The 117,621-nt window shown below is 45.7% G+C and overlaps 7 protein-coding genes and 2 pseudogenes across 25 annotated transcripts; 1 reads left to right on the forward strand and 8 right to left on the reverse strand.

Moving 5' to 3' along the window:
• Positions 1-1,073: 1,073 nt before the first annotated feature.
• Positions 1,074-46,667, reverse strand: MGAT1 (alpha-1,3-mannosyl-glycoprotein 2-beta-N-acetylglucosaminyltransferase). Of its 16 annotated transcripts, none has more exons than XM_080992881.1 (5): positions 46,579-46,667; positions 45,162-45,245; positions 44,670-44,775; positions 35,294-35,428; positions 1,074-5,971 (listed from the first exon to the last, which is right to left on the reverse strand). In XM_080992881.1, the coding sequence occupies exon 5, from the start codon at positions 5,890-5,892 to the stop codon at positions 4,543-4,545; it is 1,350 nt and encodes a 449-aa protein (XP_080849007.1). In that variant the 5' UTR covers positions 5,893-5,971; positions 35,294-35,428; positions 44,670-44,775; positions 45,162-45,245; positions 46,579-46,667; the 3' UTR covers positions 1,074-4,542. The 16 variants fall into 16 exon arrangements, 11 of the variants coding, with proteins under 11 accessions (XP_080849007.1, XP_080849006.1, XP_080849002.1 ...); XM_080992880.1 differs by adding an exon at positions 28,577-29,511 and having other exon boundaries at positions 44,670-45,245; XR_013982145.1 differs by lacking the exon at positions 1,074-5,971 and adding exons at positions 32,493-32,732; positions 33,763-33,970 and having other exon boundaries at positions 44,670-45,245.
• A 6,608-nt stretch (positions 46,668-53,275) lies between these two features.
• Positions 53,276-56,944, reverse strand: LOC308469931 (carbohydrate sulfotransferase 6 pseudogene; annotated as a pseudogene). The gene has a single exon. The product of its transcript is annotated as a carbohydrate sulfotransferase 6 pseudogene (transcript).
• A 6,721-nt stretch (positions 56,945-63,665) lies between these two features.
• On the reverse strand, positions 63,666-64,905 carry LOC308469972 (olfactory receptor 2G3-like; the record flags this gene model as incomplete). Its single annotated transcript, XM_080993135.1, has 1 exon — positions 63,666-64,905. The coding sequence occupies exon 1, from the start codon at positions 64,689-64,691 to the stop codon at positions 63,666-63,668; it is 1,026 nt and encodes a 341-aa protein (XP_080849261.1). The 5' UTR covers positions 64,692-64,905.
• An 8,632-nt stretch (positions 64,906-73,537) lies between these two features.
• Positions 73,538-74,504, reverse strand: LOC308470000 (olfactory receptor 2G3-like; the record flags this gene model as incomplete). The annotated part of the gene is made up of 1 exon (XM_080993193.1): positions 73,538-74,504. One exon carries the CDS (start codon positions 74,502-74,504, stop codon positions 73,560-73,562), a length of 945 nt encoding a protein of 314 aa, XP_080849319.1. The 3' UTR covers positions 73,538-73,559.
• Positions 74,505-74,996: 492 nt separating this feature from the next.
• On the reverse strand, positions 74,997-82,045 carry LOC308470001 (olfactory receptor 2G3-like; annotated as a pseudogene). The gene is made up of 2 exons (XR_013991594.1): positions 81,984-82,045; positions 74,997-75,965 (listed from the first exon to the last, which is right to left on the reverse strand). The product of XR_013991594.1 is annotated as an olfactory receptor 2G3-like (transcript).
• Positions 82,046-85,129: 3,084 nt separating this feature from the next.
• Positions 85,130-87,292, reverse strand: LOC308469973 (olfactory receptor 2G3-like). Its single transcript, XM_080993136.1, has 2 exons — positions 87,084-87,292; positions 85,130-86,142 (listed from the first exon to the last, which is right to left on the reverse strand). The coding sequence occupies exons 1-2, from the start codon at positions 87,156-87,158 to the stop codon at positions 85,195-85,197; spliced, it is 1,023 nt and encodes a 340-aa protein (XP_080849262.1). The 5' UTR covers positions 87,159-87,292; the 3' UTR covers positions 85,130-85,194.
• A 6,764-nt stretch (positions 87,293-94,056) lies between these two features.
• On the reverse strand, positions 94,057-95,246 carry LOC308465659 (olfactory receptor 2G3-like). The gene has a single exon (XM_080985727.1). The coding sequence runs from the start codon at positions 95,071-95,073 to the stop codon at positions 94,129-94,131; it is 945 nt and encodes a 314-aa protein (XP_080841853.1). The 5' UTR covers positions 95,074-95,246; the 3' UTR covers positions 94,057-94,128.
• Positions 95,247-101,913: 6,667 nt separating this feature from the next.
• On the reverse strand, positions 101,914-103,428 carry LOC308472076 (olfactory receptor 2G3-like). The gene is made up of 2 exons (XM_080996563.1): positions 103,172-103,428; positions 101,914-102,934 (listed from the first exon to the last, which is right to left on the reverse strand). Exon 2 carries the CDS (start codon positions 102,932-102,934, stop codon positions 101,990-101,992), a length of 945 nt encoding a protein of 314 aa, XP_080852689.1. The 5' UTR covers positions 103,172-103,428; the 3' UTR covers positions 101,914-101,989.
• On the forward strand, positions 103,319-117,291 carry LOC308472077 (olfactory receptor 2G3-like). Of its 2 annotated transcripts, none has more exons than XM_080996565.1 (2): positions 103,319-103,325; positions 116,271-117,291. In XM_080996565.1, the coding sequence occupies exon 2, from the start codon at positions 116,271-116,273 to the stop codon at positions 117,213-117,215; it is 945 nt and encodes a 314-aa protein (XP_080852691.1). In that variant the 5' UTR covers positions 103,319-103,325; the 3' UTR covers positions 117,216-117,291. The 2 variants fall into 2 exon arrangements, with proteins under 2 accessions (XP_080852691.1, XP_080852690.1); XM_080996564.1 differs by lacking the exon at positions 103,319-103,325 and adding an exon at positions 115,289-116,233.
• Positions 117,292-117,621: the final 330 nt, after the last annotated feature.

A 117,621-nucleotide genomic window follows, 5' to 3' on the forward strand; every position in this document is an offset into this window, starting at 1 on the left:
AGGTATATATAAAATATACCCATGAAGTTATTCAAGCACTTATTCCCATTCCTGTGATGCCTCAACTGGTCTGCTCTGCCAAGGCCTCTTGAGTGTTCATCAGGAACTGCCTAGATATCTGGGCTTGTCCAGCAATATTTCCATTTTGGTCTGAAGTTGCTGTCCATACTACCTCTTATTATCAGTGAAAGCCTTGATTTTTGCAAATGTTCATATACTTTTACATTATATTCTTGTAATACGGGAGCAATCAGCACGACACAAAATGGAAATTACAAGCCTTTGCAGGTGCTAAGAGATTTAGAAGGGTAAATATTCACCTTAATGCCCTTGTTACATTCAAACTTATTTTCTATAAACACCAACTTTGTTTGAATACCTATTCAGACATTCCAACTCTACAGTTCTATGATTTGGAGAGCATATGTCAATACATTAAGTGTAAATACGAATAGATCTATATTTATTGTGACTGTAGATGGCAATTCTTCTTTTGTTTCATTGTCCCCTTGTGCATGTTTGTCTTTTCTTAAATAGATTTCCAGTGAAAAAAGTATATGAGAAAGGAGCTACCCACATAGCTAACCTCAGCATGTAGCCACATGAGTGAGAAAGCTGCAGGTTTTATTCATGTTACATCACATTTCAAATGTCAGTGCCAATTATACAGATGCCTCTTCCACCTGAGGCGTATTTACTCAATAGGAGGATGGAGAATAGGTTAGCCAATGGCTCTTGTTAGCAATGTTAACTAGGTATGTAAGCTCCATATTCAAAGTATAATGGAGCTGTCAGGTTAAGATGTATGCTGCCTCTGGACCCATTATGCTGCCAATGAACAAGAGGGCAGGTGTAATAAATCACTATTGCATCCCGCTTCTGAACTGTCCAGGAGCAACTAGCCAGCCACTTTGGGACAGAACAATGAACTAGATGAATCTTTGGTCTGAACCAATAAGGCAACGCTCATTCCCTGCCTGCTCCCCGCCAGACCTTTGTTATAGACTCTCGTGAAACGCTGAAGAATTGACACCGAGCGATTCTGCAAGATCAAAGACACAAAAGACAGGAGCTGTTTGAAAAGGACCGGCTTTTATTTTGCTGTGGAAAATAAGTTTTTGCATCTTCAAACATTTCACCAATTGAAATTCGGACATTAAAAACAGCGTCTCTCTAGCAAACACCTTAAAGAGTTCAACCACCCCAAAATTTCACAAGCTTTTACTTTCAGCTGGAATTTCAAAACGGACCGTTCCAGGAGCGGAAAGGGAGCTTGGGAGAGAAGGAGGGAACTGAAGAAGCTGGCGGATTCTCCCCGACTGACCCAAAACGTTCTTCCGGGGCCAATGCCATCTCAGCTGATCTCCAGTCCCTTCACCTGAAGCACTCTCTGGGAATGGAAAGGGAGGTAGTAGCACTGTGAGCTAGGACGTTCACACAAAACACAGACCACATGCCACAAGAAAGAGTTCAGGCCATAGATGGCTTGGATGGACAGAACTCTGCCATCCAAAACAATGGGTTGGGTGGGAAGGACAGAGAAAGTCCTCAATGTCAGGCCCTTGCGTTGGTGTTAAAGGTAGAGTCAGTTCCCTAAAAACAGTGTCCCATCCACTGGCTGAATCTTCAGAATTCTACAGGTGGGTGATAATAACAACTGCTGCCTGGACAGGAGGAAGAAGGGTAGATACACAGGCAAGGTGAGCAACTGCGGTAAAAGGGGGAGGATGGAGACAGCTTCACCAGTTCTCTCCTTCCCATTCTAATTCAGGGGCCTTTGCTTGTGCCCCTAGAGACAGAAAGGGGAAGCATAGGGACAGAATGTGCTCCTCCTTCCCCCAACCCCAACTTTACTAACTGCCTTTCACTGGTCAAAGAGGTCATCTTTCAAGGTGCTTCCTTCCCTGCACTGGAGATCAGTTTGAGTCTAGAAATGTGAACCCCAGACTAAAGAGTCCTGGAGCTACTCCTCATTTTCATCTTGATGTCTCCCTGCCACCCCCAATTCAAGCAAATTTCAAAGAAGGGTGTAGGACCTACTGAGAGTGCAACTCACCATCACCGCATGCTCTCTTTCACCCTCCTATGGTCTGTCAGTGAGTTTCCACAGGTACCCATTCAAGGGGAGAAGAGAAGGCCTTTGCCTTCAATGGAGAATCTCCCATTCATAAGTGAACACCCTTTTGAACGGAATATTTCCCCCCCAAACCTCACCAATATATATCCCCTCACAGAGGTTCCTCCTCTGAGAGAAACCCAAGATGGATCACCCTTTGAAAAAGAAAATAATAATCTCATGATCAGGGTTTTCAACAGAAGAGACGTCTTTCTCTCACGATCCCAGTAGCAATACTGCTTTTTCAAGGAAGTACCAACGAAACATAATTAAATAGATGCAACAAGATCATTCAAATGCGGTTCCCCCGAGGCATCATCTCCTGTTCTTCCATCTGCACCAGCTAGGAAAACAAGAGATGCGGAAGGAAGACCTCCCACACCCGTTTTGCTGAACTTGGCCGCAGGAGAGAAATTCCTTACTGAAGTGGAATTCTAAAACAGAGACAAGGGGCCGTATTCAACTAAATTGTGGAACCAGTGAAAGCCAGCAGAAGGATCCCAGCTAGCGCAATAGGACTTTCTCCCCTCTCCTCCCCATGCCCTTTCCATATCTGCTTCAGAGGGTTAGGAGAACCCACAACAGCACACAGGGATGGAGGAGGACAGGGGAGATCATTCTGTTGGACCAGAAGAAATAGTTGCACTGGCAGAACAATGTCCTTAGTGCTATATTGAATACAACCCCGTATTTCTTTCTTCATTCACCATGGAGAGTTTGAATAGGTTTTTTTTTATAAAAAAAAGACAAAAAGTAATACAGCATCATCCAAAGAAACAAACAAAATACTACCCTTTGGTGTGGTCTGAATTTTGGCCATATGAGGTCCGAAGCTCCTTCTCCATGCTTACTTTATCTAGTGGCTCTGGAGCAGCTCAGCAGCGCCTTCTAGAGGCAAGAATGGGGAAAGAAGCTTCTGCACCGCTGAATAAGGCTGGGCTCCTCCCATGGTGTGTTCTGCTGACTCGGGGATTCTACCTCTGCCCCGTTGCTCCCACAGACCTGGTGGTGGATCAGTGCTAATGTGACAACCAGTTGCAAGAAATGCTACTGAGGGATAAGCCACCTCTGTGGTGGGGCTGAATTTAGGGACCGCCCCTCCCCCCAAAACCCAAGGCGAATTAAGGCAGCCATTGGGGACAAGTTTCCTCACTCAACCTGGGAAGAGAACATGGCATCACGCCAGAATTAAACCAACCTCCTTTTAAATGTCATGTAGCTAGTTTATAATGGTGGCTACAAAACATAACTGAGAGCAAATAGATGCTCAAGATGGTACCATTTCTGACTAAGTGGGGGTTATGAATGCTCCTTCACACACGTCACGGAAAAAGCTAGCCCAAGACCTTCTCCTGGACATGCTAGCCTGGCACATATAAGGGGAATTTCATGTGGGTGAGTTTTCAAATTTAATCTCCCACCTGCCATCTGAAATGGTCCAGCCCGTCCGGATTTCAGTCGCCGTAGCTTACAGTAAGGACCAGCTGACAAGAACCTCCTTTGGCAACCAACCACATCTCCCCCCCCCCCCCCGTGCCACCGTTTCCTTATTACCCAGGTAAAAACAACTGGAAATTTAGACACTCGCCTCACCTGAGCAATGCTCACATCGCCTTTATCAGTGCACGCGCCTTACCTCCCATCGAACACAGTTCAAGAATGAGTTATTCAGAAGACCCAAGTAAAAATGGCCAATATGGTCAATAAAAGTGGTCCTTCTAAGGGACTCACTGAACGTCCAAAGGAGTTTCCTGTTTGCAATGCTAGCATTCAACTATGTCCAAATGAGAAAGGAACAGGCCGTCAAGAGGGGAGAAAAGGCCCTCATTCCCTCCCTATTGCTCAGGCCTGCACAAACTGCGACCCATCAGGCGGAATGCAGCGCACCAGCTAGGCAAAGCGACCTACCAGGAGGTCAGCAATTTTTTTGCTTGCCTGCATACGTGGAACAGGGAAGTTATCAAGCCATGTTGGGTGCCTGCAGAACTGCACCTGGCTTGCTGGGCCGCAAGCTGCGCAGGCCTCCGTGAGCTCAACGAAGCTGGGAAAACCTCGATGGGTTGCTGCTTTGGTTTAGCATGGGCTTTGACCTCAAAAACACACCGACTTGGAGAAGCCACCAAGGATCTAATGAGTGAACAGACCACCACATTAAAAAAAAAAAAGGAGAATAGGCACTGGAGGGTAGAACGGAGAGAGCACTGGGAACGCTCCACCTCCCCCCCTCTTTGGGGCATCGGAATAACCCCCGCAACCCCGCCCCTCCTACCCCATAATTTTAAGTGCACAAAACCACCCTCATCCCTGGAATGCACTCGAATGCCACACAGGAAAAGAAAAATACAGAGTTTTGTCCCCGCCCCCCACTCCCAACTCCAAGCACCCCTTTGACAACAGGGTCCAACATGCTTAAGGGTCGTCAGCTGCTAACTCCAGCTAGGATCGTAGCCTGTCCAGTCCGAAGGAGGTGCTAAGTAAACGCGGCGGCCTCTGAAGAGGAAACTGACAATGCCCTGGTAGCCGGCACGGGGCACTCCGGACTTGAGGTCGTCCATGACCCCTAAGGCCTTGGCAAAGGCCTTGAAGGAGTCGCGAGTGGTGTATTGCACTCGGACAGTGCCCAGCTCCCGGCGCTGGTTACCCTGCAGCTCCTCGACCCGTAGCTCAGGGGCCCCGTAGACCTGGGCTAGGAATGAGCGCTCGTACTCATCCTTCTTGAGGTAAGAGAGGTCCATCTGGGTGAAAGGCACGAAGCGGTCGTTGAGCTTAATGAACTTCAGGTACTGGTCAAAGAACTGACCGTGGCTCACGCCCTTGCGGCCAAACGTCATGGTGCGCGACACTTCGGGCCTGATGCACGAACGGCCCTGCCGTTGCTCAGGGTGTCGCATCCAATCATCCCAGAAGGCCTTGGGCCACTTGGGCTCCAGCTCGTCCCACAGGTCGGACAGCAGAAGCCAGCCCAGCCCGGGGAAAAAATCCGTACGGTAGAGGAGCTCTGGGTGGTTGGCGTCCACCATCTGCTCCTTGCCGTTGTCGTTCCAGGCGGAGAGACACCAAAGGGTGGGGTCGGCTAGCAAGAGCGGAAAAGCGGCCTGGAAGTATTCAAAGAAGTCTGGAGCGACTTCCAGGTCGTCTTCCACCACAATGGCCGCCTGGTACTTGAAGTTCCGGAAAACCTGGCTCAGGGCCCAGCGATAGTGCCGGGCGATCTTGTAGTAGCCTTGGAACTTGCGGTGGTCGGTGGGCACAGGGATGTCGCTCAGGTTGGGCTGCTTGATGTGCATGATGGCGTCTCCATAGGAGGCGATGACCCTGGCGGTCTCCTCGTGTCCGCAGTCCTGGCTCACGATGATGGGGAAGCGCTCCTTGGAGGGGCGGTAGTGCAGCAGCTTGTCGAGGCAGCGGCGGACCGTGCTGCGGTCGCAGGCAATCACCAGCACTGGCAAGACGGCGTCTGGAGAGATTTGGCTGCGACGGGGCAAGGGGGCAGCTGTCGAAGGCGGGGCGGAGGACGCAACCGAGAGGTGGAGCCTTTTGGCTTCAGTAGCCTTCCTCCTGTTCCAGAGAGCACTGTAGCGGTAGATTTGATGCAGGAGGTCCTTCTGGCGCTCCAGCTCCACCTCTGCGTCCTGGGCCAGTCGGATGACCTCTTCGGTGAGGCGGCTGTGGTCAGAGGAGGACTGAGGCCGAGTCCACAGGAAGAAGAGGATCAGGGCGTTCCAGGCCACAAAAAGCAGCACGCCCCAGAGAACCAGGTTGCTTTTCTTCAGCATCCTTCACAGGCGCAGGCCCCCACCCTGTCTTCTCGTGCTCGCTTTCCCCTCCAATGGGCGTCACAATACCACCATGGACCTGCACAACAAGTAGGGGGGAAATAAAAGGGTGTTAGGGGAGGTCACAACATGTTCCATCTGTTTCTCTCTTCCTTCCTTGCCCTCAGTGATGTGGGTTTTCCAAACACTAAAATCCTATGCAAATTAGTTCTGATACCTTAGAGAATGTACTAATTTATCACGTTTATTTTGCTTGCATTTAGTAAACAAAAGTTGTTGGTTTTTTTTAAAAAACAACAACATCCCATGTTAATTTTTCCCAACACACTACAAAAGTTTGACCTGATATATTTGAGGAGATGAAAATCAAAGCCTTCCTTTATCATCATCATCATCATCATTTATTAAATTAATGTGGTTTAAATGTTGCATTATGGGGGTGGGGGAAGAATTACTGGGAGAGACTTACAGTTAATAGCATGCAATTTCCTTATACTGTTCAAATTTAAGCAAAAAAACAGAGGTGCTGAAAACTGTTGACACACTAATCCATTTTAGCAATCCAAAGGCTTGTGCATGATATGCTGACTATCTCATTGCCAGAGATAATTACTTGAAAAACAACAATTACAACTATGAAAACTGCCAAGCTTGCATAATATTGTATTTGCAGTTGGCATCTATTCATTATTTTTTACCCCACATCACTGCTTGCCCCCTACCAACCCAGACTATTAAAAAGATGATACATGCAATGTTTAACACAGATCTCTGAAGGGAAGGTGCAATTCTGCAGTAGGTAGGAGAGATTTAATGGGCCTGCGCTCTCAGTGCTTTCCAGATATTTCAACAAGAGAAACATCAGAGGTATATTCAGTCTCGATTCATCATCTACCTTCCGCATCACTTTTACTCTGAAGTCCACTCCACCTTGCTCCCTTGCTCCATGTAGGTACCACCATTCATTTTAGCAGTACTAGAGAAGGGCAATGGAAGCAAAACAGTTATGCTAAACGAAAGCAACAGGCATGCATGCCTGAAAGTTTGGGCTACTTGAAATACAGAACTGTTGCAAGGAAATAAACACAATGTCAGAGTCATTCTGGCAAGAAAACATGGTCACGTCAAATCAAAGGCCTACACAATCTAGCTTGCTTGGACTGGCGCTAATTGCCCCATAAATATCTATTTGATAAAGTCCAACAGGGCTCCTATGACCAATCACTGAGAACCATCGTTTTGCAGAGAATAGGAGTCAGCTGAGGGCATGGTCCTGCCCAGCACAGAGATTCTACTGCTTACTGTAGACAAAGCAGCTGTACCAGCAAGTCCAGAAAACGTTACAAGCCCACATACTTTTTTTTTAAAACTATGTCAGTCATTTTGTAGATTAAGAAAGACTTTTGTTAAGTTCCCTGTCTGGGCATTTGGAGATGATTCTTCTGCCACAGGCAATCAGCTAAATGAGTATTTGCATGCCTGCAATTACAGTAGCTGGTCTACATTGCAGCATTCTTGAAAATAAGAAAACTTTAAAACAGGGCAAAGTCATACCCTCTAACATTTCTCCACTGAAAATAGGGACATCCTAAGGAAAAGCGGGACATTCCAGGGACATCCTTGGAAAATAGAGACACTTGGAGGATCTGAGCAAAGTATCTGAATTTATAGCGGGAAAACCACAAAGAATACAAATGCTCCATGTAGCAGCTTTGGGACAATCATTGCTTCTTGCTACAGTCTTGTCCCCAGTTGGGTAGAAGAATCTCTGCAGGAGACTGGAAGCGATCCCAACATCTGCCCTATAAACACCCTCCAGTTCCATTCTTTTCTGAATTAAAGTGTGTTTAACAGACCAGGGTGGGGTGGAAAAATCTCTGCCTATTTTCAATGGCAGCAGCTGCCACCCAGGGTTTCTTGGTTTTGTGCCCTACACAAACTCTTTTCCCGTTCTGTGCACCACCCAGAAGAGACCTGGAAACTTAAGGCACATTTCTAGTCATGCTTACTCAAAAGTTAAGTCCTGCTGATTGGAGTTAGGACAGCCTTAGCATCTAATGCAGGGGTGGGGAACTGAATCTGGCCAGCTTATCTCCCCCACCTGTGGTGGGCCAAATTTGAAAGGTGGGTAGTGCTGGCATCACAATGACACCAGATGACCACTTTTTTGCCTGCAAAACACTAATCAGCTAATTCTTCATAGGAAATGTGCCCCACACTCTGCCCCACAGGCTGAATTAGGCCCAACAGGCCAGTTTGGTCAAGTCACACCCTCCTGCCCTAAGGCAAAGCTGACCAACAGGCTTAAACAACGAATTAAGGCCTTCCCATCTCCCCTCATTCCTTGCTGAAGGCCGCCATTTATTTTTAAAGTCCTTGCATGCTGTGTTTCAGGGCAAGGCTATCCACAGGCTGCGTTCAAAAGATGAGCCAAGCTATACGTTTTTCCAGCGTCCGCATAAAACAATTCAATGACAAAATCAAAAATGCATATTGCCATTCACTGCTTGGGTTGGGCAGAAGAGAAACACACTTCTTTATACCCCCAGCAAGCCTTTCATCTCCACCAACCAGTAGAAGCGAACATAAACACTTCTTTTGACAATAGACTTTTGGCAGAGGGAGATTAAAAGCTTGGGGGGGGGGGAAATCTCCTTTCCCACCACTAGGCAACATCCCAAATGCTGGGGAAGAGCACATCAGTTATACCCCTGCTTAGACTGAACGATTCACTTTGCTGAGCAATTGTGCTGCACAACACGTGCCGACTGGCCTGCTGTGTGTGTTTGGGGCCGTGGCCTTGAAATCTCGTGCCCCTTCTCCATTCAGTCTCCATGTTCCTTTGCTCAGCACAGTCCATTTTCACCACGCTTCTTCCTCCAGAAAACCTCAAGGACTTGAGTTCAGAACAAAGAAAGTAACATGAGCTTGTTGCGCACAAGACAATTTTGTAGCACTTCCATTTGCATAATTTATTTGGAAAGCAGAATCCGATCTTTTGGGAGAACAAAGCGCGGACAGCTCTCCTTTCAGGGCAAAGAAAGAGCACAATTAACTTCTTGAGGAAACCACAAAACTGAATGGAGACTACCCAAGCACGGCACGGACTGGCACAAAGCCCAACCCAGCGCTGCGGAGCCATGACTCGAGTATCCAGCAGCAGTTTGCTACAGACCAGGGTGAATCAAAGCCAGGTCTGTCTTTCTTTGGCTGCAGGTATTGCCACCGCAGTAAGGAGGGAAAGAGGAAATATTTGAGACAGCTTTCTAACAGTGAGTGGCAGCCTTTATTAAAAATGTAAGCTCTTGAGAGAAATCTAGAACATGCAAATTTATTTTATTAACCAACCAGCTGATCAGTTAAGAAGTGGCTGATTATCAATCAGGATTCATTTTGTGGTAGGTGGCCCTATTACAATGCACACATTTGCTTCTTTGGGTCTCGGATAGTGAGACAAAGAAACAGGGAGCCCTGAAATCACACCCCTGTCCATTGAAATTCTGCTTAAACTCCTTGCTAGGGTGCAATTGCAAAAGCCTTAAGGAGGCTGCAATCTGAACTCTGATCCAAGTGAAACACTTTCCACTGGACCCAAGTCCTAAGCAGATGACCAACTTAGGCACACCTAAGGGTGCACAGTTCTATATGGAGGGGCTTGAGTGCTGCTAGACTCCGGATAGCCAAAATGGTGACCTCCAGATGTTGTTGAACTACAACTCCCATTGCCCTTGAGCACTGGCTATGCCAACTGGGGCTGGTGGGGATTAAAATCCAAGAACATTTGAAGGGACCCTTGTTGGCTACCTTGGTACTTGACTATTCTACAATGAACCAGTGCTGCCATACTCAGCAATGAACCTAGTCATTGAAACCAGCAAACTCAGAATGAGAAAGAGAGCAAGGCCCTGCCTAACCAAGATCCCTCCTGTAGTAAAGTTATATCCACAAGTTCCTCTGTGAGCAACCAAGGTTCAGATCAGCCTCTCTCAATGACAGTAGGAATTTTGGATACAGCCAGTAGTCATCTTAAGCACTACCTTGGTAAGTAGAAATATGGGGATATAAATTCTAATAATACAACGCATTTCATGAGTGGGTGTGTGCAGAGGTAACGTGAAAAGCGAACTGCAAGCTTATGAAAGAAGTGTTTTGAGATCAGCTGCAGCAGTAAGAGTTTCAGAGTAGTAAGTAAAGCTAGTTTGTTCTACGTGTCAAGTCTCCAGTGGCATCAACTTCAAGAGTTCGTAGCGGTAAATTATCGAGGGCTTAAAAGCATCCCTGCTCATAATTTGCTTGTCATGTGGTAGGGGAACAGCAGCCATAAACCTAGTTATGGGAAAACAGAAAATACTGGCAAAAACCACACAGCATAACAAAGTTGATAGCATATATTACCTATGGAGCTGAAGGTTTCATGAATGTGAGGTTGCAGATAGTGACTTTGTGAGAGGCATACCAGTATGGTTCAATAGGCTTTCATCTAAACCTTCACACTTCATGCTATGGGTCTGTGGTGTGAGTGACCTGCAAATCCCCCCGATTTAACCCCCCACAACTCTGCAGCTGACCCCCATAACCACTTGTCCCCTTCAACACTAATCCTCAATCCTCTAATCTTCTTGACTCCCTTTGGCCCCTGCTGCTTAGCAGCTGCATGGGCAACCTTCTTAATCCCCACTCAGTAAGAGAACCAGACATATACATTTAACATTGCAGGGTTGGATATGGACTTTGCAGCCAGGCTTGTGCAAAACCTGGCTATTCTGAGGCCCTGGAATCCCACTTAATAGCCAGACTACTCTGAGGGAACCTCAGCTTCTTACAGGAGACGACAATCGATATTGACTGGCTTGCCCATATACAATTTGACTCCTGAAACAAATAAAAATGCCCTGTGGTGGCCTTTAGCTTGTGTGGTATGCAGAAAAAATGGAGAGGCAATTGTTTAGCGTCCCTGAGATCAAGGAAGGCATGCAGAAATTACATTTAGGTGCTTGTCTGGTGTCCCTCTGTGCTGCTCAGCAGAGCTCTCAAGATGTTTCCTTCAACATCTGTTTAAGTCAGACAGATTCCTAAAATGACCACCTCTTGTCCAGGCAGGGGTTAGAAAGACCACAGTCAGGATAGCAAGCACCCAGGCGGTACAATAAAGAATTGAATCTGCCAGAGGATATGAGATGATGATCTTAAGGAAAGGTTCCACAGTTTTCATGGGTAAGATTTTTTTAAAAAAGCAGACCCAGTACTTGAAAGAGACAAGCAAGGCAGAAGCACCAGTGGATCTACACCCAGCAACACAGATCTCTCACTCCCTCTCCTCCCCTTCAGTAGTCACTGCTTTCTTCCAAACATTTGGCAGCAGAAGCTGTGGCCCTTGGGACCCAGACACAACATGTTAACTATCCAAGAAGACTGCAGAGGAATACAGAGGGTTTTACTGGATCAGATCCAAGATACATGAAGCAGGCTAGTCCACCCACAGAGTGAAGCAGCTTAGCATCAGTTTCTTGTCTGTGTTCTGGAGAAAACTGGATGGTCTGAACAAGTAAACAGTGGTTTGCCTATTGATGACACCACATCCCCAGATGGCTTCAGTCAGTGGCACTAAATACAACAGAAGATGATACTGATCCCTGTGGAATCTCACAGGAGTAACAATCCCCTAGCACTGCCTTCTGAATTCTACCCTCCATGTAAGAGCAAAACTGCCACAATATGGTATCTCCAATCACTAATCCACAAAGGGAATCTGGAAAGATAGCTTCTCTATGAAACATGGTCACACTCCCCCATACAGCCAAAGCAACCATGGTAGTTTACTTTATTGCAACAGTGGGTGCTAAAATCAGACTGCTAAGGATGTAGAGGGAGGGGAATAGCTTCACCTAAGAGAACCTGGAATGACAGATGCTGAAAACAACCAGTAAGTACTTAAGGTCATCAGGGTCCTTCAAAGGTTTAAGGAGGGGCAATGATTGTGCAACCACTGGTGCCCCATACTCTCCTATAACGTTGCCCCTTTCCTCATTTGAAATAAATTGAAATTCATCCAAATAGCAGCAACTCACTAAAGCTAAGGCGATTTCATGAACAGACTCCAAAGTAAGTGGCAGCGGAATGGAGGCAAGTGATTCAAGTGCAAACATGCTTGGCAAAACTGGTGATAGTGGGCTGCAGATGTCTCCATGCAAAGATTGCAACAGCAATCTAACCACTTGGTGTAGCTCCTTAGGACAACATGACAAATAGGCTTCTTTGTTACCAACTCTGCCTACGCTTTCTAAACCACATTCAGGCTTATCCACACTTACCTTTCTTCTGCTCTTTCCAGGCAAAGTCACACTTTAAAGCTCTGTCCAAGCCGCCCTCCCCCGCTTTTTTTGCTTCAGCACTTTCACAATGAAAATCCACACTTTAAAGCTTTATTGAAGTAAACAGCAATCTACAGAAAACCCGAACTGATACTAGCTTCGATTGAGTGCTAAAGTATGGCTTTTTATGGGGGAAGCTCCGGGGCAAAAAATAAAAAAAATGCTTGTACAGTGGTACCTTCGGGTTGCATACGTTTCAGGTTACATACGCTTCAGGTTACAGACCCCGCTAACCCAGAAAGAGTGCTTCAGGTTAAGAACTTTGCTTCGGGATGAGAACAGAAATCGTGCTCCAGCGGCGCGGCGACAGCAGGAGGCCGCATTAGCTAAAGTGGTGCTTCAGGTTAAGAACAGTTTCAGGTTAAGTACGGACCTCCGGAACAAATTAAGTACTTAACCTGAGGTACCACTGTACATGGAGCTTTTAAGTGCGGACTTGTGCCTGGAAAGAACGGGGCAAAAGATAAGTGTGAATAAGCCTTCAGTCAGATTTTCCTTGAATAGTCTACCACTTGCACTCTTGCTGCCATCCCAACTGCTTAATCTTCTACAGCTCCTCAAAAAACGAAGGAGCAGCCTTTGTTTTAGTCACTGGACTAAAGGAGCAATAGTCAGCCACCCATGTTGATACCTTACGCTAGGAACAGACCAGCAATTTGACAGAAGAGCTTGCAAGGTCTGCAGGAAAAACCCAGAGAGTAGCATGGAAAGCCAACAGATTCAACTGCTCCTGGGGCAGACCATTTCAACAGGTCCCCTGCGGAAAACAACTACCGTATTTTTTGCTCTGTAAGACGCAACAGACCACAAGACGCACCTAGTTTTTGGAGGAGGAAAACAGGAAAAAAATATTCTGAATCTCAGAAGCCAGAACAGCAAGAAGGATCGCTGCGCAGTGAAAGCAGCAATCCCTCTTGCTGTTCTGGCTTCTGTGATAGCTGTGCAGCCTGCATTCGCTCCGTAAGACGCACAGACATTTCCCCTTACTTTTTAGGAGGGAAAAAGTGAGTCTTATAGAGCAAAAAATACGGTAAATCTTGTGATACTGACCTTCACGGTTTATGGCTAAGACACCAGAAACAGCTCTCATAGCCTATGCAAAACCCAAAATGAATCTATGACTGGTAGAATGTGTAGAGCTCAAAATACACTGGCCTCCTGGTTATTTTGGACTGCACTAGAAAAGAAGAATGAATCGCTTTGAGGTGGTTAAACACCAAATTTGAGATTACATCTGCACAGTCAATCAGGGAGTCAGGCACTATGAGGGGTGGAATGACGACCAAGCCCCCAGGCTGTCCCCTGCCATACAAGATAAATGTACTAAATAAAATCCTCTGCAGGACAAGGTGTCTGGTGAGAGTGATAGAATCTTTATAGGTTCCTCCTCTGCTTCCACCACCACTACACTGATGCTAGACCAAATACCTGGCTGGAGAATGTAGGACAGTCGCAGGGTCAGCTGCCTCATCCCACCAGCTCTGTGATCCAAGCCAGAGTGGCTTCATTATCCAGGATCAAATGCTGAATTACCGCTGTTCCTTTTAAGACTGATCTGGCATTTAACAGGAACAGGCAAAGAGAAGCTGACTTGGCAATTAGAGTCCCCAGTAAAGGAAGTAGAGAGTAAAAAGAGAAGTTTGCTATTTGCTCAACATCTCCTTATCTCACCTGGCAAGCCCAGCCAGCACTGCCAAATCTCTGTCACAACACGCACATGATAAATGGTGACGCCCTATGCTATGCCTGACTATTCAACTGAAGTTGCACCAAACATGCCTATAATTTGAATGGGGATCTTAAAAATGAAGCAGAAAAACAAAACTAAAGTGGGACAGTCATGGAAGGAAATCTACCGTATTTTTCGCTCCATAAGACGCACCTAGTTTTTGGAGGAGGAAAACAAGAAAAAAAATATTCTGAATCCCAGAAGCCAGAACAGCAAGAGGGATCGCTGCACAGCGAAAGCAGCGATCCCTCTTGCTGTTCTGGCTTCTGGAATAGCTGCGCAGCCTGCATTCGCTCCGTAAGACACACACACATTTCCCCTTACTTTTTAGGAGGGAAAAAGTGAGTCTTCTAGAGCAAAAAATACGGTAGTTACTTCCCACCACTGGCCACCCAGTTGCAACGATTGATCCCACAGGAACACATTGCTAAAAAGGAACAAGCAGAACACAGAAGACACCCCTGCCCCCCCCAGCAACAATACCCTCACTAGGGCACTCAAAAGGTACTGTACTCACTCCCAGCCTTGCACCAGTCACATACATGATACTTGCATTTCTTCAAGACAGCCATGAGGATTATAATCTCCAGTGCCTGGATTCTATTCCAGAGTGCATGTTCTGAAAGTCTGCTCAGGTATTAACTGCATAGTATAAACAGCTCTGGATACAACTTTAGAGGGCCTCATGAATCTGGCCGAAAACAGTTGTGTGCTTGGATGCCAGACTAGGCAAGTGTCATGCAGAAGAACAGGTTTGCTTTTCACTGTTTCAGAGGAACTGTGTTCGCCTTGCTAAAAAACTGAGGGCAGTTTAGAACAGGAAGTTGTGTTTTTTCCATATGCCTTGCAAAAATAAAAGATTAGTCAGGAATTTAGAAGCGGGTTGGGGAAGGATATGGCAATACAAAAGAGAACTTTCAGCAGTAGCATTGTTCTTCAAACATTACAACACCAGTGTCAACAGAGTCTGAAGAGAAATTCCCCTAAATGTTTTTAGTGACGTGGGCACTGGCAGAATTAACTTGTTGGCCTGAGAATGAAGAGGGCCTGACGCTCTCACAAGAGCAGCCACCTTAAGAATGAGCCAGAAGTAGAAGCAGCCACACATTTCTGATTCAGCAAAGCAAAGAGAACAATTCCATCTTTGCACTCCGCAAAACTGAAGACTGCATATATTCTGCATTCCACCCATGGATGCCAGAAACAACAAGAGAAAGAAGAGGGTTGCCTAAATCAGCAGAGAGCAAGTCAGGAAAGAGCCTTGAGTAAGGCAGAGTTGTCAAGATGGCATTCCCAAGCACCACCACACACGCTCATCTTCTTCCTACATCCCTCTGTGACAGAACACAGAAAGCTGCCTTATACCAGGTCAGACCATTGGTCTGGTCTGCCTAGCTTAATACTAATTACTCTACACCAACTGGCAGCAGCTCTCCAGGGTTGTAGAGAGGGGTCTTTCTGAGCCAAACCTGGAGATGGCCAGGGACTGAACATGCCATCTTCTGCTTGCGGAGAATGTGTTCTTGCCACAGCACCACACTCCTTCCTTATCTGCAAGGCATATGAGATCCAAGTCAGCTTTAAAGCAGATTATCCCAGCAGCACACTGATCTCAAAAGCCAAGTTCACTAAGCCACTGATATAAATGAGGAGAAAGTCCAACTGTATCTGTCAATGTCTTAACAGAGAAGAAGCACTCATATTCCTGCAAAGCCAGACAACCGTGTACACCCAACAAAGAAGCGCAAGGCCTGTAAGACATACCTTGCATCCAGAATAGGAATTATGCAAATTGTCGAGTTGAGTTGCATGATTTATTCCAATCCCGTTACTTCTTCCTCTTCTTCTTCTTCTTTTTTTAGAATGTTGATTGTACTAGCACGGGCAGCATGGTGGAAAGCAAAGAAAGGGAGCTGTGGACTGAGAACTATGGACATTTCTGGTACGGGCTTTTATCTGCCTAGGGTCTCATTTTTATTTCCCAATGGTCACTGAGGCACATCATGTGCAAACAAACCAGAGGGTGATGATGGGAAGAGAAGGCTTCACCATCCATGGGATGCAGTTGTGGGTTTAACCTTTAATAACTAGCAATACTTAGAACTTATCTCAAGACTTACTAGTCAGTGTTCCAGCTCTTATTCTACAACTTACAGCAAGCTGTGCTGTTCATAACCCAATCTGCTAGATCAGTGTTTTTCAACCTTTTTTGGGCAAAGGCTCACTTGTTTCATGAAAAAAATCACGAGGCACACCACCATTAGAAAATGTTAAAAAATTTAACTCTGTGCCTATACTGACTATATATAAAGTAATTCTCTTGAATAGGAATCAAATAAACACAAAGAAAGTATTTTATAATTACTTTATTATGAAATAGTAAGTAAACAGAAATATGAAAAATTATAAAATACTTTATTCAGTGCGCAACCTGGGCCTGTTTGGCTGAACACAAAGCTGATATTCTGGCTGGAATCAAAGAACGTAGCTCTTCGTCAACAGCTCTCAGTCTCTCTCTGTATTTAGTTTTTATAGCAATCATGCTTGAAAAGCTCATCTCACACAGATATGTAGTGGAAAATGGGAGCAATGTCAAAATAGCTTTGTTTGCCAGAAGGGGGAACTCCTTGGCAGTATCCAACCAAAAACTGTCCAAAGGTAGATCAGCAAATCTTAGCTTGAAACCACGATTTTGTCTCAGTTCAGTTAGTTCCTCCTGCTCCTGTAAAGTCATGTCCTTTCCACCAACTGATGCTGAGCTATAAGGGTCCCTAACCCAGTCAAGGCATTCAGTGGAGACTGAAGAGAAATAAAATGACAACTTCTCCGGTCCTCCTGGTGACTCGAGTCGCGACGTCTTCTTCTCTCCGCTGCTGCGCACACTGTGCTCGGGCGGGAAGGAAGTCGGAAGATGATGTCCTACTGTGATAGGTCCAGGCTGGAGTCTGGACCAATCACAGCCCGGACATCAGAAAAGTGGAGGGTGTCCCCCTGAGGAGCGCCAATCGGCGCCCCTGCTGGCCGAGGGTGGGGTCAACCCCCCCCATACCCAGGACACAGTCCGGCGCCCGCCTAGTGGGCGAAAATTAGAATTTTTTTTTAAAAAAAAAATCTTTCAAATTTTTCAATTTTTCCCACGGCACACCAGGCAACATCTCGTGGCACACTAGTGTGCCGCGGAACAGTGGTTGAAAAACACTGTGCTAGATGAGTGAAATTTGAAAGAGTGTCTGCATTGTTACCTGTCGTCTCCCGCATGTACTGGCACGAACTGGTGTTAACTTTCGGTATCTTTCCTGGCACCAAATTTCTCCTTGTCAATCTTCTCCAAATTCTGAACACTGTATTTGAGTTTTTGCATAACAAATAAATGGGTCGAAATAAATATTCTACAGGTTTGCATTTTTCCTGGGGTAAAACAGAAAGAGCTTTGCTATGAACACCAAGGCAGTAGCCATAGGAACAACAGCTCAGCAGATGCTTTGCATAGAAGAAGCTCCAGGTGCCATCCTCAGTAGCTCCAACTGAAAGGCAGCACTAGGAAAGATCCGAGACACTGGAGAGCTGATGCTAGTTTGAGTAGACAGCCCTGGCCAAATAGACCTTTGGATGGACTCAATGTAAGTCAGTTTCATATGTTCAAGAGAAAGGGAAACTAGGACACATGAAAAGGAATGGAACCAAAGATGGAGGACAAGGGGCAGCTCCTAAGTAGTAGACGTCCTACTCAAGGGGGCCACTTCAACTCAAAGTCATTTTATATTTCTTTAGAACAGTGGCTTTTGTACTGCAGGAAAGATTGGGTGGGAAGTAGGTGGAAAACCTGGAAGAGGACAAAAATGTCCAGGGAAGAATATGACTGAGAAAACTGTACCCTTCCTCTGCCTACCAGCCAAGAGGATCCTCTCTGAGTAATCCTGGACTGAGGGATGCCTTCTCTTAAATTTACACCACCATCCCAATCAGATTTGGGAAAAGTAGCTTTAAGAGGGGATCACATAGGTATCTTATTCTACTCCTTTTCTAATCATAGAATCTTACGAGTTAGAAGGGACCCAAGGGTCATCTAGTCCAACCCCCTGCAATGTATGTCACGTTGAGTGTCATGTGTCCTTCACAGATCTTTGTACTGTGCTGAAGGGCTGCTGTGCACTCTACTGTAGAGCAGAGGGTTAGCATTGGGTAAGCCGAGGCAAGGGGCAGAATGTAGGGTAAGCTGAGCAGGCAGGTTCAAAAAGTTTGCAAAGCCACCTCAAATGCAAGAATATAAAGCAAGTTCTTAAACTGTTGTCCTGCACTACAACACTGGAAACCACAGAAGCATTAAAGCATCCCCTTGTGCCAGATTCAGAACAAGCACTGAGAAAGGGCCAAATTACAGAAGGCAGGAATTAGAAGGCAGAGAAGGGACAGGGAAAGAGCAACAAAGGGAAAGGGGGTAATGTCTAAGCAGGGGAATTCTACCCAGGTGAAAAAACATCCTCTAAAATGGATGGAGAACCTCAGATGTGTAGGACAGATCCCACCTCTTTCCATTTCAATTCTAGGCTCTAATCAAAGTTGTCCATTAAGATAATTTAGGGAACATATGTGGAGAATAAATTTAGAATTCCTCTAAGGAGGCAAAAAAAGGGGAGGAGGGATAATCCTCCCCCCCCCCCACAACCAATAAAAATGTTAAGAGCCCTAACTGTATCGCTAAAAGTCCATCCACTCCAGCAACCTACTCTCACTGTAGTCAACCAAATGTTTATGGGATGCCTCCAACAGTGCCCTCCCCACTTGCAGCTTCCAGCAACTAGCATTCGGGGGACTACTGCTCCCAAAGCGGTGGAATAACATAGCCATTGAGCATAGTAGCCACCAAATTTGTCTATACTTTGAGCAGGAGTTTTGATTTTTTCCCTATAGGTTTGTTTAATAAGTAAGGGGTGAGAAAGCAACAGTTATTCTATGCAAACATATGCAAGCTTGCAGGTAAAGCCCTCTTGCTATTTGACTTCAGATTCACATCCTATATACCTTAGGATCAGGGCAGCTTACACCATACTAAGTATCAGTACAGTCAAATACCATCAGCCCCATAACTTGAGCAGAATTGGCCTGTTCCCTTCCCCTTCAGAATCCTCAAACAGGATGCATTTTAAAGAGGTGCAGCAGCAGCAGCACAATCCCAATTACCGTTAGTCTCCTTCTGCCAACTTCTACTACTTTCGTGTGTGTGTGTGTGTGTGTGTGTGAGAGAGAGAGAGAGAGTGATGGTGGTGAATGACCCCTTGCCTAATGCAAAATTGTTGCTCCAATTCAACTTCCCCCTTTCTTGTCTTATCTTCCAAACACTCCTTCCTTTCCCAATTACTTGACGAACTCCACTGACCTCAGATTCTGCTTTCCAAACAAGACATCCTCTATAAAATTAGCATGAGGACTCCTCATGCCCTAAAAAACCCACCGCAGAGCAACTCATTCTTTCCCCACTACTAAAATGAAGTGGGATGAAGTTTGGATTGTGAAAGATGTGCTTTTTCAAAATGTAATGTGTGCCAGGTCTATAAAACCTTTTAAAGGACCTTCAGCATGAACACAAATATATACACAGAATATACATACCTACAGAAGCTGCAAAAGTGATCCAATGTCCCCAAGGGATCTGGATTTTATTTGTCACTAGGGGTCCAGGGGCCCTCAGTGGCTAGGTGTGCCCATCAACCTCTGTTCGTGCATCTACAGTGGTACCTCAGGTTAAGTACTTAATTTGTTCCGGAGGTCCGTTCTTAACCTGAAACTGTTCTTAACCTGAAGCACCACTTTAGCTAATGGAGCCTCCTGCTGCTGCCGCGCCGCCAGAGCACGATTTCTGTTCTCATCCTGAAGCAAAGTTCTTTACCCGAGGTACTATTTCTGGGTTAGCGGAGCCTGTAACCTGAAGTGTATGTAACCTGAAGCGTATGTAACCCGAGGTACCACTGTACTACAACCATACCTAGACAGTGATAGCTTTGGCTACAGTGGTCCATACACTGGTAACCTCACAATTAGAGTACCGCAATGCATTGTATGTGGGGCTACACTTGCACCTGGTTTGAAAGCTCCTGCTAGTACAAAATACAGCTCTTCTATTTCTTTGTTTGCTTTTTCTATGGCACCTCATAAAATAAATTATCTGGGCATCTTTATACATATTGCACTTGCACTGAAAGATCTGCACTGGCTGCTAATAAGCTACCCAGTAAGTCCGTATTTTGTTATAAACACTTAAAACACTAAACAACTTGGGACCAAGACATCTTGCGGACTGCTTCCCTTGGTTCAGACCAGACCAAGCCAGGAGTGTTAACCCCTAAGTTAAGTCTTTGAAGTGAAACAGGTGACTGACAACATTTATTAACACTGTAGGCTATGATTGCTGTGCTTGCAAACATGGCAGGAAACCCATCCCCCAAGAGAATGATGGAATGAGATGCCTCCATGTAATAACTGCAAAGAACCTGGTCTGTATTAACCATAGTTTGGCCAGCTTGATGTTTACTGATCTCAATTTTAAAATGGATGAAACTCAATTTCTCCCAGGTAAGTGTGTTCAGGAATTCAGCCCTAGTTTGTAAAATGCTTCAACCAACTCGTTCATCTCACAAAGCACACCATCATCTTCCAGTTCCCTGGAAAGAGATGCAAATATTTTTAGAATAAAAAAATTCTTCCAGTAGCACCTTTAAGACCAACTAAGTTAGTTCTTGGTATGAGCTTTCGTGTGCAAGCACACTTCTTCAGATACTCCAGTGTATCTGAAGAAGTGTGCTTGCACACGAAAGCTCATACCAAGAACTAACTTAGTTGGTCTTAAAGGTGCTACTGGAAGAATTTTTTTATTTTGATTATGGCAGACCAACACGGCTACCTATCTGTAAATATTTTTAGGTACACCTCTGAGGCAACTACAAAGCCTCTAGCTGGGCTGGGGTGATAACTCTGGGATCTCATGACCAAATCCAAACACAATACAGTCATACCTCGGGTTACAGAAGCTTCAGGTTGCGCGTTTTCGGGTTGTGCACCGCGCCAAATCCGGAAGTACCGGAACAGGTTACTTCCAGGTTTCGGTGCTCACACATGCACAGAAGTGCCGAATCGCAAGCCATGTGTGTGTAGATGCGGCGCTGCGGGTTGCGAATGTGCCTCCTGCACGGATCACGTTCGCAACCCGAGCATCCACTGCATTAGCTTCAACAGGCCTCTTCTTTCTTTGGGCTGAATAAGACTTCCTCAGGGCTGCCTCATGTATTCCCTTCAGCCCCTAGCAAAATAAAACATCCCAAGTGCATGAACACATGTCACATGGATTAGTAATGCCCACGACTGGACTCAGTGAGACTTGCAGGATTCAACACCCTCCCGTTTTGAGTTCCATGTTTCAAGAACATTGGAGCACCGGGTCTGTTTTATACCCAACACTCCTCCTTTCTCTCAATTCCAACCCCCAACACAGGCACAGCAGAATCCAAACAGATATTTCCTTTGGGAGCTGCAGGCCACAGTAACTTCTAAGCCCCCCACTTCCCAGTCATGGCCAGAAAGGGGGAACCCACAACCAAGTGCCCCAGCTTGGTCTACTGTCTTGCATGAATGAAGTAAAGCTGAGTCAATGAATGAGAGTTATTTATGTGTCGACAGTGGCTTCTTCAGCATGGGGACTTCAAATAAGAGGGACCGCTTCCTGACCTACCACTTTCCAAATCAAAACACCTTGAGCATTTTTTCCCACCAGGAGCTGAGGTCCAGACAAGTCCATCCAGCCAAAGCCAGGAACTCCCTCACCCACCCCCGCCAGCAGACTAATAGCTATGCCAAAACTTCCAAAGCATCTGTCAAGCTGTCAGTGGAAAACTCCCAGCCAAACTTGTTTGACTGTCCAACGCTGAGCCCTGGTCTGGATTAGAAACTCAAAGGTGGAAGGTCAACAAATCCCTGTTTTGTCTGGCTCCAGCTCTATCCACATGAGGAAAACCCTGGTCCCAAAAGGGAACCTAGGAACAGATACTGTTGAGTTTCAGTTAAATTCCTCACAGCCCCACATGCACAACTAAATACTGTCAAAGCACCAGATATGAGTCACAATATTTGCATCAGTGGAGAAATTGGTTCCTTCAAAAAATGCAGGGAGCACTGAAACATTTTTTCTGTATTAGATGCATACATGCCTCACATTAGAATAACAGGATTTTAGCTCTGGATTGGATCACTGAAATACTGGGTAACAATTGTGGGTACTGCTCAGGGTTTTATAGTGTCTGTGGTCTTACACATTTGTTCCCCTTATGGCAAAACAGCACTCCCTCAAATTCATATGTTGACATTTCAGCCCTCTAGATATGAAGGACACAAAGTAATAGGGATCTCGCCATAAATAGCCATAACTATGTGCCATTTCTGTATCAGAGTTGGGGATTGATTTTGCAAGCTAATTGGGACCTGCTCCTGTTTTTCTGCTGAAATCTGGGAGGGCAAAGTCATTGCAGAATAACAATGATTTTTCAAACATTTGCTAGGTTAACACAGGAAGGGGGAAGAAAAGGGTTCTTGGCAGCGTGAATAGAAATTCTTGTTCCATTGGAGAGCTATGACTAGCTCTATTTCCTCACGCTGCTGGGAAGGAACATGCAACTGGCTGATCCTAGCAATAGATTCATGAAACATGCCTTTGGCTTGACGTAGCACCTCTAAGCAATGGGCTTTGAGGCCTTAAATCTTAGAAGCCTACACAATGCTCTTCCAAGAAATCAATCAGTTCTAACAATTCAATTCTCTCTCTCATTAAAAAAATAAGCACCTTAAATATGAAGCGGAGGCGTTTCACATTCCAAACTACAGACTAAGGTTTACATACTTTCTATCACTATTGCACTTATGGAGGAGACCCTGAGAAGGTCGGGTCTGGGCATGGTGGTGTTCAGCTACAACATGAAGTCACGCTTACTAAGGGAAGGGTGGAGATTTTGAAGCAGAAGACTCATGCAAATCACACTCTCTGGGCTTGTGTCTTTTACCTATGCTTATTGCTTACTGGAGTATACAATCAATGGGTAAACTGGAGATAAAAAGCAAATCAGAAAGTAGTATGCAAGGAGCTTTGGATGATCAGGGCCTCCATTTTTACCTTTGCAATTGGCACAAGGTTACTGATACTGGAGCTGTAATGCATACACTGGGAAGGTGCCTGGTCAAATGCCTCGACTGTCACAATGACCCACAGCCATGCATCAGACAATGCAATGGGACTGTGTGCAAAGACAGGGAACTTTGGGGATTCACAATTTCACAAAGGTCATCTCAGGATTTGAGGAGAAACTACATTACATGCAACAAGCCTGAGGCTACATTGGGAAAACAACCCAAACCTCAACACATTCAGCCTGTGCAACTTATTCAGATGAGCAAGAGACTAACCCCAAATATACTGAATCATACTCCTTCATGGCTCAAGTTTTCCAGCCCTGCCAGAATTGAGCATATTCTTTCCCTCATCCTGCCCCCACTCCAAAAGAGAGAGTTAAAGTACTCTTTCTAGTTGTGTGCATCCACAAGCAAAAGGATAACATATTTACTAAAACAGGATAGATGTAGGGTTTTGATCTTGCCTGAAAGGTAGCCTCTAGGCAAATTCTAGTTCAGTTCATCATTGTTAGGTGACAGCTTAGATAACACTTTGCCCTGCCCAGAGGAAGTAAATTCTGTTTTTGTACTTTCGTGAAGCTAAATGCAGCACTGAGCCTTTCAGGAAGTCAGCCCAGCTGCCAGCCTCATGGTTACTGGTGCTAATGCTCAGAAGGCAAAGTGATAGAAACACTCTTCCCTCATCCCTCATCTGGGTTTAATGCTCACAGGAACTAGGTCCCACTTTCTACTCTGCCAGGCCCATAAAAACAGTTGAAGCCACAATAGTTGGTTGTGAAAGCTTCACAAACAGGCATAGGGAAGCTTTGGCCCTCCAGACTGCAATTCCCATCATCCTTGGCCATCAGCCACACTTGCTGGGACTGATGGGAGTTGTAGTTCACTAACATTCAGAGGGCCAAAGATTATCTACACCTGCTCTAAATGGAGCATGAGAAGAAAAGCATTTGAAGTTACAAAGTGTGGGGACAGAAGGTTAATGGGAAGCAGAACTACCTAAAGACTGAAAAGAAAAAAGAAAAAACACACAACAGTCTCAGCTGTTCAGCAAACAGAAACGCCCAGCGACTAATCACGAGGCAGCCTAGCAAGACAGGCTATCAGTATGACCGGCTCCATGCTTTAACCTTGGACTTAGAACTAGTTACAGTTAAACACACAGAGTCCCAGAGGCTCAAGCAAGTCTGTTCAGATAGTGGCTCAGCCGCCAAAGGCATCTCAGTGTATTAAATAGCCAGCTCTTAAGACAGCCTGTGCAGTTATTTGATATATTTTGTCTATAAACCACCATAAGGATCTAGCTGGGTGGTAAGATGAGGGATGCAAACATGATGGGAGAATACAAGGCGACAACAGGAGAGAGGCCATGACCATGCAAAATTGTTCCTTCCAAGTGATTCTAACGGGTGCAGACCATTCTATCACCTAATTCCTTGCTGTAAGTGCTATTAGAGCAGGTAAATACACAGAAGGCAGGACGAAGAGGCCCACTATCCAAACAGCACTGCTGGAAATGTACATGTACTCATGAGCCACAACAGACACAAATACTCCCAGATCTAAAACCGGTCAGATAAGGTCTCTCAAAAGTTTTGCTCCCATGTGTAATACCCACCACAGAACTGTACAGAGACTACTACATAGGAAACACATTCAACCCATGCAGGACTGTTTATACAGTTCTTTTGCACCAAGTTCATCAGATATAAACAACTAAACGTAGAATTACCAGAACAACCTAGAATTCGATCCTTTTTAAAAGGCCGCGTCACTGTAAAGCGTTCCTAAATCCCCTCTCCATAGTGGCTTAGAAGTTCAGCTTGTACCCACCGTCACCATTAAGTTGCTGTTGCCACATGGTGCCAGCACTTTCCCCTCTATCTGAAGCTCTGTGGAGTTAACACACAGCGTTTGTCCCGAGCAGATTAGCAAGTCCAGCTCAGGAGACATTCCTTGTGCGCCTTGACAAATAAGTCCACTTCAAGAGCACCCTGCCGCTGCTGCTATGTTCAGCTTCTACCTCCCCTCTCTGTCCCGCTCTCCGATCAACAGCCCAAGTCCAGTGTTATAAACTTGCCTTCTGTTTCTCTGGCAGTTTTTATCGCTTGAAAAAGATCTTTCTGCCGGTATCCAATTTCCAGTGGCAGGAGAGCGGCAGGGCAGAATCTGACAGATTCGCTGGATGCCTGAATTGAGGGAGGGAAAAAAGACGGCACGGCACGCTGCCCTGCTGCAAAGTTTTGAACCCAGAGAGCTAGTTTCACTTCCCCGGGGAAATCAGGAAACGTGGCCCCTCCTTTGTAGGAGGGAAGGGGGCAGGGTTAAGAGGTTGCCACAGGGCAGCCCTCTCTATCAGGAAGTCAGGGCCCCTCTCCTCCTTCAACCTGAAGAGGGAAGGCTTAACCCTCACACACCCAGAACATCCATAGGGAGGCTGAAGATAAAAAAGGGTTGGATTCTCAAGTCTGCATCTTACAGCGACTGCAGTGAAGCTAATGCAATCCTGAAACTGTTGCACTGGCCAATATGGGAAAGGTGAGGGCTGGATTCTGACCTCAGTTACTAGCATTAGCCCAGTCCGGATGATTCTACCGAGTCAAAGCTGGGATCAGATTCTGACCTAAGTGACAGAAGTGGATGCCAAGCTCCCCCTCATACTGCATTTATGCCAAGGAAACAGATCAACATGACCCTCTCTTGCTAAAAGTGGGCTTTGGTGGAGTTGAAGTAGAGTATCAGCAAAGAAGCACAGGCGAAAGGTACAATATTCTTGGTAAAATACTAGGAATAGGTCTGGAAGAGAAAACAGTTCTCCTGGAGATGATTAGCTAAGCAAAGCAAGCAATGACCGCAATGAGCTAATTTCTGCTGCCACGTTTCCCCACAGAGGAGCGTTAACCATTAACTGCTCTCTTCTCAGCCAGCTGGTCGCCTGTTTCTGGTGGTGGTGGTGGAAGTGTGTGTGTGTGTGTGTGTGTGTGTGTGTGTGTGAGAGAGAGAGAGAGAGAGAGAGAGAGAGAGAGAGAGAATGTGCTGGTTTCGAGGTAAACAGGATACAGAAGAGGGAGGGGATAATCGTGGGGAAATTAGGAAGACCACTTTAGGCAAGCTGTGCATTAAGGGTGCAATGTACACCACCACTCAGAGTCCCATCATGGGAAGGGGATTAAGGGAGAAGAAGCATGAGCATGATCTCAGACCACTCAGAGGTCTCAATGGGACAGCAAGGGAAAAAGTGAAGTGTTACCTGTGGCTGGGTGTGTACTTTTGTCTTCCACACCAGCACAATGGAACTGTGAGAGAAGGGAAGAGCCTGCTGGGGAGGAAGGAAAAGAGATACAATGGTAATGTGCCTTGGAGCACTGCGGCAGATAGGTTTATTTTAAAATCCTCCTTAACCAAAGAGGCTGCTGGGGGATTGCGGGAGAGAAAGAAGAAAATCTTTACTGCATTGGGAACCAGTTTAATTACGAGGACAGGATTCAGCTTGACACAGAGGCAAAGAGGGTTAAAATGCCTAATCGGACACATTGAGTCCACCAAACTCTCTTGCTCTCACTGATTTTATGACGTGACAAATCAGACTTTGTGTTATATCTGTAACACCAAACAACAAAAACATTTATTGGATGATTTGGATCAAGTTTGCATCAGAAGATCAAGGCTGCAATTGAACACGGGGAGAGCCAGACGCAAAATTAGGACCAGATCACTCCAACTCCATCCCCACCACAGCTGCCTACTCACTAATAGGAAACAGAACTCTGTCCCAGCCTGCCTGGTCTTCTGCGTAATTATGTTGGGGGGGGGGAGGGGAAATGAACAGAATGGACAAAAAAACAGGAAGCCATCAACAAAACCAAGGCAGACAATTAAGAGCAGCCTTGGTAGATCAGGCCAAAGCCCTACTAGTCCAGCATTGTGCTCGTAAAGTAGCCAACCAAATGCCTAAGTGAAGCCCACAATGAGCACAAGAGCATTCCTGCTGATGATCCTCAGTAACTGATACTCAGAAGCATGCCACTTTGGATAGCAGAGGTAACGTATAGTCATCTTGTCACTGATAATCCTCCATATGCAACCTTATAGTAAATTTCTACTTAATAGCTCAGAACCATTGAAGGAACTCTGCATTCCTTAACCCGGTATTCTCCAGATGACTTCTGAATGGCACCAGGTTGAGGAAGGTTCAAAACATGGATTTTTAAAATTTATTTCTCACCTTGCTTCCACAATGTAATTCCAAGCAGCATACACAGGGTATCCAAGGCAGTCTCCCAGCCAGGCGCTGACCAGACACAAACCTGCTTAGCTTTAGCAAAGCTGCTAGATGCCGTGCCTTCTGACTATGGAAACAGCATGCATTTCTACAGCAGAGGGAAGACAGGTCTGGGCAACTATATTCCTATGATCTATTCCCTCCCAAGCTAACGTGCATATAGCCAAGTCAATTACAGAAGGAAGGCTGAAGGATGGCTGGAAAGGTCATACTGTCGAGCTGTGGTTCGAGCCTAGAGATGAGAAATAGTCTCATTTCTGTGCAAGGACACAGTTCCTAGTTTCTCAGTAGTCCTGAAACAGGCTAGCAGCAAACCCAAGTTTGGCCCACGGGGCTTCCCATTTGGCCTCCAAGATAGAACCCTCCTTGTTACTTAGACAGCTCTTCGTTAGGCAACTCGGTCACTTTGTCCTATGAGAGCTCACATATTGCAAAAAAATCTTCCTGTGCCAACAGCAACAGAAACATTGGCAGCATTCATACACACCTCAGCTGCTCACTCCCATTTGCCTGTGTTTTGACTCACACAGGGGACTGTGCAGCTGTGATACATCTTCAGGAGAGAGCTCTGTCCAAGTCTATGTTGTGCACTAAGGAAGAGTAGGGGATTAAAGAACCATTGGCCTATAGATTGTACTAGACTAAGTCAGCAGGCAGGTCTAAAATTAGCCCCCAGTATGAAGCTAATTGTCAACCAGGCCACTAGTTCAAGCATTTTGCTCAGGCTTAATCAAGACTCCTTTGTTCTAGCCACCGCTCTAGAGCAGGCATGGTCAAACTTGACCCTCCAGATGTTTTGGGACTACAATTCCCATCATCCCTGACCACTGATCCTGTCAGCTAGGGGTGATGGGAGTTGTAGTCCCAAAAACACCTGGAGGGCTCTAGAGGATAAATGTCTCAAACTGAAAGTCCTCAAAGCAAGAAAAGAGGAGCACTTCAAGTTCATGCCTATGAGCAGAGCAGGCAGATGAAAATCAGAGAAAGCTCCCCACTGAGACCAACCCCGAATCTTGAAGTCTCCAAATCCCAGTGACTGGAGAAATGGCAGCTATAGGAGCCCAAAGGGAAAAAACTCCAGTGCCACATTCTCCACCCTGATGGTGATGAAGAAGCAGACCAAGATGACCTCACCTTTTGCCTCTCAGTTTCACTTGCCGGAATACGAGTCAACAATTTTCATGATAGTTTTCTGGACCAAATGAACACTTAACAGGAGAAAGACACGTGAACTCGCAGAGAGTTAAGAAGGCAGCCAGGAAGCCTTGTTTCACAGGTGTACAAAAAAACATGCCTTCCCTTGAGACTCCAGGATGGAGATATTCTAGTCCAGCTGGTTCCCTCATGATACCTAACTCCCTCCTCTGTGAGCATCAGCTACCAGATCAGGGAGGATTAACCTTTCCCATCTAAAGAGGGGTGTGTGAGGAAGTAGTGAGAGAAAGAGAGAGAACTCAGTGAGTAAATTGATAATGTTTTGCTCGGTGGCTTTGCTTGCTTGATGAGTGGAATTGAGCAATACAGCACTCTCCCACCAAGAAGGGGCAGCACTAAGCTGGAAAAATGGAAACAGACTCTTGAGGCTTGGCTGCTGACCAAGCCTGTCAGAATTGGGGCCACCAGAGCTAAGGAATGCAAGCCACTGAAAGGGAAATAAAAAGCTCCGGAGCCAAGGAAACCTTGCCACTTGAAGACCTCATAGAAAGTCCCTTTTGCTTTGTAAGCCTTTCATTCGACCCATGTGCGCAGCTTTAAAACTTCAAAGCTGTGGAGACCAAAAGCCTGTGTCACTTGGAAAGCATGCAATGCTCAAAGAGCCAAATCCCATGACAGGTTCTGTGCTCTGTGACACAGCACAAAATACGCGTGTCCTCGGGCACAATTTGTCCCTTTTCAGGAAGTGCCAGCGTCAGGTGGAAAAGGGGTGGGATGAGGAGGAGAAGGCTGAAGGCTTAGAAACAAAGTCTCATGCTTGCTCTGGCCTGTCTTATCTCAAACAGCTAGTCAGCAACAGGAAGGATTCCTTAGAAGGAGCCTGTCTCAGCATCGACTGTAGGAGGGATTCAAGGCTGGAGACAGGGAGAAAGGCAAAGACAACAGCATCAGGACCTCCTCTGGCTGGACTCCACAGGACTCCCACCACCAACACAGAAAGGATCCCAGTTACGTTTTATATGTTGCTGCAATTTATTGTGGGTTTCTTAAATGTAGTTTAATCTTATTAGTAAGCTGCCTTGGATGGATTTGTATTCTGTAAGGTGGGACAAACAACTGTAATGAATAATAATGGACCACCCAAGACAGATAGAAACCCAGCAACTAGATCACGCAACATATCCAGATGCTAACTTTGCCTGCCCGTCTACCCACTCAGACAACACTACTGTAGGGCTTAATAATATTCACCACACCATCAGGGGCTCATTCAACTGCTTATACTTCTACCTCCACTGTGGGACATCAGTTGCTGGGAATAACAAATGGAAAGGATAGGGAATGGAAAGGATAGGGACCTTGCACTCAGGTCTTGCTTGCAAATGTCTCAGCAGCATCTGGTTGGCCACTGTAAGAAAAGGAGGCTGGACTAGATGGGACTTTGGTCTGATCCAGCACAACACTCCCTTATCTTCAACATGTGATGGAAGCCATCACCTGCCAACAAAGCCCTTCTATATGGCGCAAATAGATCAGTCACTATGCAGGAGTGTAAATGGATACAAGCCAGACATATAAATCCCATGTACATTTAGAAACCAGCAGGAGAACATTTCAGCCTTTCAGGATACTCTACCATTGACGTAAACATAAATATTTTTCATGCCAAAAAAAAACTTCCTAGAGAATATCCAGCATGAAATTGTTGAATAGCATTTACCAGCAGGTTTGACTGTATTCATGGGCTTAAATCAGAACCAAGGGTGTGGGGAAGTAGGGGAGCAGGGAAAGTCCCATTATCCGAGTAGAAAAGCTTGTGCTGATGGGATAGAAATGCTTTTAAGCATGTGAAATTTGGATTTCAAACTGAAAACAGTATCATGACTACATGAATAAATGCAGTTTGCTTTTGCTAAAGGAATGGAAAACACATTTACTTGGAAATAAGCACCATTTTGTTGTAGATATGGTCCTAGTGTATGATCTGAAGGCACACACACGAGGCCTTGCTGAAGCTAAGCAGCTCTGGGTCTATTCAGTGCCTGAATGTTTACTCCCTTGGAAAGAGGTGGAATATAATGGAGGAGAAGTGAGATATAAAGTAATATTTAAATCAATAAAGATAAACAACAAATAAACTATTCTGATTGTTACTTCAGGCATTTTGTTAACTACCTTGTCTCTTCTTTTGGAAAGAAAAGGCAAAACAAAAATTGTAAAAATATAGGAATAATGCACACCATGGGCAGAAATCCCTGGAAATTATTCTGAGAGAATCCGATCTGTAGACTTGTTTTTAACACCTATTGTCTTGGTTTGTAGCTTCTCCTTTATCCTTCAGAAGAACTGGTGACAGATACCTTCCCTGGGCATAATGGGCACTGTAAGCAATCTGCCTTGCTTGGGACACAGTGACCCAGCTAACAGCATGATAAATGGCCACAGGCAGGGCACAAGAGACTGAACACTTGAAACAGATTCCCATCTCTGCATAAAGGGGGAATTCAAAAGGTTTAAGGAAGGAAGTAATCAGATCATAGGTGAATGAGGGGTGGTGTTGCTTTCAGCTCTTCTGCTTTCCACATCACCCCAGGATTTAAAAATATTCGAAGGAAGGCTAGCTGTAAGTACCTCCACCACGAAGCATAGTCCATGCACCTAAGATGTATGGTTTCCTCCACAGTGGTGCCCCAATGATAGGAACTCTTTATCCAGAAAAGCTCACCTGACCAATTCTATAAACAGTTTAGAAGACTGGTAAAGCTTTTGTCCTCTTGGAACAATGTCAGAATCTGCCTACAGATTTTTTTTTGAAAAAATTATTACTCATTTGTTTTCCTTCTTGGCTGTTAATTTGGAATACATTTTTTTCCTGATGGGGTTCCATTGTCCTTTATGCTGCATTCCAATGTGAGCAATCTTTGAGATCTTGGCTAAGACACAAGCTTATACACCTGATTTTTTTTAAAAAACAAAAACGCGAGAACTGTGGTACAGTCATAATGGGTTATTAGGCTAAGTAATACTAATACGGAGTAGCAGAAGTGGACAATCGGTGAGCCAAGATTGGATCACAGTTAATATAACACACAATGTGACATGCTAATAATGTATGTAACTGCCTGCTGTCTTTCTCCTCATACTGTGTAATGAGCTGAGCTTGACTGAAAAAGTTGAGCTTGACTCTTGGCAAGAAAAAGGCACTGTGGGTCAGTGGTTCCGGTGTCTGGGAAACTGGTCAGCTGTCTGTCCTGGATGGGGCAGATATGCAGTCAGGGGTGCTTCTGGGTCCAGCTTTGTCACTGGAGCCACAGGTAGATTCAGTGGCTGGAAGCGCCTTTTACCAGCTGCGCTTGGTACAACAGCTTTCATTCTTCCTGGACTGGGAAAACTTGACCACAATAGTTCAGACACTGGTGACTTCAAGTCTGGATTGCTGCAATGTACTCTAAGTGGCGCTCCATTGTGCTTGACCTAGACACTGCCGTTGGCGTAGAATGCTGCAGCTAACAGGAGTGAGTCCCTGCTCAGATATCTGCACTGGTTGCTGATTTCTTACCGGGCAGAGTTCAAGGTGTTACTATTAGTATACAAAGCCCTTAATGGCTTGGGACTTGTTTACTTGTGGGATCACCTTACCCAATATGTGCCCTCTAAACCACTTTGATCTACAGAACTGGCACTGTTACAGGTGCCATATAATACCTGCTCCACAGTTTTGAGGAATCATGTCTTTGAGTATAGCAGCACCCATACTTTGAATTTCCCTGCCTCTTGACATCGGGCAGGTGCCCTGACTACATTCTTTTTGGCACTTACTTGTAACAGGTTTTGGCAATCCTACGGACACGACTAAATGACTAAACAACAACAACCACTCAGACCCATAAATGTTGGTGTGTTTTAATATTTTCTACAGTTTATTTTATTGATTTTTAAAATTGTTTTTCTGAGAATTTTGGTATTTTTTGGAAACCACTTAGAGGTTTTATTACAATCAAGTGGTACAGAAAATGTTAACAGGACGTGGGTGGCAGTGTGGTCTAAACCTCTTGGGCTTGCTGATCGGAAGGTCAGCAGTTCGAATCCTCGCAATGGGGTGAGCTCCCGTTACTCTGTCTCAGCTTCTGCCAACCTAGCAGTTCGAAAGCACACCAGTACAAGTAAATAAATAGGCACCACTGCGGCGGGAAGGTAAACGGCGTTTCTATGCGCTCTGGCTTCCATCATGGTGTCCCATTGCACTAGAAGTGATTTAGTCATGTTGACCACGTGACTCAAAGTTGTCTGTGGACAAACGCTGGTTCCCTCAGCCTGCAGCGAGATAAGTGCTGCATCCCATAGTCACCTCTGACTGGACTTAACCATCCAGGGGTCCTTTACCTTTATTTTTACCTATATAAAATGTTAAATAAATATGTCTAGTGTGGCTCTATATATGCCGAGCTGGCATTCTGCTACATTTTAAGGTTATACACCCTTAATAAAGGAATCTGACCCCAGTATTAGTCTAGGACATGGATGGACAACTTTGATCACACTGGCAAAACAACTTCCTGTGCCAGATGTGTGCACCCTATTTGAATGTTTCAGTTTCAAGCAAATTACTGCAATTTGAACACTGTTTTCTCAAACCTGAAACCTGCCACATTACAGTGGGCAGACACCTCTTCATCAAACCATGTGCTGGTTTTGGAGTGGCTATCCTCATGTACAAAAGCAGAAGTTACTTGAACAATCCTCCCATGGCTTGCCTTCTCATTTCCCAACCTGCTCTTACTATTTGGCTAGCCTTGTAAATAGTTGGCATCGGCTGTCTGGGTTGAGGAAGATTTGCCACCCAATGGGGAAACAGGGAATGAACCCTTTCAGACTGCCAGTATGCCAGTAAAGGACTAATAGTCACCAGGCTGGCAAGTAATTTTTGTGAACCACTTTAAGGTGATGTGCAACACTTGCTAATAACTAAGGTTATTGGTCAGAAATACTATTGTCTGCTGGAAGCCTCAGGAAGGTTTAAAAATAGTGTTTGTTTTTTAAAACAACACAGAATGAAATAGGACCCATTATAGGCCCCCAATCTTTTGTCATCTTATTATGGGGTGCTATTCCATTTCGTTTTACACTTGCAAGCTACATTTCTCCCTGTGCTTTATTCTATCTACCTTCAGCAGCTGCCTCTCTTTCTAGGGCACGTTTTAAGATGAATAGAGACATCCACAAAGGTTGAGCATCAAAAGAAGGGAAGAAATGTCATGCCTGACTCCAGGAGAGAGATGGTATGCTTTGCAGCAGACTGCCACTGAGCCAGAAGAAAAATAAAATGGACATGGAAGATCAAACAGCAAATATAGGGCAGGATTGTTAGCATACCTGCATTTAACAGAAAGAATAAAAATGAGAGAGGCGTAGATAAAACGGTTCCAATACCTTCCTTGAGCAATTTTAAAAACCGGACCCTAAAGAGATACTCTTGGCACTGTATTGATTTGGGACATCTAGCCTTTAAGCCTCTCCTACCCCTCTGCCAAATCACAAATGAGAATTGCTGCCTTTTTCCTCAGCACCCAGCTGTCATCACATCCTGATCCAAGCCTCCCAGGACAAAACAAGTAGCAGCCCCCCTCAGGCTCCCTCCCCTTCCTCCCTCTTTTGCATCCCCCCTCTACTCTCAATTTCCATCCAACGTTGCCTCTCGGCCCCCCCCCCCACAACATCCTTCTCTCCCCTTTTGCGGGGCTCCCTCCAGAAAATGAGGATATATTTGGCCCAGGGAGACTCTCCTTGCCTCCAACTGGGACTTACTGATTTAATCCCCCCCTCCCTCCTTTACCCGCCTCCTGTCTGGACACCCCTCTTCCTTTCCTTTCCTTTCCTTTCCTCTCCTCTCCTCTCCTCTCCTCTCCTCTCCTCTCCTCTCCTCTCCTCTCCTCGCCTCTCTCCTCCTGCCAGGATCCCTCTTCCATTCTCTCCCTTTCTCTGCTTCCTAGAGCAGACTCCCTCCCACCAAGGGCTTCTGTAGCGCTTTCAGGCAGCTTAGTTTGCAGTGATGGAAGGGAGATGCAGTCAGGTCTCACTTTGGAAAAGCAGTGCCAGGGCTGTGGGAGCATCCAAGAGCCCTTACACTGCCTTCTCAAAATCAGGCAGGCTTTGGGGAGGTGGCAGGGTCCACTCAAAACAACAACAACAACAACTCTGTCCGGATTTTCAATTTTGAAAATATGGCAACCCTAGTTAACTGCTATGTGGGAACTCATTCCCAGCCATTCCGTGAGAAAATGAAAGCCTTTCGGGGCAAAAGGTCATCACAACAACAGGGTTATAAAGTCATATGCTCAAAGTCATAAGCCACGACAAAGTGCATGAAATTTCTCTGGTAATAAACTTGGTTATCTCAAATGCAAAGCTAACTTGTCAACAAGCCACCTTCGCACTGATTTCAATATTTATTTATTAAATTTGTATACTGCTTTTCATCTGTAGATCTTAGGGAGCTTCATGACATAAAAATGCAAGATGCACATCCAAATAAGTGACCTTGATAAAATTTTAATACTTCTTTTAAAACGGCCAATTTTAAAGATAAGTGATAGTTGATGCATGGCACTCCCACATCTAAAAAATGTAAGCTGGGAAAAGTTTGATTCACCTCCCCCACTTGCACAACAGACCCATGCTCACTGAGTCCCCACCTACCTTTTTCTCAGAAGCAGGCACAAAAAGCTCCTTATATTTTTAAACGCAAGTATAGCGTGTAAGACAACTCCCATGATGACATGTGTGCAGATGTTGTATCCACTTTGTGAAAGACTCAAGACTCCAAGAAGTCACCTAATGAAAAAGAAAAAGTAAGTCTGATATTTGCTGCCAAAGAAAAATTCAAATATAACTCGTATAGGTTGATGTTCTGTTAGGATCTCTGTACTGCACCATGGATAGATGAGGCACGGCACGAAGGTTTTAGGTTTAATAAAAAATAAAATAAAAACACAAAGTGACTTAAGTCAGATTCTTTTTCAGATGTGCCAACATTTCTACACAACAGCAGCCACTGAGGGTTCCTAAATACCTGACAATATGCCAGAGACTAAACAAAAAAGAACCCCTGTGTTGCGAACAGAACAATCTGACAACCCAAAAGCAACACGGTAGGCTAATAATATAATTACAATTCTTTTGTATCACTATTGAATTATGTCTTAATTGACAATCAGATAACGTACAATATATACATGGTGACACCAACATATGTATCCTGTGTACCCTTTTGGACGTTTTACTTGGTAATGTATCTCTTATTGTGTAATAACCATTTACAGAATGTTCAGGTATATCATCTCATTTATTGTATTTGAATGTAACTGATTCTATTTGGTATTATTATCAGTTGAGGAAGAACATTGATTGAAACAGTCGGTCATCCTGGAAGGACTGTCCTGTTGCTGTGTTTGGAGCACCAACGTTCTTCAGCTTACTCTCTACAAATACTGCATATTTGCCTCAAGCTTTAGTGATTCTTCGTGATGTTACACAGCCTAAAAATCCCTTATTTTGGGGCATTTTCTTAACTCACATTAGCTGGTGTCACCATGTATATATTGTACGTTATCTGATTGCCAATTAAGACATAATTCAGTAGTGATACAAAAGTATTGTAATTATATTATTAGCCTACTGTGTTGCTTTTGGATTGTCAGTCAATATGTCAGAGACTTACATTCACACATGATGCCTCCCCCATGATTCTTAAAAGCCCCATCTTTGACTGACATCCTCTTGGTTTCCAGGCTTATCCACTGAAGCCTCGAAACCTAGAGAAAGTTTTTTCAGAATGATAGACTAATCCAACAGATTCCAGCCTTGCCTGGTTAGAACTGTAACGCTTACCAAGTGACAGACCAAAGGCCAACCAACAGCCTATTTGATAATAGTATCCAATTGTGGCTAAGCATTCCATATGAAAAATAATGCCAATGTGAAACTGGCATTCTTGCAACAGCACCATCCATTTGCAATGGCAGGAGTAAGGTCTCCATGCTGCCCAGCCGTGCATCCCGCCCTTCCTATACAATCTGCCACCATATGCCCTGTAACCCTCCCTCCAGTTCTACTGCCACAATTAAAATGACACAACCCAGCTTCTCCTACTGACATATCTGAACAGAAATAAGGAGAGAGAGGTTAGGAGCAAAACAAAAAGAAACACACAAGCAGTTGCAGAGGGGACAAGTCTAGTGCTGCCAACTAGAGAGAATTTTACGGGCTTGGCCAATTGCTATCACGAGAGAACGCAAAGCCAAAAAGTTCCAGCTGAGCAGTTTGTGCTATTATTGTGCCCATGTGCGCCGTTATAGCAAGCGCTGAGGCATCACATGGGGGCAGTAACTGCATTTGTAGTGGGGTACACATGTGAAAGCACTGAAAGCTTTGTGCTGCTACTGCAGTGAACATTGTATTGCTCCGTTCAGCTCTGCCTCTCAATACGAGGCTATCAGGGAAGTGGCAGGCACCATTTTGTAGAGTGCACCCGGAGAGACCACATGAGTATGTATATAGTGGTTGTCTAGATGGGTAAAGGGACGCGGGTGGCGCTGTAGGTAAAACCTCAGTGCCTAGGACTTGCTGATCGTAAGGTCAGCGGTTCGAATCCCCACGGCGGGGTGAGCACCCGTCGTTCGGTCCCAGCTCCTGCCCACCTAGCAGTTCGAAAGCACCCCTAAGTGCAAGTAGATAAATAGGTACCGCTTTATAGCGGGAAGGTAAACGGCGTTTCCGTGTGCGGCGCTGGTGCTGGCTCGCCAGAGCAGCTTCGTCACGCTGGCCACGTGACCCGGAAATGTCTTTGGACGGCGCCGGCTCCTGGCCTCTTGAGCAAGATGAGCGCGCAACCCTAGAGTCGGACATGACTGGCCCGTACGGGCAGGGGTACCTTTACCTTTAGATGGGTAAAAGTAAGTCAGCAAGTGCAGCAGAGGGGCCAATCCCCTCCTTCTCAGCTGAACCACCATCTCACACTGGGTCACTTCTCAGACAGTGCTGCAGTTGTGAGGCTGCAGTCCCTGGAGGCAGGAGAGAGGAAGTCACCAAATTACACAATCCCCCCCAGACAGGGAAACATTATCCTCACAAAGGAAAGGCCATCTGAACATGCTTGGGAGCACACTTGCCCTTGAGCCCTTATCTGAAAGAATTTCAGGTGGGGATGAACATTGAGACGGGGAAGTTGGCCATTCTCCAAGGCGCTCACTTAAGCGAAACACAGGCCACAAGTGTCCTGAAGTCAAGATTATTACCAAGGTAACTGCATTTGGGGTGGTGAGGAAGGTGCTCAAATTCCATTCCATATTTTCTCCAGGAGTTCAGAACTACAGCATTCACCACACCTTTTATTTGCTTGCCACCCTTTGAGGGAGGTTGGATTGAGAGATAGTACTGGGAAACCTTGGGCTAGTCACGTTTTGGCGGAGCTGCTTTTTGAAGCTGGGCCTCCCTGTTCTACGAACGAAACTCTAGCTGTTACATCACACTAATCCGGCTTGCTGACTTGTAAAGTTTGTAAGCCAAGCGTGCCCAAACGTTTTTCAAGGGGGGCCAGATTTGATGAAGTGAACATGTATGAGGACCCCCAAGTTGTTGAGCTTTTTTTAGGATTTTACCCCAGGACATATACTGCCACAAAGGCCAGATTAACTTGGCCGGTGTGGTCCAGATTAGGCTCCCAAAGCGGACTTTAGACATGTCTGTTGTAAGTAGAATAGAAATCTTCTGGCTTCTAGAAGGCAGACATTTCTGCAATTAGCAGTTCTGCTACTCTTCCTAAAAACAAGCTCTTAAAATATGTTATCAGTATTACACAGACTCTTTTCTACTACCAGTCAAATGGTAACCAGAATTCTCAACAGAGCCAGCCAAGGTTTCTAGATCTGCAGATCAGAGCAATCTGTCAGAAAACACGTGTCTGCCCTTTGCAATGTTTCTTGGGTTCTGCCAAGCAACAGAGACTTAATTGAATGGCTTTCAATATTTAACACTAATGAAAAGAGTTCTTCCCCAGAACACAGAAGCCATCGCTGAGTTCTGAACACTCATTCATGTCAGTCTCAGCTGAACTCTGAATCAGATCACCTCACAGAATGTAAGATGGCCAGCAGCTTAAATGGCTTTTTAAAATGCCCAAACCAATTTACAGAGGATAGGCCTATCAATCACTGTTAGCCATGAAAGCTGAAATGAAAGTACCACAGATGGAGGCCCTACAGATCTGAATACCAGTTGCTGGAGGGTAAATCATAGAGAGAGCCATCACATTCATGACTTGTTAGTGGCTGATTCCTGTTAGAAACATCTGGCTGATTCCTGTTAGAAAGTGAATGCCAAGGAATTCTTGTAGGTCTAATGAGAGATTGAGATGTTTCTACCTGCAATCTTGTTAGATTCTACAGGCCAGGCCCCATTGTGACTTCTTCCTGAGGTGAGGACACTACAGAATAGGGATGGAGAATCCCAGTGTTATTGGGCTACAACTCCTGGCCTGGGGCTGATGGGAGTTGGAGCCCAAAAACATATGGAAAGCTACAGGCTTCCCATTCTAGCGCAGAACATATTGAAGAAGAAGAAGAGTTTGGATTTGATATCCCGCCTTTCACTCCCTTTAAGGAGTCTCAAAGCGGCTAACATTCTCCTTTCCCTTCCTCCCCCACAACAAACACTCTGTGAGGTGAGTGAGGCTGAGAGACTTCAGAGAACTGTGACTGGCCCAAGGTCACCCAGCAGCTGCATGTGGAGGAGCGGAGACGCGAACCCGGTTCCCCAGATTACGAGACCACCGCTCTTAACCACTACACCACACTGGCTCTCTTTGCAGGTACCTGTGTCTACTTACTACAAATGTGTTATACTGGGCATAGCTGTAAACAGAAATAATGTAATTTACGCAATAATCTTGCAGGAAAACAATTCATTGGTTTAAGAATGGAGACGAGCAGCTCACAGGTGAAGTGAAATGTTAAGAGTTCTCCAGCTGTGAGAGAGGCCACCCTCATGAAGCCCAAATGGTTTCTACAGGGGAGGCAAGCTTCACATCCACCCCAGTTTGTCTCACATTTCATCCAGGATGTCCCTTCCCACTGACCTGGCTAGCTAAGACTATTTCTCCACTGGCTTTTATGTTCCCAGGAACCAAAATTACACAGTAAACACACACAACTACTTCTAAGCGAGGGAGTAAGAGATGCAGCCAAAGCATTGCTTGTTGAAGTGTCCTGGCTATACTTGAGTAGAGTTTATCTTGATCTAGAGTGGCACGCTAATTAAATTTGGGATCGCCCACAATCAAGGTAATAACAACACAACTCTCAGGTGCTGCAGAAGAGAAGATAGAAACCACACGACACATTTCAGTTGAAACAGCGCTCTGGTCGGACAGGATAAACTATTATGCTGTGCATGTTGAGTAGCCAAACAGACAGCTACCTCGTTTGTGTGTTACACTAAACCATTGTTCAGTGATACGTGCACAGGTCAGAATGAATGAAATCTCACATGTTCCCTCTTTCCCCCTATAACAGTTGTGAAAAGAAATTCATTAGTGTTTACTTTGACAGAGGTCTGTTGTTTTATACCAATCAAAGATTGGAATTTAAAACAAACTCTGGTCAAATAAACAAGCCAACTTCAAACCATAGATTATTACATTGCATGCAACAAGGCAGCAGGATTCTGTGAAATCAAAAGTAAATGCAAGCAAAGTCTTCCTCTTCACCACATGGAAGTGAAGAACAGGTGTAAGTTCAAGGCTTTGCTTGGGTTCATTCCAAGTAAGGGGATAACATGGATCCCCCAGAAAAGACCCTGGAGCTGCTACCCAAAGCCATCCACCATCACAGTAACATCTTCAATTTAGCTTCCGTGGTCACCTGGATCTCAGTCTCTCTCTTCCCCCATTAATTTGCACAAAGTCATAAGAGGCTGAACATATTTCGAAGAGACTGAGTTAATTAGGGCCTCAAAGTACTTGTACAGTCATGATCTCAGAAAACCAGAGATGGGTGGAATTCAGTATTCACAGGGAATACTGTACGTGATGTTGGAACTAAACAGGGAGTAGCTGAAACATCTTGCCCATAATACAAGCCTAGCCAACCATTATTAAATTACTTTAGTATCACTGACCTTACGAGCCAACATTTAACTTTAAATTAGGACATGCTGCATAGAATACTGAATATACAGTGTAAAACACTGTGGTGGATTCAACTTGACCCCATTTAAGGCCAATCTTGCAGTGTTAAAAGCATGGGGGCTGCTTATTGGAGACTTACGGTGGGATTCAACTAATGAGTCATCAGAGGAAGCCCTGTCAGAAGTCTTGTCAGAGGAGGGGAGACATCAGTTTTCTCCTCCCCGGGGGGGGGGGGAGGGGCTCGGGGGGGGGGGAGATACAAACTCTGGAACAGTGCACAGAGGGGGGAGAGGGGGGAATCATATCATCTGGCAAGTCCATGAAAGAACAATCACTTTAGAGCAAGGTTGAATTTCTCCCATAAGCCCTAATGACTCTGCCTGTTGTGCAGGTACGAGGTAGCAGGCAGTACAACCATTTTGCTCCATATCCTTGCTGCTCTATGGGATTAGTGAAACAGAAGCATTTCCATGTGCACCCTCCCCTTCTGCACTTTCTGCATATTTGTTTCATCTTTCATCTGGGACATCCTAATATCTCCTCCCCTCCAATTTAGCATGGTATCAGAGCTAAGCACCATCTGTATTGTGGAAGCCCATATACAACTCTTGGGAGTAAATTACAATCATGTGTGGACTTGCTGTATTCAGATATATGGAAATGTGCATATTGATTTAATAAGCCCACTAGGTGATCAGGGCTTTCACAAGTTTGAATTTTTAAAGCAAGGATCAAAGTAATCAAACAGGTTTTTTAAAAAAGGAGAGCAGAGGCTTGTGGGACTCGTCAAAGCAAGAGGGTCAAGTGCCAAAAATAGTGCTCAGAAAGCAATATTTAGTATACTGAGTAGTGAGCAAATAGACACTATAAACAGAACTTTACAAAAAATACCCCATGCCAGCCCCTGCTTTGCCCATGTCAGATTAATAGCCTGGCATGTGATTTGCTATGTAAGGAAGCAATTTGGGCTTTTGCTCCAGTGTGATATCATGCGTTGTGATTATGCACCACCACAGCAGCCCATGATATCACAACTTGATCAGGGTGCAACTGATCAAGTCAGACTTGGCAAGAGACAGTGGCATCACATAGGCAGGGCAGTGGCCACACTCAGCACTATCCTATCCACGCCAGTTGAACCACCCTCCCCTCAGTGCAAAATTATGCTAGTATGAACTCAATAACATGTGTGGCAGGACTCAGAGACTAAACATACAGGACAGACAACCCTGGGCCCTAGAATTACGTGTCAGTTTCAGCAAGTACCCTACACAGAAACCATTAAATTGAACTTCCAGTTTCCTATCTACTGCTTCAACAGGGTAAAGAACAGCTTCTATCTGTGGGCTGTTAGGCTGCTGAATGAAAAGATAGCAACAGGGCAAATGACTTTCGGGTTTGGTGGGTGTGCGTCAGTAAACGAGGGGAATTAAGAGAGCTGAGTGGGGGGTGCTCGTGTAATCTCACTGTATACAAGTTGTACAAGTGACAATAAAGTATTTCAATTCCACTATCGCCAAAGCTGCAATACTGCAAACGCTTACTGGGAGTACAAGTGAGTGCATTAGGACTGAGTTCTAGATAAACATACACAGGTTTGCAGTTCATGGGACTGATCTGTGAACTAGAAGCCTCTGGCCTAGATTTTATTTCTGACATTAGGTTGCCTTCACCAAGCTACTATCTCTCACAGATTCACATACCACATAGCTACAGCTGTGTTACTGAGTTCCCAAATGGAAACTCTGTAACGTACCCAGTGAGCTTAAGGTACAACCTCAACACACTTCCAAGGCTCCTGATAGTTCCTTGGCAGCCACGTCTTTACCTGCTCCACAGCTGGCATTACATATAGTATCAGGTGGATGTGGTTTGCGGGGGGGGGGGGGGAGGTCTCAGTCAAAATTGGAACCAGTGCCAGGCCAATTTATTATTATGTATTAAATTTTATCTCTTCCTATCCCATCCCATGATTCCAGAGCAGCAAACACCCAAGTAGCAAAATTTTATAATAAAAACACATTCACAACATCTAAAAGTACAGTGGTACCTCGGGATGCGAACGGGATCCGTTCCGGAGCCCCGTTCGCATCCCGAACAGAACGTAAGACACGACAGCGTGTCTGCACGTGCCGCGTTTTGCCGCTTCCGTGCATGCACGTGATGTCATTTTGACAGTCTGCGCATGCACAAGCGGCGAAACCCGGAAGTAACGCGCTCCGTTACTTCCGGGTCGCCGCGGAGCGCAACCCGAAAGCGCTCAACCTAAAGCGTATTTATCCTGAGGTATGACTGTACTACGAATAACCCTGAAACTTGCAGAACAATCACATACCCTCACGTTTAACAATTTCAAGGTTTTAAGGAACAGTATGTTTGAGCCATCCAATGGCAGGGTGAACAGAAATGCTTTTAAGGTCTTCCTGAAAGTTAATAATGAGGGAGACAGGTTGCACGTCAGCAGGAAGGTTATTCCACAAACGGGGAAACACCCAAGCTCTGTCACAGGTCAACACCAACCAGGAAGTCAACACTGCGGTATTGCTAACAGGGCCCTTTCATAGGGCCCAAGATGGTTGGTGTTGAGGGAGGCACATATTTAGGTACTGTACCTCAGTCCCAAGCTTTAAGGCTCTGTATACTCTTACTAACACCTTGATTGGGACCGGTATCTCACGCTACTTCCTCCAGGTATACCTGTAGCTAGCTGGTCACCTCCCTCTCAATCACCTTGCCCAGGAAGGAATTATTAGAGACTGGGTAGCAATTTTCTATAACCTCTGAACCCATGAAGGCCTCTTCAAAAGGGGCCACACTACCACCTCTTTCAAGGCAGTGGGCATAACTACCTCCAATAGCAAGGCATTAACCACAATGGACCATCCAGTCATTACTTCCCACCAGACTTTACCAGCCAAGATTGACAGGGATCAAGAGGGTGCATAGCCAGCCCCGTTTCAGGGGTTCCCTACCCCTGAACAATGCTCAATAAGACTGAAATATTAACTTACAAAGGCCTTGTAATCTGAAGCATTCTGACAAGCATTCTATCCATATACTGTGATTATTACAACCATTATAATACTGTGATTACAAAAATAATGATAGGATATATTGAAACTGAAATACAGATCTGGCTAAAGAAATAAGTACAATCACTTCATTAAGTCAATCTAGAAATATCTCATATGCAAACTAAATGAAGCCTCTAGATCAAATAAATGCAAATTACACCCAACACAACCATATATTATGATAAAGAGAAACAAAGAAACGTATGATCAATGTGCCCAGCATATTTTAGCATATGTGTTCTCCACCAAAGAGATTTCTTCAGAAATACATACCACATTTCTGGACATCTGTTCCTGCAATGATTATTTTTGTCCTTTCACAGGTCTCAGGCACTAACATGCACAACTGGTCCCTGTCTCTGAATGACTGCAGTTAACCGACACAGGAAAGCACCCAGATCTACCACAGGGTGTATTCAAAAGGCCCTCACATCCTTCCTGTTGCAACAAGATTCAGTTACTGTGAAGGGTTATGTGTGCCTAGCTAATTGGCAGTTCTGCACCAAGTATAAATTGTGAAAGCCAAACAGATGCACACAAGTCTACTTAACTTACCTACTTTATTAGGAAAGAAATGGGTCACTACAGACATTAGGGACAAGAGGTACATGAAATCCTACCTACTCACATAACCTATCAAGCTCAGATTTCAACAGATTAAAGGTAAAAAACATGGGGTTTGATTCATTCACTTCATACTTGCCCTTTCATAACTGAACACATAGTGCATGACATCCAAACACTTGCAAGCTAAACAGAATATGGTTACAGTGCAAAACAAGTGTAAGCTTTGAGTGAATTGCACCTAACTACTCACCTGGAAGGTGTCATATTGCCATAGATATAGGGTGGCCAGCCTAATGTTCTTCTCTCCTGGGGGAGGGGGGTCTCTTGGCACCCCCCTCCCCCTTCCAAGACTCCACCTTGAAGAAACAGTAGAGTGAGATAAGCCAGAAAAAGTCTTCTTTCTTCAATTTCTTACACAGACCCCACTATGCTTAAAGGTAGGGGTGAAATGTTCCTGCAGCCTTAGCCACCACTAAAACAAATGGCAGCATGGTCTTCTGGTGCCAGGATAATCCCCTTCAAGTCTTTTTTAAGGCTCGTGTGGAATCTTCCATTTCACAGAGGGGAAGTTCAGTCTTCACAAATGATCATAAACTCCGCTACAGAAAACCCATGGAGCAAAGCACTCTCATTGTCCTCAGTGTCTAGCTGTTCTCCTCAGTTGTCCTTAAGCCTGGTTCCACATCTCTTAGTACTGTAGATTTTTTTTAGACACAATCTCAAAAAAGACACAAGTTCTTACTGGATTTAAACAATGTCAGTAGGATTCCCTGGTCGGAGGCACAACACTGCGTCGCCAATTGTTCTGGCCTCAGTCACCATGCCCCTGTGTAGCATATAAAACTGGATTAAAAACCTTCTGCCTTTCAAGCAACTCATTCCTACATAAGCCTTGATCACTACCACTAACAATTATTTATTTGTACCCTGTCCATCTGACTGGGTTGTCCCAGCCACTCTGGGTGGCTTCCAACACTTATAAAAACATAATAGACACAGACTGAGACCAGAACTTTCCGGTGAATAACTCTGTTGCTTCATGCAAACACCACCCGGGAGGGCAGTCATCTAATCATTTCTCTAAAATGCAACCTCTTGCCTGACGCTGAAGGACAGATGGGACCGCTTGTCACACACCTTCCCTCACATAAATTGCAGGGGTCACATAAATAATTAGTGTTTTGATTTGTTGGAAGCTGCCCAGAGTGGCTGGGGGAGCCCAGTCAGATGGGTGGCTTATAAATAAACTCTTATTAATAATATATTATTATAAACAGGGCCATAATGTTTTTCTTTATTAGGCACATTTCTAGCCCACCCTTCATCACAACAGATCCCAGGTCAAAATAAACACACACACACACACATATATCTTGTGTGTGTATATATATATACACACACACACACACACACACACACAGTGGTATCTCGGGTTAAGTACTTAATTCATTCCGGAGGTCCGTTCTTAACCTGAAACTGTTCTTAACCTGAAGCACCACTTTAGCTAATAGGGCCTCCCGCTGCCACTGCGCAATTTCTGTTCTCATCCTGAAGCAAAGTTCTTAACCCGAGGTATTATTTCTGGGTTAGCGGAGTCTGTAACCTGAAGCGTATGTAACCTGAAGCGTATGTAACCCGAGGTACCACTGTGTCTGTATATATATATATATATATATATATGCACACACAAACACCAGTGCAGCTTTTAAGATTTGGGGCAGCTACTACCTGTGAGAGAAAACGATCCTGGGCTACTATATATTGTAAGGACATTGCTGCTTATCTGCGCTCTTACTGACCAGGGGAAGGGAGGTCCTATAGGGAAGAGGTCTCCCCTTTAAAAAGTCAAGCGACAGGGCCTTTCGCGGCTCCTTCTCTGCGCCCACCTCCCGGCCGACTGCGAGCAGCCCCTTCGCTTGCCTTAGGCTCGCTCCCTAAGCACAGGCGCCACTAAATACGCGGCTAAATAGGGCGCGGGGCGGAGAAGGGCTGCCCTGCTCCCTCCCTCGTGTCCTTCGGTTCCCCCTCCCCTCCGTCCCTTCCCCCTCCATACCCCTCTCAGCCCACCTCTCTCCCCCGCCCGCCTCACTCTGGGGGGGGCCCGCTGCCCCCCAACTCCTCCGGCGAGAGGGGCGCCCCCCGCCTCCCCGCGCACTGACCGAGGGCAACGGCAGCAAACGGCAGCCAGCAGCAGAATTCCAGCCACTTCCGCCAGACAGCGCCGGAAGCGAACCCATGGCAACCAGCCGTCCCGCCCCCCCTCACCCCACCCGCTTTCGGATTGAGGCCACGCCTCCCTTCCCTCATGCGAGGGCGGAGACTGGAGGGCGGTTTCTTAAGGCTAGCCCTTCCTCGCCGGAGGCCACACCCTCCAACCAACACACGACTCGCAAGGCCGTTCGATCCGGCGCCGGCCACGCCCCTCTCGCCCTTGACCCCCTCGCGTCAAAAGCGTCACCTCTTCCGTAAGGAGGACGGGGGAAGCGCGGCGGGTGACGTCGCTCTCGCCTCAGAAATATGTATATTCATGCGCGCGCGCGCTTGAAGGGACGTAAAACGACGTAGGTAAGACTCGTCGCCCCTCCCCTTTTGCTTTCCTCCAATCCGCCGCCCAGCAGCCCGCACCAGACACGCCCACATTTGGGAACCGCCCCCTCCAGCTTCCTACTTGGTTTCAAGGCTGGTTTTTCGCTCCAGTAGCGTCTCCGTCCGTGTGCCTCTTGCGCCCCCTGGCGGTTCAGAATAATCATTTGAAAACCAGAGCTTCCTTACATAGAACACCAATTGTCCCTAGAAGAACTCTGTGTTTTTATATCCAGTTGTGGCCGCATGGTGTATATGCCTATGCATACTAAACATTTACTTGCACGCATCACGAACCTCCAAATTGTACCGATGGCACTGGCTCCCACTGTCCCTGGCATCTGTGTCCCTTCTCTCTCCTCCCTGCCTATCCATAAGGAACTCGAGAGACAGCCTGTCTCAGAGAGGACCACAATTTCTCTCAAACTGCAGACCCTCCAAGTATCCCTATTTTCCAGGTTCAGGTAGGTAGATGTGTTGGTCTGACGTGGTCGAAATAAATAACAAAATTAATTTTTTATTTATTTTCCAGGCAGGGACAGTCCTGGATTTATAGAAGCCACCCCAAGTTTCTGATTTGATCCCAGAATGTCCCACTTTTCCTTAGGACATCCCTATTTTCATTGGAGAAATATTGGAGGGTATGGTAGGATGTCCCTGTTTTCATCAGAGAAACATTGGAGGGTATGGATTTCTCTGACCCAGAGTCATCTGAAGGCAGCCCTTTATAGGAAAGTTGTTTGTTTTTTTAAAATTAACGTTTTATCATGTTTTTTATATATGTTGGAAGCTGCCCAGATTGGCTGTGGTGTTTGACCTGCATCTGCAAAGGTAGCAAGGCTCTGTACAGTGTGTTGCACATTGACACCTTCTTTAATAAAGTTCCAAAAATGGCCATTCTGGTGCTTTTGACATCCTTCTTTGGTTTCCCTGTATCAAACCACTCCCACAAGCCCTAGAGCATGGGTAGGCAAACTAAGGCCCGGGGGCCGGATTCAACCCAATCGCCTTCTAAATCCAGCCCACAGACAGTCCAGGAATCAGCGTGTTTTTACATAAGTAGAATGTGTGCTTTTATTTAAAATGCACCTCTGGGTTATTTGTGGGGCCTGCCTGATGTTTTTGCATGAGTAGAATGTGTGCTTTTATTTAAAATGCATCTCTGGGTTATTTGTGGGGCATAGGAATTCGTTCACCCCCCCCGCCATATAATCTGGCCCCCCACAAGGTCTGAGGGACAGTGTACCAGCCCCCTGCTGAATAATTTTGCTGACCCCTGTGCTAGAGTCACCACCATCATGTAGACCTGGGACCCTAGAACACAGTTAAATGCATAGGATTGCACTGTCAGTCTCTGACAAGTACAATCAAAAGATACAACTCTTAACACTGCATGGCATCAGATTAACAGTAATCTCACATCAACATGCTTATGTATTTATTTATTGTTAGCTTCCTTTTCAAAATGCGACATTTCCCCAAGGTGGCTTATGATATTTGATAAAATCACTGGAAAGCATGTACAATATTAAAATAGGAAATGCAGCAATAAAGAGCAGGAGGCAAGGAATATCAAATTATTTCAAGCTCATTCCAGCACAAACACTCAAAATGGGACCACTATAGATGGAAGGATCTGTCTATTTTGTTCCTCCCAGTTTCTCATTTTTCGAATCTTAAATTCAGTTCTCCACATCTCTGCAGTAAATTTGCGATTTATTTATTTTTTGGCAAGCAGTTTCCCCAATATAACACATTTTGTATGGTTGTTGTTGTTTTTTACAAAAATATTCATTTTTTATGCATGCTTTCCCCATATAATCTGCCTTTTTGTGAGCATTGGTTAGTTGGAGAAGTGCGTCACAGAATTCAGGTAACTGTGAATTTCAAAGGATGGCCTTGTTTTGGTTCTCACTTTGTTTCTTAGAACCGCCCGCCCCCCCTTAACTAATTTTTAAATGTCCCCCAGGGACAAAAGTGAGATGTGGCCATAACTAGAAAAGCGGGACAGCTCAGGAATAAGAAGAGAAGCAGGGCGAAACCAAATTAGGGCTTGGCATGTTTCATGGACGTAGCCAGGATTTATGTTGGGGGGCAGGCTTTATGTTGAGGGGAGCAGAACCCCAGTTAGTTAAGTATTTTTATTGATTTATTTGATTGGGGGGGACAGCTGCCCCACTCCCCCTTTGGCTATGCCCGTAGCATGTTTGTTGCACAGGGATTGTTCCTGCTGTCCATTGGTCATATTTGTAAATGCAGGCCTGCCTCCGAGATATTGCGGGATTCCGTTCCTGACCACCGCAGTAAAGCGAATATTGCAATAAAGCAAGTCGCATAATTCCCCCCACCAGTGCATATAAAAGTTGCGTTTACACTATACTGTCGTCTCTTAAGTGTGCAATAGCATTATGTTTTTTTAAAAAAGCAATGTACAGTGGTACCTCGGGTTAAGTACTTAATTCGTTCCAGAGGTCCGTACTTAACCTGAAATTGTTCTTAACCTGAAGCACCACTTTAGCTAATGGGGCCTCCTGCTGCTGCCGCGCCGCCGGAGCACGATTTCTGTTCTCATCCTGAAGCAAAGCTCTTAACCTGAAGCACTATTTCTGGCTTAGCGAAGTCTGTGACCTGAAGCGTATGTAACCTGAAGCGTATGTAACCCGAGGTACCACTGTATATACTTTAATTAAAAAATACTTTATTGCTAAAAATGGTAACCATCATCTGAGCCTTCAGCAAGTCAGGATCTTTTTGCTGATGGAGGGTCTTGGCTCGATGTTGACTCCAGTCCTTCATTTTGTGTGTGTGTTTTAAAAGCAATATCCGCGAAGCGCAATAAAGCGCTTCCAGCATAGAGCTGGAAGGGACCATGAGGTCCAACCCCTTGCAATGGAGGAATCTTCTTTCCCCCATGGGGCTTAAACCTGCAACCCTGAGATTAAAAGTCTCATGCTCTACCAACTGAGCTATGGAGGCTGCTCATTAAAATGAGGTATGCCTGCAATGCAGGCATCCCCAAACTCGGCCCTCCAACTGTTTTGGGACTACAACTCCCATCATCCCTAGCTAACAGGGATGATGGGAATTGTAGTCTCATAACAGCTGGAGGGCCAAGTTAGTAGATGCCTGCTGTAATGTGTTGAGAAGGGGCCTGATGCAGGGAAATATGCAGCTGAACTTACAATATTCTGTTTGTAAAATAAAATTTAAAAAGGCAAAGGACCCCTGGACGGTTAAGTCCAGTCAAAGGCGACTATGGGGTTGCGGCACTCATCTCTCTTTCAGGCCAAGGGAGCCGGCGTTTGTCCACAGGCAGCTTTCCGGGTCATGTGGCCAGGAGGACTAAACCTCTTCTGGTGCAATGGAACAACATGACGGAACCCAGAGCTCATGGAAAACGCCATTTACCTTCCCGCCACAGTGATACCTATTTATCTACTTGCATTGGTGTGCTTTTGAACTGCTAGGTTGGCAGGAGGTGGCACTGAGCAACGGGAGCTCACCCTGTCATGGGGATTCAAACCTCCGACCTTCTGATCGGCATGCCCAAGGGGCTCAGTGATTTAGACTGCAGCGCCACCCGCACCCCTGTTTGTAGCAATAGTCCTTCTTCGCAATGGCAAACTTAAAGTTGCCATCTAGTAGTCATTGGCTCTGGCGCCACCTACTGTTGGGCTCCCTGCCCACCATCCTACCAGTTTCAATGGACATCAGCCAACAAACGGGCATATGTCTAGCTGGGCGGGCGGGCAGGCAGGTTAGTGGCAGCGGCAGGGGTTGGGGAAGGGAGTTGTTGCCTTCCTAGAGGCATCTAGTTAGTCGTTGTGGGAAGTTAGGCTGTTGCTTGACCAGTGGGACCTTTCGTGTGGTTTCACAGAGCCCCACAAGGGATGCAGCCACAGTACATTTGCCCTCTCTCAAACAAAAATTGGCACAGGTTTCTCTACTCGGATATGGGAGAGAGCCTCTAACAAGACAGGTGTTTTTAATCGGACGGATGATTGCTAGCAGAAGCTTTTGCAATGGAAAAGTCAGGCTGGCTTCTTCCCAGTGAACCCGTAGAGCGATACCAGAGTTTGCAGTGGCCCATGAAGCCAAAAGCTTAATCTCAGCTATTATTCTTCTTTAACTATGTACGTGGATTAACTGTGCATTTTACAGTTCTGGGGATATTGTTTTTAAAGCCGTTTGACAAACTTCCTTTGGATCAATGGGCGGGAACAGCTTTTGTCTGTGGGGCTTTTTAGTTTAGAGAAAAGGCAACAAAGGAGGGGTTGATGGGGAGTGATGGGCTTATAAATCTATTTGTGGTTGTTGGGCAGAGGAGAGGTGCAGGAGAGAGAATGCCTTCCTTCCTTCCTTCCTTCCTTCCTTCCTTCCTTCCTTCCTTCCTTCGCTCCTTCAAAATCCTAGGCAGCCAACTGGCACAAAAAGATGGCGTTTCTTATGTGTAATGGTCACATCGCCACCGTACATTTAAAGCATGTTTGAAGGGCCTGGCTTCTCCCAAAGAATTATGGGAACTGTAGTTTGTCAAGGCTGTTGGGAATTGCAGTTCCTGAGAGGGGTAAACGATGGTTCCTAGGATTCTTGTGTGGGGAAGCCATGTGCTTGAAATGTGAGTGATGTGGCTGGACTTCCGATAGCCAACAGTGTCTGCCAACAGTGATTAGCCCTTGTAGCTAAAGCCACTTCTGCCCTGCAGAGGAGGTGGGATTGCGGGCGTCACGGCCCCACCATGCGTGCGGTGGCTGGAGCCCAGCCCCCACCTGATTGGAGGGATCCCCGGTCACGTCACCCCCTGGCCAGCCAATCGGCTGGCTCTGGGGGCGTGGGCTGCCCTATTTAATGCAGGCATGGCCAGGGATCTCCCTCTTTCCCCGCCTATCAGCTGTTCCTGTTTCCCACCCTCCCTCCCTTTAAGGTTTTTGTTCCTTGACCTCGCTTTAGACCTTGGTTGGTCGCCGTTGAGGGACCTGGTAGGAATTTTTCCACTTGGCAAATTGGCACCAGCCACTTGGTTTTTGCCTACCTCGTAGGAAATCGTCACAACTTTCTTGGTATTGGTGGTTAGGCATTGGTATTGGTATTGTTTTGTAGATGGAAGAGGGGAGGAAGTGCCATCACCTGCCCCACATATTGAAGGGTAGTCCGATAAAGGATTCTGGGGGGCGTGGCCCTGCCCAAAGCCTATGGAGGTGAAGGCCTAAGGCACGCCCCCGAGCGGTGACCCTGGGGGAGTTCCTAGTTGATGTGCATCAGCAGGACTCCCCCTACTGGTGGTTAACCCTTCCCGGACTTCAAGCGGACGAGCTGAAGCCGGATATAGTCGGTTAGGACCAATGCCTAAGCCAATACAGCTCATCACCTGTAACCAATAAAGTTGTGGCCTTATTTAGCCCATTAACCTTAATAATTGTGTCATGTGTCTTTATTTCCACTGGGGGGGACGGGAACTCGCCACGCAAATGGCACCTCCAAGTCCAGCGACGACTCAGCTTCTTCATTAGGGATGGTCAGTCTGTGGCCTTTGAGATGTTTTTGGGCTCCGACTCCCATCAGCCCCAGCCAGCATAGCCCATTGTCATGGGTGACAGGAGTTGTAGTGTAACAACATCTGGCTGGCCCCAGCTCTAACCTGCATGCTAGGAACAAAGAGCATCACTCTTTGGGGATGCCCAGAACCTTCCGGCTGGCCAGATGGGTCTTGGTTGGACCCAACAGGGCAAGTCTTTATGTTCTTTTAAAGCAGAGGCTCGTGGTTGGATGATTGCGGTATGAAGGAAGGGAGGGACCCCCCCTGCACCTTTATAGCAGAGGGGTGAGAGGGCCCTGGAGCTCTTCAGATGTTGCTGGGCAACTCCCATCATCTCTGACCATTGGTCATGCTGGCTGGGGCAGATGGCAGATGGAGGCCAGCAACGTTGGAGGGGGCTGGACTAGATGACCCCGGGGCCTCTTCCGACTCTGTAATTCTATAAATATCTGCAATCCCTTTGGAGGAACCTTCGGGGGGGGGGCACATACCAGCTTCTGGGCAGGTGGCCAGATGTAAAAGTGGGGGGTGCGATGGATGTTATTTTTGTCCTTTGTACAGTAGGCGACTTCCTTCACGGTCAAACACCCCTCTCTGTTTTCCATCAGGCAAGCAGGATGCATGAGCAGGGTTCAAGGACTCATTCCAACCAGGCAAAAGCTAATAATAATAATAGTAGTAATAATAATAATAATTAATAACAAACTTTTATTTATATCCTGCCCTCCGCAGCCAAAGTCGGGCTCAGGGCGGCTAACATCAAATATATAACATTAGTATAAAATCAAACAGTAATTAAACTACCTCCTAAAAACAGGTCAAAATCAAATTAAAGTCTAATTAGATGGCTTTCCGCAGGGTTAGGGTTGGGAACAGTAAGTACTCATCGGCCCAACTGTTTACGCTGATCTTATATGGGCCTGTGAGAATGCTGAGAGGCCTCTTTCATATTAGTTCTTATACAAAAAGAAAAGGGGAGTTAGGTTGAGCCCTGACCAAAGGCCTGGCAGAACAACTCCGTCTTGCAGGCCCTGCGGAAAGATGTCAAATCCTTCAGGGCCCTGATCTCTTGTTGCAGAGCGTCCCACCAGGCCGGGGCCAAGGCCGATAAGGTCCTGGCCCTGGTCGAGGCCAGCCTAATGTCTCTGAGGCCCAGGATCTCCAAGGTGTTATTATTTGTAGACCGTAAGGTCCTCCGCGGGGCGTACCAGGAGAGGCGGTCCCGTAGGTGCAAGGGTCCAAGGTCGTATAGGGCTTTAAAGGAAGCGGGAGAAGGGTGTGGCTCAGGAGGGCGTGCCCTGGGGAGAGTCCCAAGGGCCAGACGGAGAACCAGAGGGGGCCAAATCTAAGGTTCCCCATTCCTGCTTTAACAGGATCCTGAAGCACAGGAATTGAACAGGCCATGCTTCCCCCACCCCACCCCTTGTTCTCATGCCAGGAAAAGCTTCAGCCACTTGATTTCTCCAGATTAAAGTAGCCTACGACAACGTAGAGCATGAACATGGAGGCTGCAGGGGATGTTCTTCTGGAAAGCACCCAAATGTGGTTCTTCAGTTGTGTGTACATATAAGGGAGTCTCTGCTGTTTCGGAGTGCCTGCTTCAGTTTTGGAACCCATTCAGTGTCAAGAGAGAGAAGCCAAACTACCCGTGACTAAGCTTTCCCTGGCAGGCTTCCTAAAGCAGCATGGGTTTAAGGGTTCTTCTGGTGAACAAGGAAAGTACCTGAAGGAAGGAGGGAGCAGCTTTCCCAGGAGCCTCTCCTTTCCATACGCTCCATAGGTCTGCATCCAATGAAGGAGGTGTTTTTTCTTCCGCTTGGACTACTGAAACACGCTCCATGTGGGGCTACCTTTGAAGGTGACCCGGAAACTACAAATAATCCAGAATGTGGCAGCTAGACTGGTGACTGGGAGCGGCCACCGAGACCACATAACACCGGTCTTGAAAGACCTACATTGGCTCCTAGTACGTTTCCGAGCACAATTCAAAGTGTTGGTGCTGACCTTTAAAGCCCTAAACGGCCTCGGCCAAGTATACCTGAAGGAGCGTCTCCACCCCCATTGTTCTGCCCGGACACTGAGGTCCAGCGCCGAGGGCCTTCTGGCGGTTCCCTCGCTGCGAGAAGCCAAGTTACAGGGAACCAGGCAGAGGGCCTTTTTGGTAGTGGCGCCCGCCCTGTGGAACGCCCTCCCATCAGATGTGAAAGAGATACACAACTATCAGACGTTTAGAAGACATCTGAAGGCAGCTGTGTTCAGGGAAGCTTTTAATGTTTGAAGTTTTATTCTGTTTTTATTGTTCTGTTGAAAGCCACCCAGAATGGTTGGGGAAACCCAGCCAAATGGGCCGGGTAGAAACAAATAATTCTAATACTAATACCAATACTAATAATAATTCCTACAGAAGCTCTTGCCACAATAAATATGTTAGGCTGGTCTTTAGATTGTCACAGAGATCTTGGCTTGCTTTTGTGATGGCAGAATTAGTGTGAAGGAAAAAAATCTGTATTTTCAACCATTCTCCATCAATTAATGAGATGAGAACTTGTGTCTGAAAATGATTAGAAGAGAGAGAAGAATTTGGTGAAGTCTTTATGGGCGGGAGACAGGTTCTCACTTCCTCACCCTGTGCTTACCTTCCTTTTGAGATGACCAAGGGGTGTTTGCCAATGTTCTTTCTCCTATTCTGCAAATCATCTCATCAGCGTTCTGTGTTCGGCAGCCTTCCCAGGTGTTTGTGTTTTAGTTGAAAGGCTAGGGTGGAGGGGCTTTTTTAGATTAGGAAGTGCAGGCAGCCAGGGGGGCTGCAAGTGCTGGAGAAACGGGGGGGGGGGGGGAAACACCCACCACCCTCAACCACCCACCTCCCAACAACAAGGTACCCTGAAAATCCCGCACCCACCAAAATGCGAATGGAATTTGCATGTGCCGTGAGAATCAGTTAGAAGCTCTTTCACAGAGGAATAAAACTTCAGAGGAAATTGGAGGACAGATTGCAGCATGTTAACATTGTAGAATATAGTGGGCATTCTTTGGGCAAATATCTCCAGAGATCCCCCCCTCCCCCAGTGTAAGGTGAGGCTGTGGCTATGTTCCATTTCACCCTTTCTCTTCTCCCTTGCATTACAGCCCATCTCCATGGGACTTAATTTTTTCCCCTGGGAAGGACAAGGTCTTTTGTCAAATCTCTCTGCTCCTCCTCTGATGCAGCTGGCTTGTAGCCAAAGACTTCCATGGCTTCCTTGCAGATGCTTTGAACGTCTTGCACCTCCTGGAAGCTGAGGTGCTTCCTCCAAGCTTGGGAAGCCACCTTGGCATTTTTCTGTATCTCCAAGGGGTCCACACTGGAGATGACAGGCTTCTGGTCACTGTCGGCGGTGGACCAGTGAGTTATGTTATAGACCCAGGACTCGAGCCTATGGGAGGAAGTCAGGCCAGTGAACTGGTACCACTTGGCCAGGTGCTCCAGAGGGTCCCTCACCAGGTCTTCATACCGTGTCAGGAGGTATCGCCCCCTCAAGGCCGGAGGCATGCGGTGCAAGGCCGTGAGGTACATTTCGGCCTGGGCGCGGCAGACCCTGTGCATGACTCCGAGGGTGCTGGGAGTGCCGTTGACGGCGTTGCCGATGACCAGGTCATCGGGGTGAAGAGACACGGCCTGGCGGGATGCGTACACGGCGCGAGGGTCCCTGACCAAGTGGATCACCCGGAGACGGAGGGAGGGATCTGTCAGGAGCGGGTAAAGCGCTTCCATCTGGAAGAAGCGGACGGCTTTCACCACCACGTGGCTGTAGGTGGCACAGGCCTCAGAAATCTTCTCAAAGGGCGTTTGGCCACACCGGGACTCGCACTCCTTCACCCCGATGATGTCAGAGCGTCGGAAGGCCTCGCAGGCCGGAGGGGAGCAGAGCGCCCTGCTCATGGGCCACATGAAGAGCTGGTAGACCATGCTGGGCTCCTCGATGTAGGCAAGGAGGGCCCCCATGTCGCAGAGGAAGACGGAGCGCAGCAAGTCCCTCAGGGGCCCCTGGAGGAGTTCGGGGCTGCCCCAGGGCAGGCGATGCCACACGTGCTTGGCTGGCTCCATCATGTAGAAGACCGAGGGGTTCTGGCTGAAGAGCTGCCCTGCGAAGGTCGAGCCGGAGCGCCAGCTGGAAAGGATCAGCACATGGGTCTGGGTGGGAGCCGAGACTCCTTCCTGGGGCTTGAGCCTTCTCCAGGATGAGAACAAGAGCAGGAGCAGCAGCGCCAAGACAGTGAGAAACTGGGCGGTGTTGATTCTGATGAGCATTTTTGCCGGTGGAAGAGAGGGACCTGGAGGTGAGAGGCGGAACAAGAGTTAGAGACATATGAAGGGGGGGGGGGCTTGCAACAAAATGTTGCAGTGTGGAGTGCTTTGCATTTGGGGGATCAATTGATTTCACTCACCCCGCCCCAATTTTCCTCTTTGCCCTGCTCTGTCAGCCAACCAGCATTCCATGCACACTGAGCATGCTCAGTTTCCATTGGACTGTTTTGGGGTTCACCTTCTGTTTAGGTCAACAAAAGAGGTTTAAAGACTGTCTCAAGGCATATCTAAAAAAATGTAGTATATACACCGACAACTGGGAAACACTGGCCTGCGAGCGCTCCAATTGGAGAGCAGCCTTTACCAAAGGTGTCATGGGCTTTGAAGACACTCGAACTCAGGATGAAAGGGAGAAACGTGCTAAGAGGAAGGCACGCTTGGCAAATCCACACCGTGATCAACTCCTGCCCAGAAACCAATGTCCCCACTGTGGAAGGTCGTGTGGATCCAGAATTGGCCTCCGCAGTCACTTTTGGAGTCATTGTTAAAACCGTGTTTATGGAAGACAATCTGACTTGGCTACTAGTGTTCGCCGAAGCAGCAGCAGCAGCAGAAAGTGGTTTCTCTCTCCATTTTGAGCTAGGAGGGTTAACTAATCAACACATTTATGCCCAGTGACAGATACAGTGGGACAGGTTACAGACTCTGCTAACCCAGAAATAGTACCTTGGGTTAAGAACTTTGCTTCAGGATGAGAACAGAAATCGCGAGGCGGCAGCGGGAGGCCCTATTAGCTAAAGTGGTACCTCAGGTTAAGAACAGTTTCAGGTTAAAAACAGACCTCCAGAACGAATTAAGTTCTTAACCCGAGGTACCACTGTACATTGAAATGATTTCTGTGGCCACATCTCACTTTTGTCCCTAGGGGACATTTAAAAATAACATTATCAGTGCAGACCAGAATAGGACAATGAGATGGTTTTCTCTCTACCCTTTGGATATCTACATGTCTCTTCCTGTGTTCCCTCCTTCCAACAGTGTCAGCAGTAAACCACCCTGAGCATGTTGGAGTTTACTCTTTATTATCAAAAACAGGATCTACATGATCTTGTCTCTCTCCTACTTAGACTTTTGAGTCCGCCCACCACCAGCTAAAACAGTGCAGCAATGACTAAAGGTCTGTCCCTACTTTTCCTGGGATAGATAAGGGAGCCAGTTTTACCTTCTGTTGCAGCTGCCTCTACCTCTCTCAGATGGCTTTCGTTCCTGTTTGAAGAATGAAGCTCCCCTTGAAGAGGACTATTGCTTCCTTCTCTCCCTCTCTGTGTGCTCAAAGGGTGTGCTCAGCCCTGGAGGAAAATGATAATCTGGGGGCATGCAGTAAAAACAAACAAGGATGCTCCGGGCATCTTCAAAACAATGTCTGGAACAGCTACAAAAACAAAAAAAAAACCCTATCAGTGTCACCCATAAAAGGAAGCATCTTGGTTTCTAATATCTAGAGGGCCATGGGTTAGAGGAACAATTCAATATTGGTCTTTCCTGCCCATCCTCTACATGCTCCCAGTCTAAGGTAAAGGTAAAGGGACCCCTGACCATTAATAATAATAATAATAATAATAATAATAAATTTTATTTATATCCCGCCCTCCCCAGCCGAAGCCGGGCTCAGGGCGGCTAACAACAATCAAATAATCAAACAGTCAAATAGTCACACAATCTAAACAATTTTCATTATAAAAATTAATTAAAATCAAATTGATGGGAACCAATTAAGCAAAATTCTGTGCAGGTTGCCAGAGGAGGGAGTCAGGCTGCACCCTGACCAAAGGCCTGGCGGAACAACTCTGTCTTGCAGGCCCTGCGGAAAGATGTCAGGTCCCGCAGGGCCCTAGTCTCTTGTGACAGAGCATTCCACCAGATTGGAGCCGCAGCCGAGAAGGCCCTGGCTCTAGTTGAGGCCAGCCTAACCTCTCTGAGGCCTGGGACCTTGAGGATGTTATTATTTGCAGACCGTAGGTTTCTCTGTGGGTTGCGGCGTTCATCTCGCTTTATTGGCCGAGGGAGCCGGCGTACAGCTTCCGGGTCATGTGGCCAGCATGACTAAGCTGCTTCTGGAGAACTAAGCAGTGCACGGAAACGCCGTTTACCTTCCCGCCGGAGCGGTACCTATTTATCTACTTGCACTTTGACGTGCTTTCGAACTGCCAGGTTGGCAGGAGCAGGGACCGAGCAACGGGAGCTCACCCCGTCCCGGGGATTCGAACTGCCGACCTTCTGATCGGCAAGTCCTAGGCTCTGTGGTTTAACCCACAGCGCCACCCGGGTCCCCCTCAGTCTAAGGTATCCAGGTGCAAAAGAGGACAAGGGGTTCCTGCACCTTTAGCAGTTGCGCAGAAGATTATTAAAGGTGCAAGAGCGCAGTTCTCTCTTTTGCATCTGGCCATCCTAGGTGGTTGCAGCTGGGGACGTCCAACGAAAAGAGAAACAGGAAACTTCGGACGCCTGCAGATTTGTCCCATATCCAGAATGGAAATCAATCGAGCAAATACAATTGGTATCTATTATTCAGACCAGAACCCGAGGTTCTCCCCGCCCCTACTTAAGAGCTGCGTTATCAGGGGACATTTTCTCCATCGCTCCATGCAGTCCTTGAAGGTGCTGGAGTTTTTCTGGGTACTTGTAGAAGTGCCAGCTCCCCTATGGATTCCCTGAAACTTTGCTGCAACACTCTCTGACTTTGTTACTTCTTGGCTCTCCCTTTGGGGCTCATCAAGAGACTCCCGCTTGCTAAAGAACTGAATGCTTGTTTACAGTCTCCGTTCTCATAAATAGCAAGCGGCATTAAGAAGAAACAGGGCTCTCCGGTGTTGCCATCTCCAACAGAGAGACACTAACAAGGCCCACTGTGCCACATGGTGGCAATTAATGAGGAATGGTGGGGTGCAATGATGGCTTCCAGTAGGGACCAGGATCCCTTGGACAGCATTTCACTCCCAGCTCATTCAACCTTCTCTATAGACAGTGATGGCCTAAACAGACATGGCTCTGGAGACCTGTCATTGGACCGGCAACATCTCAGATATTAATTTAATAGGAGAAGAGACATTGGGGGGTATGTTTGTTAACTCCTTCCTGTTGTGCTGTTTCTGCAGCCTAAATCGCCATTGTTGATGCTGCAGATACCCGTCTTTTTAGTCCATGGAGCTGTTTAGATCAGTGAAGTAAAGGAGGGCAGGAATGGGCAATCTCTAGTCCCCCCCCCCCACTTGTTGAAGGCCACGTTCATGCAGGGCCCACATGCCACAGAATCATCGAATTATGCAGTTGGAAGGAACTCTGAGGGTCGTCCTAGTCTAACCCTCTGGAACGCAGGAATCTCAACCAAAACATCCATGACAGGTGGCCATCAAACCTCCACTTTGAAACCTCCAAGGAAGGAGAGGCCACCACCTCCTGAGTAGCCTACAGTCTTTTAGGCGCCATACTTAAAATCATTTTACACCCTTGGGCTTTTGGCAGCTTATGATATGTCTGGGGTCCTGAGACTGCGGCCTTTGTATGTGTTTCCTAAGGAGATGCTGGAGATATTTAAATGCACCTCCTCAAACTGGAGGAGCAGGGAGGGGGGAGAAACCTGGCAGATGAAAGTCAAGGCACTTACAAATGGCTTGTTTTGTTGAGCCTTCATCCTGCTTTATTTGCAGGGAGATTAGACCATGTTGGCTATTTAGTGAGCATTCATCCTGATTTGTTTGCCGGGAGGTCAGATGATGCTGTGTCAAAGCAAGTGTTAACCCACACTTCCCCATTTGCCTTTCCAAATCTGTCAGATGATGATGTGGTTGCTCGAGAGCAAACAGGCAAGACTCCGACCTGCCTTTTCCAGGCTTTATTCTTAGTGCAAAATATTTACAGTGAAGAGCGTCACAAGTTCATGTCTGGCTCAGTCGCTAGCAGAATCTGGGAGTGGTCCATCCTTGTACCTCCCCCAGCATAACAGTCGCTTGATCCCCAACCTTCTCCTCCCCTCCCTGCGCCGAAACCTACTGCGCAGAGTGGGCGCTGGCAAAGGGGTGCTTCCCTTCTCTCCAGCTTGCTCAGGGTCAGTGTTGAGGCTCTCCCTAGCACCCCCTGGTCCCACCACCTCCTCCCCGCTGGAGGTGGGGCTTTCCTCCTCACCAGAGGAGGAACTGCTTCGCAAGACTTTTGGAGGTTCCCTATAACACAACTGCCCTTCAACCTCTCGCGTCTGGGCTGATGGCAGTTCCCTGACAAAATCCATTCTGGGTCTTCCTTCTGGACTCTGGAGCAAATTAGTGGGGAGATGAAAGGGAGGGGAGTTTTGTTGCGCAAGTGGAAATCCTTGCACAAACGGAACAGGGTGGTTGGCGACGACCCCACAGAGTTCCCTAAACGCAACACATTGCAGTTATAACTATGGTGCTGCTTCCAGATGGATGCTTACCAAGGGATTGGTGCTTCTCATCTGTGCAAAAATATTTTTGAAGTGTAGATGCCATCAAAACACCAGTCCAGGAGAACTGCAAGTCCAGTTACAGAGGTTCAGCTGAGGCTGTTGCCACCTTGTGGCAACATGCAAATGACTGCTGGTTGTCAGGGGCAGGACTGAGGAGGAATGGTGGGGGCCGATCCCCTTCTCAGGAACCTTCCCAAGGGCAGGAAGACAGTATTGATTTAGAACAGTGGTTTGCAGAGGGGCACAGTCCAGAGGGGAAAAGCTGGGAAATACTGGGTGAGGAACAGCTAGAAGAGGAAACACCAGGAGAGAGAGCTGGCAGATTCAGTGTTCTTGGAAAGCATTCCTGACCCGCCCCCACCCCCTTTGCCTAAGACTAGACAGGCGTTGAGAGTGATAGAACAGAGAGCTCAGCTGCAACAAGCTCAGATTACCCGACGTAGGAGTGCCGTAGATTAAGGGGGACGGAGGGGGTGAACCTGTACTGGGAGCAATGCCATTTCTAGAGAGATATGCATTCCTTTGTCTCTCACTGTGATTATTAAAGAAACTAACTGGTAAGAACGCTCCTTTCATTTGATCTGCTTATTTACTGCCACTGGGGGAGAGATCCGATTCCCCGAAGCCTGACACTGGTATGTGAGGAGCATCTAGGGCCCTTCCAGAATGGCGGCCTTTTGCATGTGTATCCTGCAACTTGTCCACACGGTAATGTGGTTGCTTTGATACCTGAGAGATTTTAGGACCCACCCTGAGAAGAGAAGAACCCTACTGGATCAGGCCAATGACACATCTAGTCCAGCATCCCATTCTCACAGCGGCCACCCAGATGTCCTGCAAGCAGGGACTCAAGCACAAGAGCACTCCACCTCCTGCAGTTTCCAGGAAATGGCATTCAGAAGCATCACTGTCTCAGACCTTTGAGCCAGAGCGTAGCTGTCATGGCCAGCAGCCATTGATAGCCTTCTTGGGGCTGTGTTCTGTCTCCTAGTTTTGGTGCATGTAGAATAGTATTCCTCCCCCTCCTTTTCTCTTCTCTCTTTTCCCATATACAGTCATACCTCATGTTACGTTTGCTTCAGGTTGCGCGTTTTTAGGTTGCGTCCTGCGGAGACCTGGAAGTACCAGGAAGGGTTACTTCCGGGTTTCACCACTCGTGCATGCGCAGACGCATAAAATGACATCACGCGCATGCGCAGAAGTGGCGGATCATGACCCACGCATGCGCAGATGCGGGTTGCGTTCTTTTCAGGTTGCAAACAGGCCTCCGGAATAGATCCCGTTCGCAACCAGAGGTACCACTGTACTCCCCCTGCATACTCCTAATGTAAAGTCCAGCAGTTTTGTTCTTCCTTTACCCAGCTACCCTAAGTTTCTCTCTCAGTGAATTGCAACTCCTATTCAAAGAAAAACCTCATATTAATATCTCCCAGATTATGTTAAGCAGAGGCAGCAGCTAAAATTGAACTCAAGTTGGTTTCGGATCATTCCTCTGTTGATGCTCCATGGACAGAATGGAATTTACACCGAGGAGAAATAACTTGCCATTTTGACCCTACTATAGTGGATAAAAGAGAAGCTAGACAACAGATTCAGAAGGAAATACACGAATATTTCAGACTTGATTGTGGATCGGTAGATGATACAACTTTGTATATTGTGGAGTGCTTTCAAAGCAGTGATACATAGGGTTATTGTAGTTGCAGGGGGGAAAGAAGAAACACAAGGGGGGGTGGAGAAAGGGTTGGGAAAAGAGATTATGGATTTGGAAGCACAACACAGATGGGACCATCTTCCCTCCATTTATTATCAACTATTAGTGACCAGGGCTAGAGTTGATCTGCTTGATATAATCAAAGCTGATAAATCTATGTGGTATGAACTGGTTGGATGCAGAGAAATGGTGGTGGGGAACCAGCTGGGGAACCAGCAAGAGAATAAGGATCGGGTCCCAGGGAGTGGTGGTGGGACAATGATAAGTGGACAGAGGAGAAGACTGGGAGGAGGAAGTATCAGAAGCTGAAGAGGTAACAGGGCTTAGTGAGCAGGGGCAATAAATGCTGGGAATGCCAAGTTGAGAATTTGGAGATCTTTGGGTTTGGGGTAATCACATGGGTAGAGGACTGCTGAACTCAAGTCCTGCATGTTGCCTTCCCACAAACATATGGTTGCCTCATAGAACTTCCTAGAAGGACTTTAATCGCAATACGCAATCCAGCCTAATTCATTGGATTCAACTATGGATGGTACAAAATAAATAGGAAGCTTTGTACTGTAAACAGCTCCAAGCAAGTCATCGACAAGGAATCTTTATTTTTAAAAATTAAAATAGCAGAACCTCTTAATGAAGCCGGGTGTGTTAATTCCGCTTCATTACTCTTCTCAGAGCTTTGTGTACCTCTTTGTTCCTCAGCGTATAGATTAGTGGATTAAACATGGTGACAACAAATGTATAGAAAAGGGAAACCATCTTGCCCTGATCCCGGGAGTAGTTGGACAGGGGCTGGAGGTAACTGAAAATGGCCGTCCCATAAAACAGGGACACCACGATTAAGTGGGAGGCACAGGTGTTGAAGGCCTTTTGCCTGCCCTCCGCTGAGCGGATTGCCAGCGCAGCAACTACAATGTAGCCGTATGAGACCATAATGAGTCCTAGTGGTACTACAAGGAACACTACACTGGAAGCAAAGAGCACAGCCTCATTGAGAGAGGTGTCAACACAGGCCAACTTGATTAAGGCTGGCACCTCGCAGAAAAAGTGATCCACCCGGTTTTGTCCACACCGTGGGAGGCGAAGAGTCATCACCGTCTCCACCACTGAGGTGGCAAAGCCACTAATCCAGGAAACGGCAGCCATTTTGAAGCATAGGGATTGGCTCATAATGGCACCGTAGCGCAGCGGGTGGCAAATGGCAGCATAGCGGTCGTAGGCCATGAAAGCCAAAAGAATACATTCTGTGGAGCCCAGAGCAAGGAAGATGTAGAGCTGGGCCACGCAGGCACCGTAACTGATGGTCTTGCTTTTCCTCCAGAAGTTCACCAGCATGTGAGGGCCCACACTGGTGGTGAAGCAAAGATCAAGGACAGAGAGATTGGTGAGGAAGAAATACATGGGGGTGTGGAGATGGGGGTCCAGCCACGACACCACAATGATGGTCGTGTTACCTAGCAGGGTCATCGTGTAGCAGATCAGGACAAGACCAAAGAGAAACATCTCCAAGTGTGGGCGGTCAGCCATTCCCAATAACACAAATTCTGCTTGGAAGCTGTGGTTACCTTCTTCCCATACTGCTCCCCCATACATTATCTGGAATAAGATGCAAAAACTGTAACAAAAGACCATTTCAAAATGGAAACTGGTATGAGCAGCTGACACAAGAGCCATAGTGACACATTTCTAAGACCGAGGACTCAATAACAGTATGAATACAATCCAGGAATCACACACATGAGGAAAGAACACATGCTACACTTGATTCGTACAGGGGTGAGGAACCTTTAGCCCTCCTGACATTCCTGAACCACAGCCTCCATCAGTCCTGAAAGCATAGCCAATGAATAGCAAGGGATGATGGGAGTTGTCTTTTAGAAACATCTTGAATCCCACATGTTCTGGTTCAGTTTCTACACAAAGGACCAATTTAGGAAGGTGGTGCTTGCAGAGGCTACTGCTCAGTTCACCCCACCTTGCTATAGCAATGTTTGAGAAAAACAACCCGACATGCAGCTCTCCAGAGGTTCTGTATGTCTTCTGTTAGGTCTACGTACCCTGCTCTTCATTGTCTTAACTGTTTTCACTTGGCTGGGATGTGCCCTTGAACTCTACTGGGTGGAAACTAAACACATATAAAAAAACATTGCGAAAATGCTTTTTTTAAAAAAAAGTTTTGAAAAATATATGGAATTTGCCATAGCTCACCATCGCCATCTAGAGTCGCATTTGTATAATGCACTTTAAAGGTAATGGTAAAGGGACCCCTGACCATTAGGTCCAGTCATGGCCGACTCTGGGGTTGCGGCGCTCATCTCTCTTTATTGGCCGAGTACAGCTTCTGGGTCATGTGGCCAGCATGACTAAGCCGCTTCTGGCGAACCAGAGCAGCGCACAGAAACACTGTTTACCTTTCCGCCGGAGCGGTACCTATTTATCTACTTGCACTTCGTGCCTTCGAACTGCTAGGTTGGCAGGAGCAGGGACCAAGCAACGGGAGCTTACCACGTCACGAGGATTCGAACCACCAACCTTCTGATCAGCAAGTCCTAGGCTCTGTGGTTTAACCCTCCAGCGCCACCGGCGTCTGTAATGCACTTTACAACACCCTTAAAACGTTTTATTTGCAGCTGTATAGCTGAGTCCCTCTTGCTACTTGCTTGCCTAGATGGAGGCATTTGCTCTGATCTAGCAGGGCTGTCACTATGTTTTAATGTGGTTACTCCAGCTTTTTCTAGCACAGCGATAGCCAACATGGTGCCCTTCAGATATGATTCGACTCCAACTCCCACAACCGCCAGCAAGCAGGGCCAATAGTCAAGGATGATGGAAGTTGTAGGACTAGTGCAATATCTTTAGTTTCATTTTTTTTTATGGTGTTAATTGTTTGGTCTAATGTGTAACTGTTGTAAACATATCTAACAGCAGTATATAAATATATATATTTCATAAAGAAATAAATATGTGCTAAATGGTGCTTTCTTAAAACGCACCAGAGAAGTTTAGTTAGTACAAAATGAAGCAGGTACATTGCTGACAGGAATCCAGAAACTGTGGGTTAGGCATACCTGTTTTAAATAAAGGAAGGAAGGAAGGAAGGAAGGAAGGAAGGAAGGAAGGAAATAGTAAAATATTGTTTGGCTCTGAACTGGACATCTTGGGGTCAGATTACAAAGCTTACTGAAAAAGACAAGGTATTGTGTTAAAGTAAAGAATAAAAATTCCCAGTTAAAATCTATTAGAATGAAATAAACTACCCGTGATCATATGCTAATATATGAACATACAATCAACCACATTTTAAATTGTGTAATAGTATTCTGGTTTCCAGATCTCAGAAAGAACGTAGACTTCAAAGAGGTAAAAAAAGAAGAAGACAAAATATGGAAACTTTAAATGATCCGTCACTGAAGGCTTTTCCTACTAAAAAGATCTAAAAAGAAATGGGTTCCTTTTAGTTTAGGAAAGCTTAAGAGATTATTAATGACCTGACTACGTATTAGCTGCAAACTCAAGTAACAGAAACACAAAGGTGCTTTTGTTTGTTTGTTTAAAGGGAAACTTCAGAAGGGAGCATTTTGCAATAAAGATGCTCAATCAGTGTTCCACCTGAAGCTTCAAAATCCTCTCTCCAGAGGCTTTTCCAGGCAGGAGGAACAGTGAAGAAGTGTGGCTGGGCTAAGATAGTACAAGACTGCCTAGCCTCAAAAAACCTGACAACAGATATCTTTGTATTACCTGGAATTAAAAGACTGCTATTGGATTTATAAACAGGATAACGAGCAAGACCTATCTTTAACCCGTATCTCAAAAATTTCCTACTGGTACCACTTTCTGAAATCTAGCCATGTTGTTGTTTAGTCGTTTAGTCGTGTCCGACTCTTCGTGACCCCATGGACCAGAGCACACCAGGCACTCCTGTCTTCCACTGCCTCCCGCAGTTTGGTCAAAAAATCTAGCCATAGGTAAAGGTAAAGTGACCCCTGACTGTTAGGTCCAGTCGTGGCTGACTCTGGGGTTGCGGCACTCATCTTGCTTTACTGGCCGAGGAAGCCAGCGTACAGCTTCCGGGTCATGTGGCCAGCATGACTAAGCCGCTTCTGGCGAACCAGAGCAGCACACTGAAACGCAGTTTACCTTCCCGCCAGAGCCGTACCTATTTATCTACTTGCACTTCGTGCTTTCGAATTGCTATGTTGGCAGGAGCTGGGACACAGCAACAGGAGCTCACCCTGTTGCAAGGATTCGAACTGCCGACCCTCTGATTGGCAAGCCCTAGGCTCTTACCTTTGCCTCCCTGAGAACAGCATTTACAGCCCTCCATTTTCAAACAATGCCCACCTCAGTCTTAGATGGAAGATATAGGAATGTCCCAAGGCATCTAAGATTTTGTATTTGCGGGTCAGGTGAAGTAGAAGATCTCCCCCATTATATACCTTAAATAAGAGTCACGGGGGAATGATTAATGGACTTCAATGTCTGTACACTAATGCGCAAAGCATGGGAAATAAACAAGATGAGCTTGAGCTCTTGGTACAGCAAACTAAATATGACATAATAGGCATCACTGAAACCTGGTGGGATAAGTCCCACGATTGGAATGTAATAATGGGGGGATACAATCTATTTCAGAGAAACAGACCAGACAAGAAAGGAGGAGGAGTGGCGTTATATGTCAGGGATGTGTATACCTGTGAAAAGATCCAAGATTTAGAACCTCAAAGCCAAAGTGAGAGCATTTGGGTCAAAATTAAGGGAGAGAAGAATAACAGTGACCTCATTGTGGGAGTTTACTATAGATCCCCAAGCCAAACGGAGGACATAGATGATGCCTTCCTGGAACAGATGGCCAAGCATGCAAAAGGAAGGGAGATAGTAGTAATGGGGGACTTCAATTACCCGGATATTTGTTGGATGTCAAACTCAGCCAAGAGCATAAGGTCAAACAGATTCCTCACTGGCCTTGCAGACAACTTTATTGTCCAGAAAGTGGGAGAAGCAACAAGAGGAACAGCCATTTTAGATCTGGTCCTAACCAATGTTGATGACCTGGTTAGTGGGGTAGAAGTGGAAGGATCATTAGGCGCGAGTGATCATGCTCTTCTGAAGTTTACTATACAGCGGAAAGGAGCAGCCAAGCATACTAGGACTCAATTTCTTGACTTTAAGAAAGCTGACTTCATAAAACTTAGGGAAGTGCTGGGTGAGATCCCATGGACAGTAATACTAAAAGGAAAGGGAGTTCATGATGGCTGGGAGTTTGTTAAGAGGGAGATACTAAAAGCACAACATCAGGCAATACCAATGAGACAGAAACATGGAAGGTGCCTAAAGAAGCCAGGGTGGCTATCTAAAGAACTTTTAACTGAGTTAAGATTAAAAAAGGATGTGTACAAAAAATGGAAAAGGGGGGAAACCACCAAAGAGGAATTCAAACAAATAGCCAGCACGTGTAGACACAAAGTCAGAAAAGCTAAAGCACAGAATGAACTCAGGCTTGCTAGAGAGGTTAAAAGCAACAAAAAAGGCTTTTATGGGTATGTCCGTAGCAAAAGGAAGAACAAAGAAACAGTGGGGTCACTCAGAGGAGAAGATGGTGAAATGCAAACAGGGGACACAGAAAGAGCTGAACTCCTCAATGCCTTCTTTGCCTCAGTCTTCTCCGATAAAGAAAACAATGCCCGACCTGAAGAATTTGGAGCAAATGTTTCAGCAAAGGAAACACAGCCCAGAATAACTAAGGAGATAGTACAAGAATACTTGGCTAGTTTAGATGTATTCAAGTCTCCAGGGCCAGATGAACTGCATCCAAGAGTATTAAAAGAACTGGCAGATGTGATCTCAGAACCACTGGCAGTCATCTTTGAGAATTCCTGGAGAACAGGCGAAGTCCCGGCAGACTGGAGGAGGGCAAATGTTGTCCCTATTTTCAAAAAGGGGAAAAGAGAGGACCCAAATAATTACCGCCCAGTCAGTCTGACATCAATACCAGGGAAGATTCTGGAGCAGATCATTAAGCAAACAGTCTGTGAGCACCTAGAAAGGAATGCTGTGATCACCAATAGTCAGCATGGATTTCTGAAAAATAAGTCATGTCAGACTAACCTGATCTCGTTTTTTGACAGAATTACAAGCCTGGTAGATGAAGGGAACGCAGTGGATGTAGCCTACCTTGATTTCAGCAAGGCATTTGACAAGGTGCCTCATGATATTCTTGTAAAGAAGCTGGTAAAATGCGGTCTTGACTATGCTACCACTCAGTGGATTTGTAACTGGCTGACTGACCGAACCCAAAGGGTGCTCATCAATGGTTCCTCTTCATCCTGGAGAAGAGTGACTAGTGGGGTGCCACAGGGTTCTGTCTTGGGCCCGGTCTTATTCAACATCTTTATCAACGACTTGGATGATGGACTCAAGGGCATCCTGATCAAATTTGCAGATGACACCAAATTGGGGCTAACACCCCAGAGGACAGGATCACACTTCAAAATGACCTTGACAGATTAGAGAACTGGGCCAAAACAAACAAGATGAATTTTAACAGGGAGAAATGTAAAGTATTGCACTTGGGCAAAAAAAAATGAGAGGCACAAATACAAGATGGGGGACACCTGGCTTGAGAGCAGTACATGTGAAAAGGATCTAGGAGTCTTGGTTGACCACAAACTTGACATGAGCCAGCAGTGTGACGCGGCAGCTAAAAAAGCCAATGCAATTCTGGGCTGCATCAATAGGAGTATAGCATCTAGATCAAGGGAAGTAATAGTGCCACTGTATTCTGCTCTGGTCAGACCTCACCTGGAGTACTGTGTCCAGTTCTGGGCACCACAGTTCAAGAAGGACATTGACAAACTGGAACGTGTCCAGAGGAGGGCAACCAAAATGGTCAAAGGCCTGGAAACGATGCCTTATGAGGAACGGCTAAGAGAGCTGGGCATGTTTAGCCTGGAGAAGAGGAGGTTAAGGGGTGATATGATAGCCATGTTCAAATATATAAAAGGATGTCACATAGAGGAGGGAGAAAGGTTGTTTTCTGCTGCTCCAGAGAAGCGGACACGGAGCAATGGATCCAAACTACAAGAAAGAAGATTGCACCTAAACATTAGGAAGAACTTCTTGACAGTAAGAGCTGTTCGACAGTGGAATTTGCTGCCAAGGAGTGTGGTGGAGTCTCCTTCTTTGGAGGTCTTTAAGCAGAGGCTTGACAACCATATGTCAGGAATGCTCTGATGGTGTTTCCTGCTTGGCAGGGGGTTGGACTCGATGGCCCTTGTGGTCTCTTCCAACTCTATGATTCTATGATTCTATGATTCTACTCCATTGTAGCTCAATCCAAACCCCAGAAAGAGATTTTTGGTACAGCTGCTGGCTCTGCTACAGGGACAGACCCCTGAAGTGAAAATATCCGGCTCTTATCTGACTGTGATCCGCTTGTCACATATAAAACAGCCTAATTTGCTAAAGCCGCTAAAAGTATTTGTGCTATTTTCATTAAAGACAGTGCTGTAGACTGTGCAGGGATTCATTGATTTGGTTTACTGCAAATACAGTGGTACCTTAGTTTGCAAATAGCCTAGTTTACAACCATTTTGGGTTGCGACCAAGTCAAACTCAGAAGTGCGCGTCCCGGTTTGTGAACTTTTTTTTGCATTACAAACAATTTTTTTGGTTTACAAACAATTTTGGGGGGATTACGAACAACTTTTTTTGGAGGCCCCATTGGCGAAAACATGCCTTGGGTTACGAACTGTTTTGGTTTACGAACGGACCTCTGGAACGGATTATGGTCATAAACCAAGGTACCACTGTATATACATTCCGGATCTCCTTATCAGGTTTTATTTTTATTCTATTTGTTGGATCTATAATTGGATTGTAATGGCTTTTAGCTAAATACAGTAAAGTGTTGTTGTTCATTTCCAGGCATATGCCTCAAAAATATGGGGGTGAGAAACTTGGGGAGGGGGGGAGACAAGAAATCAAATAACTCACCAAAGTATTGTGAAAAGTCCTACAGTACATCCCATGAATCGAGAACACTGAATATGTAATCTCTGCTCCTCATTTTGTTTCATTTTATAGCTGTTCTTTTCTTCATTTCACATTCATCCATTCTATAATTTATGACCCCTTTATTTCTCAAGTAGACACTCCTCACACTAACTCACCCCTGTCTCCCTAAGAAGCACACTCATTATGCCTAGGCCAGTTTTGCACACTGGCAAATGATCTCTATTTATTTAAAATGCATATACCCTGCACTGCATTCTGAGATCTCTGGGCAGGGGACAATAAGACATAATCTGTTTGCGATAAATAAAATTAGCATAAGCCATTAATCTCATGGAGTCGTCCATAGGTTGGCCTCTTGGTCTGCTACGAGGGTCTTTGATAGGGAAGCAGGTTCCTCAACCCTGGGCCCCTGAAACTCTTACAGGACTGACTGTGGATGGTGTTCTGTAGACCAGAGATGGGCCAATGTAGCCACGAGGCTGCAGTGAGGAAGACACCCTGAGGAGATACGTGAACCAAGGAAGACAGGAAACTGCCTTATACAAAGTTAGAGCATTAGTCCACCTATCTCAGAACTATGCCGACGGGCAGCAGCTGTCCATGACTGCAGGCATGTTTTTGCCAAGCCCTTTCTGGAGATGGCAGGCAGAGCGTGGAAGAGGAGTGGTGCGGTTGGAAAGGGAAGGCTTGCAGGAGTTGAGGGGAGTTGTTCAAAACGCTGGGAGGGCAGCACACTGGGAAAGGCTGCTTTACACCTTTCTATTCTGTCTGTGCAGAAGGAGCTGAAGCAGATGGAGGTTGAAAGTGAATAAACGAAAAGTCTTTAAAAAGTGGAAAGAGCATTAACATTTTTGGGTGTCAAGGGGAAGGGGGTAAAGGGACAGAACAGGAGACAGGTGGAGGCAGCGGAACACAATGGCATACGTTTGGAATCAGCTACATCATGTTTAATGTAAAGGATGGGGGTGGGAAGGAAAGGATTTCCCCCCTCAATGCTTACCTTCGTTTGTTGTTGTTGTTTAGTCGTTTAGTCGTGTCCGACTCTTCGTGACCCCATGGACCAGAGCACGCCTTGGTTAGTCTGCCTCATTCAGCCTTGACTCTTCTGGCTTAGCATCATCTCTCATAGTATCTGCATACATCTGGACATATACATGGGCACGCTAGCATGGTTGCTCTAACTCGAAAGGGGCCTGGTGGGGTCATGGGAGCTGATTTTATGATTCCTTCCTGAAGGAGGAGTACGAACCTGCCTCCCCACTTTTCAGCAGCTCTCCGATGAAGTCCCAGAAGGACCAGAGCTCAGACTGAGTAATTAGGGGAAAGCTACATCTTACACTGCAGCAATCAGCAAGGAAGCCTCAGAGATCCGTCCTCCTCCTCCTCCTCCTCACAGTTTCCTCAGGAGAGGGTGCCTGGCACCAGAGAAGGGATGGGAGGGAAAGGGCTACTTCACCCCTTAAGGAAAAGGGAGGAAGAATGCCTCCACCATCTTTGAATCAACAAGCAATGTGGACACTTAGAAAGTTGCTTGAAGAAATTTATTTTATTGCTTATTAATATTCAGAGTAGTCCAAATTGCTGCTTGGAAACGCAGGGATGTGTAGCAGTTAGAGAACATGATTTGGTCCAAGGGATCATCTGGGTTCATGTCACCACTCAGTCACAAAATTCACTAGGACAAAGGTTTTTGACCTTTTTGACTTCCCTGCTCCCTTGAGCAACTACTACACCCCTGTGGGGCTCAGCAGCCCAGTTATGTCACCCCTTGCCTGCAGAACTGGCAGCCTCTCACCCTTTTTCAAACACCCTTCCTTGCGGAGGGCTCCCTCAGCCTCCTCTCCTCTCCCCTCTCTTTGGGAGTCCTATGGACAACCGCTGCTGCCGCCCCGGTTTCTGAGCTGCCCTCCTCCCCAAAGAGAGGCGCCTCCCAGAGGCACCATTCGCCAGGGTAGCTTGCACCCAGGGCTGCTGCAATAAACAGCTGTGCAAGCCTTTGAGAGGCAGAGAAGTGAGAGGGCATCAGAGGAGGGAGTGAAGGAAAGAGAGACAGAGGCCAATGTTGCCCACAGAACCTCTGACCATCATTCAAGACACCCCAGGGTGTCATGGCACACTGGTTGAAAACCATTGCGCTAGGAGATGATTCACATCAGGGTTCCTTCCCCCTCTTCCATTGCTTGTCTCCTTGCAATGCATACGGCACAGTTCACTCCCCCCCACTTGTGTTGATCCTGCTACTCAGAGCCCTTCCAGTTATTTTCTATTGTTCTTCAACACGTTCCCGACACAATAATTGTGCGTTAGTGGCGGATTTATTCTGCTTTAGTTTGTTCTACGATGCCTCCTTGTTGCTGCCACATTAATAATTCTCATTATAGGCTAATTTGTTGGATTATTGTGTGGGTGATGACAAAAAAAGCAGCTTTGCGTAAGTGATTACTGTCATAGAAGTGATTTTATTGAAGGGTTTTTATTATTATTAAAATATATTGTGGAGCCTCTGAATGAAGTTGGGAGACATTGGGCTTAAGTTCTCTTCGTCAGTCTTCTTAGAGCTTTGTGTACCTCTTTGTTCCTCAGGGTATAAATGAGTGGATTGAGCATAGTGGTAACAAATGTATAGAAAAGGGAGGCCATCTTGGCTTTGTCATGGGCACTGTTGGACGGGGGCTGGAGGTAGGTGAAAATGGTTGTCCCAAAAAAGAGGGACACCACAATCAAATGGGAGGCACAGGTGTTTAAAGCCTTTCGCTTGCCCTCAGCTGAGCGGATTGCCAGTGTGGCAACTGCAATGTAGCCGTATGAGACCATAATGAGGCCTAGTGGTACTACAAGGAAGACTACGCTGGAAGCAAAGAGCACAGCCTCATTGAGAGAGGTGTCAACACAGGCCAACTTGATTAAGGCTGGCACCTCGCAGAAAAAGTGATCCACCCGGTTTTCTCCACACCGCGGGAGGCGAAGAGTCATCACCGTCTCCACCAGTGAGGTGGTAAGGCCACTAACCCAGGAGACGGCAGCCATTTTGAAGCATAGGGATTGGCTCATAAGGGCACCATAGCGCAGCGGGTGGCAAATGGCAGCATAGCGGTCGTAGGCCATGACAACCAAAAGAATACATTCTGTGGAGCCCAGAGCAAGGAAGATGTAGAGCTGGGCCACGCAGGCACCGTAACTGATGGTCTTGCTTTTCCGCCAGAAGTTTAACAGCATCTGAGGGCCCACACTGGTGGTGAAGCAAAGATCAAGGAAGGAGAGGTTGCTGAGGAAGAAATACATGGGGGTGTGGAGATGGGGGTCCAGCCGCGACACCACAATGATGGTTGTGTTGCCCAGCAGGGCCATCATGTAGCAGGGCAGGAGAATTGCAAAGAGCAACATCTCCAAGCGTGGACGGTCAGCCACTCCCAATAAAATGAATTCTCCTTGGTAACTGTGGTTACCTTCTTCCCATACTGCTTTCCTGTACATTATCTGGAAAAAGGAAAACAAGGAAAACAGTGAAACAGAGGCCAATGTTGCCCACAGAACCTCTGACCATCATTCAAGACACCCCAGGGTGTCATGGCACACTGGTTGAAAACCATTGCGCTAGGAGATGATTCACATCAGGGTTCCTTCCCCCTCTTCCATTGCTTGTCTCCTTGCAATGCATACGGCACAGTTCACTCCCCCCCACTTGTGTTGATCCTGCTACTCAGAGCCCTTCCAGTTATTTTCTATTGTTCTTCAACACGTTCCCGACACAATAATTGTGCGTTAGTGGCGGATTTATTCTGCTTTAGTTTGTTCTACGATGCCTCCTTGTTGCTGCCACATTAATAATTCTCATTATAGGCTAATTTGTTGGATTATTGTGTGGGTGATGACAAAAAAAGCAGCTTTGCGTAAGTGATTACTGTCATAGAAGTGATTTTATTGAAGGGTTTTTATTATTATTAAAATATATTGTGGAGCCTCTGAATGAAGTTGGGAGACATTGGGCTTAAGTTCTCTTCGTCAGTCTTCTTAGAGCTTTGTGTACCTCTTTGTTCCTCAGGGTATAAATGAGTGGATTGAGCATAGTGGTAACAAATGTATAGAAAAGGGAGGCCATCTTGGCTTTGTCATGGGCACTGTTGGACGGGGGCTGGAGGTAGGTGAAAATGGTTGTCCCAAAAAAGAGGGACACCACAATCAAATGGGAGGCACAGGTGTTTAAAGCCTTTCGCTTGCCCTCAGCTGAGCGGATTGCCAGTGTGGCAACTGCAATGTAGCCGTATGAGACCATAATGAGGCCTAGTGGTACTACAAGGAAGACTACGCTGGAAGCAAAGAGCACAGCCTCATTGAGAGAGGTGTCAACACAGGCCAACTTGATTAAGGCTGGCACCTCGCAGAAAAAGTGATCCACCCGGTTTTCTCCACACCGCGGGAGGCGAAGAGTCATCACCGTCTCCACCAGTGAGGTGGTAAGGCCACTACCCAGGAGACGGCAGCCATTTTGAAGCATAGGGATTGGCTCATAAGGGCACCATAGCGCAGCGGGTGGCAAATGGCAGCATAGCGGTCGTAGGCCATGACAACCAAAAGAATACATTCTGTGGAGCCCAGAGCAAGGAAGATGTAGAGCTGGGCCACGCAGGCACCGTAACTGATGGTCTTGCTTTTCCGCCAGAAGTTTAACAGCATCTGAGGGCCCACACTGGTGGTGAAGCAAAGATCAAGGAAGGAGAGGTTGCTGAGGAAGAAATACATGGGGGTGTGGAGATGGGGGTCCAGCCGCGACACCACAATGATGGTTGTGTTGCCCAGCAGGGCCATCATGTAGCAGGGCAGGAGAATTGCAAAGAGCAACATCTCCAAGCGTGGACGGTCAGCCACTCCCAATAAAATGAATTCTCCTTGGTAACTGTGGTTACCTTCTTCCCATACTGCTTTCCTGTACATTATCTGGAAAAAGGAAAACAAGGAAAACAGTGAAACACAAGTTAAAAATTGAGCTAGTATAAACAGCTGACGGAAGATTAGTGGTATCGTTCTAAGCCTATGATCACCCAAGATTCCCATACAGTGGTACCTCAGGTTACATACGCTTCAGGTTACAGACTCCGCTAACCCAGAAATAGTGCTTCAGGTTAAGAACTTTGCTTCAGGATGAGAACAGAAATCTTGCTCCGGTGGCGTGGCAGCAGCGGGAGGCCCCTTTAGCTAAAGTGGTGCTTCAGGTTAAGAACAGTTTCAGGTTAAGAACGAACCTCCGGAACGAATTAAATACTTAACCTGAGGTACCACTGTACTTGAAAAGAAAATAGATTTCCACATTCTATTCTAGGGTTGCGTTTTTGGCAATGTTGTTGAGCTTTGTTCGACATTTTTGAGCTATTTTTAAGGGAAATCGGCAAAAACAAAATTGCTGACATGTGTTTCCCAAACATTTTGCCCAGATACTACTTCTGATGGAAGGATTCTGTGTATGTCTGGGAAATTTCAACGTACGGCAACCATACCGTATTCCATGTCCAAGCTCTAGTAAGTGCCACCTCTGTCAAACAACTGCTGAATCTATGAATATGAACCAGAAACCATGAATACAACAAGAAAACATTCTTATTTCCATATGGCTTAACTGTGGTCCTCTAGCTGTTGCCAAGCTACAGCTCCTGTTAGCCTCTGCAAGCATGGCCTATAGTTAAGGGTGATGTGAGCTTTAGTTCAGCAACATCTGCAGGGCCAATGATTCCTCTGCTTTAATACATCACACCTTGCTATAGTAATGTGTGGGGAGAAACCCCACACATGACCCCGAGGTGATTCTTTAGCTCTTCTGACTGGTTTTCCTACCCAGACCATAGCTACGGAATGAACTATATCCTCAAGGGTTACAGAAGTCAAGTCCATGTTATAGTGCATAGCTAGGCAAACTAAGGCCCGTGGGCTGGATCCGACCCAATTGCCTTTTAAATCTGGCCCACGGATGGTCCGGGAATCACCGTGTTTTTACATGAATAGAATGTGTCCTTTTATTTAAAATGCATTTCTGGGTTATTTGTGGGGCATAGGATTTTGTTCACCCCCCCCATATAGTCCCACCCCCCACAAGTTCTGAGGGACAGAGGACCGGCCTCCTACTGAAAAAGTTTGCTGACCCCTGCTATAGTGCATAATACATAGTTGAGGATAGCTATGTTTGTGCATTACCGGGGGGGGGGGGGGCGGTGTGGATCCAGAGGTAAGAGTAAGATGAGACCATGGTTGAATCTAGACATATATAAAAAACGCTGTGAAAATGCTCTTTTTAAAAAAAAAACCAACCAAAACATTTTAAAATATATATTGAATTTCCCATTAGCTCACTATCACCATCTAGTGTCACATTTGTATAACGCAATTAAAACACACTTAAAACATTATATTTGAAGCTGAGTCCCATCTGACCAACTAAACCAGGGTTGGGAAACCTCATGCCCAGCAGTGAAAGGCAGCCTTCCAGGTCTCTTAAGAGTTCTCCCCACTGTCTCTGCTTTGCCCCCCAAGTGTTTCTCCCTGGCTGGAATCTGCCCTTGAATGCTGCTACTGTCTCTTGCTTGAGGGTAGGGTGTGTAGTGTGTGTGTAGAAACTAGCCTAACATATGAAAAGCAAAGCTTACATTTGCTGTTCCACCCACTTTTGCCCTTGGCCCCTCCCACTGATGAGTGGTCCTCAGAAGGTTGCCAGAAGGAATATGTCTTTGGGTGAAAAGTCTTCTCCACCCCAGAACTGAGCAGTCACAAGGAATGGGGTGAAATTTTCACTTCTCATGGCACTGGATGATATGCTTTCCCCACCTTTTATTGTATTGGTTTCCTTAACATCCAGCCTCATTTAGAGGTCTGATGACCTACAAAGCCAACTCGTTTTTTTGTGATCATTAGTTGCCGTTTTATTGTTCCCCTGTTTCTTTTAGGCATCGGCAGCTCATCCCCTCTCCTTGTTCTTGCAGGTGCTTCCAGATTGAGGCTTAATATCACAAATGGGTCAAGATATCACAAATTCATCGTTAGAAAGTTACTGGATCTGAAGCTCTTCTAGACCCTATCTTCTCTTTCGAGATCCTTCCAATTTCTCCCATTGTTTTGGATATATTGTAGTACTCCAATAATTTGGCAAGCCACTCTATTTTTGTTGGTATAATACCACAGAGACAGGGACTGGGAGGTGTTTAAAGGATACTTGCAAAACCATATTGAAAAATCAGAACTCCTATTAGAATAAACAAGTTCCGTCTTAAATACTGAAATACTAAATAAGATGGATAACAATGTGTAATAGAAAAGGAAGCATGAAATTACCGTATTTTTTGCTCTATAAGACTCACTTTTTTCCTCCTAAAAAGTAAGGGGAAATGTGTGTGCGTCTTATGGGGCGAATGCAGGCTGCACAGCTATCCCAGAAGCCAGAACAGCAAGAGGGATTGCTGCTTTCACTGCGCAGCGATCCCTCTTGCTGTTCTGGCTTCTGAGATTCGGAATATTTTTTTTCTTGTTTTCCTCCTCCAAAAACTAGGTGCGTCTTGTGGCCTGGTGCATCTTATAGAGCGAAAAATACTGTAGGTTAAAGGTGTGTGAAAGAAAGTAATAGAAGTGGAAAGAAATTGCAGTTGAGTAGACTGGAAGTCTAACACAAAGGTGGGGTGAGGGGTGGTGGATGGTGATGGGAAAAGGAATTATCTGTGGGATTGAGTGTTTAAGGATTGTATGAAATGTATGTTTGCATGCTTGTATATTCGCAATATGTGTATATTAATGCTGAATTATTTTAACAATAAAACCTTTTTTTAAAAAAGAAGAAGCTCTTCTAGACTAGGAAAATCTAAGAGTTTGGATTCCTTTTAGTTTAGAAAAAAAACCCTTGAAAGATTATTATTGACCTAACTACGCATTAGCTGCAAACTCAAGTAACAGAAACACTAAAGCTGTTTTTAATAAAGATATTCAATCTGCTCCCCACCTGCATTTTCAAGCCACCTTCCTCTGACACGTTTTTTCTATTCATTTCCAAGCACATGTCTCAAAAGTGTGACGGTAAGAAACTTCAGGGAGGAAAGCAAAGCACAGCAAAATACCGCGTAAAGTGCTACATCCCATGAATAGAAAAATATTTCATCTCTGCTAATCTCTTTAATTCTATCATTCACAGCCCCTTTCTTTCTCAAGACGTTCCTCACATTACCTCACCTCTGTCTCAGTGAGAAGCAGATCGATTGATTCCAGCTTAGTTTTGCATGTGGGCTATGGGTATCATTTTAATTCTTTAAAATGTGAGTAGCCTGCACTGCATTCTGAGATCTCCAGGACGATTGAAGCATGGAAACCCAAGCCATTTGCAATAAATTAAATTAACAAGAACTTAAGAAGAAGAGCCGTGCCGGGTCAAACCAATGGCCCATCCAGTCCAGTGTCCTGTTCGCACAGTGGTTGACCAGATTTTCTGTGGGAAACCCACAGGAGTGTGGAGGTAACGCTCCGCTTGTGCTGAGGCACACCTCGCACCCAGCATGCAACAGTGTGCCAAGGAGCCTTGTGCCCACGCTCCTTGAACTCCTGCCCCTTGGCTAGAAGACAGGATTTCCCCCCTGACCTTTTATCCTTTTATAAGATCTGTTTACTAGACAGAACGCTTGGCTGAAGCATGACAAGGAACACAGACACAATCCACTTTTGCAACACCTGCTGACCCGTGTATTAGCTAACGTTTAAAATGTGCTTAGATGGAATGTGTTAAAAGTTCAGAGTGGTTTCACTACCTCTTTTCCAGCTGTATTTTATCCAATAAAAAGAGGCTCCACGAAGCTTGCCTTTCAGCCTGCTCCTGCACAGCTCACTTGCATCCAACCTCCTGTTGTCCTTGTTATTCCATGGAGTGGTGCATAGTTTTGTCTCTTGGTCTGCTAGGCGAGCCTTTGTTCAGGGAGCTGGTGGCTCAACCCTGGGCGAATGAAGTTCTCATAGAATCATAGAATCATAGAGTTGGAAGAGACCACAAGGGCCATCGAGTCCAACCCCCTGCCAAGCAGGAAACACCATCAGAGCACTCCTGACATATGGTTGTCAAGCCTCTGCTTAAGACCTCCAAAGAAGGAGACTCCACCACACTCCTTGGCAGCAAATTCCACTGTCAAACAGCTCTTACTGTCAGGAAGTTCTTCCTAATGTTTAGGTGGAATCTTCTTTCTTGTAGTTTGGATCCATTGCTCCGTGTCCGCTTCTCTGGAGCAGCAGAAAACAACCTTTCTCCCTCCTCTATGTGACATCCTTTTATATATTTGAACATGGCTATCATATCACCCCTTAACCTCCTCTTCTCCAGTTCTCACTGGACTAACTCTGGATAGAACTCTCAGGTCAGCCTGGATAGCTCAGTTGGTTAGAGTGTGGTGCTGATAATATCAAGGTTGCAGGTTTGATCCCTGTATGGAGCAGCTGCATATTCCTGCCTTGCAGGAGATTGGACTACTAGATGATCCTCAGAGTCCCTTCCAGCTCTACAATTCAGAGATTCCATGATTCTGCAGTCCATAGCAGTGGCGTAGCGTGGGGGGTGCAGGGGGGGCCGGCAACACCGGGCACAACATCTGGGGGGGCGCGCTCGCACTCGCAGCTCTCTGCCCCTACCTGGCTCACTCACTCTCTCTCACTGCGGTGCTGGCTGTGCGAATCCGATCCGAGCCGCTGGGTCGCCGCTCACTGTGGAGGGGGTGGGTGCCAGGCGTGCGGTGCGGAGAGAGAGCGAGGGACTATCTGGGGGAGGGACAGTGCAGCGGCCGCCCAGCGCAGCGCTGAGCGCGAGAGAAAACCACACCAGACCAGACCAGGCAGCAGCAAGAAGAAGCTGGCAGCGGCGGCAGGTTAGGGGTTAGGGGGCGCAAATTACTTGCCTTGCCCCGGGTTAGGGGGCGCAAATTACTTGCCTTGCCCTGGGTTAGGGGGCGCAAACTTGCCTTGCCCCGGGTGCTGACAACCCACGCTACGCCGCTGGTCCATAGATAGGTCCATGCAGTCATGAGGCTACAGTGAGGAAGATACCAGCGGTATCTTAGGTGTGCCTATGGAGCAAGAAGATAGGAATCTGCCTTACACCACATTAGAGCGTTAGGCCATCTATCTCAGTATTATACCATGTTCTTCCACCTTGCATCCCCAGATGTTGTTGGACCTCAACTCCCATCATCCCCAGCCACCTTAGCTGATGGTGGCGCTTGCAACCCAACAACATCTGGGGACCCAAGCTTGAAGGACATTGGTCTATACTGATGGCAGCAGCTGCCCAAGGTTGCAAGCATGGGTCTCTCCAAGCCCTTCCTGGCGATTGCGCCTGTATGCAGAGCAGATGTTCTGCAACTGAGCTACAGCCTTCCCTGTGTGACTAGAAGGAGAGGGGCAGAGAGAAAAGACAAAGACGGTGGGAGACACCCAAGTGAGGGGGAGCCAAGCAAAGGAGGAGACTGTGTAGACGGATAGAGGCAAAGAGATGGAGAGAGAGAGGCAGAGAACTAAAGCAGAATGGAACAGTGGGAAAGGGAAGGCTTTGAGGAAGATGTTAGGGAGAGACATCCGTCAGGCTGATGATTGGGAGAGGGAGGGAGGAGTGGACCTAGTTTAGATTTGCAAAGAAACCCACAGCATTCAACACATAGACTTCCGTCCTCAACCTGGTGCCCTCCAGATGTTTCAAGACTACAACTCTTGTGAATAAGCGTAACAATCCCATCCTCCCTGACTATGTCAGCTGGGCTGATGGGAACATCTGGAAGGCCCCATGCCAGGGAAGGCTGCTTGACACCTCTGTGCTATGTACAGAAAGAGATGAAGCAGATGAAGAATGGAACTGAATGCAGAGAGTTGAAATGCCATGCATTTTGAGCCAGCTTCGTAAGGATCGATGATAGTGGGGCGGAGGGAGGGAAGGAGAGCTCCCTCGCCAGCTCTTACCCTGGTTGGCCTTCCTAATTCAGCCCAGCGCCTTGGCTCCTCTGGCTCAGCATTGTCCTCAAGAGTACCTACATGCACCTGTGCACCTGCATGGGCACACTAGCATGATTTCTCTCGCTCAAAAGGGGCCTGTGGGGTCAGGAGAGATGATTTTATTATGACATCACAGAGAAGGGCCGTAATGTCTCTTCCCACTTTTCAGCAGCTCTCCTGTCATGGGGCCCCAGAAAGACCAGAGCTCAGATGGAATCATTAGGGAGAGAAAAAATACACATTATAATGAGCAAGGAAGCCCCAAAGTCTCCCCTCCTCCTCCTCCCTTGCACAGCATCCTCAGGAGGAGTTGACTTGCACCAGAGAAGGGATGGAAGGAAAAGAGCTGCTTAACCCTTTAAGGGCAAAGGGCATTGGAGGAGTGCTGTTCCAGTATTTAAATCCTCAAGCAATAAGTAAACTTTAAAAGTTGCTAGAAGACATTGATTTTCCCGAGAACTTCAAATTACTGTTTGGAAACACCCACACCCACCCCAAAACATTTGTGCTTTAAAAAGTTACAGGAAAGTAGCAGGAAGTTATGGGATCTGTACTGAATGGGAATAAAGCAGTGTGACTTCTCCCAGGACTGTTGCAGCTACAAGCCGTATTGAAAGTGGGATTGCACCACGGGCATAGACAGGCTTTATGGGGGGTTTTTTTGGGAGGGGGGAACTGAGTTATCTGCGACCTGATTGGTCAGTTAGATAAGTATTTTTATTTATTGACTTCATTTCAGGGCACAGCTGCCCCCTGCCCCCCCCCCCCAGGAACGCCCATGGATTGCACATAACGCCTGCTCATAACATCCTGAGCACAAACAGTTATGGATGTGTAATAAAAAGAGGCATCTGGAAGGGCCCACAGCTCCAACCCTTTGTTCCAGGATATATCGGACTTGCTTTATGGCAACTGCATTGGGACATATTCAGAAGACCATTGTATCACAAGGAGTTATGTGCAGTGTTCCAAAGATTTCCCCCTTGAATGCCTTCAGAAGTGCCCAGGCATAGGCGGGGCCTAGCATTTGCAGCCTTGTAGAGCATAGCTCTCTAAGAATTAATTGCATTAATTGTTACCTTTAAGAGATGCGTTAATTTTTAATAGATAGGTTTTAATTCTATTAATGTTTATTAATGTCTGTCTCCTCTTGCTTCATTCTTTATTTTCCTCATCCTGTTAATAAAACCCATTAAAGAGCAATTTTGATGGTCTTTGTTGTCCATCTGAATCTTAAAGGTCCACTGTCTTAGGCAGAACACCAACCTTTTTTGAGTTAATGCATCTGACTGGAGTGAGCCAGCAGTAAATCACACTGAGCAAGTTGGAGTTAACTAGCAAAAACAGAATCTGTAGAGGAATGTCAGGCCTATTGGGCACAGCAAGTCATCTCCAGCAGGTCTTGCCCCCATGAAGCAGTTGCTGAGTTTCCCCATAGCTGCCTAAGACCCCTCCTCACCAGGGTTACCCCCCAAGCAATCTGAGACTGCTCCTGGGTGAAGCTAACTTCTTCTCTGCCCTTTTCATGCCTCTCCTGGTTATAGGAGATCAGCAGGGAGGGAGCTCATCACAGCAGGTGGGCGAGACACCCATGCCTCTTCACCAGCCAGACTCATCTCTACCTCGTGGTCTCCCTCCTTTCTTGCTTCAGCTCCTGTCTCTGAATCTGGACTTCTCTCTGCTACAGGCTCCTCTGAGTCACTAAGCCTTGTTACCTCTTCAGCTTCCAACACCTCCTCCCAGTCTTCTCCCTTTGACCCCTCAGTGTTGTCCCACCACCAATCCCCAAGCTCTGAGCTGCTTCCTCCCACCATTCCTCAACTTCAAACCAGTCCATGACAGCATTTTACTATGGCTGATCATGTCATGGGAACCAAGAGTGTTGTATTATTGCTGGTGGGAGCAGCTTCAGTACCACAGAACCAGTTTGGCACTGTTTCCCCTCTCCCCACCCTGCATCTTTGGCCTTACAGTGGACCTTTGGGAAGGAAGATTGATCCTTCATTTTTATTCCTATCTACCTAATGGTTATATTAATGACAGTCATAAAAAAAGGTAAAGGGCCCCTGACAGTTAAGTCCAGTCGCAAACGACTCTGGGGCGGTCATCTCGCTTTACAGGCCGAGGGAGCCAGCGTTTGTCCACTCGGCAGACAGTTTTTCCGGGTCATGTGGCCAGCATGACTAAGCTGCTTCTGGCACAACGGAATACCAAAACCAGAGCAGCGCACGGAAACACCATTTACTTTCCCACCACAGCAGTACCTATTTATCTACTTGCACTGGCGTGTTTTCGAATTGTTAGGTTGGCAGAAGCTGGGACCGAGCAACGGGAGCTCACCCCGTCGTGGGGATTCGAACCACCGACCTCCTGATCAAAAAGCCCGAGAGGCTCAGTGGTTTAGACCACAGCGCCACCCGTTTCCCCAACGACAGTCGTACTAAAAGAAAAAATAAAGTTTTAGGCAAGTGAAGAGTGCCACAAAAGTGGTCAAAGAGGGTTTCTTATTGTTATTAAAAGATACTATAAACATGCACAGCCATTGTGTTGAGGCTTTAAATATCAATTGACAAGATCCAAAAGTAAGGAGTGTGCTTAGGTCTTGCTTCTGGCTAGACATCTCATTGGTCAGTGTGAAAGCAGGATGCTAGACTTAGGGTTGCCATATTTCAAGAGGTAAAAATCCAGACACAGAAATCTGTTGAGCTTTTTTAGGGCAATCGCCCGATAGCACCTCTGCTGTCGCTGTGCCCTAGACACCTATGCCAGAGCCCGGGTAGCCAGAGTCAGAGCATGAACCAGAGTTACCTGTGCACATTTTTTCTTTAAAAAAGCCCAAACCAGGACATTTGCTTTAAAATATAAAATCCTGCCCTGGGATGGGCATGTAGGACGCCCAAAACAGGGCATGTCTGGGAATTCCAAGACATATGGCAAGGCTGGACTAGATAGGATTTTAGCTTGATCCAGTTGGCTCATCTTAAGCAACCTGTAGTCGACCTTCGGGAATAACCATTATAATAACGCTGAAAGTAGCCTAATTCGTTGGATTATTCTGTGGGTGACGAAAATGAAAGGGGAGCTTTGTACATTTCAACAGTGCCATATAAGTGATCAATGAGGACTTTTTATTAAAATATACCGCAGAGCCTCTGAATGAAGTTGGGAGACATTGGACTTAAGTTCTCTTCATCAATCTTCTTAGAGCTTTGTGCACCTCTTTGTTCCTCAGGGTATAAATGAGTGGATTGAGCATAGTGGTAACAAATGTATAGAAAAGGGAGGCCATCTTGGCCTGGTCATGGGTACTGTTGGACGGGGGCTGCAGGTAAGTGAAAAGGGCTGTTCCAAAAAAGAGAGACACGACAGTCAAGTGGGAAGCACAGGTGTTGAAGGCCTTCCGCCTGCCCTCAGCTGAGCGGATCCTTAACACAGCAGCCACAATGAAGCTATAAGAGACCATAATGAGGCCTACGGGTGCTACAAGGAAGAGCACACTGGAAGTAAAGAGCACAGCCTCAGTGAGCGAGGTGTCAGCGCAGGCCAGTTTGATTAAGGCTGGCACTTCACAGAAAAAATTGTCTATTCGGTTCTCTCCACACCGTGGGAGCCGAAGAGTCATCACTGTCTCCATCACTGGGTTGCAAAGGCCACTAACCCAGGCAGCAGCCGCCATTTTGTAGCATACAGAGTGGCTCATAATGGTAGTGTAGCGCAGCGGGTGGCAGACGGCAGCATAGCGGTCGTAGGCCATGACAACCAAAAGAACACATTCTGTGGAGCCCAGAGCGAGGAAGATGTAGAGCTGGGCCACATAGGCACCATAACTGATAGTCTTGCTTTTCCTCCAGAAGTTCACCAGCATCTGAGGGCCCACACTAGTGGTGAAGCACAGATCAAGGACAGAGAGATTGGTGAGGAAGAAATACATAGGGGTGTGGAGATGGGGGTCCAGTCGCGACACCACAATGATGGTTGTATTACCCAGCAAGGTAATCGTGTAGCACACCAGGACAAGACCAAAGAGCAACATCTCCAAGCGTGGGCGGTCAGCCACTCCCAGTAAAATGAATTCTCCTTCATAGCTCTGATTACCTTCTTCCCACAATCCTTCCCTGTACATTATCTAGAAAAGGAAGGAACAAAAATAGCAAAACACCTACTCAAAATGGAGCTCGGATAAACAGTTGGCACAAAAGCAATAGTGGCATGGTTGCAAGACTGTGATCACCCAATGATTCTCATTCTTGGACATGAGACTAGTCCCCATTCTCCAAATCCAAGCTCCAGTTAAGTGTACTCTCTACCCAAACTGCTTCTGAATCTTTGTAGTATGAATATATACCAGGAATCATGTGTACAAGAAAACCTTCTCATGTTTACATGACTTAACATTTAGCCCTCCATATGTTGCTGAAGCACAATTCTGTTCAGCCCCAGCAAGCATGGCCAAATACTGGGATGATGGGAGTTGTAGTTCACCAACATCTGGGGTGCCAAATGTAATCTACTATTTTTTTAAAAAAACAACAACAACAGATGATTGTCAGAAGAATAGGGTGCAGACTTATACAGTGGTACATCGGGTTACATACACTTCAGGTTACATAAGCTTCGGGTTACACACTCCGCTAACCCAGAAATAGTGCTTCAGGATAAGAACTTTGCTTCAGGATAAGAACAGAAATCGGGCTCCGGCGGCCCGGCGGCAGCAGGAGGCCCCATTAGCTAAAGTGGTGCTTCAGGTGAAGAACAGTTTCAGGTTAAGAACAGAACTCCAGAACAAATTAAGTACTTAACCCGAGGTACTGCTGTATGCAGTTTTATAGACATGACTTGACTAGAGAGCTGCGCTGTGTGAATTTCAAAGAATGGCCGTGTTTAGGTTAGCATATTTTTTTCATAAGGAGCAAATTACGTAACTTCATTTCAAAATACAAGCTCAATCAAATGTCTCCTCCATCCCCAGTCAATACACATTTAATCAACATGAAGACATGGTGTAGCTTTGCTTTCAACAGTATTGTTGCATGCCCCCTGAATATTCAAAGGGTCCCAGATGCTTACCCAGGGTTCCGTTTCCTTGGACTGAGGGACAGCGGAGACGGTGGTGTCTTTAATAGAGATGGTTTCTTTGCACATATATACCACCTGGGCCTATGATGGAGGGGTTGGCAGCATTACACTCCAAGAGGGTCTTCCTTCTCCCATAGCCACAGCCTTGGATTCCAGTAGAAATCAGGTATGACTCTCCCTCTGTCTTTCTAGCATGTAGCTTTTTCTCCAGCTTCTAGCTCTCCTAACTCAATTTTGCACTCTGGCCTTGGTCTTCCTGGCTAGCATGTAGTTGAGGGAGGGACACCCACCCATTTGCACAGAGCCACTGCCTTTGTTACCTTAAATCCTACTTAGTGGGCCAATACCAGGCTGGTCTAGCTAGTCCAAGAACTGAATCCATGCTGGATCCAGGAATTAGAAGGGGCCCAGGCACACAGCCTGTCCCCCCTCAAATTCGTAACAGTATTTTCATAGAATCATAGAACTGTAGTGTTGGAAGGGACCCCTGTGGGATGTGAAGGGACAGTCGAGTGCAACAGTCCGACAGAGGACTAAGGACCTCCATGTTCTAACCGGTTGCTGTGACAACCAGTTTGGTGGTTGCTGGTAGTTTTGAGAGATAACTGCTCAGTTGCATGACTTTATTATTGCTACAGCAAATGAAAGAGACTATGCACAACTTGTAAAACATCTTAGCAAAGAAGTGGACGTCAAGGAACTGGGAGATGTTCAGTACTACCTCAGGATTCAAGTTGAAAGAGAAGAAGACAGCTCATTTCTTCTCAACCAAAGGCAAAAGATCCATGAACTAATTGAAAGCATGCAGATGCAAGCTGAAAACACAGTTGCTACACCCATGGTCACTGACTTCTTAAAGAATCATCAGAATTCAAACCCGTTGCCAGACAACAATGAGTATCGGTCAATGGTTGGTAAACTTTCGTATTTAGTTACCACATGTAGACCTGACATAGCCAGTGATGTGGGGATACTTAGTAGAAAAGTAAATGCCCCCACTGAATATGATTGGGCAGGAGTTTAAAGCGTGGTGCAGTATCTAAAGGGTACTATATATTCTACGTTAAAGTTACCAGCCGTCAGTAATCCTAGTTTGATTGGGTATACTGAGGCAGATTGGGCTGGCAATAATGCTGATTATAAATCCACAGGTGGATATGTGTTTATGTTCGGGGATGGACCTGTTTCATGGGGTAGTTATAAACAGAACTGTGTAGCATTATCTTCCACAGAAGCAGAGTATGTTGCAGCTATAAAAGTATGCAGAGAGGGGGAGAGTGGCAAGGGAGACAGCTCAAAGCAGGAGACAGGGATGCGGAATCTCATATGTTTGGAGACATCTGCATAATGATCAATGCAAAAGGTGGAAAAAAAAGGGAAATGCTCCCCACCCCCAGAAAACTCTTACTTGGGTTGGCTTGCCTAATTCAGTCCAGCGCCTGGGCCCTTCTGTCTCAGCACATGTGTCCCATAGTATCTGTTAGTACCTGCACATCTACATGACCATAGTAGCACGGTCTCTCTCAAAAGGGGCCTTCTGGAGTCAGGAGAACTGATTTTATGATGTTATCCAGCAGGGAGGTAGTGGAGGAAGTTGCTCTCCACCTCCAACTTCAGCAGCTCCCTGAAGAACCATCATGGAGCCGCAGATGGAACAGAACTCAGACTCAATAATTAGGGGGAAATTTTACAAAGGCTCAAAGGACTCTCCTCCTCCTCACTTGCATAATGTCCTCTGGAGGCTGTGACTTGCATGAGGGAAATCATGGAAAGGAAAATACTACTTAACTCCTTAGGGAGCAAAAGTTTTTGAATTAACTAGCTATATGGGAATAGGCAAGGTGAGGGTCAATACTTCCATAGAGTGTATAAGGTCCAAGCCCACCAAAGGTAATCTCATTGCAGACCTTCCTGTAGACCCGTTCAACCCGTTGCCGGCCCAAGAAGGGGGATTCTCCAGCAATAGATGTGGCCATAAGATATTGTCTGTCTCCTCTTCCTTCGTTCTTTATTTTCCTCATCTGACGGAGCCAGCCGTCACAAATGGCGCAGTTTAGCATAAAATAAAGACACAGAGAGCCAGCAATATTTTCAGGATGGTATGAGCAGCTCCTTTCGAACTTCTCTTCTCTCCCGTAACTTTTATTATCCTTTGTTCTCTCCTCACGCATGGCCGTTTGCCAATGTCTCACATTACCTACATCCGGTCATGGCTTAAACCCACCCATCGCCATATAGGGTTATTACTGCCCAGAGGGGGAACATAACTCCATATAAGGCTATGCACTTAATACACTGCAAGGCACGGACATGCAGGTCACTGAGGTCAGCGAGGCACCAGGTGGCGCTACAAGCCTTTTTCATGACTTCCTGGCTCCCACATGCCCTCTTTCTTTATTTTATATCAGAGTCATATATATCAGTACCAATACGGTTATATCGAGCGCTATAGGCGACTCTTGTGAGAACCATGCAGTACATACAGAAATTAAGGAAGGAATACATTGGATACAGCAACACAAAATAATGCAAATAACTACTATAATGATCACTAAAATCAATAAATGTCGAAGCCAACTTCCATCCGGAAGCCAAGAATATAAGAATTCTGATTCCAAGCTGCATGGTAGGCTTCCTTTCTAGTTTATTAGCCATGCACTGGTGTCACTCCTATAGCACTGAGATTGGCCACTGTATGTTCCTGTAAGAGAACAAGAGCTATTAAAAGTGAATTTCAATGTATATTGACAGTTTGGATATATGCCCCATGATTCTTTCCCCTCTTTAATTTGAAAATAAATGGGGGCAGGCTCATGGAGGGTCAATTGTACTGGAGGCCAAAAAGTTTGCTTAGGGGATATAATATTAGTAAATTGAAAAGATCCATTGACAGGCACACCATGAAGCATTATGCCAGAATGACTGGCAAAGGGTGCCATGTGCATACACAGCCAACATTTAGAAGCATGCCATAAACTGGCAAACATAATCATATCTTGTACAAAAATATTATCCCTCCATATCTTATGATAATTTTCTCCCCTAAAAGTCTTATTCAACAACGCTGTTCTTCTAGTTCGAAAGTGGCTGAGCCGTGGATACTGCCACCCAGAGTAGGAAGCTGACAACTGCTTGCCAGCCGATGAGGTGAAATATGGTGGTTTCAACTGGACTGGGTTGTCTGCTTCCCTTCCTTGTATAACGGTGCAGCAAAGGATGGCAAGGCAAATGGTGAGGAAGGCAAACACTGCCAGATGCAGCTCGTGTGCAGCACCTCTAGGTGGCGCATGCGGAAAGGTTTCAATGCTTCACCCACAAAATATTGACAAAGTGTAGGGGAGTTCCGCATGCCTTGAGGCAGGACAACCCACTGATATCGCTGGGTGGGCTCCGAATTGTTATATACTGGCAATGTAAAAGCAAACCGTTCCCTGTCTGCTGGAGCCAGTGGGATGAAAATGGTTCAATGTGGCCGAAAGTCAATTGTTCAGAAATAAGCTGTTCAGAACCAAGCCAGTGCCGCTGCTGCTGTTTTTTCTTTTGGTAGAGGCCACTATTCTACCCAAACTGGGGTATCGGTGATCCTGGTTTGCCACACTGGAAACAAGTTGTATCGGTGGCTACAGGCTGGTTTTCATTTAGCGCTGCTGCCAGCAGATGAACCTTGTGGGTGGCTGTACCTACAGACTGACAAATGCGAAGCATGGCTGCTGTGTCTGTGGCAGGATTGTGTATTATCGGTCGTAACGCAACCTTACAATCCTCATTGGCATTTTCAAAGGCCAATTGTTTGATAATTATTTGTTTGGCTTCAGGATTTTCAATTTGGCGACTCACTGCTGTAAGCAGCCTGTCCATAAAGGAAGAATGTGATTCTCTTGCCTCTTGCCTGATTGAACCCCACCTTGATTGAATACTGGGTTCTGGGATTTTTCTCATTGCTTGTTTAGCAGCAAGAGCAGTGTCCCTCAATAAGATTTGCAGCAGTGTGGCTTGCACTGAAGCTTGAGCGAAGGGACCACGCCCCATCATGGCATCTATGACGTCTGCGAGGGTAACATTTGGATTATTTCCTCTGACTTGTTGTAACAAGGCTGGAGCATAAGCACGGCAGGCAGTTTCCCATTCGTGGGCAAACAAAACACCAGCTGATGGGGGTAACACTGTATGGGCCTCTGGAACCAAGAGCTGGGCTAATGTGGCTTCTAAAAGCGCCTGCGTATATGGGGCTTGGAGTCCATTGGCCTTTACTGACTGTTGCAGCTCTCTCAAGATCTTAAAGTCAAAAGGTTGGTGTTGGGCTTGGGTGCCTGCCGGGGCACCAGCAGGGGGCACAATAACAGGGAATGCCATAGTATCCTGAATTAAGGAACAGGCAAGGACTGCACGTTGAAAAGGGGTAGCTGGTTCTGCCGCTGAAAGAGCAGGGTCATTTCCAGCCAGACCACGGTATTTTTGCAGGATTGGGTCCTCTGGTGAGGAACTGTAGTCCGGAGGTTTGGGGTCTGGAGCTGCTGGCAAAGCAAGTATTGGAACAGACGCTAACACAGCAGGCTGGACTAAGGAAGCTGGAGGTTGTGTTGGCAATGCAGCCAGGGAGATATTTTTTGGTGATAAAGAGCCCATGGCGTAATGAACCTTGCACCATGCATTTAGAATCCGAATACCAATGCTGGGGTGCCCATGAAAATGTGCCCTGATCTTGTCCCAATGTTTCAATTCCCAAGTCCCATCTGCAGGAAACCAGGGGGAATGCTCTTCGATGGCCAGAATGAGCTGTATCAAATCACCCTCCGGAACTTCCAATTTGTTGGAGGAGAGGAGAAATTTTAAGTCTTTTAAAAATTTCTGTTGGGGAGTAGACAAAGAGCTGCCCATTTTTCTAAAATCGAGATAAAAGAGGGATCGAACTCACCGGGATCTTTTTAAGATGATTAGTGCTTGAAACCCTTGCCGGGCGTGGTAAGCCGATGATATCCGTTGCGTGGATCGAAAAACCTCACACGGTTTTCTTTTAAAAGCCTCAGACGTATTCTTTTAGTCAGCCTCACACAGGGCACCACTTGACGGAGCCAGCCGTCACAAATGGCGCAGTTTAGCATAAAATAAAGACACAGAGAGCCAGCAATATTTTCAGGATGGTATGAGCAGCTCCTTCGAACTTCTCTTCTCTCCCGTAACTTTTATTATCCTTTGTTCTCTCCTCTCGCATGGCCGTTTGCCAATGTCTCACATTACCTACATCCGGTCATGGCTTAAACCCACCCATCGCCATATAGGGTTATTACTGCCCAGAGGGGGAACACAGCTCCATATAAGGCTACGCACTTAATACACTGCAAGGCACGGACATGCAGGTCACTGAGGTCAGCGAGGCACCAGGTGGCGCTACAAGCCTTTTTCATGACTTCCTGGCTCCCACACTCATCCTGTTAATCAAACCCATTAAAGAGCCATTTTGATGGTCTTTGTTGTCCATTTGAATCCTAAAGGTCCACTGTCTTTGGCAGAACACCAGCCTTTTTTGAGTTAATGCATCTGACTGGAGTGAGCCAGCAGTAAATCACACTGAGCAAGTTGGAGTTAACTAGCAAAAACAGAATCTGTAGAGGAGTGTCAGACCTAATGAGCACAGCAACTCATCTCCAGCAGGTCTTGCCCCCATGAAGCAGTTGCTGGGTCTCCCCATAGCTGCCTAAGTCCCCTCCTCACCAGGGTTACCCCCCCCCCCAGCAATCTGAGACTGCACCTGGGTGAAGCTAACTTCTCCCTTGTCATACCTCTTATGGTTATGTGAGACCAGCAGGGAGGGGAGCTCATCACAGCTGGTGGGCGAGACACCCATGCCTCTTCACCAGCCAGACTCAACTCTACCTCATGGTCTCCCTCCTTTCTTGCTTCAGCTCCTGTCTCTGATTCTGGACTTCTCTCTGCTACAGGCTCCTCTGAGTCACTAAGCCTTGTTACCTCTTCAGCTTCCAACACCTCCTCCCAGTCTTCTCCCTCTTCTCCCTTTGACCCCTCAGTGTTGTCCCACCACCAATCCCCAAGCTCTGAGCTGCTTCCTCCCACCATTCCTCAACTTCAAACCAGTCCATGACAGCATTTTACTATGGCTGATCATGTCATGGGAACCAAGAGTGTTGTATTATTGCTGGTGGGAGCAGCTTCAGTACCGCAGAACCAGTTTGGCACTGTTTCCCCTCCCCCCACCCTGCATCTTTGGCCTTACAGTGGACCTTTGGGAAGGAAGATTGATCCTCCATTTTTATTCCCATCTACCTAAAGGTCATATTAATGACAGTCAAACTGAAAGAAAAAATAAAGTTTTAGGCAAGTGAAGCGTGCCACAAAAGTGATCAATGATGGTTTTTATTATTATTAAAAGACCCTATAAACATGCACAGCCATTGTGTTGAGTCTCCAAATATCAGTTGACAAGATCCAAAAGTCAGGAGTGTGCTTAGGTCTTGTTCTGGCTAGACATCTCATTGGTCATTGTGAAAACAGGATGCTAGACTTTGGGTTGCCATATTTCAAGAGGTAAAATTCCGGACACAAAAATCTGTTGTGCTTTATTAGGGCAATCGCCCGATAGTAGGTCCTCTGCCACTGAGCCCTAGCTACCTATGCCAGAGCCTGAGTTTGAACCAGAGTCACCCATGCACATTTTTTTCTCAACCCCCCCCCCAAACCAGGACATATGCTTTAAAATGTAAAATTCCCCCCAGATGGGCATGTAGGACCCCCAAAACAGGGCATGTCTGGGAATTTCCAGACAAATGGCAACGCTAAACTAGATAGGATTTTGGCTTGATCCAGCTTGGCTCATTTTAAGCAACTTGTAGTCATCCTTTGGGAATAACTGTTATAATAATTGCTGAAAGAAGCCTAATTCGTTGGATTATTCTGTGGGTGACGCAAAGTGGAAGGGGAGTTTTTTTTACATTTGAACAGTGCCATATAATTGACCAATGAGGCCTTTTTATTAAAATATAACCACGGAGCCTCTAAATGAAGCTGGGAGACATTGGACTTAAGTTCTCTTCATCAATCTTCTTAGAGCTTTGTGCACCTCTTTGTTCCTCAGGGTATAAATGAGTGGATTGAGCATAGTGGTAACAAATGTATAGAAAAGGGAGGCCATCTTGGCTTGGTCACGAACATTGTTGGATGGACGCTGGAGGTAAGTGAAAAGGGCTGTTCCAAAAAAGAGAGACACGACAGTCAAGTGGGAAGCACAGGTGTTGAAGGCCTTCCGCCTGCCCTCAGCTGAGCGGATCCTTAACACAGCAGCCACAATGAAGCTATAAGAGACAACAATGAGGCCTAACGGTGTAACAAGGAACAGCACACTGGAAATAAAGAGCACATTTTCAGTGAACGTGGTGTCAACACAGGCCAGCTTGATTAAGGCGGGCACCTCACAGAAAAAATTGTCTATTCGGTTCTCTCCACAACGTGGGAGCCGAAGAGTCATCACTGTTATTATCACTGGGTTGCAAAGGCCACTTACCCAGGCAACAGCAGCCATTTTGTAGCATACAGAGTGGTTCATAATGGTTGTGTAGCGCAGTGGGTGGCAGACGGCAGCATAGCGATCATAGGCCATGGAAACTAAAATAATACATTCTGTGGAGCCCAAAGCAAGGTAGATGTAGAGCTGGGCCACACAGGCACCGTAACTGATGGTCTTCCTTTCCCGCCAGAAGTTCACCAACATCTGAGGGCCCACACTGGTAGTGAAGCAAAGATCAAGGATAGAGAGATTGGTGAGGAAGAAATACATGGGGGTGTGGAGATGGGGATCCAGCCATGACACCACAATGATGGTTGTATTACCCAGCCAGGTAATTGTGTAGCACACCAGGATAAGACCAAAGAGCAACATCTCTAAGCGCGGGCGGTCAGCCACTCCCAGTAAAATGAATTCTCCTTGGTAACTCCGATTACCTTCTTCCCACAGTGCTTCCCTGTACATTATCTAGAAAAGGAAGAAACAAAAATAGCAAAACACCTACTCAAAATGGAGCTGGAATAAACAGTTGGCACAAAAGCAATAGTGGCATGGTTGCAAGACTGTGATCACCCAATGATTCTCATTCTTGGACATGAGACTTGTCCCCGTTCTCCAAATCCAAGCTCCCGTTAAGTGTACTCTCTACCCAAACTGCTTCTGAATCTTTGTAGTATGAATATGAACCAGGAATCATGTGTACAACGAGAAAACCACCTCATTATTACATAGCTTAATGTAGGGATAGGGAACATTCAGCCCTTCAGATGTTGCTGAAGCGCAATTCTTTTCAGCCCTAGCAAGCATGGCCAAATACTGGGATGATGGGAGTTGTAGTTCACCAACATCTGGAGTGCCAAAGGTAATCTACGATTTTTTAAAAAACAACAACGACAGAACAACATTTAAACCAGATGATTGTCAGAAGAATAGGGCGCAGACACATGACTTGGCTGGAGAGCTGCGCTGTGTGAATTTCAAAGAATGGCCATGTTTAGGTTAGCATATTATTTTTCATAAGGAGCAAATTACGTAACTTCATTTTAAATTACAAGCTCAATCAAATATCTCCTCCATCCCCGGTCAATACACATTTAAACAACATGAAGACATGGTGTAGCTTTGCTTTCAACAGTATTGTTGCATGCCCCTTGAATATTCAAAGGATCCCAGATGCTTACCCAGGGTTCTGTTTCCTTGGACTGAGGGACAGCGGAGACGGTGGTGTCTTTAATAGAGATGGTTTCTTTGCACATATATACCACCTGGGCCTATGATGGAGGGGTTGGCAGCATTACACTCCAAGAGGGTCTTCCTTCTCCCATAGCCACAGCCTTGGATTCCAGTAGAAATCAGGTATGACTCTCCCTCTGTCTTTCTAGCCTGTAGCTTTTTCTCCAGCTTCTAGCTCTCCTAACTCAATTCTGCACTCTGGCCTTGGTCTTCCTGGCTAGCAGGTAGTTTAGGGAGGGACACCCACCCATTTGCACAGAGCCACTGCCTTTGTTACCTTAAATCCTACTTAGTGGGCCAATACCAGGCTGGTCTAGCTAGTCCAAGAACTGAATCCATGCTGGATCCAGGAATTAGAAGGGGCCCAGGCATACAGCCTGTCCCCCCTCAAATGACCCCTGTGGGATGTGAAGGGACAGTCAAGTGCAAGATTCCCCACACATGACCCCGAGGTGATTCTTTAGCTCTTCTGACTGGTTTTCCTACCCAGACCATAGCTATGGGATGAACTATATCCTCAAGGGTTACATAAGTCAAGTCCATGCTATAGTGCATAGGTAGGCAAACTAAGGCCCAGGGGCTGGATCCAGCCCAATCGCCTTCTAAATCTGGCCAGCGGACGGTCTGAGAATCAGCGTGTTTTTACATGAGTAGAATGTGTCCTTTTATTTAAAATGCATCTCTGGGTTATTTGTGGGGCATAGGAAATCATTCTTCCCCCCCCAAAAAATATAGCCCGGCCCCCCACAAGGTCCGAGGGACAGTGGACTGGACCCCTGCTGATAAAGTTTGCTGACCCCTGGCTTATGCCCAAGCCCCCTCCGCACAGCTCTGAGGTGGGCCAGTGACGTCTGCGTTGCCTGCTCAGGTCAGCACCAGCGCCATCCAAACCAACGAAATACAGGCTCGATTAACAGAAACTGGAAGGATAAGAAGCGTGCATGCCTGTGTGGAAGGCGGTGGCTAAATGGACACGGGAGGGGGGAGTTTAAGTTGCGGGGGGAAGGAAATGGAGGCGAAAGTTCTCTCTCTGAGAAGCCAGTAGCAGCGCGCGCCTCTCCGTCCACGTACCCCTCCTTCCTCCCGCCTCCTGCCTCAAGCCGGCTCACTTCTCGTTCTCCTTCTGCCTTTGTTAGGCGCGTGCGCCATTCTAGAGGAGTGTGCTGAGCTCTCTCAGGCTGCCTCACAGAGAAGTTGGGCTGCGATCGACAGAAATCAGTCAGATGATCCAAGAGTTGACCGCGGTCGACTTGTTGGGCAATGCTTACACTGTGAAAGAAAGGCCTGAGGGAGGATGCCAGGGAGATGAGATTACAAGACTGACTCGGAGAGGGGAGAGCGAGCAGTTCACCTAAGTTTATATTCGCAAAGAAAATGAATGAATTAAACATTTAGCCTTGACGCCCTCCTTGTCCAAACCCGATGCCCTCCAGATATTTAAGACTAAAACTCTCTTCCCTCTTAACTATTAGTCTTGTCAACTGGCATTGATGGGAGTTGTTGCTGAAAACATCTGGCAGGCACCACACCAGGGAAGGCTGCTCTGTACAGAAATAGTTGAATCAGATGAAGATGAAATAAGATTGAATGAAGAGAAAGGGCATTCAGGGGGAGAGTGTCAAGGGAGACAGCTCAAAGCAGGAGACAGGGATGCAGAATCTCATATATTCATAGCTGTCAACCTTCCCTTTTTTTGCGGGAAATTCCCTTATTCCAGCGCCGTTTCCCGCTGCTTCCCGCTGCTATCCCGGATTGTTAGATATCCCGTAGACTGTCCCCGGGACAGTTGAGGCTGCTGATCCCTTATTTTCGAGGCTGCTAATCCCTTATTTTGAAATCTGAAAGTTGACAACTATGCATATATTTGGAGACATCTGCATAATGATCAATGCAAAAGGTGGAAGAAAAAGGGAAATACTCCCTCCAGAAAACTCTTACTTGGGTTGGCTTGCCTAATTCAGTCCAGCGCCTGGGCCCTTCTGTCTCAGCACTATGTCCCATAGTATCTGTTAGTACCTGCACATCTAAATGACCATACTAGCACAATCTCTCTCAAAAGGGGCCTTCTGGAGTCAGGAGAAGTGACTTTATGATGTTATCCAGCAGGGTTATCCAGATGTTATCACTTGTGGTGATGTACTGCTATCCAAGGCACTGTCAGTGATATTCTGCAACATGTTTTTGACACCATCATTGTGTATTAGTGGCAGTGCTTTTTCCCTCCTAAAAAACTGTTTAGGGGTGCTCTCAATTTCCTACTCATATTGAAATACTGCCCCTCAATGAGGCCAAACTTAGATTCACAAAATGGGGGGGCCACTAGGGGGCGCATCGGAAGATGGCTGACAATAACATCTCTCCGACCCACATGAGGTAATTTGGAGGCTATGATGGGGGTAATTAGCCTCCTTAACCCCTCCAGGATTGTGGGGGGGACGGCCCTTGCCTGCTGTGCCCTATACCACCCCCGAATTTGTGGGGATGGGGGCACTAGGCACAAAGCCCTCCTGTGGGATTCCGGCACTCCTCAATGCCGTCTCTGATCCGCGCCACTAGTTTGCAAGAATCTTCAAAAGAAACAATTTGGACGAGATAAATTGCACATACTTCAAGGAAAAAGGGGGAGTAAAGACTGCTGACAGAAGAGATCTCTGATAAAACAAGACAAGAATAAAATATGAGAAGATATGTCAAGATACGGTACGGCAAATGACTGAGGGGGGAGGGGGGAAAAACCCTCCTTTATTTCTCTATGTGATTAAACAAGAATCCCCTCCCCTAATGAGTCAGAAATGTCGGTTTAAGGACTTAAGTTGTGGATTTAAGGCTGTGTGGAGATAAATTTTCGAACCAAAGCAATGTTCCAAGACGAAGCTGGAAATTTAAGAGTTTTGGAATGACGCAGTTAAAAATGCCGTCGCCATTTTGGGAGGCACTGTCGGAGCTCTTGAGTCTGGGAGGAGAAAGAGAGAAACAGAGTTGTTTACATATCGTGGACTAACTCCTCAGTGGGACTTAAGACAACTGCCTAATTTATGATGGAAAGAGCGATGTTATCTACGAAGGAGATGATATATGGAAACCATCTGGACTTAGATTGGAAGAACGGGAAATTCACACAGGATTATTATATTTGCTTATCGGCTTAAGGAGACTAACAGAAGAGATCGTAAAGGAAAAAGAGAAATTATATGAACAAGATATGATGTGGAAACACCAAGATAAGATTGGATAGAACTATGAACTCTGTTTGGACTGATTGGGACTGATTTGGACATTAATGCAGTAATAAGAAGATGATTTGAATCCCCCTTTGGATCTTGAAGTATGGGTTCCCCCAACAAAATTTAAAAATTTGGCTTTGTAATTTGGAATTTATGTGATGTGATTTAATTTGATGTGATTGGCCAGTTAATAAAAATTATTAAAAAAAAAACAACTTAGATTCACAAAATGTTTAGGAGTATGCGTACCCCTGCGCCCCCCGGGGGGAAAAACTGATTAGTAGTAGCATTAAAAAATTGCTTCAGGTTGTTCTGTGATGCTTCCTCAGTGTTGCCACATAACTGCTGGGGCTATAGCATAACAGATGTGGGAGAAACCTCCTACACCAAACATTTGTGGTATAGAATATTTCAACAGGAAGTTTGCAATGAATGGAAAGGCAGCAGTGTGACTGCCCTGCCCCCCAAATTCTGCAGGTGCAATCAGCATGGTTTGGGCAACCCAGCCAGATGGGCAGGGTACATATAAAATTGTTGTTGTTGTTGGATTGTATGTGACCACCCCAAAAGCATCCGGAGCACAAAGAGCTATGAATGTGTGTTAAAAAGGACAGCTGCAGGGGCCCTTAATTTGACTTTCCAATCCAAGATCTTCCGGCTTAGCACACACACCCCACACCAACACACTACTTTTCTGTTTAATGCATTTTATGGCTGCTGATTGTCATTGTGTCATGTGAACCAGCCATGTGGCATTATTGCTACTTTGGTGGGGGTGACTTGCATCCTGCAGAACCAGTTTGACACTGTTTTTCCCACCTTCCTTCCCCTCCCATCTTTGGCCTTACAGTAGATCTGTAAAGGTGAAGGGACCCCTGACCATTAGGTCCAGTTGTGACTGACTCTGGGGTTGCGGCGCTCATCTCGCTTTATGGGCCAAGGGAGCCGACGTACAGCTTCTGGGTCATGTTGCCAGCATGACTAAGCCGCGTCTGGCAAACCAGAGCAGCGCACGGAAACACCGTTTACCTTCCCGCCAGAGCGGTACCTATTTATCTACTTGCACTTTGACGTGCTTTCAAACTGCTAGGCTGGCAGGAGCAGGGACCGAGCAATGGGAGCTCACCCCGTCGCGGGGATTCGAACCGCCGACCTTCTGATCGGCAAGCCCTAGGCTCTGTGGTTTAACACACAGCGCCACCCACGTCCCATACAGTAGATCTGTAGGAAGGACATTTTATCCTCCATTTTATTCCCATGAACCCAACGGTCGTATTAATGGCAATCTTTTTTATTTTTATTTTTTTTAAAGGATATTAGTTCTCATTGCACACCTCCAAATGTAACTTCTCAATAAATAATGCTGCTAGGGATGAAGGAGAACGTACCTAATAGGCGCCAGCAGTTACCATTCAACCTTAAAATGAATGCACCTGGACTCTGAAGGTGAATGTAGACATTACAATAAACATGGCATTCAGGCTCTAAATATCAGTTGCCAGGAACCGCAACTGGAGAGGGTGGTTGTTGTGCTCTCTTTGAGCTTATCCACTTTTAGCTTTCCTCCACGCTTTCCAGATATTGTCCATGTTTTAAATCTGCGCCTGAATGACCTTTTGCTTTAAAGAGTTTTTTCTGTGGTGAATGCACTGGAGCAAAATTGGGGGGGGGCACTAAAACACAAAGTTTTAAAACAAGGACATGTGCCTGGAAAGAACGGGGCAAGCCCATTGTACCTCAGGATATAGATTAATGCATTAAGCGTGGTGACAACATATGTATAGAAAAGGGAAACCATCTTGCCTAGTCACAAGAATAGTTGGACCGGGGGTTGAAGGTAACTGAAAATGGCCACCCCATAAAACAGCGACACCACAATCAAGTGGAAGGCACAGGTGTTGAAGGCCTTTTGACTCCCCTCAGCTGAGCATAGCTGTCAAGTGTCCCTTATTTGAAGGGACAGTCCCTTATTCCAGCGCCATGTCCCGCTGCTGTCCCTTATTGATGGATGTCCTTAAAGGTCCCTTAAATGATGTCCCTTAAATTTCAAAGGAAGCAGCTTTTCTCCCTCCCTCCCTGCTGGCCAGGGAGGAGGGAGGCTCCAACTGTGTTGCTTGGCTGTGTGGCTCACCCAATAAGAAGTATAAGAACGACTGGGGGGTGGAGCTTGCATGCCTTGTGTGTGGCTAGTTAATGCAAGCTGAGGGGTTTTTTGAATGCTGGACGCCATTTTGTTGCACGTGCTGCTGCAAACTTTGCAGTGCAAAGCCAGGCTGGGGAGCCATTCTAAGTTGAGGCTGCATAGGCCTTGTGGTGCATGTGATTCAGATTCTATTCAGTTGAACCTCTGGTTACAAAGTTGGTTGGACAGTGTTCTCGAAGCTACCCAGCATGAGTTTGACCAGACTGCAGGAAGACAGGAAGACTGGAGTGCCTGGAACAGGTAAGGCTGCAGGTCCCTTATTTTGGCTGCTGGTCCCTTATTTTCAAAGCTGCTGGTCCCTTATTTTCAAATCTGTAAGTTGACAGCTATGCAGCTGAGTGAACCTAACACAGCATCCTAGTGTAGCTATGAAAGTCCATAATGAGGCCTAGGGGTGCTACAAGGAATACTACACTGGAAGCAAAGAGAACCACCACATTCAGTGAGGTGTCAGAACAGGCCTATTTGACTGAGGCTGGCACCCAGGGCCAGCCCTATCATGGGGCAAACTAGATAGCTGCCTAGGCCACAGACCTCAGAGGGGTGCAGTACAGACTGCAGTGTCCAGCCTGATTCATTGGCATATCCGGCAGTCAATTCAAAATTAAAAAGAAGCTCTGCTTAAGACAAAAAGTGCCACATAAGTGATCAGTGAGGTTTTATTTATTTTTTATTAAAATATAAACACACAGTCTCTGAACGGAGTTGGGAAACATTGGTCTTAAGTTTTCTTCATCAGTCTTCTTAGAGCTTTGTGTACCTCTTTGTTCCTCAGGGTATAGATTAGAGGATTGAGCATGGTGACAACAAATGTATAGAAAAGGGAAACCATCTTGCCCTGATCGCGGGAGTAGTTGGACGGGGGCTGGACATAGCTGAAGGTGGCCGTCCCATAAAAGAGCGACACCACGATCAAGTGGGAAGCACAGGTGTTGAAGGCCTTCTGCCTGCTCTCTGCTGAGCGGATCCTCAACACAGCAACCACAATGTAGCAATAAGAGACCATAATGAGGCCTAGTGGTACTATAAGGAAGACAGCACTAGAAGCAACAAGCAAAGCCTCATTGAAGTAGGTGTCAACACAGGCCAATTCAATTAAGGCTGGCACCTCACAGAAAAAATTGTCAATTCGGTTCTCTCCACACCGTGGGAGCCGAAGAGTCATCACCGACTCCACCACTGAGGTGCTTAGCCCACTAATCCATGCGACGGCAGCCATTTTGAAGCATACAGAGTGGCTCATAATGGTAGTGTAACGCAGTGGGTGGCAGACGGCAGCATAGCGGTCGCAGGCCATGACAGCCAAAAGAATACATTCTGTGGAGCCCAGAGCAAGGAAGATGTAGAGCTGGGCCACACAGGCACCGTAACTGATGGTCTTGCTTTTCCTCCAGAAGTTCACCAGCATCTGTGGGGCCACACTAGTGGTGAAGCAAAGATCAAGGAAGGAGAGGTTGCTGAGGAAGAAATACATGGGTGTGTGGAGATGGGGGTCCAGCCGTGACACCACAATGATGGTCATGTTGCCTAGCAGGGTCATCGTGTAGCAGATCAGGACAAGACCAAAGAGAAACATCTCCAAGTGTGGGCGGTCAGCCACGCCCAGTAAGATGAATTCTCCTTCATGGCTCTGATTATCTCCCCACATTGCTTCCCTGTACAACATCTGGAAATGAAAAAAAGATATATAGCAAAATACCTACTCAAAATGGAGCTGGAATAAGCCGCTGGCACAAGAGCAATAGTGCCATCTTGGTATGGCTGAGATCACCCATGTACCATGTGTACAATGAGAAAACCTTCTAATTTTTACATGGCCTGATGCAGGGATAGGGTACCAGCACGTAAGGGTTGGGATGCTTACTGAAAATGATAATATTTTATAGTGATCTTGTAGCCTTACTGGAATTCACCGATTGGGTCTGCGTTTCTCCGGGACAGGAGGAAGGAAGTCAAACGACACCTGAGGTTGATTCAAAGAAAGAGTTTATTCTGCTCTCCGGATAGCAGAAGGCACTTGCGTGATCAAGTCCACAGCAAGTCCAAAGAAACGACCGGTTTCATGCAGTTTATATACTCTCCAGGCATCCTCTCCCCCTTCCCCAGCCACGTCAACTTGTATACACAGGTTGACATCACATATGTTCCTGCTCTGGAACTCTCAGCCATAAAAGGATCTTCCTTCCTGTACTTCTGACCATAAAAGGATCTTCCTCTTCCTACTCTTATCTCGGGGGGGGGGGGGGAGTCATAATCTTCGGGAACACGCTTTTGGCGGACATTGGTCTTGTGTGTATTTTGTGGTCGGCACATAAGATAAAGTTCTGATGTGTTTTCGTTGTTCCATGCCTTGCCTGTCCTGATAAAGGACAGAACTGTTTATGCAGTTGTGTCCTTACTATGGTTTTGCTCAACAGTTCAAGTTTTACGCATTTAAAAGTGCTCTCTTTTGAAAGAACAAAAGGGGGGGTTGAGTCAGTTTTTAAACTTACTACACAAAAACCCATTCCTTCAATCTAAAGAAGCCAAATTAATGTTGAAAATAATTAGATTGAAATAAAGTACCAGCTATCATATGCTCATTTGTAAACCAGTGGTCAGCCACACTTTGAATACTGTGTACTATTCTGGTGGTCAAATCTTAGAAAAATGCAGACTTGCGGTTAAAAATACGTAAAGACAAGAGTATACAATAAAATGATCCAGGGCTGGAGACCTCCCTTATAAGGGAAAATCTGTTTAGAGAAACTTAACAAAGGTTGAATAACCTAATTGTATCAGCTGCAAATGCAAGTAACAGAACACAAAAGCTGCTTTTTTCTTGCTGCTTGTACTCTTACATACATACATACTCTTCAGGTTACATACACTTCAGGTTACAGACTCCGCTAACCCAGAAATAGTACCTCGGGTTAAGAACTTTGCTTCAGGATGAGAACAGAAATCGTGCTCCGGCGGCACGGTGGCAGCAGGAGGCCCCATTAGCTAAAGTGGTGCTTCAGGTTAAGAACAGTTTCAGGTTAAGAACGGACCTCTGGAACGAATTAAGTACTTAACCTGAGGTACCACTGTATACATTTCCAAGCACATGTCTCAAAACTTTGAGGGAGAGAAACTTTAGGAGGAAAAACAAGACAAGAAAATTGCTCACCAGCATATCATAAAAAATGCCATGTCCCATGAGCTGAAAAATGATAACAACAACAACAGCAACAATAAATAAACTTTTATTTGTATCCCGTCCTCCCCGGCCAAAACTGGGCTCAGGGCGGCTAATATCAAATATATAACATTAGTATAAAATCAAACAATAATTAAATTACCCACTAAAAACAAGTGTATTCAATATTATATCTCTATTCTCTTCATTTCACATCCATCCTATAATTTATGGTCCCTTTCTCAAGATGACATTCCTCACACTACCTCACTAGGGCATGTAATTTTAGGGGGTGGAACTTAATTTTTGCAAATTTATTCAGTGAAGGGTATTTCTGAGTGTAAGGAATTCAAATCTGCTATTATTTTTTGTGACTGGACAACACTTAGTTTGATGTCAACGTTTGATGAAGAAGCACATAAACTACTTTTGGAAAACCAAATAATACTAATTTTATCATATAATATATATAACTGCAAGTACTTAGCAATCAATTTTCATAATATCCATGCAATCTTACACCCATTTTACTTACCAAGGAAAACTAAATTGTATTAATCTAACCAAAATATCTTTTGAATTCCCAAGACATATTAAAACTTTTTTGTACCCAACATTTTTGGAATGTAAAAGTTGAAAAATTCTATGGGCTGACTTCCAGATACTATAGATCTCTGAAAGAGTGGTTATTGCAACCTTTGAAGGAAGTCTGCAATGAAATATTGGAAGGGAAAAGGGCACCAGAGTCGTGGAAAGACGCATATATTACACTTATACCGAAAACAGAGACTGAAAAGACCCAGCTTAAGAACTACCGCCCTATATCGTTACTTAATGTGGATTACAAAATTTTTGCAGACATTTTGGCCAAGAGATTGAAAAAAGTATTGATGGAAGAGATTCATAAAGACCAAGCGGGCTTTCTCCCGGGAAGACACTTGTCCGATAATTTGAGGAATATAATTGATATTTTGGAAAAACTAGAAGTGAACATAAATACTAAAGCAGTTTTGATATTTGTGGACGCGGAGAAAGCTTTTGATAATATCTCTTGGAGTTTTATGAAGAAGAACCTACAGGGGATGGGGGTAGGCCAAGGTTTTGAAAACGGTATAGGTGCAATATATTCTGAACAAAAGGCCAAATTAATTGTAAATAATGTGGTCACGGAAGAATTTAAGATAGAAAAAGGGACACGACAGGGGTGCCCAATTTCCCCATTGCTTTTTATATCGGTCCTGGAGGTTCTGCTAAACATGATTAGAAAGGACTGGTTGGTTAAATGTATACAGGTCGGAGCTAAACAGTACAAACTGAGAGCATTTGCAGATGACTTAGTATTGACGCTACAGGAGCCAGAATCTAGCACTAAAGGAGTTTTAGAATTAATTCAAGAATTTGGTCAGGTGGCAGGTTTTAAACTGAACAAGCTAAAAACTAAGGTTTTAGAGAAAAATTTAACACCGATTGAAAGAGAGAGGTTTCAGAATGAGACAGGATTGACTGTGGTAAAGAAAGTGAAATACCTGGGGATTAATATGACAGCCAAAAATGGGAACTTATTTAAAGATAATTATGAAAAATGTTGGACTGAAGTGAAAAAAGATTTAGAAATCTGGTCAAATTTGAAACTTTCACTGCTGGGCCGTATTGCTGTGATAAAGATGAATGTATTGCCTAGAATGTTGTTTTTGTTTCAGACACTACAAATTGTGGATAAGATGGACTGTTTCAAGAAGTGGCAGAGAGATATTTCTAGATTTGTCTGGCAGGGCAAGAAGCCCAGAATAAAATTTAAGATACTAACTGATGCCAAGGAAAGAGGTGGATTTGCCCTGCCAGACTTTAAACTTTACTATGAATCAGCAGCTTTTTGCTGGCTGAAAGAATGGCTACTTCTTGAAAACACAGACATTTTGGATTTAGAAGGTTTTAACAATGTATTTGGATGGCATGCATACTTATGGTATGATAAGGTCAAAGCACACAAAGCATTTAAAAACCATATTGTCAGGAAAGCATTGTTTAATGTTTGGATAAGATATAAAGATTTATTGGAAAATAAAACCCCAAGGTGGCTGTCACCAATGGAAGCAAAAGCTCTGAAAAGGCTCAATATGGAGGCCAAATGGCCGACATATTGGGAAATTTTGGAACAAGAAGGAGTGAGAGATTGGCTTCATTACTATCAGATAATGGAGGCATATAATTTGGATAAGAAAATAGGCTTCCAGGTGGAAAAGTCAAAATTAGAAACAGAACTGCTAGAACCCAAAACTAAAAATCTGTCAAGAATTATAACTTGCTGTTGAAATGGAATACTCAGGATGAAACGGTGAAATCTGCTATGATTAAATGGGCACAAGATGTTGGACATAATATTATGTTTGCTGACTGGGAACAGTTATGGACCACAGGTATGAAGTTTACGGCATGTAATGCCTTAAGAGAGAATATTATGAAAATGATATACAGGTGGTACATGACCCCAGTCAAGCTTGCAAAAATTTATCATTTGCCCGATAACAAATGTTGGAAATGTAAAGAAACTGAAGGTACATTCTTTCACCTTTGGTGGACGTGCCCAAAGATCAAGGCTTTCTGGGAAATGATATATAATGAACTGAAAAAGGTATTTAAACATACCTTTCTGAAGAAACCAGAGGCCTTTCTTCTGGGCATTGTCGGCCAATTGGTGCCAAAGAAGGACAGAACCTTTTTTATGTATGCTACAACAGCAGCAAGAATACTCATCGCAAAGTATTGGAAGACACAAGATCTACCCACTCTGGAAGAATGGCAGATGAAGGTGATTGACTACATGGAATTGGCGGAAATGACTGGTAGAATCCGAGACCAGGGAGAAGAGTCGGTGAAAGAAGACTGGAAGAAATTTAAAGACTATTTACAGAAATATTGTAAGATTAAGGAATCTTAGAAGGATGTTGGATAGAAACTAAGAGGTTTTTAGCTGTAATGCTTTAAGAGATATGAAAAAGGGTTTACAATTGGGTAAAAGTTTAATGGTAAGGATTTGCTGAACTAACAAACTGAACTGGAATACAAAAAAGGGAGGTATGAGGAGGTCCGGGGAAATAAGTGTAGGGAAGATAGGTTTGGAAAATCAATGTCTTTTTAACTGTTTTATTTTGTATGTTTCTTTTTTATTCTTTACTTTTTTGTTATATTTTAAAAACTTTACTCTTTTTTCTGTATTCTGTATTTTTTGTATTTTTTGAAACTTTAATAAATATCATTTTAAAAAAAAGAGAAAAATTCTATATACCCTACTATCTCTTTTGAATTCCCAAGACATATTAAAACTTTTTTGCACCCCACATTTTTGGAATTTAACAGTTGAAAAATTCTATATACCCTACTATCTCACCCCTGTCACAGTGAGAAGTAAATTCATTACGGCTAGGTCAGTTTTACACACTGGATATCCTTTTATTTATTTAATATGTGTCTAGCCCACACTGCATTCTGAGATCTTTGGCTGGGGAAAATAAAATAAGATTTGCCAAGAAGAATATTAACAACAACAAAAATCTATCCCATGGAGTGGTCCATAGCTTGGCCTCTTGGTCTGCTATGACAGTCTGTATTGAGAGAGCAAGTGGCTCCACCTTGGGCCAAGGAAACTCTCACAGAGCTCACTCTGGATGCAACTCCAGGTCATCAAGAGGGTATTGTGTAGAAAATACCAGGGGTAGCCTGGGGCAGTCATAAAATTGCCTTATAGCCAACACGCGCATTAGTCCAGCTATTTCAGCATTACACAGTATTCTCCGTGCTTGAGTTCCTGGGTGTTGTTGGACTACTACTCCCACCATGACCCAGACGCCTTAGCCAATGGTGATGGACGATGGGAGTTGCAGTCCAACAGCTCTGGGGATTGAAGCTTGAAGGACACCGGTCTAGTCTGAGAGGAAGCAGCTGTCCAAGATTGCAGACCCGGCTCTCTGCAAGCCCGTTCAAGAGATGTCAAAGTTTGAAGCTGGAACCTTCTGCATGCAAAGCAGATGCTCCACCACTGAGCCCTTCCTATGTGACTAGAGGGGATGCAGAAGGGAAGATGGCGACTGGGGGAGACACCCAGAGAGGATGAGCCAAGCAAAAAGAAGCACACACTGAGCCACACTGATAAGAAATCTTTTCTAAAAAGCAGAGAGTAAGAACATCCAGTATGTGTATGAGTTTCTGAAGGGGAGAGGGTCAAGGGGGAAAAGACAGGAGGAGACTGAAAGAGAAAGAGAAAGAGATGCAGATTCTCTTACATCTGGAGGCATCTCCATAATGATCAATGTAAATCGTGGTAGCAAAAGAGAAAGGCTCTCTGCAACTCTTACCCTGAGCGGCTTGGCTAATTCAGTCCAGCTCCTTGCCTCTTCTGCCTCAGCATTGTGTCCCATACTATATGTTGTTACCGGCACATATACATGACCATAGTAGTCTGATCTCTCTATCTCAAAAGGGGCCTTCAGGGGACAGGACAAATGATTTTATGATGTTATCCAGGAGGATGGGAGAGGTGGAGGAAATTGCTCTCTCTCCCCTTCTTCAGCAGCTCTCTGAGGAACCATCATGAAGCCCCATAAGGGCCAAAACTCTGGCTTGATAATTAAGGGGAAACTACATGTTACCCTTCAGTCATGAGCAAAGAAGCCCCAAAGGACCTGGCTCCCCTTCCCTTGCACAGCGTCCTCTGGAGGCTGTGACTTGCACCAGGGAAGGGATGGAAAAGAGAACACTACTTAACTCCTTAGGGGGCAAAACTCTTTGAATTAACTAGCTATGCAGAACCTTTCAAAGTTGGCTGGAGAAATTTATTTCATTGCATATGGGTATTTCTGGGTATTCCAATTAGCTGTTAGGAGACCTCATGTGGTGTTACATTTAGGGAACTGGATTTAGTTCGAGGGGAGATCAAACTATGGGCATGGGGCCCATAGGCCGGTGACTACTGCGAGATAAAAAACACTGGTTCTGAAGACAATGTCCCATGACCCTTTAAAATGAATTCTGAACAAAATTGGTGAAGTAGCCAAAAGGATTATTGAAAGAAAAACATCATTTCAAGTAGGTGACCAAGGCAGGCACACCTTGTTCCGGGAGTCACAAGCATTTTATCCTTTCCCTGAGCGCAAAAATTCCTCCTCTATGCACCCACTAGGAAGGGGCGTGGAAAGTTTACAGCCTATCGCGTCCGCCTTATTAACATATAACCATCCTACTTCCCCTTGTGAATCATTGTACAGATATGGTCAGAAGCCCCCTTACAAAAATCTATTGACATGAGCAGTATCTATTTTCTTTCCACAAGCTGTCCTATTTACACGTGTTAACCATTTTATTTGTTCTTAATGAGAGCACAAGCTAGTTTCATATCTGATAAAGCTAAAACGGCAAATCACAATTTGCTTACCAATGGTTCTAGTCCTAGGTGTAAGAGGGTCTTTGCCCTGCCAGATCTTAAACTTTATTATAAATCTGCTGCTTTTTGCTGGCTGAGAGAATGGCTGCTTCTTGAAAACACTGACGTGTTGGATTTAGAAGGTTTCAATAATGTATTTGGCTGGCATGCATATTTGTGGTACGATAAGGTAAAAGCACATAAAGCGTTTAAAAATCATATTGTTAGAAAAGCATTGTTTAATGTTTGGATAAGATATAAGGATTTGTTAGAAAAGAAAACCCCAAGATGGTTGTCACCAATGGAAGCGAAGGCACAGAAAAAACTCAATATGGAGGCCAAATGGCCGAAATATTGGGAAATTCTGGATCAAGATGGAGACAGAATAAAATTGCAGAGCTTTGAAAAATTGAAAAAATAAAGTGCGAGATTGGCTCTATTATTACCAAATAATGGAGGCATACAATTTGGACAAAAAAGTTGGTTTCCAGATGGAAAAATCAAAATTGGAAACAGAATTGTTAGATCCAAAAATTAAGAATTTGTCAAGAATGTATAACTTGCTGTTGAAATGGAACACTCAGGATGAAATGGTGAAATCAGCTATGATTAAATGGGCACAAGATGTTGGACATAACATAATGATGGCTGACTGGGAACAGTTATGGACCACAGGTATGAAATTCACTGCATGTAATGCCCTAAGAGAAAATTTAATGAAAATGATTTATAGGTGGTACATGACACCAGTCAAGCTTGCAAAAATTTACCATTTGCCCGACAATAAATGTTGGAAATGTAATGAGACTGAAGGTACATTCTTTCACCTTTGGTGGACATGCTCAAGGATTAAGACATTCTGGGATATGATTTATAACGAAATGAAAAAGGTATTCAAATATACCTTCCTGAAGAAACCAGAGGCCTTTCTCCTGGGCATGGTCGGCCAATTGGTGCCAAAGAAGGATAGAACTTTTTTTATGTATGCAACAACAGCAGCAAGAATACTCATCGCAAAGTATTGGAAGACACAAGATTTACCCACCCGGGAAGAATGGCAGATGAAGTTGATGGACTATATGGAACTGGCGGAAATGACTGGCAGAATCCGAGACCAGGGAGAAGAGTCGGTGGAAGAAGACTGGAAAAAGTTTAAAGACTATTTACAGAAATACTGTAAAATTAATGAATGTTAGAAAAATGTTGGAATGAAGTTATATGGCTTTAGTAGAAATGTTATAAGGAATTAAGTATAAATAGATTAATAGAGAATTAAAGGGAAAAATAAGGTTAGAATGTGTTAAGATAATTATAGGATAGAAAACAGAGGAAGATGGAAAGGAATTGCTGAAGCAATTAACAGAAGTGGAATACAAAAAGGGAGGTGTGAGGAGGTCGTGGAAATAAGTGAATGAAAGATAAGATATTGAAATTATTTGATGTGTTTAACTGTTTTTGTTTTGTTTTGTTAGTTTAATGTGTTAGTGTTATGTAGTGTTTTTGTATTGTATTGTATTGTTTTTGTAGTGTTTAAATTGTTGGAAAAGTAATAAATATTATTATTATTATTATTTAAAAAAGGAATTTTTGCGCTCAGGGAAAGGATAAAATGCTTGTGACTCCCTGAACAAGGCGTGCCTGCCTTGGTCACCTATCTTGAAATGATGTTTTTCTTTCAATAATCCTTTTGGCTACTTCACCAATTTTGTTCAGAATTCATTTTAAAGGGTCATGGGACATTGTCTTCAGAATCAGTGTTTTTTATCTCGCAGTAGTCACCGGCCTATGGGCCCCATGCCCATAGTTTGATCTCCCCTCGAACTAAATCCAGTTCCCTAAATGTAACACCACATGAGGTCTCCTAACAGCTAATTGGAATACCCAGAAATACCCATATGCAATGAAATAAATTTCTCCAGCCAACTTTGAAAGGTTCTGCATAGCTAGTTAATTCAAAGAGTTTTGCCCCCTAAGGAGTTAAGTAGTGTTCTCTTTTCCATCCCTTCCCTGGTGCAAGTCACAGCCTCCAGAGGACGCTGTGCAAGGGAAGGGGAGCCAGGTCCTTTGGGGCTTCTTTGCTCATGACTGAAGGGTAACATGTAGTTTCCCCTTAATTATCAAGCTAGAGTTTTGGCCCTTATGGGGCTTCATGATGGTTCCTCAGAGAGCTGCTGAAGAAGGGGAGAGAGAGCAATTTCCTCCACCTCTCCCATCCTCCTGGATAACATCATAAAATCATTTGTCCTGTCCCCTGAAGGCCCCTTTTGAGATAGAGAGATCAGACTACTATGGTCATGTATATGTGCCGGTAACAACATATAGTATGGGACACAATGCTGAGGCAGAAGAGGCAAGGAGCTGGACTGAATTAGCCAAGCCGCTCAGGGTAAGAGTTGCAGAGAGCCTTTCTCTTTTGCTACCACGATTTACATTGATCATTATGGAGATGCCTCCAGATGTAAGAGAATCTGCATCTCTTTCTCTTTCTCTTTCAGTCTCCTCCTGTCTTTTCCCCCTTGACCCTCTCCCCTTCAGAAACTCATACACATACTGGATGTTCTTACTCTCTGCTTTTTAGAAAAGATTTCTTATCAGTGTGGCTCAGTGTGTGCTTCTTTTTGCTTGGCTCATCCTCTCTGGGTGTCTCCCCCAGTCGCCATCTTCCCTTCTGCATCCCCTCTAGTCACATAGGAAGGGCTCAGTGGTGGAGCATCTGCTTTGCATGCAGAAGGTTCCAGCTTCAAACTTTGACATCTCTTGAACGGGCTTGCAGAGAGCCGGGTCTGCAATCTTGGACAGCTGCTTCCTCTCAGACTAGACCGGTGTCCTTCAAGCTTCAATCCCCAGAGCTGTTGGACTGCAACTCCCATCGTCCATCACCATTGGCTAAGGCGTCTGGGTCATGGTGGGAGTAGTAGTCCAACAACACCCAGGAACTCAAGCACGGAGAATACTGTGTAATGCTGAAATAGCTGGACTAATGCGCGTGTTGGCTATAAGGCAATTTTATGACTGCCCCAGGCTACCCCTGGTATTTTCTACACAATACCCTCTTGATGACCTGGAGTTGCATCCAGAGTGAGCTCTGTGAGAGTTTCCTTGGCCCAAGGTGGAGCCACTTGCTCTCTCAATACAGACTGTCATAGCAGACCAAGAGGCCAAGCTATGGACCACTCCATGGGATAGATTTTTGTTGTTGTTAATATTCTTCTTGGCAAATCTTATTTTATTTTCCCCAGCCAAAGATCTCAGAATGCAGTGTGGGCTAGACACATATTAAATAAATAAAAGGATATCCAGTGTGTAAAACTGACCTAGCCGTAATGAATTTACTTCTCACTGTGACAGGGGTGAGATAGTAGGGTATATAGAATTTTTCAACTGTTAAATTCCAAAAATGTGGGGTGCAAAAAAGTTTTAATATGTCTTGGGAATTCAAAAGATATTTTGGTTAAATTAATACAATTTCGTTTTGCTTGGTAAGGAAAACGGGTGTAAGATTGCATGGATATTATGAAAATTGATTGCCAAGTACTTGCAGTTATATAATAATAATAATAATTTTTATTTATACCCCGCCCTCCCCAGCCAAGGCCGGGCTCAGAGCGGCTTACAAGCAATAATAAAAACAAGTTGAATGATTACAACTTAAAAACAAAATTAAAATACAACATTATAATATTTTAACATTAAAATATTAAAATGTAGCCTCATTGCAGGAGGAGAAGGAAAGGAAAAAGGAAAGAGAGGGAGAGAATCAAATTGGCTCCAAGCCAAAGGCCAGGCGGAACAACTCTGTCTTACAGGCCCTGCGGAAAGAAATCAGATCGCGCAGGGCCCTGGTCTCATGAGACAGAGCTTTCCACCAGGCCGGAGCCAGAGTTGAAAAGGCCCTGGCTCTGGTTGAAGCCAATCTAACTTCCTTAGGGCCCGGGACCACTAGGGTGTTGCTATTTATGGACCTTGAGGCTCTCCGTGGGGCATACTGGGAGAGGCGGTCCCGTAGGTACGAGGGTCCTAGGCCGTGAAGGGCTTTAAAGGTCAAAAGCAGCACCTTAAATCTGACCCTGTACTCTACCGGGAGCCAGTGCAGTTTAAAAAGCACTGGGTGAATATGCTCCCATGGCAGAGACCCCGTGAGGAGCCTCGCTGCAGCATTCTGCACCCGCTGGAGTTTCTGGGTCAGCTTCAAGGGCAGCCCCCCGTAGAGCGAATTACAGTAGTCAAGCCTGGAGATGACCGTCGCATGGATCACTGTGGCCAGGTCGGGGCGGGAAAGGTAAGGGACCAACTGCTTGATGCGGCGAAGGTGGAAAAATGTCGCCTTGGCTGTTGCTGTAACTTGTGCCTCCATGGAAAGGGAGGCGTCAAGGATTACACCCAAACTCTTAACGGAAGGCAATGGCACTAATTGGGCCCCCGCAAGAGAAGGGAGTTGGTCCCTCATCCCCATGCCATCCCGACCCAGCCATAGGACCTCTGTCTTCGAAGGATTTAGTTTCAATCGGCTCCCACGAAACCATCCAGCCACAGCTTCCAAGCATCTGGTCAGTGTGTTCGGGGCCGAGTCGGTGTGGCCATCCATCAGCAGATAGAGCTGAGTGTCATCAGCATACTGGTGACAGCCCAGCCCAAAGCTCCGGATAATCTGGGCAAGGGGGCGCATAAAGATGTTAAAAAGCATCGGGGAGAGAATTGCGCCCTGCAGCACTCAACACACCAAGGAATGGCGCGACGACATTTCCCTCCCTAGTACCACCCTCTGTCCCCGACCAGAGATAAAAGAGCACAGCCAGTTACGGGCTATGCCCTGTATCCCCACATCTGCGAGGCGGTGGTCCAGAAGATCATGATCGACCATGTCAAAGGCTGCTGACAAATCTAAAAGGATCAGCAGTCCTGACCCGCCTCGATCCAGTTGTCTACAGAGATCATCTGTTAGGGCAACCAGAGCCGTCTCGGTCCCAAAACCAGGACGGAAACCGGACTGAAATGGATCTAAAGCCGTTTTATATGATAAAATTAGTATTATTTGGTTTTCCAAAAGTAGTTTGTGTGCTTCTTCATCAAACGTCGACATCAAACTAAATGTTGTCCAGTCACAAAAAATAATAGCAGATTTGAATTTCTTAAACTCAGAAATACCCTTCACTGAATTAATTTGCAAAAATTAAGTTTCAGCTCCTGAAACGACATGCCCTAGTGAGGTAGTGTGAGGAGTGTCATCTTGAGAAAGCGACCGTAAATTATAGGATGGATGTGAAGAGAAGAATAGAGATATAATATTGAATACACTTGTTTTTAGTGGGTAATTTAATTATTGTTTGACTTTATACTAATGATATATTTGATATTAGCCTGAGCCCAGTTTTGGCCGGGGAGTACGGGATACAAATAAAAGTTTTGTTGTTGTTGTTGTTATCATTTTTCAGTTCATGGGAAATAGCACTTTTCATGATATGCTGGTGAGCAATTTTCTTGTCTTGTTTTTCCTCCTAAAGTTTCTCTCCCTCAAAGTTTTGAGACATGTGCTTGGAAATGTATACAGTGGTACCTCAGGTTAAGTACTTATTTTGTTCCAGAGGTCCGTTCTTAACCTGAAACTGTTCTTAACCTGAAGCACCACTTTAGTTAATGGGGCCTCCCACTGCCGCCACACCGCCGGAGCATGATTTCTGTTCTCATCCTGAAGCAAAGTTCTTAACCTGAGGTACTATTTCTGGGTTAGCGGAGTCCGTGACCTGAAGCATATGTAACCTGAAGAGTATGTAACCCGAGGTACCACTGTATGGGAAAAGTGCCTGGGATGGATATTTTAAGATGAAGTTGGGGGACAGATTAAGCATCTTTATCACAGATTCTCCCTCCCTCCTTAAGTTGATCCTTCTTTTATATACAAGCAGCAAGAAAAAAGCAGCTTTTGTGTTCTGTTACTTGCATTTGAAGCTGATACAATTAGGTTATTCAACCTTTGTTAAATTTCTCTAAACAGATTTTCCCTTATAAGGGAGGTCTCCAACCCTGGATCATTTTATTGTATACTCTTTGTCTTTACGTATTTTTAACCACAAGTCTATATTTGACCACCAGAATAGTACACAGTATTCCAAGTGTGGCTGACCACTGGTTTACATAGGAGCATATGGTAGCTGGCACTTTAGTTCAATCTTATTATTCTCAACTTTAAATTTGCCTTCTTTAGATCACTACAAAACATTACCATTTTCAATAAGCATCCCGACCCTTACGTGCTGGTACCCTATCCCTGCATAAGACCATGTAAAAATTAGAAGGTTTTCTCATTGTACACATGGTACATGGGTGATCTCAGCCATACCAAGATGCCACTATTGCTCTTGTGCCAGCGGCTTATTCCAGCTCCATTTTGAGTAGGAATTTTGCTATATATCTTTTTTTCTTTTCCAGATGTTGTACAGGGAAGCAATGTGGGGAGATAATCAGAGCCATGAAGGAGAATTCATCTTACTGGGAGTGGCTGACCGCCCACACTTGGAGATGTTGCTCTTTGGTCTTGTCCTGATCTGCTACACGATGACCTTGCTGGGCAACACAACCATCATGGTGGTGTCGCGGCTGGACCCCCATCTCCACACCCCTATGTATTTCTTCCTCAGCAACCTCTCCTTCCTTGATCTTTGCTTCACTACCAGTCTTGGACCACAAATGCTGGTGAACTTCTGGAGGAAAAGCAAGACCATCAGTTACGGTGCCTGCGTGGCCCAGCTCTACATCTCTCTCGCTCTGGGCTCCACAGAATGTATTCTTTTGGCTGTCATGGCCTGCGACCGCTATGCTGCCGTCTGCCACCCACTGCGTTACACTACCATTATGAGCCACGCTGTATGCTTCAAAATGGCTGCTTTTGCCTGGATTAGTGGGCTAAGCACCTCAGTGGTGGAGTCGGTGATGACTCTTCGGCTCCCACGGTGTGGAGAGAACCGAATTGACAATTTTTTCTGTGAGGTGCCAGCCTTAATCGAATTGGCCTGTGTTGACACCTCCTTCAACGAGGCTTTGCTTGTTGCTTCTAGTGCTGTCTTCCTTATAGTACCACTAGGCCTCATTATGGTCTCTTATTGCTACATTGTGGTTGCTGTGTTGAGGATCCGCTCAGCAGAGAGCAGGCAGAAGGCCTTCAACACCTGTGCTTCCCACTTGATCGTGGTGTCGCTCTTTTATGGGACGGCCACCTTCAGCTATGTCCAGCCCCCATCCAACTACTCCCGTGATCAAGGCAAGATGGTTTCCCTTTTCTATACATTTGTTGTCACCATGCTCAATCCCTTAATCTATACCCTGAGGAACAAAGAGGTACACAAAGCTCTAAGAAGACTGATGAAGAAAACTTAAGACTAATGTCTCCCAACTCCGTTCATAGACTGTGTGTTTATATTTTAATAAAAAATAAATAAAACCTCACTGATCACTTATGTGGCACTTTTTGTCTTAACCAGAGCTTCTTTTTAATTTTGAATTGACTGCCGGATATGCCAATGAATCAGGCTGGACACTGCAGTCTGTACTGCACCCCTCTGAGGTCTGTGGCCTAGGCAGCTATCTAGTTTGCCCCATGATAGGGCTGGCCCTGGGTGCCAGCCTCAGTCAAATAGGCCTGTTCTGACACCTCACTGAATGTGGTGGTGCTCTTTGCTTCCAGTGTGGTATTCCTTGTAGCACCCCTAGGCCTCATTATGGACTTTCATAGCTACACTAGGATGCTGTGTTAGGTTTACTCAGCTGAGGGCAGTCAAAAGGC

The sequence above is a fragment of the Podarcis pityusensis genome (assembly GCF_964106645.2).
Source record: "Podarcis pityusensis genome assembly, chromosome: 2".
Classification (NCBI taxonomy): domain Eukaryota; kingdom Metazoa; phylum Chordata; class Lepidosauria; order Squamata; family Lacertidae; genus Podarcis; species Podarcis pityusensis.

Coding starts and splice junctions, on each gene's coding strand:
- MGAT1 (XM_080992881.1), bottom strand. CDS start 5,892: ATGCTGAAGAAAAGCAACCTGGTTCTCTGGGGCGTGCTGCTTTTTGTG.
- LOC308469973 (XM_080993136.1), bottom strand. CDS start 87,158: ATGTGCAAAGAAACCATCTCTATTAAAGACACCACCGTCTCCGCTGTC. Junction 86,143..87,083: donor CCAAGGAAACGGAACCCTGG/GTAAGCATCTGG, acceptor TTCCTTTTCTAG/ATAATGTACAGGGAAGGATT.
- LOC308465659 (XM_080985727.1), bottom strand. CDS start 95,073: ATGTACAGGGAAGCACTGTGGGAAGAAGGTAATCGGAGTTACCAAGGA.
- LOC308472076 (XM_080996563.1), bottom strand. CDS start 102,934: ATGTTGTACAGGGAAGCAATGTGGGGAGATAATCAGAGCCATGAAGGA.
- LOC308472077 (XM_080996565.1), top strand. CDS start 116,271: ATGTTGTACAGGGAAGCAATGTGGGGAGATAATCAGAGCCATGAAGGA.